Below are 144,179 nucleotides of genomic sequence, written 5' to 3' on the forward strand. Positions count from 1 at the left end.
TCTTCCCAATGATAGCAGATTAAGTCATCTTCTGCTAAAAATGCAGCTAGAGACACGAGCTCTGGGGGTACTGGTTAGTTCATATTGTTGTTTGGATCATTGTCTTAAAGAAACAAAAGACCAAAAGGGTAAATGCTGGTGATGTTCTTCCTGGAGAAGGAAGCCATGATTATTAGGTTAAAAGGGTTATTTCTGGGCAGAGAGCAGACCTGGGCTTGAGGGCCGCATATACCACTCATAGCTTGTTTGAGGGGTGTGCTTTTCCTTGCCAAACTCTGGTTTGCTCATTAGTGAAGTCGGGCTGCAATGTTGAGTTGTTGAATTACTAGTTCTGTGGTCAGGGCTGAATGGTATATATACACACACACATTCCAGGCCCAGTGCTCATTAAGTATTGGTTGAGTGGAGATACTTGAAATAAAAATAAGAATACATAGGGTGATTTAGAGAGAAAGTTAGATCCAGCTTCCCTGAGGCCCTGAAAGAAGGCTGTGTCAGGAGTTTGGTGGGAAAGCAGGGTTAGGGGGAATAGAGAGATGCATGTCCTCACACCTATGCCACAGTGCCGTCCTTTCCTCATTCGAAGTTCCCACCTTATGTAGTTGGCAAATGCTATAACACATTTTAGTCCTACCAATGTATCTCTGAAACATTATGGAGCTCAAGTTAGTCAGCTGGGAAAAACAGAATAAAAATAAACAGTCATTATGATGCCCAGTGATATATATATATATATATATATATATATATATATATATATATATTCATTTGAGGAAAGACATTCAGATTTAGAAAGAACTCAAAACCTCCTCCTGTCAGAGCCATATATTTTAGATTACAAGGTTAATGATGTAAGATCCAGGTAGACCTGTAAAGGTGCTCACATGGGACAGACAAATCCTCTTCATGATGTGACACCCTAACTCCAAATGTGGGATAGACACGAGGCAGCTTAGTCATCAGGATATGGTGTGTGTCCTGGCACCAGAGGTCAAACTGAATCATGAGATGTCACAATTAAATGAGAATATTCTGCTCAGCTCTGAGCTTGTGTGCCCAAGGTTCTGATGGGAAATAGTGCCAGATCCCTAGAAGCCTTTGGAATGGCACTAGCCTTCAAATGCTAGACTTAAATGATTTTCTTTTATTTTTTTAATTTTTTTTATTACGTATTTTCCTCAATTACATTTCCAGTGCTATCCCAAAAGTCCCCTATACCCTCCCCCCCACTTCCCTACCCACCCATTCCCATTTTTTGGCCCTGGCGTTCCCCTGTACTGGGGCATATAAACTTTGCGTGTCCAATGGGCCTCTCTTTCCAGTGATGGCCGACTAGGCCATCTTTTGATATTAAATGATTTTCTTAAGAGTCACTTTGTAACAAAGCCATCTTTCTACTGAATATATGTATAAAGCATATAAAATTGGGACACTGAATAGAGACCTGACTGCCAGGTTTACGTCAGATTTAACATAATAGCTAAAACATGGAACAAATATGTGCCTATTGACAATGAAAGAACAAAAAAAATGGAGCATGAGTGAACAATGAGAAACAACTCAGGGTGAGATATTCCAAATGGTATCTGATGGCTTCTGGGAGAGAAGCCTGTGTATCCAAGCTCTACTGAATGTTCCTATACCCGTGTGCACAGGGCAGTTTCTCTGTATAGCCTTGGCTGTCCTAGAAATTGCTCTGTAGACCAGGCTGGCCTGGAATTCACAGAAATCAATTGGCTTCTGCCTCCTGCATGCTAGGATTAAAGGTGTGTGCCACCACCTTCAAGCAGGGAATTTTTTAAGGACATAAAGTTGGGAGAGGGACATGGTACAGATGGTCTGAGAGGAGTCAGAGAGAGGATTTTGGAATGGAAATGAACAAATCTCATTGTGTACATGTATGAATTACTAAAAGAATAAATTACAAGATAGTTAAAACATTTTAAGGCTCACCTAAGTATGACTGTTATTTGTAATGATATGGAACGACCTGGAGGACAAGGTGGGCAGTGGAATAAGCAGGCTCTGAAAGACAAACGCGTGTTCTGATTTACACGTGGATAGAGAAGCCTAGCCCAGAAATTAAATGGTGATTCCTAGGACTAAGGGATGGAGAGCTAGGACATGAGTCAATAACATGGATTTCAGTTCCACAAGGGGAACATGTTGAGGGGAACAATTGCATGTAATGATGGCAGATAATAATGTACTTATACATGTGACATTATGAGAGGAGATTTCAAGTATTAACATATAACATATAACAGATAAAGTAACACATATGCAATGGAATTTGATTGGCCATCCCACAAAACATAGGTATATCAGAATATCGTGTCTTCTGCCCCAAGTACTTACAAAGTTTACATAGCCATTAGAAAACAAATTGGGAAATTGAATCAACATTCTTAGGCGGAAAGCAATGTGAAATTATTCACTCTATTCAAGAAAATGTTGAATCTGAAAATCAAACATACATAGTAGAGTGCATTCAAGGTGCCTGCTGTGATCAAGTGGGGCTTCAATGGAACCAACCAACTAATAAAATATCTAACAGTGACATTCATTTAAACCCTGTTCTCTATAGGGCCAAACTAAAACTGAAATATGATACATTTAAAACAGTGGAAAGAGAAAACTAAAAGCAGTTTCTAAGGAGGAAGGGTTTTTTTTGTTTTGTTTTGTTTGTTTGTTTGTTTGTTTGGTTGGTTGGTTGGTTGGTTTTTTGAGACAGGGTTTCTCTGTGTAGCCCTGGCTATCCTAGAACTCACTTTGTAGACCAGGCTGGCCTCAAACTCAGAAATCTGCCTGCCTCTGCCTCAGGAGGAAGATTTTCTTTCCTTCCTTTTGGTGAATTCTGTGGTGGATTTATCCCATGAGCCTTCAGTCCTTAAGTACCAACTCAGGTTTCTTGTCTTTCCTGGGTTGCCTATACAGTCTCCTTGCATTTGAATGCTCTATCATTGTCCTCTGTCTAGAGAATATTTCATAACTTTTTATTAACATGCACAAACTTTACAAAATAGCAGATTTCACTGTGTGTGTGTGTGCAAACATGTGTGTGCATGTGTGTGCAAACATGTGTGTGTGCGTGTATGTGTATTTGTTTAAGGTATTTTTATTTGATCCATCCATTACCCTCTATTGCCAAAGATCCCTTCTTCTCGTCTTCCCTTACCCCCTCCCATTTTGTCATTGTTGTGGTTGTTGTTGTTGTTGTTGTTTGGAGATAAAGTACTATAAGTTGCCCAGGATTGCCTTAAACTCGTCATGTAACCCAGGCTAGCCTTAAACTCTCCTGGTCCTCTTGTATCGTTTTCCCAAGTGTTGGCATTACAGTTGTAAACCATCATGCCCTGCTTAAGGCAAAAAGACTTTTTAAAGGTGCACCTATGCCTTGGGAACATGCACGCATGCGCGCGCGCACGCGCACACACACACACACACACACACACACACACACACACACAAAGAGAACAGTTATTAAAGGACCTACCACTAATATGTAGACAAAACCAAAGTGTATATGAGTGAAGGTGTTTGAAAATTGAAACTGAGGGGTAGATGATCTCTGTTCTCCACATGTCCAGAAGCTGAGGAAAGAATATCTCAGATTTTCATGACTTACATGGGTATAGATCAGGGACAGCACCCGCAGGAGCTCACATGGGGTTCAGTCCACACAATGCATCTGACTGCTTGCCTAAATCATTGTCTCTGAGGACTGTGGATCCTAACTCTAAGGGGAGATATTGTACACACAGAACCTGACAAGGGACAAGGAAGATTAAAGAGAGAGAAACCCTTGCTGTCTGGTGTCTTTGTTCCCCTATCAAGATATCTACCTGCCAGTAAGAATGTGGAATGGAGATATGCCCAAAACAGTCAGGCCAAGTGATGTTGGTTGCTTAGGGATAGAATTTAGAAAGCCATCATAATTTAACTATTGCTGAGTGATTGAAAAATTATACCACACCGGGCATGATGGTGCACACCTTTAATCCCAGCACTCAGGAGACAGAGACAGGCAGATTTCTGAGTTCGAGGTCAGCCTGGTCTACAAAGTGAGTTCCAGGGCAGCCAGGGAGACACAGAGAAACCCTGTCTCAAAAAACAAACAAACAAACAAACAAAACAAAAACAAGCCAAAAAACCCCACCTATACCACAAGGGGAAAGCATAGCTCAATTAGTAAAGTACCTGTCACACAAGCATGGGTACCCAAATCTGATCTGCTGCACCCACATAAAAACCAGGACATTGTAGCTCACACTTGCAGTTCCAGGAATGGGGAGGAAGAGAAAGACAGATCCCTGACACTCAGTAGCTGTCATCCTAACCAAATGCTCAGGTCCCACTGAGAGTCCTTCTCTCAAAAAATAAGGGGATTAGCTCCCAAGGAAGGGCAGTCAAGGGTGAGCTTTAGCTTCCAGATATACTCACACACATGCAAGCTTGCCCATAAACACACATGACATGCATTTTCACACACAGGAAAACACAGACACCTACAAGCGCATGCGCGTGCACACACACACACACACACACACACACACACACACACACACACTGAGAAGTATACAGCAATACAGCTAAGCTAGAGAAGATTCTCCTGACAACCCTCACAGCCAGAAAGAACTGATCAAACAGAAAATGGACAGCAAAAACCCAGCTTCTCAGAAGGATGAGACAGGCCTGAGAGGACAAGAGCTTGAGAAATGTCACAGTGAGTGGTTGCTATCGGCTATCAGCTTTCTTTGAAGATCCATGTAGGAAGAGGAGGGGGAAGGAGAAAGAGGAGGAGGGGAAAAATAGGAGGAGGAGGGGGAGAAAGAGGAGAAAGAGAAGAAGAAGAAGAAGAAGAAGAAGAAGAAGAAGAAGAAGAAGAAGAAGAAGAAGAAGAAGAAGAAGAAGAAGAAGAAGATGATGATGAAGATGAGGAGGAGGAGGAGGAGGAGGAGGAGGATGGGAGGAGGAGGAGAAAGAATCAACAGTCATGGGAGCTTGTTAATTACATCATCAACCATCCTGGCTTCTGTCTTCTCTATGGATAACAATTAACCAGCCCACAGAGTTGAGAGGATTAAGTGGGATTTGCAGAACCCAAACTCTGGGTGACCTTCCAGCCCCTTTGTTGTTCTTAACCCTACTGCCAGTCACATTGTACAAGGAGGAGATGTCTCACCTTTTCTTCAAGTTGTTAGAGGGTTTTCCAGTTGTTTTGTTTTGCCTTTCTTGATATTGATTTTTAACTTTTCTTTCTGGCTTTTAGAGTTCAAACACTTCCCAAGGTTAGAAGTGACACAGCCATCCCATTACAAGGTCCCAATCCTTGACACTATTAGTGATGCTATGTCGTGCTTGCCGACAGGAGTTTAGAATGGCTGGATTCTAAGAGGCTCTACCAGCAGATAATTGAGACAGATGCAGAAACCCACAGCCAAACATTGGATAGAGGTCAGGAATCCCTATGGAAGAGTTAGGGGAAGGATTGAAGGCTCTGAGGGGGATGGCAACCCCACAGGAAGACCAACAGAGTCAAGTAACCTAGACCATTGGGAGCTCTCAGAGACTGAGCCAAAGAGCATATACAGGCTGGTCCAAGGCCTAAACACATATATAACAGAAGGCTGCCTTCCCTGGTCTCATTAGGAGAGGATGAGCCTAATGCTGTAGAGACTTGATGTCCCAGGGAAGGGAGACACCAAGGGGGGAACCCTCTCATAGGTGAACGGGAGGGAGAGGAGCCCTGTGAGAGGGGAATGGGAGGGGGCAGCATATGCTATGTTAATGTATCAATCAATTAATTAAAAACAAACAAAACAAAAGAAGCGACATAGAGCAGGTGAAAGAGATGGACCACGAAGTCCCACTAGGGTGTTGACATCCGATCTTAGTTCTCCCGACTCTCAAAAACTTATGGAATTCATCATGTTAGTCTTCTGACTATTATCAACTGATCAATAAAAGGGAATCCAGATGGCCGTGTTTCCTGTTTTAGAGGAAGGCCAGGCCGTGTGGATTGATTCTGAAGCCAGGGGAAGAGCTGAATCTGCCAGTGGCAAGCTGCTCTCAGAATAGATCAGAGAAGACCTTGGGTCCCATTGCTGTATACACGGAGCACAGCCGAGAGAGATTCCGAAGGGAAGAGCCCGATGAGGGAGCTCCTTGCATGGCATGCTGCCCGGCTTCCCGTCAGAACTCCCTCTGCTTATGTATAACTCCAGGCTTGTATTGATATCTGTGCGCATATGTTGGCCCGGCTCTTCCTTTCCAGGCGAGAGATGGCTTCTGCCGAAGCTGCCAGTGCAATATTTTGAAAATAGACATCCATTTCGAGGAAAAAAGACATCCAAATAAGACTTCTTTTTAGCTTTTACATTAAAAATCATGATAATATCTATCTTTCCCGTCAGTGGCATTCTTGAAGCTGTGGGATAAGCCTACAGCTTATAATGACCACCTAAGGGCACAGTCCCTCAAGTGTGGGCTATATGCAGCCTAAGAAAGCTCCCATTGCTGCCCAACAAAACATTGTAAACTTACATAGATCGTTATAAGAATGGGTGGGGTGATTTTTGTATGATGCATCTGTATGTCACTCATATACATGAATTCCATGCACAAGGTATATGGGGAGGTCAGAGGACACCCTCAGGTGCCAGTCCTAAGACACCCTCCACCTTCTGGAGCAGAGTCTCCTACTGTCCTCTTCCCCATATAGACAGGCCGAGCTGACTCTCAAGCTTCTAAGCATACACCTGTCTCTGACTCCTGTGTCACCATCAATAGAGTTACAGGCATGCAGAGCCACACACAGCTTTTTATATCAGTTCTGGAAGCCTGAGCATTCTCACGCTTGCACAACACCTGCTTTTTACCAACTGAGCCGTCTCCCTACTGGCCAACCCTGATTTGTTTTAACTCAACTGTTTCCAAAGTGTGAACTTTACTGATGGCAACTCCATGTTATAACGTCAAGTGTTTGGACAGCCCTCAGAGGGAGGTGTTTATGGCAAGATGCTCGCACGGAGGTTACTTAGGACTGCACAAAGAAGAGCCATGAGTACTCAGGAACTGACTTCCCAAGCCTATTTTTGCACCCTCCCGACATTCTAGATGAAACACACACCCCCACTCCCCAGAACACCAGAATTCGAGATTTCTAGAAAACAGGGTCATTGTAGATGTAACTAGCTAAATGATGAGGAGGTCATAGTAGAGTCAGGAGGCCATGTACTCCAATAGTACTTAGGTCCTTATGTTAAATAGAAATTGATGACACATACACAGAGAGAATACATTTGAAGACATAGGAGAGTCTGTTAGATATAGAAAGCATGTGAAAGCTTAGCATAGTGAATGTAGAGAGAGCTTGTCTAGAACTCCAGGTAACCTGCACAGTTGTATCAACTACATTTCTTCACCAAACATTTTTGTCCAGGCATGAATGGAGGGTGGTGGGGACTGAAGTTATTTAATTTAAAGAACCATAATCCTAGGACAGGCCATGATTCTAATATCACTCCCTACTCAGCTCACTACCTTCTCAACACCTTAACATGCTCTGTGGAGGGAGAAGCCTGCCCCTCTGCCTCAGGGTCCCTCACCTCCAAGTTTCCCATCCATTGTTTCCCAGTACTCACAATAATTATGCCTGCCACATATCAAGATTTCAATATCATTTTTTCTTGAAAGAATGTCTAGTAGGTTTTTTTTAAAATATATTCATTTGAGTATTTCCAATGTCACTGTAGAATTTATTAATCTGCTGTTTTGAGAGACTGTATCATGCCAGAAGTGCAGTGACCTTAGTGTTAAATTTCAAATCTGGGACAAACTGCTAAGGAGCCTATTTAACACATCAAAGTGAACTTGGCTTCCAGGTTCTCCCAGCATCCCTCAGTCCCAGTTTGATACAGAGTGCAGCTTACATACCCTGCCCTCTACCTTGAAATTTCCAGCCTAAGGGCTGGGTTGTCTGGCTCTTCCCTATATAATCTAGACATTTTTGTTAGTGGTAACTTCACTTTTGTACTGTTGGGCTCCTGGCTACTATACTACTATTCGGGTTCCCTTCTCTCTTCTTTCCTTCCCTTGCTCTTCTCCCAACATGGTTCAAGATCAGGACCACTCGGGACTCTCCCTGACGTGTCTGCCTCTAGCCATGCTTTTACACATATCTATAGTAAACTTTCTCTGCCACCATACACAGGAGCAGCCATGTCCTTTCCTTTCCTCTTTATTTCTTTTTTCCCAACTCATTTAAATTTTGGACATTCAGCCCAAGTTAGGGTCTAAGACTCTATGAAAGCCCTCTCATAACAAAAGCCACCTGAAGGGGAAGCACAATTGGAGAAATTAAGCCCTGGTATTATCCTAGTGATAGCATCTCTCATGTTCTTTGTAAATGTGCTTAATGCTCATCTCTCTTAAGCATATTGTATCTTAGTTATTGTGACAAACCCATTTAAACAAGTGGTTCTGAGCATCCCCTAGAGCCACACTGGAAATAAGGTAGCCACCAGTCACATGTTCAAGCTAAAACTAATTGAAAGTGATGAAGGCTTCAGATTAACTTCTCTGCCACTACATTAGCCTCATGTTAATTGTTCACTGGTCACGTGTGGCTGGTGATTGTCAGAGTGCACAGTATGTGCTGAATAGCACCATTGCTGGAGGCAGAAATTCTCTGGCCTGCATTTCTGAGTGTTTAACATCATGAAATAGAGGCCCATGACTTCCGGGATGTTTTCGCTCTTCCTACAGACAGTTCAAACGCTGGTATTAGGACAAGGTTGAACCTGAAAGGACATTTACTACCTTTATTCCAGAACAAATGAGTAGCTTCTGAACAATAGGAAATATCACAGTGTGTTGACATGAGGCTGTCTATTAATCAGCATGCTCTGTGATCTCTCAATCCATACAGAAGAAAAAAGTAAACTCAAAGGGAACGCAGTTCCTAGTGAGTCCAGGGACATGCAGGTAGCTCAGGATAACTGGTATGTGGGTCTCATGGAATTGGATTTGTAAAGGAAACACTGTGTGGGGAGGTGGCCCAACTGTGAATGGCTAAAGGTTGGGAGCTTGGCCGATGCATGTGTCCTGCTGCCTGGCATACTACAACTTAGTCAAGATATGCTTGCTGCTGTTGAGTGAATCAGCTCTTCAGCCCAACACCAAGCTCATCAATCAACCAAATAACACACTCCAGATGAATGAAGGCCAGATACATTTTCCAGACAGACCATGCTACTCTTTATTGATAAGAAGCCCTAACTTTCAGAATTTCACTGTGCATGCTTTCTTTTTCAGTTAAATAAACAAATCTGAAATATAGCATGGTGAGGAATGATATTCTATGTGGCCATTGAGGGCCCATGAACTGCTGCCACCCAGTATCTAGCACATTCTAAAACAGTGTCCAACAGGTTACCAAGCCATTAACATAGAGATGAAGAAGTAATTTGGTTCCTAACTATGCTGAGCTGTCCCAGGAGTTGCAGGAGTGTGGGTTCTTATAGGCCATTGACAGTGATCTATGAAATAACCCCATCCCCAGCTAAAAAGAAAGAAACACCCAAAGTATGTTATAAACATCAACCATGTATGCCACAGCAAATAACACAAGACTAGGGCAGAGAGCAGTTCAGGCTTGCTGGCCATTTGGTCCTTAAAGCATTTCAAAAGAAACAACATGATGCAGAGCAAGAGCTGCCATGAACCATATAAAAATGAGTAAACCTGCTTATATCTCAATAAAACTTACTTACAAAAACTATACTTTTTATTTCATGCAAATCTGTTGTGAAATAAAATCATTATCCCTGTTTTTAATTGAAAATGTGAAAAATAGTCAAGTCATAGACTTTGGACCAGACTTTTTTTTAAATTTTTTATTAGATATTTTCTTCATTTACATTTCAGATGCTATCCCAAAAGTTCCCCTATGCCCTCCCCCTGCCTTCCTCCCCTACTCACCCACTCCCACTTCTTGGCCCTGGCATTCCCCTGTACTGGGGCATATAAAGTTTGCAAGACCAAGGAGCCTCTCTTCCCAATGATGTAGCGAAAGCACATTTTATTAGGAACATGTTCATAGTTCCTTCCCACCCACTGAAAGGGGTCACTTCTCACTGTAGGACAGCCTACCTGTGTGTGAGGACAGACAGGTCTGACATGTGGCTCTCCAGTTGATTGTCAACTTTCCTTGGAACCTAAGTTCACATCCACAGGAAGCAGAATTCTGTCTATAGTTATTCCAAGCCATGGAGATACCTAGATGGAGACTCTAGGTTGGGATTTAGTAAAATGATGGACCAGACTTTTACTCCTGAATTTTATGCTGATTCTATCAGTATAAAAAAAGATATTCATCTTTCCATCTTATGAGGTCTTCTTGAACTTCCATTCTTATCTTCCTGTACAAAGCTCAAGTCCAAGTGGATCAAGGACCTTCATATAAAACCAGATACACTGAATCTAATAAAAGAGAAAGTGTGAAAAAGTTTTGAACACATGGGCACAGGGAAAAGTTCCTGAACAGAACACCAATGGCTCATGCTCTAAGATCAAGAATCGACAAATGGCACTTCATAAGATTGCAAAGCTTCTGTAAGGCAAAGGACACTGACAATAGGACAAAATGACAACCAACAAATTTGGGAAAGATCTTTACCAATCCTATGTCTGATAGAGGGCTAATATCCAATATATATAAAGAACTCAAGAAGTTATACTCCAGAGAACCAAATGACCCGATTAAAAAATGGGGAACAGAGCTAAACAGAGAATTCTCAACTGAGGAAACTCAAATGGCCAAGAAGTACCTAAAAAAATGGTCAACATCCTTAGTCATCAGGGAAATGCAAATCAAAACAACCCTGAGATTCCACCTCACACCAGTCAGAGTGGCTAAGATGAAAAACTCAGGTGAAAGCAGATGCTGTAGAGTATGTGGAGAAAGAGGAACACTCCTCCATTGTTGGTGGGATTGCAAGCTGGTACAACCACTCTGGAAATCAGTCTGGTGGTTCCTCAGAAAATTGGGCATAGTAATACCTGAGGATCCAGCTATACCGCTCCTGGGCATATACCCAGTAGATGCTCCAATTTGTAATAAGGAAACATGCTCCACTATGTTCATAGCAGCCATATTTATACTAGCCAGAAGCTGGAAGCAACCCAGATGTTCCTCAACAGAGGAATGGATACAGAAAATGTGATACATTTACACAATGGAGTACTACTCAGCCATTAAAGACAATGGCTTCATGAAATTTGCAGGCAAATTGAAGGAACTTGAAAATATCATCCTGAGTGAGGTGACTCAGTCACAAGGAACAAACAGGGTATATAATCACTGATGTGTGGATATTAGCCCAAAAGTTTGGAATACCCAAGATTCAGTTCACAGATCATAGGAAGCCTAAGAAGAAGTAAGACCAAAATGTGGATGCTTCAGTGCTTTTTAAAAAGGTGAACAGAATACTCACCGGAGGAAATATGAAGACAACATGCGCAGCAGAGACTGAAGGAAAGGCCATCCAGAGACTGCCCCACCTGGGAATTCATCCCATATACAGCCATCAAACCCAGACATTATTGTGGATGCCAGGAAGTGCTTGCTGATATAAGCCTGATATGGCTGTCTCCTGAGAGACTCTGACAGAGCCTGACAAATACAGAGGAGGAAGCTCACAGCCAACCATTGGACTGAGCTCAAGGGTCCCTGATGGAGGAGATGGAGAAGGGACTGAAGGAGCTGAGGGGGTTTGCAGCTCCATAGAGGGAGCAACAGTGTCAACAGGCCAGATCCCCTGGAGCTCCTGGGGACTGGACCACCAACCAAAGATTACACATGGTACAACCCATGGCGCAGGCCATATATGTGGCAGAAGATGGCCTTGTTGGACATCAGTGGGAGGAGAGGCCCTTGGGCCTGAGGGTGTTCAATTCCCCAGTGTAGGGGAATGCCAGAGTGAGAAGATGGGAGTGGATGGGTGGAGCACCCTCAGAGAGGCAAAGAGAGAGGGGATGGAATAGGGGGTATTCGAAGGGGAGACCTGGAAAGAGGAAAACATTTGAAATGTAAAGAAAGAAAATATCCAAGAAAAAAAAAGATATTCATGAAGGTTATTTTTAAAAAGTAAAATACATCTCAATAAAACAAAAATAAAAACAAAAGTTTAAAAGCAACGTTTTCCACAGACTACAGAGGTCTGTAAAGCCTGATGCAGCTCATTCTTGGTTTCCTTACAGCTAGACTGTGTTCACTTGGTGGCCCTTCTAGGCACCGTTTAGAACTAACCCCCACAATTAGAGAAAAGAAATCCAGGCTAGGAGGGGTGGAGAGGTGTTCTGGGACTCCTCTGGTCTGTAATAGAAACCCAGGAATAAAGATGTTCTCCCTCAGGCATCAGGCTGCAGAGGCCACCAGCTCACTGAGAATTCCCAGAGTCCAACACAGAAGGCAAGTTTGTCCTTCTTCAGGCAAAGGAAAGAAAACAACAGTTACATTTCCTTTATTCAGAGCTATCCAGTTCCCAACTGAATAAACACACCAACAAAAACACCAGATGAAATGGCTTGTACTTAAAGTGATTGCTTCCCAGTGTTTACAATAGCATGGGGTTATTTCAGATAATTCGGAAAATGACCTAAAGGTGTAATCATGAGAACAAGAGTCACCCCAATCTCAGAAGCCAGAAATGACTGTTGTAAACTGTATGCCAATTCTTTGACAAATGGGATCATACTAAAATGGTGTGTTCATAGCCAGAATTTTGGATGGTTGTTGTTGTTTTGACATTATACTCTTTATTTCTCTCTGCCATTAAAAAAGCCCTTATAATTTTTGTTTTTCATTTACCATATAATTGGGGACATCCTTTTACCTAAATTAACTGATACAAGGAAAATAACTTTTAGTTAATGAGCACACTTTCAGTCAACAATCAGAAAGTTACTGTTTCTAGGGCATAGCCTAGACTCCAGGGCCACAGGGACTCTGGGCTCTGTCTTCTAGGCATTGACTTCTCACATATCTCTTTGTCCATGGGAAAACCCTGTGCTAGGTCCTTGTGATGCTGAGAGATGAAATCAGCCCAAATTCTGCACCACAGCAGCCCTCAGGCAGGGAGTGAGAGAGCTGGTTGCTGCAATGATGAGAGCAGCTGTGGGGAATGATGCTTTGCACAATCCTCAGAAGGGACAAATCTGCATGGTGCCAAGAAGATCGTGGGGACTGGAACATTTAGAACACATGCTTAGTTTGCAAGCAGTGTATAACATTGTGTTTCTGGTACCTACATAGGGAGAGTAATCTGACCAATGAAATGATTCCCTGCCTGTAGATTCTGTTGTGTTATTGTTTAAAGCAAAGTTTAGTACTGGAAACTGGTGACTGTTGAACCTTGCTACTAAGGTTATTTTCTACCATGTCCGGACAGCTTTTGTGAACTCAGCACAAAATGGAGGACTCCCCTTTCTTAGCTGGGCCTCCTCTTCTCTGCCTGACCTCTTGAATGGCTCCCCATGCAAATGAGATATACCCAGGACTGTAAACCTCAGCTAGTGAAACTTCATCCTAAGAAGAACCCCTTCCCACTCTCCAGGATTGATTCACCCGAATAAAGTGTGTGAGCACAAGCTCTTTTGGTGGAGATCGTCTAAGAGAGCCGTTTTCTAAAAGAGCTGTGATATTGAAGAGCCCTAACACTGAAATCTTTGGATACCTCCCCTCTTGCCTTTGGCAGTGCCTGACAAGGATCCTGCTAATTCACTCAATCCAGACTTCGCTCCATCCTTCTCTACTCTGTGTGCAGCAGTACCTGGACAACCCAAAGGAAGAAATTAAAAAGGGAACCACAGTGACCAGTTTAGTACAGACATGTTTTGTCCCATCTGAAGTCAGGGAAGCATCCTTGTCTAGGGAAAGCCCCATGAGCCACTTTTCTTGTATGCTCAGTGCATCCCACACCTATTCCTTCCTCTCAGCAGAGTCTCAAAAACACTCCCCAAATACTCTCCTCACACTGGAAGCAATGGATTTACCAGCATAAGGTACCACACATGCTTTCTGTGACCAATGTTCTTCATAAAGCAGGATTTTCTCCAAGGACATAGCTGACCTTGGTCATCACAGGAAAGACCCTTCTCTGTGTGCTAAATTAGGTAACAGTTTCCCTGCCCTGGATCCTCCCTTGGAATATGCTGTGTCTTCATTCCTGTTTTGTCTAGCTGCATCTTTTCCAGTGCAAGAGCTGATTATGTTGTACAGTTTTTACCATTTATAGTACAGGCTCCTTGGTACCCCATCTCCTCTGCCCCACCAAAGGACAGCACCAGAAAGTCCTGCTCTCAAAGGCCTTTGACTGCACACCAAGGGATGTTCTCCTAGGGTCTGAAGCCTTTAGCACTGCACAGGTCTCATTTCATCCCCTCATGGCAGTGGACTGATGATGCAACCTGTAGCTGCTTCCTCTGTGGTACCATGCGGATCTCTTCTTACTGATGAGATGATTGTTAACAAGGTTATACTCTTTAATGATGGATGGTGTGATGCCATCTTCTGGATGGTCTAAGCTGTGTACTCTACATCTGGTAAGAAGAAGCTAAACCCTCAAACATCCAGCTAAGAGTAGAATCCTATCACCTGTTGTAGTCTGAATGAAAATAACCTCCATAGATCCAAAGGGAGTAGCACTATTAGGAGGTGTGGCCTTGGAGTAGGAGTGGCCTTGTTGGAGGAAGCACATCACTGGAGGTAGACTCTGAGGTCTCAGATGCTCAAGCCAGGCCCAGGGTCTCACTCCCTTCCTGTTTCCTGCAGATCTGGATATAGAACTCTCAGCTACTTCTCCAGCACCATGTCTGCCTGTATGCTGCCATGCTTTCTGTCATGGTGATAATAGGCTAAACCTCTGAAACTGTAAGCCAGACCTCAGTCGAATGCTTTCCTTTATAAGAGTTGCCATGGTTTTGGTGTATCTTCACAGAAATAGAAGCCCTATCTGAGACAATGTCCATACACTGCCTCTCAGGAATATCACATAACCGTAGACCTGTAAACAGGCACTAACTTAATTGCAAACCAAGTTGTGAGGTAGATGGAAATCTTATGCTGCCACGAGTAAATTTCTGTCAATCCTTTGTGAATCCTGACTTCTGGAACCGGAAGGAACATCTAATTAGTTTTCTTTGGAACCACTGTCTCTGAGCAGAAGGGAAAGGGGCCAGGGAGGCTAATGGGCAGCAGATTCCAACACTTGATGCATGGACAAGTTTTACTTGGAATTCAATATTTTTTGTCAAACAAAAGACAAAGCATGCTCCCCAGGGACTGCCGGTCCAGTCTTCTAGAGTGGCTGAAGTGGAGAACCTCAAGAAGCATTTCTTCTAAAACTCTCCTTTATAAACAGCAACACTGAGCCCTAAAGTAGGGGCTGGCCCTAAAGCACCTATCAAGTGCAAGCTGGAGCCCTGAAGAGAGCCCAGACCTATCATGTTCTCTGCTTTGCAGGTGAAATAGGATTAGGAGTTGATTGGAAGGGACATATGCCAGAGCTCATAGTCAGGCCCCTGGATCCCGTCACTGGGAACAAGGCTGCCCCTAGCTCTCCTTACCGCTGGTCTCAGAAGCCTGGAGGGAAGGGAGGGTGATCAGTTAGATTTCTCCTTTCTTACTTGTCTGCTGTGCGAGCCCTCTTTTTCTTTCCTCAGATAACAGGGTGAGGCAGGCCAGGTGAGTCGGGGTCATATTCTCTTGTTTAATTCAGTATACTTCCCATTTGCTGTTTTAAAAGTAAATGTAGCATTAAGATGGTAGGCTGGCAGGCATCTTTTATGCCTCCTTGTATTTTTTTTTTTTTATTCAAGGTGAGTGTCTTGCTCTAGGGATTCTACTAACATTCCATCACTCCTTCAAGCCAGGCCCTTCCCATTCCATCACCCATCACCCTGGGGAAGATAGGTTTGTAGCTTCACAGCCATTTTCCGATGTGTGGTCCTCTCCTGACATGCCAAGAGCATTCCTACTGAGAGTGCTGATGTGGAATGATAAAAAGAATGATGGCCACCCAGCATCATTGGATACAGATCTAAGAAACGGGGAGCTCCTAACTTTGAGGGAAAGGATGTGTGGAGAGGATCAGGAAGCTTGGCTTTGTAGGCAGACAACCTGGGCGACAAGTGCTGGTAACAACTTGGCCGTTGTTGATGCACACTGATGGCTCATCTGGGATCTGAAGGCAGTGGAGCAGGGACTCAGGCACTGCTCCTGTTCTTACAGAAGCCATAGCCTAGAGGTATGGAAACCTTCATTTCTCTGGACCTCACTTTTTACAACCAAAAACAAAAGTGGCACAGTCTTGCTGTCTGTCTAACACTGGGTAGAAAGCCCAGTTAAAATTTGCCTGTGGAACCTTGATGTGAAATCTTCACTCTGCACAGTTAGACTTTCCTTATGGAGTGAATCTTCATACTCTCTTCACACTAACTTGGAGAGTTGGGCAACAAAAGAGATAAGGTCACTGGGCCCTTCCAACAGATGGCCTGAGCATGCAAAGGTCGTTTTATGGTCGCACACTCCTTGCAGGCACAGTCAAAGCTTTTGGAGTTTCCTCTCAAACTGCCCATTCTAAGAGCATTATTATTTTTAAATATATGTTTTTTTTAAAAAAAGAATAAATTCACTTCATCTAATTAACTCACTAATAAAATCATGAAAGGGCTACTTTAAGGTCAATCCCCCACCAAACATTAGCCCAGCTCCAAACTGTGCATCTCAGTGGTGGTCTCACAGTAATAATGGCTCTTCTGAAGCAATGATTCTTACACTTTATTATCAATGGCATTTTCACTCACTTACCCACCATACAAAAGAAAAGAAAAACTGTGATGGACTTGCAACTAGGCAAAAAAAAAAAAAAAAAAAAAAAAAGCTTTATATCCAGTTTCAGTTCTATGTGTCCTTTGCCTGCCTGCCTCCTGTCCTTCCTTGTCACCTAATTATCACCCTGTCTTAGTCTCCTTCCTAAAGTTTATAGGACACCCACCCTTACACCATTGCACATACACATGTGTACATTGCAGGCTAGGATCCACAAATGATGGACAATGTCCAGTTAGTTTTGGTCTAAGCCCGGTCATTTCGCTTAATATACATCCCTCCATCTCATGCAAATAGTATGATTTATTTTTTCTTAAAGTTAGATAATATTCCACTTTGCATCTATAGCCCATCTATTCATTGGCTCTATTCATTGGCTGAAGAATGTCTAGGCTGGTTCCATTTTCTTATTATCATAAATGAAGCAGCATTAAGCAGAGAGCTGCAAATATTCCCTATGGTAGAGTGTGGAGTTCTGGATATACACCTTGGGAAGAAATAGCTGGGTCCGTGATAGTTCCATTTGCAACTTTTGAGAAACCTCCAAACTGATTTCCACAATGGCTGTGTTAATTTGCACCCCCAACCAGCAGTGAATAAGGGATTATTTCTGTCCACGCCCCCTCCATCTACCTTGATCACAGTCATTCTGACTAGGGTGACATGCTATCCAAAAATAGATTTAATTTACATTTCCCTGCTGACCAAGGATGTTGACCACTTTGTAAAAGGTCATTTTTTTAAAGTTGCCTATTTAATTCATTAGCCCAGTTGATGTTGGCAGCTTCACTTCCTTGGCATGTATCTTCTACAATTCTTTGTAAATTCTGGATATTTGTCCCTGATCTGAAGTAGAGCTAGTGAAGATTCCCTCCCATTCCACAGACTGTTTTCTCTACTGGCAGTTTCCTTTGCTTCACAGAAACATTATAATGTCATGCCATCCCATCTGTTGATTTGGGAGTCTGTTTTAGTGCCCTTGGCTTTCTCTTGAGAAAGTCCAGACTTATCTCAGTGTCTTGAGGAATATTCTGGACATTTTCCTCAGCAGTTGAAGTATTTCTAGTCTGAGTTTATAGTCATCGATGCATTTTAATTTATTTTATGCAAGGTGAAAGCTATGAATCTAATTTCATTCTTCTGCAGGTGGGTGCCCAGTTTTGCCTGCACCATTTGTTGAGTGGGTTATCTTTTTCTTTTTCCACTGCATATTTTTTCTCTTTTTGTCCAAATTAGGTGGGTATAACTTTGTTAGCCTATTTCTGGGTCCTCTTTTCTATTCTATGGATCTCTCTGTTTTTATGGCTATGCCAGGTTGCCTTTTTCTCGTGTAAATTTTACAGTTCTATAGAACCACATTTATCCTTAACCTCACCCTTCTGCCTCTGAACTTGGCTCTTCATCTTTTATGGCTTTCTTTATGCCTTCCCAAAGGGGCACCAAGAATTACTTGAGCGCATATACACACTGACAGTAGAGCAATTTCAGTCTTTCTCTGGAGCTTTGTTGGGAGAAAGCTCTCCCTACCTATAGTGGGAGGCAGGATTCTGAGATTACCTCTGGTGAGGTATGGCCTCACACAAGGTCTTGCATGTAGGTAGGACTTCTTATCAGTAGAACTTGGCAAAGATGAAGCAATAGTCACCGTGATTGAATTATATCATGACTATGTTATGGACTTGTTTGCATTCTGTTGTTCTGTGTAAGACTCCATCAGAGAAACCTGACATGAGTCTTGAAGATATAATCTGCCATGTTCTGTCTGCTTCCATATTCCAGCTAAGGATGAAGTGTAAGACAGTTCAGTCTAAAACAAAACAAAACAAAACAAAACAAAACAAAACAAAGCAAAGCAAAGCAAAGCAAAGCAAAGCAAAGCAAAGCAAAGCAAAGCAAAGCAAAGCAAAGCAAAGCAAAGCAAAGCAAAGCAAATGCCCAAGCACTTATTATGGGCTACTGATCTACTATAGAGTTTACACTATTACAATGGATAACTATAAAGCCATCCCAACATACAAAAATGAATCCATATGCCCTCAGTCTACAAGCAAACAAAAGCAAAATTAGATAGGCTAAAAACTCACCACTGCTAATCAATAACTGACAGATCCAAGATCTGAACTCATATCAAAGTTTGGTTTCTTTCTGCTTTTGACTCATCCTCTCCCCTCTCCCTTTCTCCTTCCTCCCTTTTTCTCACAATACATGCACACTCTAGGGAGGCTTATTTTATTCTGGAATTTCAGCAGCACTGACAAAGTACTCAGACAAAGCACATAATGTGATGAGCTTCCTATGACTTAATCAGCAGCTACACATACTTTCTTCCAAACATTAAAGGTTTAGCATAGGCTGTCCTATTAAAGTCCAGCTGATTATTAATAAAGCATGCATGAAATCTTTTAGAAGCATCAGGGGGAAAAATCATGGGAAATAATGAGAGCATCCATTCTTTGCCTACTCACGTGGTTTTCCTCTCTAACCACTTCTAGAGTTCAACAGTATCCCAGTCACTTCCAGTAATATCTAAATAGTGATGGTTTTCTTCTCATGGAATCTGTAGATACAAAGAAACCCTAGTGTTCTCCCCCCAAACACTCAAAATTTTTGATCATTCTTTCCTATTTGTAATATGCAGCCTGTAGGAGCAGACCATTACCTACCCATAGTTACAAGTACCTGCAAGTGTCTATAACAAATACCCCCTGTTTAACAATGCTGAAATTATATAGCTCAGAAAAGCTTGGCAACCTGAGAATTACAGTCCCCCAAGATGTCCTGTCCACTTGCTTGTGCCTTTGCAGAATATGGCAACTGTGAAGCTAGGTGTACCTACAAAACTCTGCCAAACAGTCCCAATTACTTTTGAGACAGTCTTTCCTATCTCTCTGCTTGCCTCTAACTCTTCACCTACCCCTCCTACAGGGGTTCTTGCCAACATAGAATCTACCTCGTACTAAGTTAAGAGACACCTATTCAGACTGTCCCATTTCACTAGTATTTTGCCTTCTAGCCAAGTCCTGCCCACTATTGGATTTACATTCCTGCCTACCAGTCCTCACCCGCCTCCAGTTGTGCACTCATTTTAATGCTGATCCTAAACTTGTGGTAGAGATGAAGTGGTGCTGAAAGCTGTGAGACAAGTTTGAATATAGGACCGATTTCCTTAATTGTTTTGTAAAAGAAGCTGATTCAATGTAAGTTTAAGATTCCAGACTCTCTCTCTCTCTCTCTCTCTCTCTCACATGTGTGTGTGTGTATGTGTGTGTGTGTGTGTGTGTGTGTGTGTGTGTGTAAGCACAAGTAATGAGCAGAGGAAGCGGTGTCATGGACAGAGGAGAAGAAAAATAGGATAACAGGAAATCAAGAAACAGAAAGGGGAAAAAGGAGATCAGGCCATGGGGCACTGAAACTCAACCACCACTTGCTCAAGTCATTGAGGAAGGAAAAACTGCTGAATGAGGTCATTCATTATCCTCCCTCTGCACTTCAAACAAATGGTAATTGTTGGTTTAGCTAACAAGTTGTGCCTTAATTACAGGCCATTAAGCACCATTAATAAAGAAAACCAATTCCACAAGAATCAGAGTCTCCTCAGAGTCTCATTCCCTGAGAAGGATTAAAATCTACAGGGAAGTCTTCTAGTCCTCCACATCCTGTGACAACTGAATGGTGCTCATTCTTAGATGCTAGGCTTGGCCATTATGTTCTATCAAGAGCATCCTGTATCTATGCCCTGTCCTGATGCCTCAATTTACTGACTCAAGAAGTGTGTACTTACGGGTACCAGCACCAAGTGGCCTGTTTGCTTACCTATCTAACCATATAGAATCTAGGGTGCCTGAGGGGGAGATAACCTCTCCTCCTTCTCTTTCTCTTCCTCCTCTTCTTTCTCATTCTCCTTACTCTTTTCTCTTTTTTTCTTACTTGTTCCAGAGCACTGCATACACTTTCCCACCACTGTGTCACCCTTAGGAGCCTCCTGGTATTCTCAGACTCCTGAATAGTCTGGAACAGGGGCCAGTGACAGCGGCCATCTTTGTTTCTCCCTCTCCCTACTCTTCATGCTCAAGGACTTCAGAATGCCAGATCCCTGAACTGTGCCCCAACCTAAAGAACAATTTCTTAGTCCCATTGAAATTACCACAATAAGTATTAATTCTCTCATAAGTTGAATCCCTAATACATATTCTTCAACTCACTTCTAAATTGATCTGAGCAATATGCTATTGCAAACATAGTGGCCTGTTTTGATGATAGGAAAATGGCGGTCCAGGGAGGTTCACTAACTTAATCGAGGTCTCACGTGCAGCTGGGAGTGACTGTCAAGACTGAAAGCTGGCACTCATATTCTTTCCAGAAGAAAAGCCAGATTTAAAGGAAGTGGCAGGTTCTCGATTATGCATGGACACTACGAGTTACTGTGTGCTGGGAGTGCTTGTTTTAACGTTAGTTTTGTCTTTCTGGGGATGAACAGCAGGAACTCAGTGGCTACTGAGTGATGTGTTTATTACTATTGAGTGATGTGTTGATCACGTTGGCTCAGAGTGAAAGGACTGGCAGTCTTCACTGTTGATGAGGACAGGGTGCACCTGCAACTCTCATACTTTGCTGGTGCAAGTACAAACTGGCACACATACTGTGGAAAAGTGTTTGGCAGCTTTTACAAAATTAAAAATCTACATGTCCTATAAACCAGGAATTCTACTTGTAGGTTTGGTTTTAAGAAAAAAAAATGAAATTATATCTTCACACAAAGATTTCTACATGAATGCACTTTAACTAATAATAATCAAAACTTGGTGGCAGGGTTCACATGTGAAATGTCTCCCAGAGACTCACATGACTAAGTCCCTACTCCACAGATGGTGGCACTGTTGGTGGAGGTTGAGTGACATTCAAGGAGTAGAGTGGACTTTTGTTGAAGGAAGTGTGTCACTATGGCTTGGCCTTAAGGCTTTTGGAGTCCACTCTACTTCTTGTTCACCCTCAGATTCCTGAACACTGAAACAATTTGATCAACGGGCCTATTGTCTGCTCCTTTGCCTGCCCTGCTCTGATGGACTGTATCGATCTGGAACTGTAAGTCAAAATAAATCTGTTTGTCCTGGAAGTTGCTTTGGTCAGGTTATTTTATCACAGCACTAAGGAAGGAACTAAAACAATCGGAAGCAATCCAAATGCCTCTTAACAGTGAAAGGTGAAAGAGGAACTTATGGAATGTTCATATACGTATTTTTTAATATTTATTTATGTATTTATTTATTTAAAACTCCAGATTTTATTCCCCTCCAGGTCCATCCCCATACTACATTCCATACCTCCTCCCTGCTCCTCTATCTCCAAGAAGATGTCCCCACCCCATGACCCCCACCCCACCAGACCTCTAAACTCCCTGGGGCCTCCAGTCCCTTGAGAATTAGGTGCATCTTCTCTGACTAAACCCAGACCTGGCAGTCCTCTGCTGTATATGTGTTGGGGCCCTCATATCAGCTGGTGTATGCTGCCTGGTTGGTGTTCCAGTATCTGAGAGATCTCAGGGGTCCAGGTTAATTGAGGCTGCTGGTCCTCCTACAGGGTCACCTTCCTCCTCAGCTTCTTCCAGATTTTCCCTAGCTCAACTACAGGGTCGGCAGCTTCTGCCCATTGATTGGGTGCAAATATCTGCCTCTGACTGTTTCAGCTACTCGTTGGGTCTTTTGGAAAGCAGTCATGATAGGTCCCTTTTTGTGAGCTCTCCATAGCCTCAGTAATAGTGTCAGGCCTTGAGACCTCCCCTTAAGCTAGATCCCACTTTGGGCCTGTTGCTGGACCTTCTTTTCCTCAGGCTCCTCTCCATTTCCATACCTGCAGTTCTTTCAGACAGGAACAATTATGGGTCAGAGTTTTGAGTATGGGATGGCAACCTCATCCCTCACTTGATATTTATATGTGTTTGCTTATGTGTCATTATGGGCATGTATATATATAGACACTTGAAGAAGCCAAAAGAAGTTATCAAGTCCCTGGACCTACAGTTATAGTCAGCTGTGATCCATTTTATGTATATACTAGGATCTGAACTCAGGTCCTCTGGAAGAGCAGCACACATACTAGCACTTACCCCTGGGAATCTCTATAGCCACATACAATGGACTGTCAATATGACAGCAGGATTGAATTACACCTCACATTAGTCTCATTACTTGTCATTAGTGGAAAAAAGGTTGGAGACAATGTAAGGGAGGGGCTATATATATTTTGATTCATGGTTTCAGTTCATGATGTCAGGGAAGGTGTTGGAAGGCAAAGCAAGTCACATCAGTACAGATAGAAAAGGGAGAGAGAAAACAAAAGAGGGGTGGATATGAATATGGCCCATTTGCCTTCTCCTTTCCCCCATTTGCTTCATCTGGACCTTCATCCCATAGCGTGTCCTACTCTGCAAGCGCCACAGCAGACACAGAGGTTGTTTTCATTAATTTCCTCTGGATAATTTTATCTCTGGTATAATAATAATAATAATAATAATAATAATAATAATAATAATAAAAACTATGAGAATGTCTAACAGTAAAAAGTCCATGCCCAGCATCCGGACTCCATCATTATTTGAAGCTAGAGATTTTATATGCTGCAGCGACTACCATTTCCAGCAGAACTTGTCCGAAGGACCCTGAGACTTGGCTCGGGTTGATGTAGCTTTCACATCAAGGTCACATTATGAGGAGTGTTATGTTTCCTTAACCAAGAACAATGTACTACACACAGGTGGGACAGTTGATACAAATGGGAAGTGATGCAAATGCCCAGAGCATGGGTGTCCAGGGGAAGCACATATTAATAAAATTTCAGACCATGGTTATTGCAATGGCCACAGAAGTTCTCAGAGCTTCCTTTTGGTTTTTCTAGCACCAAGGACTCACATCCTGATGTATCCAGAGTAGTCTTCATTGAGTGCTTAGTGTCGACAAGACATGCATCAGTAATGGAAAGACATGTGAAACTGGACCTTTGCCAAATGTAAAAGATAGAAATCCCTATAGTGTATGGCATCCCTCCCTTCCCCTGCTCCATTCTGTAGAGGGAAGACATCTGGAAAGGGAGAATGATCAGAACATCCACCCTTTCTGTAAAGGAAGAAAACTGCATAGAAGATAGGAAAATGAAAAGCATGGCCAGGCTAACACATACCCACAGTATAACATCCTAGAGGCCTGAGATGGTATAAAATTAGAGATTCCGGTCTGACACAGCTAGATCATGTGGTTTTGTTACTCAGTACTTGTATGACCTTGGTGATTCACTGACCCTGTTGGGTGTCTGAAAAATAGAGACTGTAGTGACTTCCACAGGAGTTTGTCAAGTTAAAGAATGTTGGATGAGCTAATACCTAATCACACTTGGTACTCATCCCCTGGTTAGACATAATCAATATGCTATGTTAGTTACTTGTGTTGTTGCTGTAACCAAATGTCTAACAAGAGCAACCAACAAAAAGAAGGGTTTGTTTTGACTCCGGGCTTAAGGGTACAGTCCATCATGGTAGGAAGGCACAGCAGTGAGGGGAGGAGGCAGCTCAGGTAACATTGCATCTGCAGCCAGAAAGCAGAGAGAGATGAAATGGTCCTCGACTCACTCTCTCCTTTATTCCATTGTACTTAGTCTAGGACCTAAGCCTGTGGGCTTCTGTTATTCACATTCAGGGTAAGACTTTCCTCTTCAGCTAAACCCCTGTGGAAATCCCTCATCACAGAGATGCCCAGGGGTGCATCTTTTAGGTCTAAGTCTAGAGAAGTTGACTGTGAAGATTAAGCATCCCATTTTCTTTGTTTTTCCAAGGATCTTTTTCCCATCTGCATTTATATATTGGTCACCCCTATGTCATTTACTATTCATCTTTGCCAGTAATGACTCCAATCACTATCCCCCCAAGTTAAGGAAAGAAGAAACTGAGATAAGTGATCCATGCCACCAACCAGTTCTCTCTGATGCTGAGGCTGTGGTACTGAAAATTCCACTCCTTAAAGAAGGAGAGTCACCCTGGCGTTCCCCTGTACTGGGGCATATAAAGTTTATGTGTCCAATGGGCCTCTCTTTCCAGTGATGGCCAACTAGGCCATCTTTTGAGACATATGCAACAAGAGACAAGAGCTTCGTACTGGTTAGTTCATAATAATGTTCTACCTATAGGGTTCAGATCCCCTTAGCTCCTTGGGTACTTTCTCTAGCTCCTCCATTGGGAGCCCTGTGATCCATCCACTAGCTGACTGTGAGCATCCACTTCTGTGTTTGCTAGGCCCTGGCATAGTCTCACAAGAGACAGCTATATCTGGGTCCTTTCAGCAAAATCTTGCTAGTGTATGCACTGGTGTCAGCGTTTGGAAGCTGATTATGGGGTGGATCCCTGGATATGGCAGTCTCTAGATGGTCCATCCTTTCGTCACAGCTCCAAACTTTGTCTCTGTAACTCCATGGAACACAATATAGAAACACTGACTGAACTATAGTAACAAGATGCTCAGATCAAGGGACTTTCCACACAAGGTCAGGATCCAAAATTGGCCTCATTGGATGAAAGGCATTGTCATTATTGACAGTTGTTGCTGGTATGATCAATTTTTTTTCTGATTTTTTTAAATCTATGAAAAATGTGAATTAAACAGATAATACATTATTAGATGCCCTAATTAAGCACTATTAACACTCTTGGTTAAGGGGATCACCCGGGCATTTTGTACATTTCCTGGTGATTCTGGCATTTGGCATTCACACCACTGTCAGATTAGCTTGCCATTCTTGTCATTGCTCTGTGACCTGGAAACCAGGGATCAGGTGCTCACAACTTGATAGATACACACTTTATTGGCTCTTCACAGGCAAGAAAACTAAGGCTTAGTAGACATAGGTAGGTAAAGGTTACAGGGTAGCCAAGCCCTTTGTCATACCAGTCCAGTACTTTCTTTTTTTAATCTTTAAAAAAAATCTTTATCTATCTATCTATCTATCTATCTATCTATCTATCTATCTATCTATCTATCTATCTATCTATCTACCTATTTATTTAAAATTCCAGATTTTATTTCCCTCCTGGTCCACCCTCCGACAGTTCCACATCCCATACTTCCTCCCTGACCCCTGTCTCCATGAGGATGTCCCCATCCCCTACCCCACCAGATCTCTACACTCCCTGGGGCCTCTAGTCTCTTGAGGGCTAGGCGCATCTTCTCTGACTAAACCCATACCTAGCATTCCTCTGCTGTATATGTATGTTGGGGGCCTCATATCAGCTGGTGTATGCTGCCTGGTTGGTGGTCCAGTATCTAAGAGATCTCAGGAGTCCAGGTTAATTGAGACTGCTGGTCCTCCTACAGGATCTCCCTCTTCCTCAGCTTCTTCCAGCTTTTCCCTAATTCAACCACAGGGGTCAGCAGCTTCTATCCATTGATTGGTTGCAAATATCTGCCTCTGACTCTTTCAGCTGCTTGTTGGATCTTCCAGTGTGTGGTCATGCTAGGTTCCTTTTTTGTGAGTGCTCAATAGCCTCTGTAATAATGTCAGGTCTTAGGACCCCAATTTGGGCCTGTTACTGGACCTTCTTTTCCTCGGGCTCCTCTCCATTTCCATCCCTGCAGTTCTTTCAGACAGAAACAATTATGGGTCACAGTTTTGACTGTGGAGTGGCAACACATTCCTCACTTGATGTCCTGACTTTCTGCTGGAGGTGGTCTCTAAAAGTTCCCTCTCCCCAAGGTAGGGCATTTCATCTAAGGTCCCTCCTTTTGATTCCTGAGTGTCTCTCGCCTCCCAGGTCTCTGGTACATTCTGGAGGGTCCCCCCAACCTCCTACCTCCTGACGTTGCCTGTTTCCATTCTTTCTGCTAGCGCTCAGGTTCTTCAGTCCTTTTCTCCCCCGCCCAGCACCACATCATGTTCCCCTCTCCCTGTTGCAACCCTTGTTCTCTTTCCCTCCAGACCCCTCCCTCCCCACTTGTGATTGCTTTCTTCTTCCACCCAAGTGGAACTGAGGACTTGTCACTTGGGCCCTTCAGTTTGTTGAGCTTTTGAGTTCTGTGGACTGTATCTTGGGTATTATGTACTTTGGCGGGGAGTGGCTAATATCCACTTATTAGTGAGTACATATCATACATGTCCTTTGGGGTCTGAGTTACCTCACTCAGGATGATATTTTCTAGTTCTATCCATTTGCCTACAAAACTCAGGATGTTCTCATTCCTAATAGCTGAGTAGTATTCCATTGTGTAAATGAACCACATTTTCTGTATCCAACCTTCTGTCATGGGACATCTTGGTTGTTTCCAGCTTCTGTCTATCAAGGTCACTAAGAACATAATGGAACACATGCCCCTGTGGCATGGTGGAGCACCTTTTGGGTATATTCTCAAGAGTGCTGTTGCTGGGTCTTCAGGTAGATCTATTTCCAATTTTCTGAGGAACCTCCAGATTGATTTACAGAGTGGTTGTATCAGTTTGCACTCCCACCAGCAATGGATGAGTGTTCCTCTTTCTCCACATCCTTGCCAACATGTGCAGTCACTGAGGTTTTGATCTTAACCATTCTGATTGGTGTAAGGTAGAATCTCAGAGTCATTTTGATTTGCATTTCTCTGATCACTAAGGACTTAGAACATTTCTTTAGGTCTTTCTCAGCCATTTGAGATTCCTGTTGTGAATTCTCAGTTTAGTTCTATATCCCTTTTTATTTTTAATTGGGTTGCTTGGTTTTGTGGTGGTTAGCTTCTTGAGTTCTTTATATATTTTAGACATTAACGCTCTATGGGATGTGGTTAATGAAGTTTTTTTTCCCCAATCTGTGGTTGCTTCTCCAGAAAAGATGAGCTTCAGGATCATCCAGTGACTTGTCCATGGTCAAGAATTCAGTGATCGTGAGTATTTAAAGTGAAAAAAGGGATTCAGTAATGGAGTAGACATATTAACATGGGAGTTGGGAGTAATTCATGGAACCTCTTCCCATAGACAAAGAACTACAGGCTGCCAAGGTAAGCTGAGAACATGAGAAGTAGTCCTCCCCAGGGAAGAGCATACCAGTTGTTTAGCCATTATCAAAGGGTCAGCCCTGAAACATATACATACAAATAACACTAAATGGGCTGAGCAGTTTGTATTTATATATTTAGGAGCATAGATATGGAACAGTAACAACTACAGAAAAACAGGCCATAATTTCAAGAGGGAGCAGAGGAACTGTACATGGGGGAAGTCAGAGGGATGAAAGGGAGTGGGTAGGGAGTTTTAGATATAGAACTGGACCCAGAATATGGAAACCTGTAAGCCTGTAGCAAAAAGCTTTTCCATACTTGACTTTCCCTAACAACAGCTCTGGCTGCTGAAGTCTCAGGGAGCACTGATCCCAGCAGGCAAAGAAAAATACCAAATTGTCTTTCTAACAATAGGTGTGGGCTGAAGGCTGGTTAAATCCATTCCCTTTGATGCCTTGGTAATGGGCTCTGGTTCAATTTCTCTGATAGGACAAAAGTCTTTGAAGCTGCTTTGTGCTGAATTTAATGAGCCTGATTGTCATCTTCCAGAAGAGAGCGCAGAGGGTCTGTGCACTCGCTGGATGGAATCACTCATCGATCTTGGTGTCGCACCAGGCAAGCAGTCGGAGAACCAGAGCAGGATGTGAAATCAATCTAACTATCTATTTATAGAGCAGGCAGTGCCTTTGTCATGGTGATCTGACCAGAGGAGGAATGGCAACATCTGCAGCATATGACTCCCACAAATTAAAACCCATGGCCTGGAAGCATGGAAAAGGAAACTCATTTTTTTCCCAAAAATACCATATAACTGCAGACTTCCCTTCACCCTGTTCGTCTCAGCTCTATAATCTTCAATCTATTGCCTGCTTCTGTCCCTCCATTGTGCATGTCCTACCCTCATTCTTCATCACTTTTTATTCACTGAGCTTTTATTTGCTCCGTTATGAGTTAGACATTTTATAAAATGCCATGAGCAGTTTAGAGACATTGACATGAGGATTCTATCTTGATCCATTGGATTAATCAGCACAAAACTCAACACTAAAATACTCATTGTCCCACTATTTCCCGTTTCTTCATTTGTGACTTTGTAGCATTTGCTTGGTTCCTTGCCTTGCTGGCAAAAGAAACAACAGTATCTTTAGAACATGCTAGGCACAAGCTTAAAAACAGAGAGGAATGCCTAGGTGAATATTCCAGAGCCAGCTTCGTAAGTCTCAAGATTTGTAAAATACTTTGAGTAATATCACTGCACATGTGTTATGGTTTGGTTGGGACATACTCTTCCCAGAAGGCTCGTGTGGTGTGGAGCTTAGCCCTCAGCGTATGGCACTACATTTAGAGGTCTGAAGGACCTTATGAGATATGACACGACTGCAGGAAGGATGTCTTGCTCCTGACTGGCCCCTTCCTGCCTTTCTCTACCTTCCTATCTGCCAGAAGATCAAGTAACTCCTCTGCTAAACACTCACAAATGCTGGGACTATGGGTTCAACCATCTGAACCTGTGAGACAAATTCTCCCATCTTTGGGGGTCCCATGGATACTCTGGGCAAATGTACATGAGCAGCATGCCATGAGAGTGAGCCAATAGTTAAATGAACGTGACTATGCACATTGCTACAGGAAGGACCTCGGGTAATAAAGACCTTCACCTAAGACTTCTATAAAATTTGGTTAGCAATACAACACATGGTCATTCATTGTATATACACAAAGTGCTGTGTGAAGCCAGCTGCCTCCTTTCTGCCCTCCCCACCTCCTTCATTCTTAACTCATAAATCCTCACATTGTCATCAGGACACGAGATAAATATGAGGAAGTCATTCTGTCAAAATTGTATAATATACAGGAGGAAATGAAACCCACAATAAATTGTAGCAATAAAGCAAACTAAGGAACCATTCTTCCTTAACTTACATTATTGAAAAAATAACTTCCTGTCTAAAACAGAAATTGCAGTGATATATTATCACAAACAAAGATAGATTTACATAGCAATGCTGCAGAAAAATGGGGGAGGATGAATTAAATACAGTGTAATCATATTCCCATGCCAGGGGCTGGAGAGATGACGTAGCTGGAAAGAGCGTGGTCTGCTCTTGCAGAGGACCCGAGTTTGGTTCTCAGCACCTACATCAGGGGATACACACCTGCCTATAGCTACAATTCCAAAGGGCTCAATGTCAGTCATCCTCTTCTGGACTCCATGTGGAATGTGTTCATGTGTATACATACATGAACCCACCTATCACTACGCATACATCCATGTAATTTAAAATTGATTTAAACTCTTTAAAAATAAAAAGTATTATACCATGCATGGAGTGGTACTATACTATTTAAAATCATATGGTAATAAGTTTAAGAGAGATTCTACACACATACACACATTTATATGAAACATGTCACTCACTTTAAAACTAAAAATGAGACATGAGCCAAGGCAAGCATGAAAAGAAAATAGAATTTTCAAAAATTTCAAAGGTACCCAGAAAAAGAGATAAAGCAGCAACAGGAAGAAACTAGTAACAGGAAGCAAAGTGATAGATTTACATTCACATTAAATGGAAATTACAATCACATTGAATGGAAATGGTCTAAATACCCCATTCTAAAGCCATACTAGATTGCTATATTAATCTTGACCACACCCACCAGCACATACCCACTCATAGATACACAATAAACAATTCTTAGCTGTTGCAAAGTCTGTCAAGCTGCCTGTGTGAAGCTCCTTTGAGCAGTGACTGTGGCTGGGTAGCCTAGGGTACTCTGGTGAGGAAGGGTTCTAGAGAGCCATCAAGGTGCATGGCTGCCTAAGTAAGTCACCCCAAAGAATCCCAGCAGAGAACTGGAGTCTCCAAGACACCAGCATCTTTGGTCAATTGTCTTCTTCTAAATGTACCTTCACTTTAATAATTAATTCATTTTGATAAGTGTTTAATTGGCTTATTAAGCCTCTCTATAAGCACCATTTCCAAGAAAATCTGAATTGTTGTCTGGAATACTTAGAACTCACATGCTTGCTTAGTGCAGCAGTTTAGCCTCGCTCCCTGTATCCCCTGCTTCTTCTATTTGCCTGATGCATCATTAAAATCACCCTCAAACTAGTATCTCTTTTTGGTTCTGAGCACATTCGAGAGAGAGGATCATCAAGGATTAACATCTCTCACCATGTTAACAATAAGGCTTGGGTATGCATCGGACATGAGCATCCACCAGAGCTAGATCTAGGAGCTGTGGCTTCTTTCAAATGAGTGTCTGCCATGGGTGTGTCCACTAGACAGGCTGACAAACTCAGCTACCACCCAAGCCCAGATCTAGGGATTTGAGTTGGCCCACTCCAACATCTATCCCATCTATGAACTGCTGGAGTGTATGAAGAAGCTGGTCTTGCAGATCCAAAACTACAAGATCTCCATGACACAGGGCAACAACAGGATATCCAAGAGGAGTCCTGGTGAGGATCCTGTATTGATGGTGTAGCAGAAGCAGAGACCTCAAACCAGACCAATGACTCATTGCAAAGAACATTTGCAAGTACAGATGTCAGACAAAATGGTCTACTATGGGACACACTGTGACACACTGCAGCTTCCACAATGAGTTTTTTAATTGATTTTTTGTTTGTTTTCTTCTGTGGGGAGGTTGCAAAGAGAGAGGGCAAATATGGAAGGATATGAGTGGGATTGGGGTACATGTTATGAAATTCACAAAGAACCAATAATAAGTTTAAAAAATAATCCTTACTCAAACACTAGGTTACTGCTCACAACTGCCAAATTCTGTATATCAGAACAATCATAGAAACTAGCAATGTCCAAGATCTTTACGTCTTGGTAGGGAAAATATCAACAAATCTCTCCCTCTCCCTCTCCCTCTCCCTCTCCCTCTCCCTCTCCCTCTCCCTCTCCCTCTCCCTCTCCCTCTCCCTCTCCCTCTCCCTCTCCCTCTCTCTCCCTCTCTCTCTCTCTCTCTCTCGTGTGTGTGTGTGTGTGTGTGTGTGTGTGTGTGTGTGCAATTATTATTGTGTGTAGACATCAAATTCCCACCTCTGCCACTCTGCACATTTTCCTTGGAGACAGGGTATCTTAATGAGTCCAGAGCCTATTGGTTTGGCTGGGCTGGCTAGCTAATGAGATCCTCCTAGAATCTACCTATTTCTGCTCCCTCAACTTTGGGGTTACAGGTGCACACCACTGAATCCAGTTTTCACATGGGTGTTGGGGATCCAAACCCAGGTCCTCATGCCTGCAGGGTAAGCATTTGACCCACTGAGCCATCTCCTTAGCCTATTGTTGACCATCTTTTAATATACTAAAAAGTACAGTGTAATAAAAGACAAGACAAGCTACTGTGTCCAGGATGATTCTGCTGTGCACACAGGCAGCTCAGTAGAATTACACAAACAGAAGAATAGACTTCTGTATCACAACTGCTCAACTATCTGTCATTCATGCCTTGGGGATCACCAGTGTGTAAGCAGAATGTTAGTTTAAAAATATTCATACCACAACACCCATTTGTTAGGCACACCAGTGATTAAGGATCCAGACCATCATTAGTGGTGGTCAAGAGGCAGACACTGAGCTACTTCTTAAATGGAAAAACATCTTTGGAATTCACTGGCTGAAATTTCTCATTTGCTATGAGGCAAGGGAAGGTCCCAAACTGATGGAATTAGTGTAAGTAACATTCTAGTTAATATTATCAACCACAGAGCCTTATCTGATTGTAATCTCGGCCCACCCCTTATGACTATATAACCATAAAGGAACTGTCTATCATGCTTTTCTTGATCTCTCAAAATCATGTGCCTCTGAATGTTTACATGTGAAAAAAGGTTTGTGGTATAAACCCATGGTGGAGTGTGCATTTAGCATGCCTAAGCCCAGGCTTCTATCCCTAGCACCAGTACCAAACAAACAAAAAAGCTCTAACCACACAGTCACACCAACTAAGAAAGCATCTTTGATAAAAGATGGTGTGGTGGTTTGAATAAGAATGTTTGCTCACCAGGGGTGCTACTATTTGAAAGTATTAGTGGGTGTGGCCTAGTTCAAGTGGGTGTGGCCTTGTTAGAGAACGTCTGTCACTCACTTGGGGTGGTCTTTGAAACTTCAAAAGCCCATGCCCTGTCCACCCAGATTCTCTTTCTTCCTGCTGCTAGAGGATCTGGGTGTATGACTCTCGGCTATTTCTCCCTGCTGCCTTCAGATCAGATATAGAACTCTCAGCTACCAAGTTGGCTTGCATGCCACCATGTTCCTTGCTATGAGAGTAGTGTTTAAACCTCTGAAAATGTAAGCAAACCCCAATTCCAACTCAATACTTTCTTTTATAAGAGATTCTATGGTAGTGGTGTCTCTACATAAGGAAGCTCAGTGGCTTGGCCCTATGGTATGTGTTATGTAAATGTTTGATACTTACATGTGTTTGATAAACACACAGACATATCTCCATAAGGGGATCTTCAGAAACCTTATCCATCAAAAGTTAACTTGGTGGGTAACAAGCCAATACTCCTGGTCTTGGTCTGTGTGTGATTTTTTTCAAGGTTTAGGCTGGAACCCAGGGCCTCATGCACATGAGACAAACCCACTACCACTGTTTTGCAAACCCAATCCTTGCACCCCTGTTTTAAGATGTTAATGCTCTCAAACTTTCCTGAACTGCAAAAACAATTCATCTCATTGCACTGTGGCACTTCATTGGCCAAACCTAATCCAATATTTGGAGTTGTTTGTGAATAAAAGCAGTCTTATTTTTGATATGGAAACCTGTTTGTTTCCTTCTGAAAAGAACTGTCTCTCTCCTCTGGGAGAGCTTGGTGACTGGAAAGGAGAATGGGAGCTTCAGGGGAAGCAATGTTGCAATGACATGGATAACATTGAGCACACACGAAACAGGGCGCACTTCTGCCTATGAAGCCTTGACATGTTGGCTCTGCCTTGCTTTTTAAATAACTAATAGGTCCAACATCCTAATGACTATTTAAATACTGCAGGTGATGGAAGCTAGGCTGTGGTGAATCCAGAGGAGAGAAGCAGGAAAGTTGAGTGCCAGAGGGGAGAGCTGGCAACTGATAAGAAGAGTGAGTAACTTAAGATTCGCCAGGTCTGAGCAGATCACGGGAGCGTTATGATGTTTTCACGTCTTGGCTTGGAAAGTCTGTTCCCACCACTGCCTTAGTCATCACTCCACCTGACTTTGATCTCCATTAAAACACTAGAAAATGGACCTTTCGCTGACCACAATAGTGTAGCATCAGAATTGGCTTTGATGTCAGGTCGGGGAGCAGTGGGAAACCTTTCTTTGCTGTTTGCTTGTGTTTCAGTCATGATCACAATGATCTGAGCTAAGATGATATGCAAGTTCCCAGCACTTGTGAACTTGAAATTAGAAGGTTCTCACAGTCAAAGCCATACATACACTCTCTGCATTCAGACACCTATTATAGATCACACACACAATCAAGCCTGGACTGCAGAACTGAGTTCACCACACAGCCTCCCTTACCCCCAAGTTCAAGCATAATCACACAAGTTCCAGGCTAACCTCTACTGACCTCTCCACAGGGCCCCACCAGCCTGCCACAGCCCACAGGAATAAAGTTCCATTGACTGCCACGTATGTGCTGGAAGGCTTGGATCCGGACTTTTGCTAAAGGTCCAAACCCACACATCAAATTGCATGTAGTGAACATACCCATTTGGCTGTCCACAGTGTCTCAAACTCAGAATTTCCAAAACTGTCCTCCATATCCCCACTTCCTTTCTATGAATGAGTCTTCGCCAATTTCAACTGCTTCAGTCTATATAGTCATGAACTCAGAAAAAGAATGAACAAGAGAGAGGTGTGGAGGGGGAACCCATTCTTAAATTGTTTTTAGATGATTCTCCTTGTCCAAAGCTTAATGCATCAATCTAAGAGTGTATTAAAAATCAGCTCTGAGCTCGGGGCCTCTTCTGGCTCTATCTCTTTATCTGACTTCCAAGGCTTCCTGATCTCTATTCAGCAGTAGGATTGCCTGTTCTGTCCATGGATGGACTACTCTAGGAGGCTGACTCAGCAAGTTGCCCTCACAGTGACTTCACTGGATATGCACAACCTCAACCAAGGCAACTTTCAGCTAAGATGATGTCATTACAGGTCAGGTAAAGTATCAATGTATACCAGAAACCACACTAAGCAACTCCCAAAAGGCTCTGTTCATTATCAAAACCAGGGAGGTTTTGGAGAATAATTGATATTTTGAATGAGGATAGCATATCTTGAGTCCTATAAGACTTCCATTTATTTTATAAGTTCCCTTACACTCCAGTTTGGCAGAAGATGGCTAAAGACTCCATAGAAACACCTGTGTTTCTATGACCTGAGGATAACCATACCACCAGGAGTAGAAGGAAGAATCCCAGAAAGAAGAAACGCTAGCTGACCCCGAGGCAAATTCAAAGCCATTTCTTAGAGGAAAATGCATTGGGCTTGAGCTGTGCTGATCACACGTAAGATAAGACTACTGACCTTCCACGTTGATTCAAGAGAGATATTAGCCCAAACAAAAACATCTCCAGAAAACAATAAAAACCCCCATGTAACAAATCTTCAATATCATTATATTAATTTTAGTTTGGGTTAATATGATAAAATGCCCTCACAAAGCCAACTTGGGGGAGAAATGGTTTGTTTTAGTTTATAGTTGCAGGTAGTCCATCATAACAGGAAAGTCACAAGGGCAGGAACTTGCTGACTCTGGTCACATTACGTTCATAACCAGCAACAAAGAGCAATGAATACATACAAGCTTGTATCAGCTCACTTTCTCCATTCTTATCCAATTAAAAATCCCCTGCTTAAGGAATAGTGCTGCCCACAGTAGGCAAGTTCTTCTGATCTTAATTAATGTAATCAAGATAATCCACCATAGACATACTCACAGGCCAAACTTTTCTACACAGTCCCTAATCATGACTCTCTTCACAAATGATTCGTGATTGTGTCAAGCTGACAATTACAACAATCACACCCATCAAATAAAGCATTTGCAAAAACTCAGGGTATGACTTAATATTTCCTGACATAAGGACAAGAGGACACATGACGATTCTCAAGGCATGCCAAGATTTCAGTTCAAACAATGACTGAAATGAACAGACAAGCAATTTTGAAGTACGGCAAATACGCTCGATGGAATTAAAGAAAGTAAGTGAATTCAGGAGAAAATATGCAACTTCTCAGCAGAAAAGGGAACTAAATGAAATAAACCAGAAGAAAATCTTAGTTGTAGAAGACCTACTACTTAAGTCTTTTAAATGGGATGAGTTTAAGAGATTGGGGATATCGTACTTGCCTAGTATGCATGAGGCCATGGATTTAATTCCTAGCACTAAGGGGAAATTGAGGTAAACTTTATAGCATGGATAGTCAATGAACTTGAAGATAGATGAATAGAAAATGTCAAATCTGAACAAGAGAAGGGGGAGGGAAGGAGGGGAGGAGAATAAAAGGGGGGGGATGGGAGAGAAAATATAGAAAGAACCATGGTCATAAAGAGCATTGTTTCCAGTTCTCTGTTTTTGAGGATGCCAGTCTCAATCCAGTTCACAATAAGCTCCATGTGTGTCCATGTCTCCCTGAGTTTGTCTAGCACAGTGCTTCTATCTGTATATGGATACTGTCGTGCAGGCATTGTCTTTTACTACCACTAGTCTTGGTGTCCTGAGCAATCTGGCTGATCTGGAGTTCCCTCTTATGAAGAATGTTAGCCCAGATTCTACTTCTTTGTTCTATTGGAGGTTGTTTTGCAATCAAGGAATTTCCTACCTATCCTTTCCTATGTCTTGGTTGGATACATTAAAGGTCTGAACTGACCAAGTAAAATTGCTAAATTCTGTCAAGAGATCATAGAGCTGGCTGAATTTAGAACCACTGGGATTTTTGCCTAATTGAATATCCTGTACTCGTTCTACCTATAAGTTGTCAAACTCCAAAGCCTTGGCTACATTTCCTTAAGTAAATTATATTTAAGATAAATTATTTCTCATTAGACCTGAGAGGTTCTTAGTCAAAGGACTTTATATCTTATCCTCCTACCTTCTGGGAGTTTTAAGCAGCTGTATGGAGTACTATTTTTGTCATTAACCTTGAGATCTCAGTGTGTTCTTCAGCTTTTACTGAAATCCTACTGCATGCATATCCCTTTTGATCACTAAGGGAATTAATTTTATCATTTTTAACTTTCCCCATTCAGAAACCTGGCAGAAACCCCATGCACATTGTAGGCTCAGCCCCTGAAAGGAAATGGGAACCACTATTGTCCAGCTTTCCCAGTATCAAGGCTTATTCTTTAGCCATTTCCATCCTGGCAAGGTTTGTGACTTCTCAGTGGGTCCATTTATCTATGTGCTAAAGTACAAAGGCCATCCCCAGGAAAGAGAATCTCATCCAAGTGTCTCAGGAAGCCAGATGCATGGGCACGATCACTGGGCATTCTGTCAGATACAGAAGCAATGTGTCTTGGACAGACCTCAGGCTATGGCCAGACAGATGTGCCTGCATCTCATCTTCACACTCAAGGCTTTAGATAGCCTGAGTTAACAAAAGTTACTTCAGGGATTATGATGGCTTACCTTGCCTGTCAACCTGAACACATCTAGACTCAACAACACAGTCCTAGTAGGGATTTTTTAAATCAGACTATTTGAAGCATGAAGACATACTCTTTAGTGGTACATCCATGTAAAAGGAGACTTTGCTTTTTGCCTACTTGCCCTCATCCTCACCGTGGGACTACCCAGACTGCATCCTACAAACCAATCTTAAAAAAAAAATCCCCTTTTAATACCTAGTCATTCTAACAGTTCTATTACTTTAGTGAAACCTGACTAGTACAGGGATGATGTCGAGTTATGTCTAGTAATTATGAGAGAGTATCAAGGACATAGAATTTATTTGCTAAATGTTCCAAGTGAACTTCACATGACAGCCATGTGATTTCTCTCCCCAGAGCCCATGGATTTTATTATCAAGTTGATACTCACTTTGTCTTTGCCTTCCTGTCCCTCAATTATTCACCAAGAACCATAATATATAGATGTAATACAGAGAGCAGAAGCATTATTCGAGGTAAGTCTTATATTCACTGGTGCAGCTCTACCCTGTTCTTAGTGATGTGTGCCTTTGCAAGTTACTTAACACGACCCTTTGGATTTCTCATCTATAAGGTAGAGAGGATGTATTTCCCCCTTTCTTGAGGTTAGTGTATATGTCTCTTAGGATTATCCTTGTCATGAGATTGTCACTGTTTCACAGTACATCCTTAAGGGGAGAAGGAATAGATACTCTCAGGACTTAATATCTGTTGTCATTACTGCTTTATTGAATAGAGACTGGATGAAAGAGGCAAAAATGTTAAAAAAAATTTTAAATAAAACCAACGTACAGCTTCAGTTGGAGAGATGATTCCGTCTGTAAAGTGTTTACCTTATAAATGTGAGGCACTTGGTTTCAGCTTTAAAATTGCAGGCTTCATGGTAGGTATCTATGATCTCAGCACTAGGGGGGCAGCCACAGGCAGATCCTGGGATTCTCACTGACCAACAAACCCAGCTACTTGGTGAAGTCCATGAGGTTAGATCCTTTCTCAAAAAAGTACAAGGCATCTGAAGAGGACTCTTAATGTCATCCTCTGGTCTTCATGCACACATGTGAACACATGTACCACATCTCCCACATGTGAACACATGTACCACATCTCCCACATGTGAACACATGTACCACATCTCCCACATGTGAACACATGTACCACATCTCTCACATGTGAATACATGTACCACATCTCCCACATGTGAACACATGTACCACATCTCACACATGTTAACACATGTACCACATCTCACACATGTTAACACATGTACCAGATCTCCCACATGTTAACACATGTACCAGATCTCCCACATGTGAACACATGTACCACATCTCCCACATGTGAACACATGTATCACATCTCCCACATGTGAGCACATGTACCACATCTCACACATGTAAACACATGTACCACATCTCACACATGTTAACACATGTACCACATCTCACACATGTTAACACATGTACCAGATCTCCCACATGTGAACACATGTACCACATCTCCCACATGTGAACACATGTATCACATCTCCCACATGTGAACACATGTACCACATCTCACACATGTTAACACATGTACCAGATCTCCCACATGTGAACACATGTATCACATCTCACACATATGAACACACGTACCACATCTCACACATGTGAACACACGTACCACATCTCACACGTGTATTACTGAGAATCAGTGCTCCTGTGGTATCACTGATTAGAAGTCCTGCCAGGAGGAAGGGTACTTATATAGTTTACATTTCTCTAGTTAAATCATGTGTGCTGTCATATACTCAAGATGGCCTCATTTTGTCTGTTGACAGTCCCTGTTACATCACCTCAAGTGACATCCAGCTACTCTAATAAAGCATATGGTCACTTTGTCTAAGGAAGACGCAAATACAATGGATTGTGAGGACTTTTGAGAGTAATGGCATAACTGAATGACCTAACCCAGTGACATAACTCTGTGATGTCACTCTGAACTAGTAACTTAGCAGGAGGTGTGTAATAACTCCCAGGTCTTGCATTAGCATAGGACTCATTAACACTGTCTCCCAGCACACCCACAACCTGAGCTACACTTGTCATGACCTCAGGGAAGACCAGCATTGGGCAAACACAGGATGCATGGCAGTGGAGCAAGGCAGAGGGAAACCCGGAGAGATTCTGGTGTTGAATCTCTGTCTCCTTCCCCACCTTTTAATTTTTGCTTAGCCTGTTAGACTTTTAAAGAAATAATGCTTGAATATGTATACACACAGCAAATATTTGCCTCATTAATTCTGAAGGACATTCTAAAGCTCAAATTGCTAAGTTTTCACCATGATTAGTAAACTTGAAGAACTAACAAAAAAACTCTAAGTACAAAGGAGCTCCACTTGCCATCTTCAAGAGACTCCTGTAGGCTAAATGTGTGATTATTTAATTGTTTCACAAAAGTATTAAAAAATGGGTTATAAGATGCTGTGGAGCAGATCTTACTATAGTGTTATGTGGAAAAGATCAGGAAAGAAAGAGGAAAACAAAATACTAACTCATTAATTTGCTTAGCTCACAGATATGATAGTATGTAAACTGATTAGTTCTCACAAGCTGTGTACCCAAGAAAACCACTGGAAGTAGCCAAAAATAAAGCCAGGAGCTAGTGCTGGATGTGGTCAGCTCAGAGCCAAGAGCCCTGAAAACACAAACTAAAGCAAAGACCCTGTCTTGACTCTCGCAGTCAGCTTCAATTCTTTCTCCCATGCCTTTGAGTTCTGTCCAAGCCATCAAGGACCAGGGTGATCCCAACTCACACTGGGAAGTGCTGGCAATCTATTTTATTTGGTCTACTGATTTACACATCCACATGTTAATGCCTCCCAGAAACAGCCTCACAGGCACAACTAAAAGGTTTAACTACTAACTTGGGCATCCCTTGATCTAGTCATGTTGACATTTCCAGTTATGATTCACAGAAACACTGAGAAACAATAGTGAGAAAAAGATCCATTTGGCAGCCAGCAATTGAATCTTTGATAGAAGCAAATATCTCTATCAATGAATGTTAAAATCATTATAAAAAGCAGATGGGAAATAGAGTAGTTATGACCTCAAAGTTTTATCTTATAAACAAAACTATTTGGGGGGGGGGAGTTCAAGACAGGGTTTCTCTGTGTAGCCCTGGCTGTCCTGGAACTCACTCTGTAGACCAGGCTGGCCTCAAACTTAGAAATCTGCCTGCCTCTGCAGATTAAAGGTGTGCACTACCACTGCCTGGTTAAACAAAACCATTAATTAGAAAAGTGATGTTGTATTTTTAGAATGTAGTCATCAAACAATCTCTAGTCAAGCCAAACAGGTAAACTTAGTATTGACAAAAAGCAAAACAAAACAAATCAAAAACATAATGCATCACTTATATTATAATAACATGTGAACAACACTCTTTATGTGCAATATCCTTCCTGAAGTAGTTTGAATAAAAATGGCCCCCATCAATTCATATGGAATGATGCTATTAGGAGATGTGGTCTTGTTGGAGAAGGTGAAGCCTTGTTGGAAGGGGTGTGTCTCACTATCTTCTATTTCTTGCCAATCCAGATCTTAGCTCCTTCTTCAGCACCATGTCTGCCTGCATGCCACCAAGTTCCCTGCCGTGACAGTAATGGACTAAACCTCTGAAACTTTAAGACAGCCCCAGCTAAATAGTTTCACTTATAGAAGTTGCTGTGGCCATGTTATCTCTTCAGAGCAATAGAAAACCCAAGACATTTCCCAAATGTGATATAGAAAATACATTTGGATATCGACAAAAATCTAAGCAAAATTACATAGAGTTTAAACATTCTAATTCCACTTAGAATACACTAATATGACTTTATCCACAGTTTTTTAATTTATCTATGATTAACTGTGGTCTGAAAACAAGGCACACATATTAAATTGTGGGACGTATCAAATAGAGGATACAATTTGCACCTCCCTACTCCATCCTGCTGGGATATGAACCATCCTGCAGTCAGTGTATCTATATTGTATATGCTACCCTTCTGTGTCACTTACTAACTGTCTTGACTATCAGTTTTTATATTCAGATGACATTTACTTTACTTAAAACTGTGTTCTAAATTCAAGAGTAGTGATACAGGCAATTTTATTACACTGTATTTTATAACCTCAAAATTCTGTTATTAGTTATTATTGTTTATCTTTTGCTATGCCTAATTTATGAGTTTAACTCTATTTTAGATGTCTACGTGTAGCAGAAAAGCATATTGATAGTATTGGTTCTGTTTGTGGAATCTTAGATACATCCACTATGGTACGGGATGGGGAAAGTGATGATTTTGGGAGACAGCAGAAACCTATCAATCAAATGTAGTATATAACATGTGATCAAACTTTTAAGCAAGACATGCAATTTTGGAATGTTTTCATGATACACCATGCAACTTAAGATCATTTATCATTCATCATTTATTTGCTTGCATATTGCTTCACTCTCAAATGGTTTACTTCCTGTGGACATCAGTGGTGTTCTTGTACATAAATCAGCTGTGCTCACCATCTTAATAGCTCCTGCTTACATTATTTGAATTACCAACCTCCCTGATGTCTGGTACACACATGATCCTTTATTTGTAAATTGTGTCTTAAATTCTTCCCTACTTCTTTAGTGTCTTCTCATGTGCTTCCCCTTGTCACAGGATTAAACTAGGTAAATCTGGTTCACAGCCATTGTGATAGCCCCATTTTCCCAAGTTGAAGAACCAGAAACCAAACCAACAGAGTCCATACCAGCTATTTCTTCTAAATTATTGACATTCAGGATCAACTGTTTTCAAGAAATAGCTTTTGTCTTGAGGATTGAGGTGAATTGTTCTGCAGTTTGAAGAGAATTTGGTGCTTAGAGGCGGTTGTGAGTTCTGTCATAACAAAACTCAAACCATGTCAGGCTAGTTCTGGAACCCAGGAGTGAGTGGAACAGGAATGGCCTGGAGAGAAGGCCCAGAAAGTGGAATTGGAGGGGCCTGGAAAAAAAACCCTGTGTGTCAAGGAAGCATTCTCATAGCAGGGACAACTGACATGTCACAGAAATCATGTCACCCAAGACAATTCCAAGGTACATTGTTAACATTTCCAAAGTTTCTTCTATCTGTGCATACAAAGGTAAAAACAGAAAAAGATGAGCTTAAAAGAAGGCATCTTTCCCTTTTAAGCAAACCTTAACAGAAATAAAAAAAAAATAAAACTTAGACTTGCTGAGTTCAAAGATAAATATTGTCTATTCCCAGTGATTCCTGATGAGATATTTCCATACCAAACAAAGGTATGGGCTAAAAGGTCAGGTTGAGAGTTCAGAAAGAGCAGAGCTCAGCATAGAGGCAAAGCCAGGTTGGTGAATGATCTCAAAATCCCAGGGAGATTTGAGCAGGCGCTTCCTTCTCAGAGTCTCAAGGAGCCTTCAGATCCCTACATTTTTTTTTTCTCTCCTTTAATGCTTCAGAACTGATCTCACTAAAGCTTCTATGACCTGTAAGAACATGGTGCCCAGGACGCCTGTGTCAAAAGCTGTCACACTCAGAGAAGAGCTTTTCACAACCCCATCTGCATGTGACCTCCTCTGAGGTGGGGTACTGAAAAATCCAGACATCAGAATGCTGCAAGACTTCCAATAGAGCTACATCAGAGCTGAAAGGGATAGAGACAGGCTGCAACAGAAGTGTGGACCAATGCCTGGTGTTAATAGTGACTCCAGTGGGGCCAGAAAACTTTCTAGTATCCGGGCATAGAAGGTGCAGCTTCATTTGGTCTGCTGGGCCTTTCACAGTCAGAGCCCTGAGCCACCTTGGGATCAGTGCATGTCTGCTATACATGAATTAAACCACAAGGGCCTCCCAAGCTATGTGTTAGAATGCAAGTGAATGAGCCTGTAGATAATCCCAGGCCCCAGGCCTTTCAGTGACTCCCATTTTCTCCAAAGTAACTCTCAGAAACAGAAATGAGAGGAGTCAATTTGCTGTGGCATACTACAACAATTCATCTTTCAACTTGATGGGATTTAAAATCACCCAGGAGACACACTTCAGCCTGTGAGTGTGGGACACTTGCATATTGGTGTAAGTGAAGCCTGGAGACCTGCCCTGAATGTGAGCAGCAGCATTTCGTGCACCTCAGATGCAGACTGAATGAAAAGGAGGATTATACCAGCATTCACCTCTCTCCTGCCTGCCTGAAATTCGGCCAGCTGCCTTACTTTTAGAGTGTGTCTCCCACTGCAATTAACCCAACCAAGACATTCCTCCACAAGCCTGCCAAGGATTTAAACAATCCCCTAGTAGTTGTGTCTGGAAATTTGTATTCTAGGTGACTCTAAACCCTGTCAAGTGGACAGTCCACACTGCTACAGACCCATCTGCCTTCAGAAATGAAACATTTCTTGGCTCCTTTGAACAACCCTATTGTGCTTAGGCCATGCATGCACAGAGCTGTTTGATGATGTGTGTGGGCCAGTGTCACTCAAATCTGCTTTCCTCGTGTTCCAGGGGTGTGATCATTCTCGGGAATGCTGAAGGCCACTCTCATCATGGCAACGGGAATCACAACTAGTAATCAAGACGGAGTTTGACAGGCCCTTAAATAGAAGGTCTGCGGATTTAATTTGGGAACTGAGCTAATCAGAGGCGGGTGGAGTTCACTGGAAGGGTTAGGAGCCTTTTGCTAGAGGAATTCTGTCTTGGTAATGGAGTGACCATGCCCCATCTAGGCATTTTTGCAGCTCGTGTGGTTTATGTTTTACAGGGTCTCATATCACCCACTTTTTGGAATAAATTCAGAGCAGCTTTTAAATGCCCAGAAAACCTTCTAGAACAGTCTTTCTGGATCAGTTTTAAACAAGTCATGTGTTTCGGAATCCAAAGGTCGCTGGTAGTATTGTCCATTGTGTAAGTCCACCTTAGCTTCTTTGGTCCATGCAGCAAACACAGACATGCAATGTACTTGTGTTTAAAATCCAAGAGTTATGAGAACATTAAGGATGCCCAGAAGAGAGAATGTTCAGTCTGTCCATTCATCTACTTATCCATTGACTTTCTTTTATTAACATTCATTTGGCTTTCAAAATGTAGGGGTTGGAGAGATGGCTCAGCCATTAAGAGTGCATGATCTTCATTGAGGGAAAGCATTCAGTTCCCAGTGTCTACATCTACAGTTCTCACTACTGCATGTAACTCCAGTTCCAGGGGATCCAACTCCCACTTCTGGCCTCCATGGGCAACTTCATTCATGCACACACACACACACACACACACACAATTTAAAAAATATTTTTAAATGTATTACCAGTGTATGTACTTGTTCATTGCAAAGATCTATAAGGTTAACGTTTGATAAGCATTTAAATAGATGCTTGCATCAAAAGGCATGTGTGTATTCACATGTGTGCATGCACATGCACACATTCACAAGCTGAATAATAGTTCTATCCTGGTTTATGAACCATGCATGTTCATTGTAAGGAAGCAGATATTAGCATTAATGATGATGGAACAAGGTGAACAAGAGAGAGCCGCCCTGTTTCTCAGCTGTTTTCAGGTGTGAGGGAGGTTAGATGTTTGAAAACAAGGGGTGAGAAAGGAGCAAGAGTGGGAACTGTGTTCTGTGTAAACCATGTTTCCAGCTGCTCAGGGTGAGAGGTTTGGCGTGAAGGTTGAAAGCACTATAGATCCGATGTCCTGAGAGCTTTTCCTATGTATCCTGGTTGTTCACTGTGCAAATGTAGAATGTTACAGTCAGAGAAAGTCTCTCCAGATTAAGGGTGCATAAATCCTGCAACATCTGAAAAGCATCTAATTCATCTCAATTAGTAAACAATAATCTGAAATAAAGCTTTGCAGAATAAAACATCCGGGAGTAGTTAGAAAATGAGGTTAAATGTGGCTTTTCCCCATTGGTGCCCACTAATTTTGTGTTGATTGAAATACCAAAACTACTTGCATTATATTTGGAGTGTCCTATGGAAAAACAATCAGAGCAATTCACTATTTTCTTCTTTTTCTACACACTCAAGGAGAACAAATTTCGACATGAATCTCATTTCATTATTGCTCAGGGAAGCGAGGGCAGGGAAGGAGGTAAGGGGAGAGAGAGTGCACAGGAGAAAGGAGGACTCCTTACACCTCAGTTGTCAGAAACACAGGCTTTCGGGATAGGGAGCCTGGCCATCTGACCCGCTCTGGGCAGTATGCAAGGTAAACGTGAATGAGCAGCATGCAGCTTCTGAGCTCTAGTCCCCGGATCCACCAGAACGGGTCTGTATTACCACTGCATTATTCTAGAAGCTTACAGAATCAAAGAGACCAGAATTCTCCACCAGCATTGCCACTCACTGGATGACAGATCTCAATAAATCATTGTCATCTTTATAAAAGCTCAGATATGTCATTTTTTTTCTTGGCAGAATAATTGCAAAAGTCAGAAATGATGTATACTTTAGAAAGTACACAGACAGATAAAATGTGGGTAAGTATTGGTTTTAAACACACACATATACACACCACATTTCTATGTTCTTATGTATTGTGCATAACTAATATTTGATTTAAAATATTCACTACTTTTACCATAACCGAGGTGGGACCAAACAGCATTTTCTGCCAAGCTCCATCAAACCTTTCATTTACTTGTTACCTGGGACTTCTGTGACAGATTATCACAAATTTGGTGAATTAAAATATCAGACGGCAGGCTGGAGAGATGACCCAGTGGTTAAAAGAACTTGCTACTCTTGCAGAGGGTTCAGTTCCTAGCACTTACATGGCAGCTCACACCTTTCTATAACTCCAATACTAGAGAATTGAACAGTCTCTGCTGGCCTCTGTGGGTGGCAGACATGTACATGCGGCGCATACATACATATAGGTAAACTATTCATACCCATAAAATTATATATATATATATATATATATATATATATATATATATAAAGAAGCACAGGCAAGTGGAGTGTTCAGGCTTCTACACAAGTCTGGACTGGACCTGGGCCTCTATTGGACCATGTTAAGGATTTCTGTGCCAGCTTGCAGAGGTAAATGTTAGCTCTAAATGAATAGAGCTTCAATCTGAAAACTATTATTGGGTCTCCGTGGTTGAATGTGTCTTTATTTCAGGATTACTACAGAGACATCAGACTGTGGTTCTGTTCCTAGGCTGATCAGGGCTAAGCAGCCCCACCCCAAGACTCAATCAGTGACAGCAATACAACTATGACTGGATTCCCAGAGCAGGAGAGATTAGACCAAGAGCTGGGTTGGAAGCAGTTTCGAGCAGTATTCTCTTTGCTAAAGCCCTTAAAAATCTCTGAATTTGGTTTGTTAATGAAAGCTGTAAATCCCCACAAAACATATTCTCTACAAGTCATTCCTTATTTAACAGGGATGCAACTGGCCCTGCAAGCAACACATGCCACTGATGAAGCAACACCCTGGTTCAGTTTCTCAGAATGCAGAGCAAGTACTGTCTGTTACCATTTGCCAGAACACAGAGTCAGCGTGAATTTTATTAACACTACAGTTTTCAAAGAGACGGTAAGTCATGGGCTCCCAGATTCCTCCATACATGAGCTTAAGTCTTTCAAAGTCTCCAAAGTTGTGGTAAATGCCCTGTGACCTTATCTACAAACTGCTGTCTACATAACACTGGGACATGTGATCCTCCAGAAGTCAAGGTGGTGACTTTCAGGAAACACCAGAGTGAAGAGTTGAATCAGAACTACTGAAATTCCAACTTGAAGCCAGTCCCTCTTAGGACTTACTGCTGAGTTCATTGAAAAGTCCCATGCAATGGAGCTCTGCTGATCTCAGGACTGTTTTGTACAAGGTCACTCTTGATTAAAGCTCATTAAAGATGTGTTGCCATAATCACTTTGAGAAATTCTTTCAGTAGAAAAATACCACTCTCCTTGAATGCACATTTAAATGAAATTGGAAAAATCTAGGCTGTTACATGTAAACACTTTTAATTAAAGCATATTCATGAAATGGTGATAGTGCAGGGATTTATAGAGGCTTTTAGTGTTGCTTAGGAAAATAGTGCAGTGTGGTCAGAAGTATTTCTGACTCATGGTCAAAGGACACCAAATTTAGTTACATGTTGTTATATAAAGAGTATTGGACTGAACAATAAAATCCTAAGAAACCAGACTGGATGTCTGACATCACCACTCACTGTCTCATTAGATCTTTTGTCACAGGGAGCCAAGCTGCTTCATCTAGAAAACTGAAGGTTTGAGGCTGAAGCCTATATGGAGGTCACTTCAAATCTGAAATGATGATGTTATTCACTCTATTAATTATTTTTAGTTTAGTCATTACTATGTGGGTCATAAGATTCATTCTCACTTTTAGAATGTCTGATTGGAATTATTATTTTAACCTCTTCATGAAGCACAATTCCAGTGTATGAGTTCAGGGCTCACTTAAAAAGAGAGTGATAGAAAAAGAAACAGAAGAATTCTCCCTGTCTTTCAGTACTGCAATACCTTCACCACAGAAAGAGATGGCTTCCTATAATGTATGTTGTCTCCCTTAGAGCCATGTTCCAAAATGCAGGCTGCCTTTGAGTCTACACTGAGCGTGAGCTCACTCCACCATAAGCAGGAATGGATGAACCCTCTGCCAAGATACACTGCCCATTGCTAGTCAATCCCCCTTCTGAAGAACAGAGACTTTCAGATAATTTGAACAAATTTCTTAGCAGTCCTTCCACAGAACCCCTGAGGTTACAATGGGTAGTGTGGAAAAGCTAACACACAGCCTCAGAGGCAGCCATTTGTCTGTTACCCCTCTGACTCCTAGAACACAGAAAAATGAAAGACAAGCCCAGTATGCCCTCCTTGCTTTCTCTAAGAAGGTTGAAATCCCTTTGGTAACTTGTTTTTCAACATGTCCCATAAGTTTCCAAAGATATTCTTCATACTTGGTAACACTGAGCCAATATTTTTATACTCGAATAAGTGAAATAGTTCTGAGAGTATCCAAAACTCATAGACCATTTTCTATCTTAATAAAAAAACCTGAGTCCATACACTTAGGACTAAAAGAGTGAGCCACTAGCTTTGATAGATGGATGTGTCAGTTTGCCAGAATACAATGGACTAGAGAGCATAGTACTCCCTTTTGAGCTGATGATGTGAGACTCTTCCGTGGAAACATCTTTGCATGGATGCTGAGGGATAGACACAGCTCCTCCATCTAAAAAACAGTGACATTTTTATTATCTAAAATGCAGCCAGAATAATAAGATATAAATGGGGCATGGTAAGCAAATGCAGGGCTTTCCACTCCAGTCTACAAAATAATTCTACATTTGAAAGGCATTGCCCTCATCAAGGATGGCACTGCTCTAAAATTCATACTCATAGAATATTAAAATGCATTAAGTTCAATTTTTCAAAAAGCATTTGTTTATTGATCTGATGATTACATTATATACATTTGAACTGCCAAATGTATATAAATAAGCAGGAAGGAACTGATGTGTTATTCATCACTAAATCCAGAGGACTTCATTTTTAATGCATAATATAGCTGAAAAAATAATTTGTGAGAATTATAAATGTCAATATCTACCTGTTAAACATATCCATTCCCTGAGATGTATTCCATCATCAATGAAGCATAATGCATAAAGTCTTCAGTACTGACCTTGAAGGTAAGTTCCAGCCCATTAAATATTTCTCTATGCACAAAATGATAGCAGATTAAATAAAGTCTAGGAATGGGGGGGTGGCTCTTTGAAGTCAGCTGTTCTGCATGCAAACTATGCCACTGAGAAATGCAATATGTACATAAAGATGGTCTTCCTGTAGCTACTTCTTATGTTACTACTGACAAACTCTGCAGTCATGAGCCAAACAGTTCATCTTTGTAGGACCATTTTCACACTATTAAATGAGGCTAATAACAGCTACAACTTTCTACGGTTATTATAAGTATCATTGAAGTGAATATGCAGCAAACACCTGGTGCCTGTTGACATGCTTATCATTGGTACTGTTTACAATATTAGTCATATACAAAATTGATTGCTAAATCACCCCCCACCCATAGCTTCTTTGTCTTAAGGAAGGTATCAACTAGGCCTTTGTTTGCTTAAGTGTAAACTCATTTGTTTTAAAACATTGGAGTCCTGTATTTGGGGTTTAGAGCTGATACACAATAAAATGAAGGTCAGAACCCTGAGACCCAAATCCAACAGTCATGAGTGTTACTCCTGCTCAGTTCCAGCTGTACTTCTTGAAGTTTAAACTCAAAAGTAGGACAGGATGCCCATCACTTCTGACAGGATTAGTCTGTTGGCAAAGATACAGATGGATGATACCACTGTCACGTGATATCTATGTCTGCCTCATTCCTGTATCATCAATTCACTAAAATGACCCCCATGTTTGTTATTTCCAGATTTTCTTTCATGCCAGACTCAAATTTTCACTTGCATAAAAGACTTGGGACCCATACTGTCTTATGAGGAATCTGAAGATGATTGAAAGTCTCCAGGATGGTGTGCTAAGGATGCTTATACCCTATGCATGGCAGAGCATGCATTTGAGAACCCGTGGACGGTACAGACTGCATTTGAGTACTGTAAACTTCATATCGTGGAACAAATCCTCCATAGGATGGATGCAGGATGACAGCATACTTGACCATCTACATGATTTCCTGTGAATATAGCTGTTGCTATGCTGCCTTCCAGATACATGCCTTGCAGTCCCATTTTGAAATTCATTTTCCCTGAAAACCGGTTGACAATAGTGTCCATTAAAGTCATAGCAACATGTTTAAAAGTATGAAATGCGGCTTGCTGAGGGATTAATTTGGGAGGAAATGTGCAAGGCATCAGTACCAAGACAATAAATCTTACTGGGAAGAACTTAACAACACATAATAAGCACAGAGACGCAGCAGTCAAAGATCATAAGACTAAAAAATGATTTAAAAAATCTTTGGAGGTAGAGAGATGGTTCAATGGGTAAGAGCACATACTGCTTTCGAGTTGAGTCACCAGCCCCAACATGAGGCAACTCACAACTCTTGTAATTTCCATCCCACAATCTGATGCCCTCTGCTGGCCTCTACAGGCACCTGCACCTTGTTGTACATACACGCACTATTCATAATTTAAAATAAAATATCTTTAAAAGATAAATAATTTGCACAAATGCAACAATTATCACAATTTCAACAAGTAAAACCTTGATTAGCTGATTCTTTAATCCTTTAGGAAAAGCAAAGGCTTTAGAGTAGGCAAATAAGCAAAAGAGAAGAATGTGAATGGCTCACCAATATGCTTGATTTCCAAGCTTACAAACTGCAGTGTGGGATGGAGCTGAATAATGAGATTGACAGATAAGAACAGAGAGTCTAGACAGATCCACACAAATATGGACAACTGAGCTATGTAGACTACACAAAGGCAAATCAGTAAATAAAGGATAGCCTTTTCCACTGAAGACTGATTGACAGTTACACATTCACATTTAGAAAAGGAGCTCCAGTGTGCGCCCATATCACATATAAAAAGAATTTCAAAATGTCAGCCAGATCAAAATTTGTTTTAAAGCATATAAAACTTTTAGATCAAAACAGGAACTATATTTATTACCTAAGATTAGGCAAAATGTCTTAGATATGATACTCAAAGCAAGCACATTGTGTTAGTTAATTTTCTCACTAGTCTGCCAAAATACCTGACAACATCAGTTTAAGGAAGGGAGGAATTGGAGGAGGCTGTGGTTAACTGGAACAATCTTTCATGGCAGAGAAGAAGGTGTAAGATTGGAGGAGTGTGAGACAGCTGATCACCTCTCAGCTGCTGTCAGGAAGCAAAGAGATAAATGGTGCATAGCTAACTTTCTCCTTATTCTTCTTCCTGGGACCCCAGGCTATGGATGGTGTCACTCACAGGCAGGATGGGTCTTCTCTCCTCAGTTAAACCTTTCTTGAAAACACTTTCTTGGTGTATCTCCTAGGTGACTTCAAATCCAGTCAAGTTGACAGAGATGATTTATGGCCATAATCACTAAAAGCAATGAACTACTTCAGAAGACCTACAGATATCTGCTACATGAAAGACGGTGTCAGGAAACAAGTCACGGACTGAAACAAACTGTTTCTACAGTGTGTATCAGTTGCACTCTTGAATCCAAAATACATGTTCTACAACACCTGTGAGTCAAAAATAAGAAATCTAATGATTCCATTTTAAAATAATATCAAACATTTGAATAGACACTACCAAGGAAATTATACAAGTATCAAATAAGCACATGAAATGTTGCTTAGTGTAACTTACCATTAGGTGGATAATTTAAGACTGCAGTGGGAAACCATTTTGTATCTCATAAGACTGCTAAGATTTATAAACCAGCTCAGCTTAAATGTTGAAGCTGTAGAGAACATAGAATCTCCAAGATTGGTGGAAAGTAAGATGGAAATCAGGGTGGGCTTTATGTTTTTTGTTTTGTTTTTAAAGAGTACCATATATCATTATCATTTGATCCAACTGTTTTTTCTTATCTATAAAAGTTTTGTTCTTGGGGGAAATCAGCCTTCTTAGGTCACTTGGCTGCCCTGGATGCAGCCACAGAAGCAGCGCCTCCATGGATCCTGGTGGAGGTGTGAGCATTTCATTTGCTCTCAGCAGGATCAGTGACCACTTCCCCTGGGAAGGATGAGATATTATTTCAGAGGAGAAAGAGAGGGTAGCAGATGGAGTTAAACTCACAGTAAAGACCTATCATTGTTCGGGCTGTTGTGATACAAAAGTCCAGTAGTGAAGAATCAGGGTTCAATGACTATATGATATAAGACAGCTGAAGCACTGTGCACATGACCTCTTGGTCATGGCCTTTAGTAGGACAAGATCCAAATTTTATTCAAAAGCTTGGACATCAGAGGTAGACATACCTGAGCATGTAGCTAGTCTCCAATGCTTATTATCAATGCATCCTCTGGCATGAGATGGATCTCTCAATTTCTTCTATGTCTTTCTATTAAAGGTTCCTGGCATCTTCTATAAAGACGTTAATAAGAATGAAAGGTTAAGGTGTGCGCTGGTTTAAGTAAGCATGTCCCCCATAGACTCGGATGTTTGAATACGTGGTCCCCAGTTGCTGGCACTTTTTGGATAAGTTTGCAAGTTGTGTCTTGCTGGAAGAACTGGGGTTGGTTTCAAAATTTCAAAAGCCTCTTGCCACTCCCAGTTTTCTACCTTATGCTTGTAGTTCAAGAGGTGAGTCCTCAGCTTCCTGCTCCTGCCTCTGTGCCTTTGCTCTGCCAACATAAACCCAAAGAAGCTTTCTTCTATAAATTGCCTAGCTCATGGCATTTCACTATTGCAATAGAACAGTGACTATGACAGTGTAGTAAGTATAGTAAGTATAGTGCTTACAGTGTAGTACTTAACACAGTTGCTAGCACACAGGAGAGGGATTTCACAGACTAACCATCCCTATTTCCACTATTACAATTTCCCCGATATGGTTAGCATCCTCCCAGCTTATTCCAGCACCACCCTTACCCAAATTATTGCAGCTACTTTTTAATGGGCTTTTCTGATGGTAGGATTTTTCCCCCAATGTATCCTTATACTCTGTGAGGATAATCCTTTTAAAAGGAAAATCTGGTGGCAGCTTACCTCACTATTCGGCATGTTTCCCAGAGATGGGGGAAACTTTACTCAACCCTGTTTTATTTGCTGTCTCTCTGCAGAGCCCATGGTATAATAAGTGTGCACGTTTGGAAGAAGAGCTCTGGAATGAACTAAGAGAGTGGAGCAGTCTGACCACACCATGCACCTGCAGCCTTCCTGATTCCTGCCTTCATATCTTACTTTTGAAATGCTTCATTATCGACCATTCATCAGAAGATCCTCTTACCTGGAGTAAGTAAAGAAATAGTTACAGGTCTGGCAAAATGGCTCAGCAGGTAAAGACACTCGCAATGCAGATCTGGTGACCTGAGTTTAACCCCAGAACCCACTTAAAAGTAAAAGAGGAGAACTGAATCCACCAAGTTGTCCTCTGATCTTCACACATGTACCATAATGTGCCCCCCACCATTAACAAGAACTGATTTTTCTTTTCTTTTTTTTTTTTTAATTTATTTTTTTATTAGGTATTTTCCTCGTTTACATTTTCAATGCTATCCCAAAAGTCCCCCATACCCACCCACCCCCAATTCCCTACCCACCCACTCCCCCTTTTTGGCCCTGGGGTTCCCCTGTACTGGGGCATATAAAGTTTGCAAGTCCAATGGGCCTCTCTTTGCAGTGATGGCCAAATCCACCAAGTTGTCAGAATCCACCAAGTTGTCCTCTGATCTTCACACATGTACCATAATGTGCTCCCCACCATTAACAAGAACTGATTTTTCTTAAAAAAAAAAAAAAAAAAAAAAAAAAAGATTGGCAGAAAATTGAATGGGCCTAGTTGTACAAGCATGAAGATGAGAGTTCCACCCTCCATCCCCAGGAACTATGTAAATGGACAGGGGTTGTGGCATGTGTTTGTAATCACAACACTGGAAAGGCAGAGACAGGTGGATTCCTGGTGCTCAGAGGACAGTAGTCAAATAAGTCAGCTCCAGACTCACTGGGAGACTCTGTCTCAAAAAATGAGGTGGAAAGAACCAGAAGAATGAGGCCCAAAGCTGGCCTCTGGTCTACACCCACCTGTGCCCACAGATGGTCATGCAGACACATGTGTGTACTAGCTCATGCATGAATAGGAATGCATAGCCACACAGACAAAGATAGACGTGGAGGGAGGGAAGGAAGGAGGGAGGGAAGGAAGGAAGAATAAAGAAAAGAAGAAAAAGAGCACCCTACCAATGAGAATGGTCTCTGTTGAGTCACAGAACTGGGCTAGCCTGGATAATTGCGAGCAGAAAGGAGAACTGGAGGACACAAGAACTGAAGAACCCATCATGTCTGCAGCACTGCAAGGAACCTACAGTGCAGGGAGGTGTAGAGTCTGGAAGGGTAAAGAAATGGAGAAGAGGACTGGCTGGTCTATGGCCAAATGCCCTGACTTCCATCTCATGCCACAGTCTCTCCTCTGCTTTGAGTTTCTCTTGGCGCATGATTCAGGAACTCAGTGTGCTCCATTGTTTTTTATCTGAGGTGAATGATGCACACACACAGAGCATAAGTTGTCATCTTTAGAACTTTTGCAACTTAGAATGAAGCCCGAATGCTCAGAGACATCACTGTCGCTGTTCCCGCATCATACAGAGATTATAGCAAGCAAGAGGAGGTCCCCACAAGCCCTTTCAAGTTTCATGGTGAGCGAGTAGAAAGAGCCCAAGTTCCAGCTCAGGTGATTTGATAGTCTGCTTGCTTTTTCCCTGCTCAGAATTTGTGCTTTTCTGTTATTTTGGAAAAATTCCAAGCTTAACAGTAAAGAGTTGCAGTAAAATGCAATAATTGTGATAGAAAGGCTTCACTATTCGACTTTGGGAAAATAAAGTGATATCTGAAAATGGTAAAAACATATTGATCGAAGGATATTGGGTTGTTTGTTCTTTGTTTTGAGATAGGGTTTTCTTATAAAGCCCAGCCTGGCTGTGTGTTTACATCCCATTGTCCCAGTCCCCTCTGTTCTAAGATTACATGAGCACACCACCTGCCTGGCCTGACTGAGGGATTTCTTTGTAATACCCAACAATGATTCACATTAAAAAAAAATGGAGCAGAATCTATATATCCATTCAACTTCCAAGAAACATGACTTTAGTCAAATGGACAGAGTACGATGAAATAGGAAGCATATTTCATTTTCTTTGACACTGAAAGAGTTGCTCAACCTCTGGCATAATTCCTTGTCAACTGACAGGATGCTCAGCTAGTTCTCAGAGGTCTCTACTTGTAGATACCATCACCATTTCATACATAATGAATTTACACTTCATGGAATTTTAGTCTCTCTATGGGCATAAGAACTATAAGATAAGGCAAGGATTAAAATCTAAATATGGAGAATCTCTGAATTTCCTTCTTCTCATACCTGTCATGCCATTCAGGGTTTTTTTCTACCTCTTCAATATTTTTATAGACATTGATCATCCACCAAAATCCCTTGTGAAGTCCCTTTGTCATGTCCACCCCCACCCAAAATGTTATACTGTAAAAGCAAGCAAAGCTACACTGAATTTCAAGGTGACCTCAGCCTATAGTGCCTCAGAGATTCTGAGCACATCCAGACTCCACTCAGCAGCCCATTGACCACATACAGAAAATGCTGCTAAAATTCTAAAACTTCTGATCTTTCTATTTAACATCTCAAAGATTCCAGCTGCTCTCCTCACAACTGTGTCTCCTGGGTACCCAGTCATAACCCAAGAAAAGTGTAGCCAGATGCCCTGCCAAGTGCTTACAGTTTAAGAGTGAATAAATGAATCCCTGGTAGTTTCCTTATAGCTAGCTAGAGACCCTGTTCCCAGCTGTTGGGTTCCCTAACAGCTGAATAAATACATAGCTGGTAGCTACAGCCAGAGAATTTCCACTCAGTGCCCATAGCTCTGGATATGCCAAGCCTGCTGTTGTTTACCCACTAGCAGGTAGAAAATCAACCAAACCTGTGTGACCCAATCCCTTACCAACTTGCCTAGAAAATGGATTGTTCAATTTCTACAGCTGGAGATCTAGAGGCAAGACCTTGTCCAGTTCAATAAAAGTAAATTAAAATCTTTATACTGTCCCCAAAGTATAAATATTTAACCTTATCTTCAAGCCTCCGATGTTGAGAAACGTGTCCATTCCAGCACACCACAAGTATTAACTAGAAAGGGATAATAGTTAAAGCAGCAAGCAATTGTAAATATTTGTCTTTATTTGTTTTATTATGTATTTTCGTCCTAAAAAGCTACAATGTTTATTGTATATTATTGTTGTGGTTATTTACTTATTATTTGCCTACTGGGCCTATCATTTCCAGCAGGAACATTCAGTATGGGTAATGCTATCCCATTCCTTCTAGGATACTAAAATATATAGGATATATGATCATTCAGATTCTGTATCCCTGCTTATAATAGTAAGCATATACTGGGTCAAAGAGTTAAAGGGTTGAACATGTCTGACTATGTTTGTTAAGGCTGAATTTGAATGGATGAGTACACATTGGTGGATTATGTTAAGAAATGTCATTCTTTTTTTAGATAAAGCAGCTTGTATAAGAGACAGAGAAATAAGATAGCAGCACCAGTTCCAGAAGGTTCACTGGGTTAGAAGCGAGACAGAGGTAGAGCTGGTCATTAGACCTGAAGATAGAATTTTCTTCTCACATCAAGTCCCATGTTTCATTTCTACTTTCTGTGTATGACATGCAATGTCCTGCTGAGCTTGAAAACTCTGTCTGCTGTGGTTGGGGTTTCCTGCTCTCAGAGGAGTAGTGCTGGCTCACCCTCATCAGAGCTCATTCTAACTGCATCTGAAAGAATAACTGGATGACAGATGCTATTCTTGTTTTGTCCTGAGCAGAAATAATAATACTTCTTGCTAATAAGAGTGACATTTCTCCCAGACCCTGACACATACTTCAACCATCACAGGACAGAGGACCTCAGGATATCTGTTCCCAGGCAGGACCTAAGTAACTTCTGTGCCTTTTGAGACAGAATAATATTCTACAGTGTTTGGTTTATAACAAACCTTTTTTAATAGTTATTGAAAAAAACAAGATATTGCCCACTAAATGTCTCTCTCTCTCTCTCTCTCTCTCTCTCTCTCTCTCTCTCTCTCTCTCATGTGTGTGTGTGTGTACATATTCATATATATAGGATATGTTTTGTGGAGGCCAGATGGAACTTTAAGTGTTGTTTCCCAGGTACCAGGTACCATTCACCCTTTTTTGAGATAGTCTCTCAGTGACCTGAAACTCACCAAGCAGGCTAGACTGGCTGACCAGTGAGTTCCACTGACCTGCATGTCTAGACCTCCCCAATTTTAGAATTATAGTAGTGTATCACTATGCCTGGCTTTCTCCCATGGGTCCTGGAGATCAAACTCAAGACCCTGTGCTTGCAAAGCAAGTGACTGTCTGGTCATCTTACATCACAGGATTGCTGAAAGTTGAATATAAGGTCATCAATTTAAATTTGGTTTCCTTCTTTCTCCTCCGTTTCAGCTTTCCTACTTATCTCTGCTTTTTCTGGGTTTTTAGTGGCCTGACTCTTGTTCTGGAAAATACTCAGGGCTACGGGAAACCAGTAATCAAAATAACTGACCACACTGATGACAGGAAACAGGGTTTGAGGGCCATCCTTCCCAGGTCTGGTGGGCGAGCCCAACTGCTTTCCGTTCCAAGGGTTATCACAAATTTGTGTTCACTTCCTCGTTCCCTGACTCCACTGCTCTCTATAAGGCCTGCATTCCTCAGCCAAAGTGAAAGACAATCAAATGATGATGTTGAAGATGTGTGCTAATTGCTGAAGCACAGATACATCTGAAGGAGCAGGCAGTTTGGAATTATTATTCCATTTTAAAATACCAAGATTTGCTGCCTGCATAGCTTAATGGTAGAGCTCTTAGCCTAGCATGCAAGAGGCTCCCAGTTCAATCCCAGGTTCGACACAAATGCATCAATGACTAAATGTCAAGAATGAAATTAATGGACTAGATGACTTCCAAAGGATCTTGAGAGCTTTCTTACATTTAGTATCAATGTTTTTATGTTCTATACTGAATTTGTACACAGGCTCCTGTAACCTTGCTGGGGAAGTCATTACACCAAGTGTGATCTACTTGGGTCAGTCCCAGCCTTGATAAATATCAAGATGTTTTGTGATGTAGCCCTGGACTTGCTTTTGTCATTTGCTCCATTAGGTTTGTCTGCTGTTGTGAGCACCAGGTTAAGAGGGCTGATGAACAGATAAGGAGCAGCTGTGGCTCAGCTTCATGCAGACAGAGAGAGAACATCATAACACCACCTATCTCAGTGTGGTGGGCAAACCTTTGGAGTTGACAGCTTATATTTTGTGCAACTGAAGAGATTCGAATCAACTTTCTGTTCAAGTTTATAAACATTTATAAACAGCATTGCCCCCCCCCCCGTGTGTGTGTGTACACTTTAAAAATAAATATGAGATGGGGACCTCTATTACAGAACCCGAGAGCTTTCCCTTCCTTGACTGCAGATAGTTCCAGGCTGTGAATGGAAGCCTTTGAGTTAGACACATGACACCCAAGAGCCTGTGATTGACAACGGAGGAAGCAATTGGGGTGACACTTAGAAATGTCCAGTGTGGTGCAAGAAGTGTCTTTCATGAGAAACCTAAATGAGCACACAATACCTGAGGAATTCATCAATATGGTTATCTCTTCGTTTCTTAAAACTGGTGCCAGCCCTTGACCTCACTTTACATATGGTGAGTTGAGAGCCTGGATTCCTAGGGCTGTGTATTCAGGTTTACATCTAAGATTAGAATTTGGGCTTCAAGCATTTTATCTATTGTTCATCTTTGTATAGCATTTACCATAAGCATCTGAATACATAAAGGTTTCCTTGATTTTAACACATTTTATTGTAAGACTGACCTCTTTTGATATAACAGGCAAATATTCTATATTTTTATAATAGATAAATTAGGGAGCAGGTGAATCCAATCGCCACAGGGCACATAGTTTCCTGGGTTCCGCCGAGTGCCACATATATAATAGTCCCATGTGATGTTTTGCAGTTTGATTTTTAAGTGGATGCCTTCGTTGTTTCTTTCTTGCTTCTGTTTATACAGCCTGCAAAGGTTTATGTGCAATTTGAAACATGCATTTGCCCAAGCCTTTTGCTATGTATGCATTTGGGGGAATGCCTCAGGAAAGCCTTCCCTGTGCAGATGTGGCTTCTCTTTTAGAATGGTATGCTTCAGAATGCACAAATCCTCCTGCAGCAGTTTAAGATTGGGGTAAATAAGGCCAGGGTGGGATTCATGAATCATCTCTTCCACCACCCATTACAGGCAAATCAAGCTGAAAGCCCAACCCATGCGGCACACTGACTCAGAGGGGGACTTCCTGAAGTGGGGAAAGGAAGACTTTGAAAGCCACATCTGCTAAGACCCAGTTAACCTCAGTGTCGCTCCAGCAGGGAGGGGCACAAGACCTGGCAGCCAGGACCATGATGCTTTGAGTCCAGTATGCATGCATGCCTGCTCCTGCTCACCAAATCCTTAGCTGGTTTGGGTTTATTTTGTCCATATTCATATTAGGTGGCCAGTGAAATTTCATTCACTGGAGTTTTTGTCTAAGCTAATTTTTCTAACAGGCCTCATTTAGGAGAAAGAACACCATTCCATTTACATACAGTAGATCCATAATCTACCAGCCAAGGTCTCTGGGAAGACTGTTATTTATTCTATACTTGACCTTAACTGGTTAATTCTTTATGTCTGGGTGCTTGAGAGTCATTCTTCAGGATGCCATTTATTTTAGTTTTGGGGGACAAGTATGTTAATCTAGGCAGAATGGCTAGCAAATTCCAAGAACCTGTGAGTCTCCCTCTCCCAGGTCTGGGATTGCAAGCATGCATCCCAGCACCTGGTTATCTACATGGAATCTGAGAATTGCAGGTCCTAATGCATGCATGTCAAACACATTGCTGAGTATGTGTCCCAGTCCTAACCATGCAATACTACATGTTTGATTTGAGTTCATTCTTGCAAGAAAGGAGAAAACTCATCTAAAAATATGAGGAGAGTTCTATGGCAAAAATAAACATATAGAGACCACTAAGAAGCAGATATTTATGGCAACTGAGGCTTCTTGTGCATTTTATCCTTTTGTAGTATTTAAAAGACAAAAGAACAAACAGTTAAAACTCTGTTAATGACTATACAACACAAAGATAATCATTTTGGCCATTGGCAACCTAGAGTTGGGGGCTAGAGTTTTGAAGGTGCAGAGCCATGTTTGCAACTGAAATTGGCATCAGTTTCAAACAGCTACCATTTTAGGGTGCTATATGTAGTCCCCATAGTAACCACAAAGAAAATGCACATAAAATATGTGAAAAACAAGATAAGAAAAGAATAAAAATACATCACTACAAAAAATTCTAAGCCCACGGGAAAGCAGTAAGAAGAAAAAATGGGGACAAAGAGTTTTAAGACACTGAGAAAGCCAGAAACAAAATGGAAAAGGTACTTTGAAAGCATAGTACTTGCAGGGTTAAGAGATGCAATGGAATAGTATTCATCCATCAAAAGGAAGCAGATGACGACCCTGCATCATATGCTTTCACACAAAGGAATCATGAAGAGGACATGACGTTAAACAAAATAAGCAAGTCACAAAAAGGCACATGCTGCATGATGGCACTTACATTAGAGCCCTAGATCCATTCCATTAACAGACAGGAAACAATAGTAGCCACTTGCCAAAGACTAAAGAGGGGAGGAACGCTGAGTCACTCTTTAATGGGAATGGAGTGTTAATATGGCCAGAGGAAGAGAGTGCTGAAAGGGCTTGTGGAGGCTTCCACCTTGTAAGCCTACCTCTCAAACGGCTGACACAAGAGGACTGCTATAGCTTCAAGGACAATCTGGAGGGTTGCATACACAGGCTACAAACTACGACCTTGTTTCAGAAGGAAGATGGTAATGTTGAATTCCTGTATGACTTCCAGTTTGCAGTTGTATAGACCCAGAGCACTTATGTCAGCAATGGTCCCATAAAACCTGGAAACTCCATCAAAATCTTCAGGGAGTAGAGCCATGATCAGTGTCTCACATAGAGAGAGCAGTGGTTCTCAGCCTTCCTAATGCTGCGACCCTTTAATTCAGTTCCTCATGCTGTTGTCACCCCAGCCATAAAAGTATTTTTCTTGTTAATTCATAACTTGAATTTTGCTACTGTTATGAATCATAATGTAAATATCTGTGTTTTCTGATGATCTTAGGTAACCCCTTGGAAAGGGCCATTTGACCCCCAGCAAAGGGGCCTCAACCCACAGGTTGAGGAACACTGTCTTGTTGGTTTTCGAGTAAGAGACTTTTAATGAAAATATTCTTTAGAACTCAAGGTCAGTAAGAATTTCACTTGAAAGAACAAAAGAAAAATTTGAATTATTTTATCATCTGAGTCTCACTTCCTTTCAAAAAAGCTTCGTGATGGGATGAGGGGATGTTAAAGCCTTTGGATTTTTTAAGGTGGAGTGAATGTGCTTTGCAAAATTACAAAATGACCACGAGTCCATAAAGACAAAAAAGGAGTGCTATGACTTAAAAGAGGCATGTGTAGGTACCAAGTTAACAATGGGTTTTCTGGACATGTGTTGCTTTAGATTGACTATCAATTTGGAGACAAATATTTGGGCACATCCATAGGAGAGATGCCAAACATCTAGTTTCTAGAATAATGGCAGAAAATCCACCCCAAATGTGGACAGCTCCACCTCAGAGGCTGCCATCTCAAAGTGAATACAGATGAGAAAGCAAGCTGAAGCTAGTGATTAGTGTTCTCTTCTGACAGTAGACATGAGGAAACCAACTGCCTCACATTACAGTGCCTCCACTTCCCTACGATGAGACTGTAACCCTCAAAGCATAAGCCTGCCTCCCTTCAGTGCCTTCTTGCTGGGAATTTGGTCACAGCAATAGGAAAAGTTAACTATTGGACTGAAGAAATGGCTCAGCACTGAATATCCAATTAAAAAAACAAAAGAGTACTGGATGCTGTTTCAGAAGTTCTGTATTACAAGAACTTCAAGTCTCTGAAGAAAGAAATTGAAGAAAATCTCAGAAGATGGAAAGATCTCCCATGCTCATGGATTGGCAGGATTAATATAGTAAAAATGGCTATCCTGCCGAAAGCAATCTACAGATTCAATGCAATCCCCATCAAAATTCCAACTCAATTCTTCACTGAGTTAGAAAGGGCAATTTTCAAATTCATCTAGAATAACAAAAAAATTAGGATAGCAAAAAATATTCTCAACAATAAAAGAACCTCTGGGGGAATCACCATGCCTGACCTCAAGCTACAGCAATTGTGATAAAAACTGCATGGTACTGGTACAGTGACAGACAGGTAGATCGATGGAATAGAATTGAAGACCCAGAAATGAACCCACACACCTATGGTCACCTGATCTTTGACAAGGGAGCTAAAACCATCCAGTGGAAAAAAGACAGTATTTTCAACAAATGGTGCTGGCACAACTGGAGGTTATCATGTAGACAGATGAGAATTGATCCATTCTTATCTCCTTGTACAAAGCTCAAGTCTAAGTGGATCAAAGAACTCTACATAAAACCAGAGATACTGAAATTTTTGAGGAGAAAGTGGGGAAAACCCTCAAAGATATGGGCACAGGGGAAAAATTCCTAAACAGAACAGTAATGGCCTGTGCTGTAAGATCGACAAATGGGACCTCATAAAATTGCAAAGCTTCTGTAGGGCAAAAGATACTGTCAATAAGACAAAAAGGCCACCAACAGATTGGGAAAGAATTTTTACCAATCCTAAATCTTATAGGGGACTAATATCCAATATATACAAAGAGCTCAAGAAGCTGGACTCCAGAAATTCAAATAACCCCATTAAAAATGGGGTGCAGGGCTAAACAAAGAATTCTCAACCGAGGAATACTGAAGAGCTGAGAAGCACTTGAAAAAATGTTCAACATCCTTAATCATCAGGAAAATGCAAATCAAAACAACCCTGAGATTCCACCTCACACCAGTCAGAATGGCTAAGATAAAAAATTCAGGCGACAGCAGATGCTGGCAAGGATGTAGAGAAAGAGGTACACTCCTTCATTGCTGGTGGGATTGCAAGCTTGGACAACCACTCTGGAAGTCAGTCTGGCGGTTTCTCAAAAAACTGGACATAGTACTACCGGTAGATCCAGCAATACCTCTCCTGGATATATACCCAGAAGATGTTCCAACTGGTAATAAGGACACATGCTCACTATGTTCATAGCAGCCCTATTTATAATAGCCAGAAGCTGGAAAGAACCCAAATGTCCCTCAACAGAGGAATGGATACAGAAAATGTGGTACATTTACACAATGGAGTACTACTCAGTCATTAAAAACAATGAATTTATGAAATTCTTGGGTAAATGGATGTATCTGGAGGATATTATCCTGAGCGAGGTAACCCAATCACAAAAGAAGTCATTTGATATGCACTCACTGATAAGTGGATATTATCCCAGAAACCTGGAATACCCAAGATACAACTTCCAAAACACAAGAAAATCAAGAAGGAAGACCAACTCAAATAAAATATCTATGGAAGGAGTTGCAGAGACAAAGTTTGGAGCTAAGACAGAAGGATTGACCATCCAGAGACTACCATAATCAGCCACCAAATGTAGACACTATTGTATATGCCAGCAAGATTTTGCTGAAAGGACCCTGATATAGCTGTCTCCTGTGAGACTTTGCCAGTTCCTGGCAAATACAGAAGTGGATGCTCACAGTCATCTATAAGATGGGACACAGGGCCCCCAGTGTAGGAGCTAGAGAAAGTACCCAAGAGCTGAAGGGGTCTGCAACCCTATAGGTAGAACAACAATATGAACTAATCAATATCCTCAGAGCTCTTGTCTCTAGCTGCATATGAAGCAGAAGGTGGCCTAGTTGGCCATCATTGGGAAGAGAGGCCCCTTGGTCTAGCAAACTTTATATGCTCCAGTACAGGGGAAAGCCAGGGCCAAGAAGTGGGAGTGAGTGGGTAGGAGAGCATGGTGGGGGGAGGGTATAGGGGACTTTTGGGATAGCATTTGAAATGTAAATGAAGAAAATATTTTAAAAACAAGAAGTTCTGGGTTCGATTCCCAGTGCTCACATGGTAGCTCATACTTGTCTATAACTCTGGTTTCAGGAGATCCAATGCCCTCACACAGATATGCATACACATAAAATAAAAATAATATTTTTTAAAAAAATCTTTAAAGAAAAAAGAAAAATAATGTGGCCACACACCACACACATACATTCAGCGTTAATTGGAACTAAAGAGCTTATTAATAGCAAATCAAAAAGAAGATATGAAATTGGGAGGGAGACAGTGAGCAGGAGCTAGCAGGAGGTGGTAATGTATGAATATGATTGCTAAACATTATATGAACTTTCAAATCTTAAAGATAAAAGTGTTTATTCTAAATTGACAAATGCAGGCCTCTTTTATCTACTGAGAACATAATATAAATATTAATTTCTATCCATAGATCATTAAGTAATTACCAAGTACCTTCACAAATACTAGTTCAGACAAAACCAACCAAGGCAAAGAAAGCCATCTGAACTTGCCCATAAGAAGCTGGGGAAGCAGAACTCAACAGTAGGCGATGGAACTGGCCCAATGTCTAGAAAATGGTTCTGGAAAGTGCTATGTCCTAGGAGAAGGGCTAGCAGAAGATGTGTTAGTTCTGAGAGTAGCCTCAACTCACATATACACTTCATACGTGTTGGTTGACCAATGAGAGCTGTCCATAACACCAGCAAGCATGATAGACTGTGAACATTTCCCTGAAGGTACTACAGTTCTGAAAACAAACAAACAAACATTTGACCTGACAAGTTCACCCCTCATTCTTTAACCCATAAAAGCCTTGTTGCACTCTATATCAGCAGTTTTCAACCTGCGGGTCATGACCCCTTTGGCAAACCTTTATCTCCAAAAATACTTGCATTATGATTCATAACCATAGCAAAATTACAGTTATGAAGTAGCAACGAAAATAATTTTATGGTTGGGGGTTAGCACACCACGAGGAACCGTAAAAGGATGACAGCATCAGGAAGATTGACAACCACCAAGCTTGATGATAAGCAACAAGGGCAGACGTTTCTTGGAAGCTGCTCTTACTCTAAGAAGCTCAGGTTACATTCTGTTTCTAAATTCCTCACTTACACACACACACACACACACACACACACACACACACACACACAACAAAATTATTTCTGGGACATTACCTGTCATCAGAGAAACTCACTCTTGGATTTGTGAAGCAAATGACCTAGAAGTTGCTGTCCAAGATTGGCTTCCTTAGCTATTGATTTTCTGGTATACTAGATACTCAAGTTACTGTGCACCTGAAGTGTGAAGGCCTCCATTGCTCTCAAGGAGCCCCATTTTCCTGTGCCACTGATTCACAAGCTTGTTCTGGTCCTCCTTGCTCATTTGTTGAGTCATAAGTGCATCTAGTCTTTGCTTTTCGCTGATTTTTTTAAATTCATAAATCATCATTGTGTGCACACACAAAGTGACGTCTTGGTTGATGGATACATTGTACATAGGTTCAGAGAAGCTACTACAAGCTTTTGGTTCTGTCCTGTCCAGAAGTCAGAAATGCCAAAATTGTCACAGTTCCATCATCTCTCCAGCTGAGTTTTTGAGGTGATGATGTTAAAAGTCCTATTTAGTAATTCTGAAAAGTGTGTTCCCTTATTACTACATGTTATCTCTTGCCTGACACTCAATTGCAAGAACTCATCCTGTCCCATCTAACTGAAACCTTCTGCTTTTGATTTTCTTCTTTCCTTTGCCCTCTTCTTTTCTACCATGCCTCTAGTAACCACAATCCTTGCCGGGTTCTAGGACATAGACATTTCTTAAATTCTCCACAAGTGACATTACACAGCATTTGCTTTTCTGCCCTAGCTCATTTCAGTTATCATAGTGCTCTTTATTCCCATTTATACTGTTGGAAACTCTATAAGCTGCCACATTTGCACTTGCAAAGAAGGAGCCATTTTTGTTCATCAGGACACTTCCCACTAAAGGACAACGCATGTCCTTAATGCAGTGAATTCAGCAGGCTCCATACTCTAGCAATGAGCATTAGAAGTTATGATAGTGCCAAAGATCCAGAAGTCTTGATCTTTGAAATCTAGATCCTAATAAATCCATGATTTCTTCTTTTGAAAGGTTGTATGCTAGGCCATTCTATATATGTATCATTTGCTCTTTATTTACTGTTCTCTATCTATCTGATAATACTTGTGATAATAATTCACATCTTACTATTGTGAATGAAGTGGTATTATTTATTCCTTCATTAATTGCACACTTAGTCAATATTGTATACAGGCCCAAGAATTCAAGTGCATGAAAATTGTTCCTGAAGTTAGTCTTGGCAAAGACTACAAACACACCCTGCTCTTCCTCTTCTGATTTCCTATTCATCCCATTATGCCACCCTTGCCTCTCCATTTCTTCCCCTCATTACAGACATGATGTCAGCCTCCCCCAAAGCATTTGTGACTCTAGGCTTGGTTGGAAGACACTTGTGGACTTGGACATATCCTCATGGCTCACACAACAAGAAGAACCTCATTTTTCATGAAGCCACACTCCCCACAGATAAGGATTTGTGCCTTCTCCCTTGAGTGCCTGTGTTCCAGCCCAGTAGGAAGCCTCTGGTAGATGACAGTGAGTGAGCTCCTGAGGAATGGAGTGTGGTAATGGTTGGAGGAGATTCATGCCCGAGATGCTAATGAGAGAGCAGAAGGAAAGGATGGGGCATAAAGCTAAACAGAGGGTCAGGGGAAATGTCAAAGAAAGGTGAAAATCGAGGAAAAAATTAGTGGCTTAGATAACAAGTGAATAAAAGCGTCAATAAAGCAGAATAATAATTCCAAAAGTGATAAAATGGTAAGAAAGCACAAGAGGGGACATGAAGTACCTCAATATGTTGGTGATATACAGAGTCTACTGGCAATAGGACCAGTAGGCCAGGAAAGAGTCTTGGAGGACTTTGTCAAGCTAAAGAAGTTTGCATACAGTGAGAAGTGAAATAACTGTTGTAGCCTGCTGGGAGTCATTTGTGAAAAGGGACCCAACTGAGAAAACGCCTTCATAAGATTTGGCAATGGACAAGTCTGTGGCTTATTTCCTTAATTAATGATTAGTGTGGGTGGGTCCAGCCCCTTGTGAGTGGTAGCATCCCTGGGCAGGAATTCCTGAGATGTATGTATAATAAAGCAAGCTGAGCAAGCCACGGGAAGCAAGGCAGGAAGCAGTGATCCTTCAGGGTTTGCTTCAGCTTTTGCCTCCAAGTTCCTACAGTTGTTCCAAGCTCTGCTCTAACTTTCTTTGATGATGGATCATGATGTCAAAATGTAAGTGAAATAAACCCTTTCCCAGGTTGCCTTTGGTATTTTATCACAGCAACAGAAACTCTACGACATGGGCTAATGTCAAATGATCACAGATCAGGTAGTTTAAACAGCAGACATGCATTTTTCTCACTGTAGAAGCCAGGGGTCTAAGATTGAGGAGTGGAAGTATTAGTTTCTTCTGAGGCATTCCTCCTTGGGCCACAAATGGTTGTTTTCTGTCTGTCTCCTTTTGTCTTTTTTCTTCTGCACAGGAACATGGATCCACCCACATTTGTTCTTCTGATAAAGGCACATTTATAACGGATTAAGACACAGCCTAAAGATCTCACTTTAACTTACTTCTGAAAAGGGTGTTCTCTCTATGCTGAGAGGCTGAAATCAGGCTTTCAACCTTAGAAACTGAGAAGTAGGAGGGATGCTATTCAGTCAGAACAGTGAACTCCTGGCTGACAATGGGCTCTGGACATAGGACACAGACTTCCTCTGCTCAGATCCATACTCCCTCATCTTATAGCTCTACTACTTTGGAAAGTGGCTTCAGTTACTGAATATTCTTATATTCAGTTTCCCTGTACTGTAGCCCAATTTCTGTTGTCATAAAAAAAGCACTCAAGGCAGCATAATTTATAAGTAAAAAAAGTAATTTTTACAGTTGTAGAGACTGGAAGCAGGTCCAAGGATGAGAGCTAAATCTGATGTGGACTTTCTCATTATGTTACAACATGGCAAAAAAAAAAAGTCACCAAGAGAGACAAAATAACCTACCAACTCAAGTCTCTTCTCTTTAACTTCTAAAGACACTAACACCATCACAGGCCCCCATCCTCGTGAGTTTTCATGATCCTAGTTATCTGCTAAGGCCTCTCTTCCAAATATGTTTATATATGTCCTTGTGGATTCAGTTTCCCCAAACTTGAACTCTGGGTAGGCAAACATGAAAATTTTACAGCAGTCCATCTGCACAATGGTATTTGTAACTAGTTTGGGGGCTGATTATAAGGAGAACATTGCTGAGCAAATTAACTGACAATTTTTTTCAAGGAGTATAAAGAGGCAACTCTGCAGTGCCTGTGTTCCCAAACTGAGGCTTGAGTGTCAGTGTCACAGAGAAGTGTGGTGTCAGGTGCGCCATTTCCTCGGCAGCTTCTGAGTGCAGCTGTCACCTTCGCACTTGCAAAGAAGGAGCCATTTTTCTTCATCAGAACACTTCCCACTAAAGGACAACGCATGACCTTGATGTGGCAGATTCAGCATTCTCCATACTCTTGCAATGATCACTAGAAATTATGATAGTGCCAAGGATCCGGAAGTCCTGATCTTTGAAATATACCCTATTGTTTGTAACTGAAAAAAAATTTAAGTGTCAAAGTTGTCATTGATTTTCTTCCTGTTTTTTCTTGGATCCAGGAGATAAAGGAGCTATTGACACAATGCCTTTGCTTAGAAGCCAACACCATCACCATATATGGTGAGATTTGAGCCAGGTAGACAGATTATTATGGGATAATGTACTTTTCTAAAAGAAAATCATAAAATCAAGCTAGAGTAGTCTATTATATCAGTTTCTTATAATTCCCCAAACATGCTTTTTGTAGTATCATTGTTAATATTAAGCTTTGATGTAGCGCATGGTCAATGGTATTCTTGTGTGATAATTTCAGTGGACCATATCTTTGTTGGCAGTGTAGCCTTTGAATTATCTGCTACCAGGTTTACTGGTAATGCTTGATGCTGTTGCTTGGTGGCTGCAAAGCAACCATGCACAGAGAGCTATTTCATCACGAGCAATATGAGAAGTCACCAGCGGAAGACATCCCCACCCCAAGCATCCTGTGATGAAGGATAACATTCATCTCAAAACAACGCAGTCACAGGACACAGCACCAGGGCAGGAAGTGGAGCTACTCTTGCAGATGGTTGGTTCAGCCTCACACCATCTGTGGAGGAGCACTAGTCATTAGTCAAGCTAGAAATGCCTTAGACAGCTGGAAGAACGAGCAGTGGGCTGGTTGATGAAAGTTCACCAGTCTTGAAATGGAGGGGTCCCAGTGCCTACACACAGCACAATCACCTAGATAAATATGAACAAGACATGTTTCTTGTTGAGTCAGCTCTTCTGCAGGGGAGAAGCTGGAACTAGTCTCCCTTCAAGGAAGGAACTGTGTTATGTATATAGCTGAAAACATTAGCAATTTTCACAGCTATTTCGTATAGAGAGAGTCAAATACTCACTCAGGTTAACACTCTCAGTCCCAGTCTCTCTGCCATACTACCTCCACTACACTCTCCTGGGTCAACTAAGAACAGGTCCATGAGTGTAACTGCATTCGGGCTGTGGGATTATAAGACAACTTTGACACTTTGATACAATAGAAAAGGCTGCATGTGTGTTTGTTTTACTGTCCTACTCCCGAGTCTTGAAGTTCATGGTAATATTTGAATATCAGATCTCAAATTTACAGTATTTCATTGGGCCACACACGTTATGTAACTGATTCTGCCTTTATTGTATGGTTCTTGACAATCAAGCCTCATAATGGGAGGCATTTCAAAGATCAGACATCGTTCCCGGGTGCACTGTTTCATTCCACAAGATGGTATGGACACAGTGAAGGGACAGGATGTAGGATAATTCATGTTGAACATGCATAGGTCAAAGACCATGGATGGTAGTCATGGGAAAAGGAAAGATACTCTCATGGTCCAGAGAGAACTAGGAACCAGCCTGTGGCCTGTGTTTACTTTGACATGCTTAAGAAAAATTCTTTATTATTGATTCAAGAAGACAGTTTCCTGTATACTCAGAGTAGGGTGTGCATATTGAAAAGCAAACTTCTTCAAAATCTTGGGTTCCTCTGGGACCCCAGAATAGTAATCACAGTATTCAAAAAGGGGTTGAGAAGGAATATGAAAACATCATCCAACTGATCACAGTATATAGAATCCCAAATCCCTACTAGAGTTCTCCCAGGGTGGATACGTGGGGGAGCCTAGGGCTTCCTCGTGTCTCACACATGCTCTCTGTCTGAATTGTTAAGGAGAAGGGCAGCTCAGCACCCCTACTGCTGAGAACAGTCAGAAGCAGCTGTCCATCCCTCTCAGAAATCTCTAGCAAGCTTCTTGACTCTCAGTCCTGGAGAGGTGACCCTGCCACAGTAGCAACACAGGCAAGGTACCAAAGAGGAAGTGGGTGCTGTTACATACCTGCTTCTCTCTCTCTCTCTCTCTCTCTCTCTCTGTGTGTGTGTGTGTGTGTGTATGTGTATGTATGTATGTTTGTATGTATGTGTGTGTGTTTGTCTGTGTTATCTTGGGTCCATCTCATCCCTAGCTGTTACCATGGAAAGCTACTTTAGCTCTCAAAGTAGACTTTCATATATTCGAATACTGAAAGAAACTGTTCATTTCTCATTCATTTACATTCATTTAGATAACTGGTCTTTGAAAAGTTACCATTCAACCAAAAAAAAAGAAAAAAAGCTGGGCGTGGTGGCACACACCTTTAATCCCAGCACTTGGGAGGCAGAGCTGACCGGGCCAGCCTGGTCTACAAAGTGAGTTCCAGGACAGCCAGGGCTATACAGAGAAACCCTGTCTCAAAAAACAAAACAAAACAAAAGAAACAAAAAGTTACCATTCATGGAGATTTTTTAATTTCCCAAGGTCTTATACCTGAGCAGGTCCTGTGAGTGAGGGCATGCATGAAGCAGAGAGAGAACAGACAGAGGTGGGGGGTGGGGGGGGGGAGGGAGGGGAAGGGAGAGAGAGAGGGAGAGGGAGAGAGAGAGAGAGAGGGAGAGAGAGAGAGAAGTGATCATTTCTGGTATGAAATCAAGGTTCTTCTAAGCTCCATGGTCCCGTGTACATCTGTAGATGAGGCACTGCCGTGAATAGAGATGAGCATAGTTCATTGCAAATACCTAAAGATTTCGTGAGAAGAAAAAGAAGGCCTCTGCCCCAATTCTCCATCCATATTCTGTTCATGTTTTGTGGCAAATGCTGAAAGACTCCTGGTGGGGGAGAGTTTTCCCTAAGCGTCTCTCTAGCCAGGATTCTGTTCTTGAACGTTCACCCTGCAGTCAGGCAGGAGTGAGTGGGCCTGGATCACAGTGTTCAGTACCTCACAGGTCCAATCTGTGCTTCGTCTAGACAGACAGCTGGAGACTGGCAGCAGGGGATACCAGACACTCCAGGGTGGAGGGTGGGGGGCGTGCTGTGACAAAAATGTTCTCTTCTTGTCTTGCTGACTGCTGCCTCCGGAAGATTGTCTGGAGTAGCTGAGGGCTGAGACTCCTTTAAGATTCTGGGATCAAAGTTTATAATCTAAGAGATCTTTGTGGCTACTGGTGGTTTCTTTGTCCTGCCCCCAGTGTTCTGAATAGCAAGAAGTCAGACCTCCGGGGTGACACCTGTCATGCAAGCTTCCAGGGTGGGGCTCTGACCTTTTCAACTTCTCCTTTCTAATTCACAAATTCACTTCTGTGCCTGGTACTGGGAACCGCTGGAATTCAGTTCTATTTAGGATTTTGGCCTGCACGTTGTCTCAGCAGGTGCCAGTCAAATCCTTTAGAACCTGGCCCCTTCTTGCCTGCATTCTTACCTTTTCATCTGACCTACACTTCATGTTTTGCCTTGTGGCAGCACCCCATGCTGTGTACCTTCCATAATGGCATCCCTCCCCTCCACCCCACACCCCACCCCCACCCCCAGCCTCCCACCCCGGTCATCAAGCGAACAGAATCCTCCAGCCCTACCCCACCCCCACCCCTTAAGGCCATGCATATCTCTACATTGCTGTGACCCCCGGAGAGCTCACCACCCACACCACCGCAGTGCAGTGATGCTTAAGTTTCACCCCTTTCAGTTCCCTGTCGGCTTGCAGCAGCTGTCTTTATCTTTTCAGACAGATCTGAAACACAGTGTATACATTTAAAGGAAAACAAAACCTGACCATGTAGGCTCCTGTGGTTGGTTCTGAACCTCTGCCCTCACCACTGACTCTCCAGGGAAAAGCCAAGTTGGTCTGCCTACAACACCAGCCTAATTGTGTCACTGCATGCTTAGATCATTGTAGTAGCATCTCCTGCTCCTTAGGTTAGAGTTTCAAATCCACATCATGCCTGAAAAATCCTACTAGGCTTGACCTTCCCCCAACACTCAGAACACCCTTACCCATATTCTTCTCTCCAGACACAAAACAAGCCACTTCAAGATTAATAGCTTAATTAATATTGCTGATTGCATGATTAATACTTTGTGCCATTTATGTCTAGACTTATGAATATTCCATGGTCAGGTATGGGTCAAGAAACAGCTTTGATGACCTTGGTGGTCTCAAATGCCAGAGACTGGTTTGCTAGCATTCTGGCAAGGATGTCCTTGGAGAGATAATGGGGTCCTCCCTGATATTGTCAAGTATTCTGTAGTGGGATGTTCTGTTTTGTTTTTTTTTTTTTTTTTTAGATTATCAGCAATTTTGAAGAAAGGACACAGAAGAATGCTATGTATTTTGGTTTTAAATAACTATTGGCAACATCTCCCTTCATTCTACTGCCCAGAGATTCTGTTACTGTGATAAAGCATCTACAAAAATATCAAAGAATGGAAAGGGTTTTTTAGACTACAAGTCCAGGTTACATTCCATCATCAAGGAAAGATGAAGCAGGAACTCAAAGTAGCTAGTCACCAATCAAGGGCAGAGAAAAATTAATCCATCCTTTTGTATGCTTTCTTACTGGCTCTAGTTCTCTCTTCTTTGATACAATCCAGGAACTCCTTCCTAAGGAATAGTGCCATCCACAGTGGGTTGGGCCATCCTAAGTCATTAATAATCAAGATACTCTCCCACATGTATTCCTTCTGACCAACATGATGAAAGCAATTCCTCAAATGAGATTCTCTTTCCAGATAACTCTAGGTTGTATTAAATTGACAGTTAAAGCCAAGTAGAACAGAAAATAACATGACCAGCCCAGATCAAAGAATGGGAAGAGCCTACTACATCTACTGATGGGAAGAGCTACAACATTTTATTACAAATGTCATAAGCTATATAAAAAGTGGGGGAAAAGACATCCGCATTTCCAATCAGTCTATGAGAGGTCCCATCCCTAGTGACTCTGATGTAATAATCAGAGCTAAGAATCAGCTACTTGGCCTGCATTCCAGATGATTCTCCTAAGGTCAGTCAAGAACCAGCCTTTAAAAGAACTGCTTATCCTCTAGTCAGACCATCTCCTTTCTGACCCCTGAGCAAAGCCCTGCTGTTTCTAGTGACATGGCTCTTGACACCCATAGTTTCTGCCACCTGATGCATTTACTTCTGTCCCTAACCTAGTGACTTCCTGCCCATTCCCCAGGTCTTAATTTTCCCAAATTCTTAAGACTTGGTTTGCCACATCCACTTCCCCTTTTGAATTTCTCTAATAACCTTTACATTTCTTCTAAATGTTTCGAATGGGTTGATTGCTTGACAGCTTCCCTCACAGACAGTAAGTATTACAAAGGTCACACACATGTCTAATTTGCTCATCACTGCATACGTTACAAAATCAATTGAGGTTCAATAGATAGACTCAATAAATGTTCACAAAGAGCAGAAAGAAATGGCTTTGAACTTTTCATTAGACTTCCTATCCATTAATGCACTCCAAGGGTCAATTTTTTGTATTGTTTTGAACCAGCAATAAGTCATTCTTATTTTTCTAGGCCCAGAGAGGACATAACTAGAGACACTTTGGTGGTGTTAAGATGTTTTTCAGAGTGAACATGTAAGTTTCCTAAAGGAGTCTGGGAACCTTCAGACTATTCCTGATGAGAGGATGACAAGATAGATGGTTTGTTAGATGTCTATTCCTCTTTTAATATATATGTGGGTACATGCATATCTCTGTGCAGGTGCTAATGGAGGCCAGACGAAGACATTAGATCCTCTGAAACTCAAGTTACAGCAGTGCCAGCTGACCAGTGTGGGTGCTGAGAACTGAATTCAGGCCCTCTGCAAGAGCTATTAACCACCAAGCATCTCTTTACTAGGAAAGTTTACTCTTAATTAAGTAACTAAGAAAGTGCAACCAGTGGACAAGTATTTGCACAAGCAAAGCCTCAACAAAAATGAAGGGGTGTGGACATAGACCAGACAGCAGTGACCTAAGCCCCCAGGAAGGAGGAGTTGACCTGATAAACAGTTAATATCAGAAGTCAGAAGAAGGGGCATATAGAGGTAAAGGCAGAAACCACAACAGGAGGAATCAGGAGTAGGGGCATCTTTTCTACTTGGTGGGTAGGGGTGGATAGATGCTTTGCAGATAGACCAGCTGGGGGTTCCAATGAGGAACTACAAGTGAATAGAGCATCCAGGAACATCCATACCTGACACATCTCATCAAAGGCAGTAGACCCTCTCCTGTGCCCCATCTCCTTCTCAGCTGGTTACTACTCTATTCAGAGTCCTCTGCAAGTGACAGGGAATGGACATGTGCACTCACTGTTGGAGAACAGCAGTATCTAACAGCCATGCCTGTCTTCACAGAGCACGTACTGGTATGTTCAGGGGGAGCCTCAGGGGAATCACCACTCTCAGCTCCAGAGGCTGCACATGGAATCTGCTTCTTCTTAGTAACAGTGAAATAAAGCTGCAAATTGCTGCAGACCCAGATCACAATCTTTATATCCAGGGAGCAAAGGGCTGGCAACATCTACACCCAGCACCTGACCCTGCTGGGTTTGAGACTTAAAAGATAGGGATGCTTTTGATTCTCACTGTTGAGTCATGAAGGGAAATGTTCGTTTCCTATCAGGCCCACTCAGCTGGAATACTTTTAACATGTCCCTCTTCTTTTCAAGCTCTCTTTCATCTCCCAAAATAGCCACATCAATGATGAATTTGTCCCGCGTGTTTTCTGCAATGAGTTTACGTCTCATTGGATTCTCATTACCTGAGCAGGAGCTGACTCATATGGGGGTCACATGTCACTGTTCCAGGCTTCATCTCCAGGCACGGTGCTCCTACCTCCTTGCATGCAAGCCACCCCTCTCCTGCTCCTCTGACCCCACAGCTGTCTGCTCCTTCATGACTACAGAGCCACAGCCAGAATTCTGCTCAATGATGCTAATCTTCCTGGTCAGACATATGGAGAGAAGGAAGGCCCTGCCTTAGCCCAGAGTCAACTTACCTTTGTGTCTTGAATTTGGGAGGAAGAAACAATTTGCTTGACAGTCCACATAATCTTTATTGGAAAAGAAACATTTTAACTGCTGGTGCCTGAGTTATGCATAGGATGCAGGAGCTGTCCTAAGATGTCACTAAAGGCATAATGCTAGCAGACAGCGTGTCACCACACAATATTGCCTGGAGTGGGAGGGGATGGGGCAAGATGATCGTTTCACCAAATTTTATGGTCAAGTAGAACTCCCATCCAATCTAAGTGACAAGGTGGCCTGAGGTCCTGGAATCAGGACACAACCTCTGCTCACATCTGGACTCCATCATTTCTTTGCTCCATGGTTGACCAGGGGTTTCACCTTTGTTCAGCCTCAGTTTTTTTTTTTTTCACTCAGAAAATGGGTACGATATTATTGAGTGTAGTAAATTACTGTCAGAAGTAAATGACATCATAACACATAAAGCATGTAGCCTGAATTCTGCTCAGTAAGGCTTAATTAAATGATGCTGTGGATGGAGCTGGGAAAGGATCGAGGAGGGATTGAATGGCCCCCAAGCATGCCTGCAGCAGATGCTGCCAGAAGTTGGATATGGACTCGCCTTAAGAACTTCTGAAATCAAACTTTTAGTATCCAGGATGATGAAGCAATTCAATGCTTGAGTTCCTTTGTGCCTGAGGAGGAAGAGAACAATAAAACTGGAGATGATGAGAGAATTAATGATAAGTCCTAAAGGAATAAGACAGACGGGTTTACCGTGAAGTCTGCAGTGCATTCTGGGAACTGAGATTCCTTTTGCTGGGATTTTAAAGATGTTATGGCTATAAATGAGCTGGTGATGGAACAGCCCAGCTAAGATACTTAGCAAAATGGCTTAACAACATGCCTTGATATTAATCTTGGAAGAATGCCTATGGAATATGAAGAAGACATTAGCTGGGAAACAGGAGGCCTGGATTCTAAATCACTGCACTATCTTAAAATAGCCCTTTCCTCCAGGGTTTCATTTGCCTTCCTTTCAAATGGCAGGGTTGAAACCTGTGTCCTTAAAGTTCCTTCCAGTGTGACACTCTGCAGGCCTTCCTGCGTCATCTCACTGAGCTGACCATGCAGGAACTCTTCTGATTATTACCCTCCCTACAGGGGTCCCTTAAGGGAGGAAACCCATTGAAGGACACAGGGAACTATCCAGCAAGGGTTCTGGGCTGGCTTAGAGAGGAAAGCTGGGGATCTGAGGAGGGAAGCCCCCAGCTCAGAGGCCTAGGCAAAAGCATCAGGACATGTGCTGAGCAATGGGTAGGTGCAAGGAAACCTTTGGAAGAAAGTCTCCAGGGCTGCCATAGAGGACTCTGCATCTCTGGATTATACTCTGTCTCTCACGTCTGAGGGCCCTAAGGGCTTTTAATTTCTAAATAAATTTGACAAAAAGCCTTTGCAGAACAAAAGTCTGGGCAATTTTACAACAGGAGTTGAATTTCTTGCAAACATATTTTCTCATTCAGTAACCACCTAGCATCTGCTGGGTGCTAGGCTTCAGTTCTGAAACAAAATAAGAGGAAGCCACCCTGAAACAGACTGTTCACAGTCCAGATGGGCTTCCAGCACAGTCATCGGCACAGAGGCATCCTATTGTCTCCTAATGTCGCCCAGCATTTCAACATATCCTGTAAAGAGACCATATTAAATACAGCACTGAACTTAAACTCAATTTCTTTCTCCATGATCCCCATAGCCATCTATTTGCTGGAACATTCTTTCACTGTGTTTTTATGTTTATTTTTATTTTTCATTATCTGTGTTGGTGTATGTACATACACATGCACATACAAGCACATGTGCTTATATGTCTATGTTTGAGTATATGCATATGTGTGTATACTCAGAGTCCAGAGGCACCAGCTGCCCCAAGAGCTGGAGTTACAGGGTGTTGTAAGCTGAACATGTGATTGTTCAAATTAAACTATCATACTACACGCAATTGGTGCAAACTCTTCACCACTGAGCCATCTTTCCAGTCCTGTTTTGTTTTGTTAAGACAATGTGACCCAGGTTGGCTTCAAACTCACAATGCTTCTTCCTCAGCCTCCCTAGCACTGAGATTACAGGCACCTGATGCTATTTCCATTGATCCCAGAGCACAATGGATGTCTTCCTCTGTGTAATAAAGTTGAGTGACAAGCTCTTAAGTGAAAACTTAATAATCTCAGGATACAAGCTGTGTCCTGCCTATCAACAGCATTGATTAATTTGGATAAAATATAAATTATGATCAAGGAACATTTGCTGAAGTAATGAATTACCTTTCACCATATATCAGACACTGTAGTAGAAATAATTTGAAGAGGTGTTTTAAAATAATGTATTCCCAAAAGTTAACATTTAGATTGAGAGAACAAACTGGATCAAGCAGACAAACACAAGCTACCGTATACTTTGCATAGAGTGAGTTAGATCATCACAAGATGCCTGTGTGTGGAACAGGGCTGGGGTAGAAAGGAAAGGCAACTTACCTCTGATGGGTCCACAGTGGGAAACCTTGGGATACTGGAATAGAATGTCTGCCTTCAGATGGTTTGTCATGACTTGAGGCAGAGAAGACACCTTAGAAGGACAGACCCTATTGGTGAACAGACAAGGAAAAAGAGAGAGAGAGAGACAGACAGACAGACAGACAGACAGAGACAGACAGAGAGACAGAGAGAGACACAGAGAGAGACACAGAGAGAGTGAGAGATTTTTTTCTGTTCTCTAGAAAATCTTAACTTCAGTGGTAAAGGTCCTTACCAGTTTTGAACTAGGACATAGACATTGACATTTTAAAAATTCCCCATTGTACATGTAGAAGTGGAAAAACTTCTGATCTAGGGTAAATGAAGGAAAAAGAATTGCTACTGAGCCTAGTGACCAGAGCTCAACAAGAGGAACTTGTACTGATGGAAGGAGAGAACTGACTTCCACAAGTTGTCTTCTGACTTCCATATATATATGTAGTAACATATGCATACTACCCCATTGCACATAAATAAATACAAAAAATAAAAGTAATTGTTATTCTAAGTATTTCCAAATCCCTCTGCAAAGTGATTTCATATTTTTCCATAAACACCCTTATAATAAAAATTACACTGCAATAGCCTTTGCCTTTCTGAAATTCATGAATAATTGCCTCCCCAAATTAGTATTTTAGAGCCTGCATACCCAGTGTATGTTTGGAGATTAAACCTTGAAGAAGTAACTTGGATTAAATGAAGTTTTAGATGATCCCCAGGCCAGTATTTCTGGTATCCTGTCAAAGAAGAGAGGCACAAAGTACGGGAGCTTTAAAGGACCAAAAGCTGACAATATCATGAATTAGAACTTCTAGCCTTTCAGTATGAAACTAATTTTCTCCTATATGTGGGAACTAGGCTTTTGTGTTAGTCTCCCTGTCTGTGGTATTTTTTTCTAGTCATCCTTTGTACTTCTTATATGAGTGAAATGTATAGGTTTGCTTAAACAAGCCAGTAAACTAGCTTTCCCAGAAACCTGCCCAGACTGCATCTATTCCTGCCATGTGGCTTTCTCTTACATGTTCTCCCTCCAATTAGAAGTAAACCAGAGTAGGTTTCAGGACCGTGGTGCAGAGCTCTGGTATTCACTACACTGAAGCACAGCCAGGCTCACTGACATTGACACAGAAGCTACAGAGCTGTGAAGGTGCCTACTACAAATGAGTTCCAGTTTACCTGGTTACCACCGTCAATGTGCCAGAATGGCAGACTTCAGGAGACCCTGGGCAGAACAGCCTTGGTATGATGTCACACCTCTGTACAAGGACTTGGAAACTGTCTCTGGATTTCTCTGTGCAATTAGCAGCATCCTTGTGACTTTGGAGGGCAGATCTCTCTATTCATCTACCCAGGTCATTTAATGAGCCTGCTTTCAGGGCAATAATGCAAGAAAGAAGACCAAGGACTTTGTACCTATGCTGACCGTCCATCAAATGTTGTTCTCGTTTCAAGGGAGAGTCTTAAGGACTTACAGAAACTTTCCTGAGCTTTAGTCCATGCATATGCAAAATGAGAATGAAATGAACTGATGAAGGATTATTGAAGACCCACTATCACCATGTGACATTGAACTAAGTATCCTCTCTTCTTAATGACGTCTTTAACCTAGAAACATTACTGTAATCTATTTTAATTTTGGCTTGATATTGAACACTTGCTTGTGTTGAGAGACTGTTGGTGTGTCTGAGCAGAAATGTTCTTTGAATCACCTAAGCAAACTCATTTCTCTTTCTGGGAAAGCCATTTGCCATGATTACACAATGAGCTGTTCTCACATTTGAAGAGAATGCCAGCGCTCCTGAACCCAGCTCATCATGACTTCAAAACGCCATTAGGCAGGCAATACTAAATTTTCTGGAAGGCAGAATCTCGCCTCTCATTATATTTTTCCCTGTTTGCTCATGGGACTCTTAATTCTACATTGTCTCAGTTCTCACCATTCTCAGGAAGACCTATTGAATTGTCCTTTGGGTTTTTTGCTTGTTGGTTTGTGCTTGTTTGGGTTTTTTTTTTGTTTGTTTGTTTGTTTTCACTGATAAGACATTGTTATGTCTACATTTTAGGTTATTGTGATAAAAATATTCTCAACAAAAAGAACTTCAAGAAGGAATGGAAGGGTTTATTTGGGCCCATAGCTCCATGGTACAGTCTTCACATTGGGCAAGTCAATAGTATGGCAGCAATAGTATGTAAAGGTGATCACATCATGACCATAGTCAGGAAGCAGATGGAGATGAATCCCTGTTCAGCTTGCTTTCTAACATTAATGCAGCTGAGGAGCCCAGATCAGGGAATAGTGCTTCCTACTTTGTGTTTTGGGTTTAGTTTTTAGTCTTTTGACTTAGTCTCTCTATATAATCCTGTTGGCCTCAAACACAGAGATCCTCTTGCCTCTGCCTCTGGAGTGCTGGAACTAAAAACAAGCTCTACCATGTCTGACTGATGCCACCCACTTTTAAGGTGAGTCTTTCCACCTCAATTAACCTAATCAAAGCAATTCTTCAATGATGTGGATCCTATCAAGTTGCTAGTAATACCCATCACATATATGACTGGTGTGTCTTTCGCCCAGTCCCAAGCACAAAAATGTACCTTTCTGTGGTAAATGTTCCAAAATACTGGGAGCCATGTTTCCATGTCATCATAGATTGTCAGTATATGGAAAAGTGAATTCTTTGTTTTAAATGAATGTAGTTTAGAAAAGAGTTCACCATAGAGAATATGAAAAGGTTGCCCTGAGCTAAACATCATGGCTGTGTACTCGGAAGGGTTTTCCATATTTTAATACTTACCTACTGCACAGATCACTGGAGAACCCCAGAGACATCCAAACCTTGTGTTCAGCATCCTCTGCAACTCTTGTGGTTCACTTCCGCATTTGCCATTTAAGAAGAGCTTTCTTCCTGAAGCCTGAGCACTCCTGGACAACCTTTGCTTTGCTTGAGATGTTCTTCTCAAAGTTTCCAGGGCCTTTTCATAATCTATCAGAGCCTATTGATAATCCATCTCTCCAAAGTTGTCTGTCTCCATCATCATCCCTGTCAGCTCCCTGTCACATGCTTATCTCTTTGCAGCCTATCTGTCTCACAAAAGGGCAAGTTGGGCTCTTTGCAATGCACTGTTATTTCTGAGGTTGCTATGGAAAACAGTTCTGGGGTGAAATAAGCAAGAGATGGAGCCAAGGCCCGCCGCTAAGTCAAAACACAGTGACACATCCACACCGAGCAGAACAAACTGAATTCCATTAGATGACTAGGTCTTCCGACTAAGGCCAAAAGGAAGATCTGGAAGTGGGGAGCAGGGCGGTCTGAACACTTCCCTCTTTCCAAGAATTGACTAATTCTCTGCAGCACCAGGCAGAATGCTCAGGAACAGTTCCCTCTGCTGCCACCCCTCACTGCTGACTCACCAAGTCACAGCCTGCTCCAGTGCCTCCCCCAGGAGAAAAAATCGCCAAATGTTTTGGCTGGAGCTCAACAGCAAGGAATCTTGCCACCTGTCACTTTTTTTTTTTTTTTTAAAGACTGGTATTGATTTGAGAATAGTTCTTGGGTTTTTTTTTTTCTGTTTTGTTTTTTTTTTCTTTTTCTTTTTTTCTTTTCTCATACATAACAGTGTCTCCAAGTACCCAAAAACAGATAGGCCAAGAGTCCAGTGTTTACAAATTTCACTCTTGGCTCAGAGCTACAGCTGGAAGCCCTCGATCACATGTCATGCTTAAAGCTGGCAGGCATTCTCCCTAAGAGATCCTGCATTCTCTCTTTCCTTTGGCCCAGATGCTAGGGTACTGGGTAGAGGAGAACCTGTGGGGATGGGAGGTACACTGTGACTAGGCAAAGTCCCTGGTAGGACCACTTAAAGAGTCTAGTTTCATAGAAACCAAATTATCTTTCCCAAGGACATCCCTACCCCCATCCTGTGTTGTGAAAAATTCAATAGATATATTTATAGCCCATTTATCCATAAAGACCACAACTGGATCCTGTAAGATAAATCTAATTTCAGGAAAATATGGTGAGCCTTTGCCTTGACTCAAGGTTTCAACACTCTCCTAGTTTCCTCTACAAAGGAGTCAGGAGGGTCTGATTCCAAACCCTTAGCCCATAAACTTCCAGAAACGAAATTCTAAACTTCTCATCCACATTTGCAAATGTAAATGAAAGGCACACTACCACCTTGGCAAAAGACCCAAAAGCGTGTTTAAGTGGAGATGTTGCTGGTAGTGATGCACTCAGTGTCAATGTCTGCTTTTGTGTCTCCCTGATCAGGAACAGTTTGTTCCATTGTTGTTTATAGCCTCCTTCAAGGAAATGCCATTTCTACTGAACTATGGATTGTTGAGTGTTTGTTGTTGTTATTATTGGTTCTTTGTTTGGAAGATGGGGGTCCCATAGAGCTCAAGGTGGTCACAGACTTGCTGTGTAGCTGAGGATGACATTCAACTTCTGATGTTCCTCTTTCTACCAGATGAATGGTAGGATCACAGGCAGGCACCACCACTTCTGTTAAGAAAGTGCTTAATGTCAAACCCAGATAAGCATACATGCTAGGCAAGACTGTGATAGTTTGAATGAAAGTGACACCCACAGGTTTATGTATGGATACTTGGTTTCTAGCTCATAGAACTGTTTGGGAAGGATTAAGAGGCGTGGCCTTGTTAGGTGAGGTGTGTCACTGGGTGTGAGTTTTGAGGTTTCAAAAGCCCATGATATTCCCAGTTCTCTCTCTCTCTCTCTCTCTCTCTCTCTCTCTCTCTCTCTCTCTCTCTCTCTTTCTCTCTCTGAGTATGTGTGTGTGTGTGTGTGTGTGTGTGTGTGTGTGTGTTTTGTGCCTGTGGATCAGATATGGGTTATTAGCTACTCCTCCAGCACTATGCCTGCCAGCCTGCTGCCATGTTCCTTGTTATTATGGTCACAAACTCTAGCCCCCTTGGAACTGTAAGCTCAATAAACTATTGCGGGTCTGTTTACTGGACCTATCTTCAGGATCTGCGGAGCTCTGGCCAGGACAGAGGGGCCAAAAATAATTGTCCTTTCAGAAATGGAGGGAGAATTGACCTTCTGAGTCGAGATCCTACATAGCTGGTGGCTTGCGGTGTGAGCAGGGAAGGAGAGCTGGATCTGGGCAAGCTGCTGGGCTTCTGGTAGGGCACCGTAGCTAAGAAGAAAGGTCAAACCAAGTGAATATGGTAGGTTCCAACAGTTCCCAGCAGGGAAAGCTTCGGTAAAGAACTCTCTTTCCCAAAAGTGTTACAGTTCTTTTATGACAGACACTCTCAGAGGATTCTTGATGAAGTAACTCTCATGCTTTATTCTTTGTGGACAGGGTCTTATATACATTTTGTGGTGGGTTGGCATCTAAAAACAGATGCTTTCTATTGGCTTGGTATGGGATGTTAGGGATGCCTCATCTGCATGTAGAGGGGCTTCAAGCCCTTCCCCTAAGTGACTGATTATCAGGGTCCCCTCCATGGGGTACCATGATCATGTGTTCTAGGGCAGGGATCTGGTTGGGAGTAGGTGAAACACCAATTCCCCTCAGGTCTGAGGTACCAGGGTTTCTGAACCCACTTAACCTCACCAAGTTCCCTGGCACAGCCCACTGCCCCACAGACCATTTCTCTTATAAGTTGTCTTGGGCATGATGTCTTCACAGCAGCCCAAAAGTTACAAAAGACAAAGCAGAGGCATAGTGCCAGCCCTGATTAAGTTTATACTTAAACGTGTGAGCACATTTAAGGGCTACAGCGATGTGTGATTCCATGCCTTCCCATAGCAGCACTAAGTATGAAGTCAGCATGTGAGATCCTGAGAATCCACACACATGACATGTAGCCATTGATGTAAAGATGCATGTGCACTCAGAGGCTGAACATTATCAGGCCGGTGGGAATCTATGGTTATAATAGCTGAAGAGAGCACAAGTACAGACCAATTGCAAAGAACATCTGTACTTATGGGTTGCAAAGCAACTGAGTGGTGTGTGTGTGTGTGTGTGTGTGTGTGTGTGTGTGTGTGTGTGTAGGCCAGAGGTCAGCATAGGGTATCTTCCTCAGTCACTCCCCATGTTATTTTTTGAAATAATCATTCTAACTGAACCTGTAAATCACCAATTTAACTAGACTGGCTGGCCAATGAGTTTCAGGGCTCTGCCTTTTTGGCCTCAGCAGCTTGAAGTTATAGACCAGCACACCTGTGCCCAGCCTTTACATGGGTGTTACGAATCTGCATGCTTGTACAGCAAGTATTTTACTGATTGGTCTGTCTCCTCATCCTCTTACATGGCTTCTCAAAAATGAAAACCAACCAGATGAATAGGCCTGTAAAGGATTCTGATTACTTTTTCAAATCACACACACACACACACACACACACACACACAGATTTAGCCCAGGTTAGCTCTAGCATTCATGAGGCCTGACTTGGAATCTAAATTAGACATTTGTTAATTGTGTTATTATAATTATTTTATACAATTTATCTAGGTTTACATTTTGATCCACAATATCATGTCGTAGAACTGGAATGTGGTATAAGTGTCAAGTATATGTAGACAGCGTTGCAAATTTATAAAATCACCAGAATTCTCACATTATTCCTGAATAAAAAAAAAAACTCCTGTTCTGGAAAAGAAATGAAGTCTATTTTCATTTTGCTATATACTAATTTATTTTATATAATAAATCACTTTATATAATTAATTTATTTTGCTGTTAAATTTTGAGACAGGTGCTTGTGATGGTTTGTATATTCTTGGACCAGGGAGTGGCACCATCTGGAGGTGTGGCCTTGTTGGAATAGGTGTGACCTGGTTGGAATAGGTGTGTCACTGTGGGTGTGGGCTTAAGATTCTCACCCTAGTTGCCTGGAAGTCAGTCTTCCACTAGCAGCCTTTGGATGAAGACGTAGGACTCTCAGCTCTGCCTAAGCCATGCTTGCCTGGATGCTGCCATGCTCCCACCTTGATGATAATGGACTGAACCTCTGAACCTGTAAGCCAGCCCCAGTGAAATGTTGTTTTTATAAGACTTGCCTTGGTCACGGTGTCTGTTCACAGCAGTAAAACCCTGACTAAGACAGTTCTGTATCAGCAGATTCTTTATCTCCCCTGCATCAGGCTGAAAGTCTAATTTTAGAGACAAACAACTCTCATAAAATCAATGTCTATTTTATGTTCTCAAAAGAAGAGGAGAATAAACGTTCTTAATCACTGGGGTACTAGTGTGTGTGAGGAGTTGAAATATGAAGGCCTGTGAAACAATGGGGTCCTTTAGCTCGCTGCTTTTCCTTTCATGGCATAGGTAGAGAAGTGTTGTATGCCCCAACAGCTTAGAGTTTTGCTCCTGGCCCCGAGACCAGACTTCCTAGACAGCAACAAGCTTTTGACCACCAATCCCTGCCACGTTCTTCATTGCCAGGGCCAGATACTTGCCATTGTTCTTTATAGTGATGGCTTGAAGTTGGGTCTGCGGTGATGATCTTTAGACGCAGCAAGGCTATGAAGAAGTTCATGAAGACAGCTGCCTGCTGTTATCTAAGGGGTACATTACATGACCCACTCACAGGACATGCCTGGAACCATGGTAGTAAACCCTACATATATGTGGTTTTTCCTACATATATGTACCGTGGTGACATTTGGTTTACAAATTAGGTAAAGTAAGAAATTAATCACAATAATTAATGGTAAAATAAAAAATTATAACTATATACTGCAATACAGGCTATTTATGGTTGGTTAAATTACTTATTTCTGGAATCATTTACTTCTCACCAAGCTGTGGTTGGCTACTTGTAGCTGAAGATGCAGAAAGGGAAACATGAGATGGAGCTGGGGGGGTGTGATTACTCTGAATATTTTCCAATTGACTTGGGGGGTGACTACTGTGAATATTCTCTAGATCAGAAGCAATAAGGAAGGAACTAGGCAATCCCTCCCTGCCACAGTGATCCAACTGCAGGGACTGGGTTTCACTCCATTGCCCAGACAAGGAATAGCACATGTTCTTTGGGAGGATCTCCTGGCAAACGTAGTTGTTCCCTCCTCAGCATGGCAAAGCTTTCCATCAGGGTACCAGAGCTTAGGCAAAGCCAAACAAAAGCATAACCCCTTACCTGGAAGGGTCAGTTTTATTAGAAATTTTGAAAAAAAAAAAACCTATTCTTTTGTGTTAAAGACATATAAAGTAAAATGCACCACTGCCTGAATTAAAATAAACATGAAACTTACAATTTGACTTTTAAAATTATCTCATGCCTATAGACCCATTGGTTCAGAAACAGCACTGAGCTAGCATGTATTAATTCTGAATCTTCAGCCATCCCATAAAAAAGACAAAAACCATCAAGGGAGATAACAAGAATTCAAACCGACAGAGGCAATGGAAGCTCCCCAGGCTATAGACTCCCCAAAGCAACAGAACACTCCAATGTCACAGCATCTCCCACCAGAGCCCGTGAACTTGGCCACTGTGTCCCTCCCTCTCACACCCTGGCATTTGGTGGAGTAGAGCAGGAGAGCCAGGCATATTCATTCACTCTCTCCAGCTGGCTGTGAGTATCCAGTGGAAAAATTTAAGCAGCCCAGGCTTTTAGCTTTCCCCCTGGGCTGCTGCTGGTTGCATAACACGCTCATCAGTAAAAGAGCTGAATTGCAAATAATCTACTAACCTGGAAGGAATGTCTGAAGAGCTCCCACACACCACACTGGTACTCATTCAATCCAGAAAGGTTTTGTGGGTTTGCTGTGATATTATTGAAGTAAAGGGTTTGGCTATCATAGCCAGTAACTTGAGTGTGTCTTTTGATCCACGTAGAAATTGTCCGTCTAAATGACATTTGTATGTTATTCTTAACTGCCTGTGGAATCAGATAATCTATTCCCCAGAAGGCTGTCAGCAGCCTCCAGTCTTTGTGAAGGTTGAGTTTCCGGCAAGGAAGGGTGTCAGGCGTGCCTGGAGGCGAGACTTCTGGAAGGATGATTCACACACTTTTATAGCTTCACTGCTCACAGGCTATGGGTTTGTTGTTTAAAAGCAATTTGAATGTATGGGATCTTTATGAAGGTGTATATTCAGGGGTAATTTGAAAGTACTTTTTTCTCATGTATGTAGGCTGTCAAGGTGGGATCTGGGAGAATTGAGATTTACACTGATGTTCTAGTGTTTGTATGATCAAGCAGGGTGGAACCTCCTGTTCTAATATAGCTCCCATCAGGTGCCAAAGAAGAACAGACTAAGGAAAAAAGAAATTTGTCAAAAGCCCAGACCTTGAATTTTCACCGAATTCCAAGTGGTGTAGGACAGTGTCAGAGTGTTCTGTGTGAAAGTTCACTGTGGAAGAACTCCAAAGCTTATAACTCGTCTGAAGTCAGAGAAGTATTGATTCATGCCACTCTAGAAGATCAGTTTGCAAAGCCAGTGGAGACAGCCAGAGAGAAGATAAATGAATCGGACCCAGGAGCCCACAGCTAGCAGCCACAACTGTGGCAGGGAGCTTGCCACGGAGGCTGCGGCTACATTTCAGAAGCAACCGGCCCACTTGTGTCCCCCTGATGGCCCTCATGGTCCTGCAGTCTTCCCTTACTCAGCACCCTGAATCCACTCCAGCAGCCTGCCCCACCTTCTTGGCATATTTCAGGCCCAGCCCTGCCCCGCCTGGCCATAGAAGTTATACTACTGCTTTTTCTCACTGAAGTGACAAAATGCCATGCAAAAAGCAATTTAAAGAACTTAATTTGACACACGTGACATAGCCACGAGAGTACATGCTATCGTGACAGAAAAACCAAGGCAACCCAAGTGTGAGGCAACTGCTCGCATTACAACCACAGCTGGAGAGATGGATACTGGCAAGAAATCCCAGCTCTGTCCTTTCTGTTTTGATTTCCTTTTTAGTCAGTCCAGGACACCATCCCAGAGTGTCCTGTCAGAGAAGGAGGTATTTCCAAAGGGAAAAGTCCGTGCTCCACTTTGTTTGGTTAGTGGAATATTAAAACAACCCACTCCCAAGAATTAGAATTTCTCTGAAAATTCTATTCTGAGGGAGTAGAGAGGCTGGAGCCCTGGTGTCAGACAGAAGAGGAACATGCCTCCCAGGGAGAGATATTACACAGTTCTAAGAACTTATTAGACCTTTCAGGAAAGACTGGAGCAGAGACTGTGATGGGTCAGTAGCAGGAAGGACCACACCTGGACCAGTATTGTTTCCTTATGCATTCACCCGGTCCTCTAAACATCTTAAACCTGAAACTTCTGACAGTATCTCAAAGAGGTTCTGGAGATCTCTGGGCCTCTTCATTTGTCCCTCTTCCTAATGTGGCCACACTGATTAAATATGTTTATTCATTTTGCTATTATTTGTCTCTTTACTTGGGGTACAGGCAAAGAGCAGCTGAGCCTCACTTGTTAGAGCTGCCAATTCCCCGATGTTTATCCTAAACAATCCAGTTACAATGGAATGGTGCCTCCAGTGTCTGAGTGGGTTTTCCCCTTGGTTAAATCCTATGGAAACATCTTCACAGACAAGCGCAGAGGTATTTGTCCTGGGAGATTCTGCATCTGGCCAGGTTGAGGGTGAGGACCTACCTTCACAGAGGTGCAGAAGTAAATCTCCGTTTCTTTTCTAGACAACCTACACAGTATAGCACATGAATCCCTAACTCAAGTTCCTGGGACAAGCCTCACCCAGCATACCATGTTACAGGCCTACACAGCATTTTCACTGTCATCTTCTTATTTATTGACTTACTCTATGTTCGGGGAGAAGGAGAGAGAGGGGAACAGAGAGAGACAGAAACAGAAAGACAGAGAGCACATGTGCATATGTGACAGAGAACAACTCGTGGAGTTAGTCTTCTCTTTCTACCATGTGGGTTCCAAGAACTGAGCTCGGATCATGCACACTGGTGACAGATACCCTTACTGGCTGAACCACATAACCTACCCACCCCACCCCCATCCCAATCACTGCCTTTCTTTGATGAAGTCTCACTATGTAACACTTGGTTGGTCTGGAAATCACTATGGAGAATACACGGTCCTCAAACACACAGATATTTGTCTATTTCCGCCTGCTGTGCATTAACAGCTATGGCTTGTCTATATTCAATTTGAAATTTCACACATAAGATTTTGGATTTTAAGCCGTGTGTATTGTTGGTGTGCCATGATGAACTCTTATATTACCCATCTCCATCTCTCTGGAAGTGAAACATCCCTAAGTCTCTGAGTGTACTCATGGGGCAGTAGATGCTACTTGCCCACCAGTCACCCAGTATCTATCTTGGCTATCATGCCAACCATTGGAATCTCACCCTCCTTGTATTCAGGTATTGTCTGTGGTGAGAATAAAGCACCTAATAGCACCACATAAAACGAGCAGTGGAATGGAATCAGGTAGAGTAGAGTGGAGTGGAGTGAAGTAAAGTGAAGTGAAGTAGAGTGGAATAGAATGGATTTTCTGGAATGGCATGGCAGATGAGCTATGGGAATATATGCTACCACTGCAAGAACCATAGGACAAACAGCCCACATAGAGTGTGAACAACCTATGTTCCCAGGTGCCCACTAAGGCTCTTGAGATGTTTCCCCCATGTATAAGGAGGTGCTATTGAAGTCTAACATCCTACCTGGGATGTATCAGTGTCCTCATGACTCAGCTGTTACTATTGCTCTATGAAGCCTCACTGGGTTCCCCCCCCATAGATATCTTAGTCAGCCCATGTCTGTGGTTTTCTGACCGCTTCCATAAAACTCTCATTAACTTTTACCCACCTCACTCTCCTTATAGACTCTGAGATCCTCCAGTGCTAGGACAGCATCTTAGTTATCCTTGCATGTTCTTAGTTCCCCACATTAAGCCCAGGCCCATGTAAGCCCTATGTAGTAAACCTTGGTAAAGTGAATGGAATTCAGTCTGCTTTATGTAAAACTGACAGGCAGGAAGGACTTAAACACATGAATTCTTTTAAACTATGCATGTGGATTGTGCATGGGAGAAAGGAATCTATCTTTGTGACTGGTGACAGCTCATTTCCCAAAGGTCATTCCAAAGCAGCATGGCCCAGCTCTTCCAGCCTTGTCCTTCCTAGAAGAAATTTCGATAGACAGATTCATGGCTCAGTCAGTCACCAACTCATATACTTCTAAGCAGGTATCTAGACTGTTTCTCAGAAGAGTACTATTTGGGACAATGTTCTCAAACAAATGTCACTTCTGTTCAGAAAGCCAGAAATGTGCTGGTCTCAATGCTACCCTTGGGTTCCCAAATGCCTGAGCATAGCTCTATTAGTTGTAACAGAGACCTCGGAGTTGGTTATAAACCGTGTCTGAGTGGTGATCTCTGGTGGATTCCCCATAACAGGTGAAAGGGCTTTCATTGAAAGTAAGTGCAGCTCTCTTCCTATTTTCCATAGTGGCACAAGATCAGGGTAAGAAGGAGAACTCCATGAGGGAACTTCACATCTACAAGCCCTGCCTCATATTTGTGTCAGGGAGAGCAGAGACAGTCTGATCCTGACAGTCAATGTGTTAGAGCAGTTCAATGGTCAGACACCTATATTTTCCAAAGAAAGATACACTATCAGGCCCTTTGGCATCAGAAGAAATGAAAAGATTGCTATTCACTATACAGCCCATGGATCCAAGGCAGAAGAAATCCTGGAGATAGCTCTACAGATATAGAATATGAGTTACAGAAAAATAACTCTTTGGATACCGGAATCTTTGGATCAGGGATTCAAGAACACATTGATCTGGACACCTGAGCATTAGGCTACAGCCTGGACTCTTATATGGTGCTGGGTAGGCCAGGTTTCAGCATCTCAAATAAAAAGCATAGGACAGGCTGCATTGGGGGCAAGCACAGAATCAGCAAAGATGAGACTATGCACTAGTTCCAGCAGACATATAATAGGATTCGTCTTCCCAGGCAAATAAATGTTATCCAAAAAGCTAATAAAATTTTCTCAGAAATGCAAACCAAAGCAAACAAACACAAAGAAAAATAAGTGAGACAAGGAACAACAGAAAGGGAGAAGTGAGCACAGAGGTAGCTTGGGCAGGGTATCTGTGAGGAGAGATGGGAGGTGGCAACAAGTGCAAGAGACCCCCAAGCTAGTCAGCCAATAAGAACAAAACACTTGAGACTAAGGAGCTAGGAGAGGGGACCTGGGAATAATTGAATCCCTGTTTCCACTCTGCCTGGAGCTTGTATCCAAAGACAATGTCATGGGTGCTTCTTGTCTCCTTACCCAGGCTGGAATGAGAGTAGGGGGTGAGGTTCCCTTGTGGGAATGCATTTTAAGCTTTGCCTCAACTGACAGCCCAGGAATGGCAGCGTGATCCCTCTGCTGGACTCAATAGCTTCTTGTTTTGCCTCTATAGAACTAGTGTAAGATTTAAGCTAGATGCCTTATGTAAGAAAAAGGGTCCCCCAAGACTATATAATGCAAATGGGCATTCCATACATAGCTACTTCCTCCCTCCAGGAAGCCAAGAGAAGCTGTGTTCCTGAAGTACAGAAAGAGCTAAACAAAGAAGCCAGCATCCTTCTCTGTGAGATTCCAATTTGAATCAGGCTGCCACAAATGTAAAACGACTTCATTTTCCTTTGCCAGATCCCCTGGGGATGGCAGGCTTGTTTATGCCTCTGTAAAATGAAGCTCAGCCCAGCTCAAGTGCAGGAAAACACTTCTATAGGCAGGAGGCTGCTGAAGCCAGAACATGGCAGGGTCCATTCATCCTCCTCTTGGGCAGCTCATCCTCTCAGAACAAGGGGACCTCAGTCCCCAGTGGCCAGGCTTGGCAGCAGGGAAGAACTGGCTCAGATGCAATATTCAGATATAAAACTTGATGCTATTAACCCACAGAGACCATCTTTCTCTTCTGGAGACTTCTGCTCCTAACATAACTCTGATCTAGTAGGATGGGGTGGAAGATTCTCTGTCTGTCTGTCTGTCTGTCTGTCTGTCTGTCTGTCTGTCTCTCTCTCTCTCTCTCTCTCTCTCTCACACACACACACACACACACACACACACACACACACACACACCAAGCAGGTGAATACCAGTGGTCTTGCATCTTGGCTAGCATCTTGGCTCACTGGCTGTGTTAGTCATTTTCCTAATTGCTATGATCAAATTCCTGCCAAAAGCAACTTAATGAAGGGGAAGTTTATTTGGGTTTATGTTTGAGAGTACAGTGTAATGTGGGGAGTGGGGACAGAGTTACAGAAGCAGGATCTTAAACATTAGTGGGTCACACTGAGCCACAGTCAGGAAGCAAGGAGAGGTGAATATTGGTATTCATTTTACTTTTGTCCTTTTTTATGCAGCCTGGGAACCCAGCCCACGGCACGCTGATGCACAGATACACTCTGGTGGTTCGAGTGAGATGTCCTCCATTAAGTCTCTGGCAACTGAGTACCCAGGCCCCAGTTGGTAGCTGTTTAGAAAGGATTCAAGTCTGTAGCCTTTGGGGAGAAAAGTGTCACTGAAGGAAGACTTTGAGAATTTAAAGACTCATCTCCTCAAACCAACTGTCTCTGTTTGGTGTTTGTAAAGATGTGAGCCTCCATGCCTGCATTCTTCTACCATAGTACCCAACCCCTCTGGAATGGTAAGCCCAGACAAACTATTCTGTAAGTTGCCCTGGCTATAGAGTTTCATCATAGCAATAGAAAAACGTCTAATATTCATACCCAAAGATACATTTCTGTAATGATTCAAAATCCAGTCATGTTTATAATAAAGACTGAGTATCATAGCTCTTTTATTCTTAAAAACACTAAATATATATTTATTAACAACCCACTGTGTTTTAATAAAGAAATGCAAGATGGCTCCTGAGTTTGCATCAAGTATTTGGGAAACTTCATGATATAGGTTTAGAACCAAATCCTGCTTGCTTTGTCTGTTATTTCTTTATCTACACCAGCCATCAGCATTGCTGCCTCTAAGCAGCCTCGCAGGGTTGCCTGAGACAATGACCATCACAAGCAATAAAGTCTTCACCCTTATTTTATTTTATTTTATTTTATTTTATTTTATTTTATTTTATTTTTTGGTCCCAACCACGTTTAGTTAGCTTTGCAAGGTGGGTGCTACAAAACAAATACCTTCCATATAAGCATCCTTAAGGGATGAACTGAAGACAGCAAATCTGAGCTATGGAGATGTGAGCCTGGCAGAGGAAATTAAGTGGTTTACATTCCCTGAAGCTAATTAAGCCAAGTTGACAGGTAGAGCTGTTTGACACAGGGAATGTTCCAAACAGGAAATAAAGATATTGTACATGGGAAAGATGCCTTATTCAGAGAAATAATTGTCTTGACACTCTCAGCTAAGCAATCAAAATAACCCCCTCTAAAACTCTTGTAAATAAACCTGTGTTCATTTTCTACCCAGAAGACGTAATGAAGAAGCTCGGGGAGAGCACGGGGTGATTTTTGGCCCTGTCTTATGGGCTGTGCAGGAGACAGTGCCAGCTGTCCCTGAGCAGAGATTCAATTAGAGGAGAGTTCAGAAGTGACCAAGAGGATTAATTTCATCAGACATGTAACAAAAAGTCAAGGTCCTTCTGTCCGTAGATTTTTGTGCTTCAGCTCGTACTCAGTATAATGAGACTAGGTTAAGGACCTACATTTGATTTGGTAACATGCAGCTGGCGGAGATGGATTGCAAGACATTAAGTGAGAAAGAACACATTCACATAGATAAAATACCTGGTCTATGTGTTCCCAGGCCATGAGTGACTGAATGGGGATGCAGCCGGAAAGACATTTGTGATTGGTGACCCAAACCTGTGCAGAGTGTATTCCAACATGTGTGAGGGGTTAGAGCAATGGAAATCTGGAGAGGCCCAGGAGCTTGGGATCTGGGTATCCCGGACTGCAACTTCACACATAGCATTAATTCACTGGTAGATTTGCCCTGGAACACAGAGGAGTCGGTGCCTGTTGTATCCATATTCTTTGAAAGTTTGTGATTCAGGATGAATGACTTCATTTTGTAAATAAGGACGAGACCACTTCCCAAAGTTCACACACGATGTGTGATTCTAGGTTCCCAGCCAATATCTCTGTGGGTCATATCTCTGAAACATCCTTCTCTGCCAAATGATGAGTGGAGTGAACCCCTTTCTTTTTCAGAATCTTCCTTGTAGGAAGCCAAGTGTGAAAGGGTAATTCTTCAGTAAGACAGAAAGAATGAAATGCTGACCAAGCATTATTGAAGTAAATGAACTTGGATATCAACAATACAAGGTATAAGGTGGTTAATAGAATGTTCACTAATTACTAACTTCCTTAGAGGAAGCCATGTGAAAAGGTTTTCAGCAGCTGGGTAATTCCACAGAAATACATAGAAAGAAAAAAATATTGACCAAGCATTATGCAAATACAAAGAATGTGGATATCAAGAACATGTGGTAAAAGGTGATTAAGAGATCATTTACTAATGACAAGGTTGAATAATAAACTCTGTATCATTCATTTATCCACACATAAACTAAGTATGGGGTGGGAGAAGAAATCTGAAACTAAGACAAATAAAACCTACACTTGGCTCTTAGGCCTATCTTTAAGAATATTTTATTGCCTCAAAGGGAGTGGGGAAACTGATGTAAATATAAGATATTTTATCAGTAACCGAATCTATGTAATGCACATTGACTATAGGACTAGCTATAGAAGGACCTTACTATTGCTTTTGTCTAATCTGGCCCTTAACGTTTACTAGGAAAGTTCACAATCAAACTCCCTAGAGGTGCCTTGGATAGTCCTGCAACCCACCCTTTCAACAGATAAGAGAAGGAAGCTTGCTGAATCTAAGTGACCTCTGCAGGTTTAAATGGCTGCCTGCACCCTAACTTCTATCTCTCTGCTATCTAGTCTTCTCTATGACAATTGGCCCTTATCAAACATTTTAAGGAATGCATAATAAAACCCAGCCTTATAAAGAAGAAATAATTGTTCTTGTCGTTATGCATGGATGAAGGAAGCATCATCCACCGGAAAGCACCGCTGGAAAGCAAGGTCAAGGCTGACCAGGAAAGAGGTGGCTCTTTCCACCACAATTGTGCCATCAATGAGGCCTAATAAACCCTGTCTTCTCAAAGTCTGTGGGAAACAAGATGAGGCTGTCAGTAGATGTGCCCCAGGATGCTGTTAATATTTTGAAAACATCTCCTAATTCATAAAGGCTTGTGCAGCTGCTATACACTAGCCATTGACTGGTGACGAGGATCATTGTGGTAATTGAAAGCCAATTGATTCCTCAGGGGATATTCACAGTTAGGAGGCAAATAACAAAGGTGCATATGCTATGGTAAGGTCAAATCAGGGGAAAGGTCTTAGCTTACACATCTAAGCATGAAACCAGAGCACAAAGAGCCTAAGACAGAGAGGTGTCCAGAACTAGTTCCAAGGCCAATGTTAGAGGGAGCTATAGAGCCTAGATCTTTCTGAATTTGGGTGTGACTTTTAGATCGATATTTATTGAGTCTTATGTAATTAAAAATTTAATAAGATCTTAGGAGGGACGCTAACAGGCACAAGATCACATGAAGACTACCATCAGTGGCAGAGCAAAGAGTATTCAACATTGACACTAACATGAGCTTTCATACCCAGGAGTGGGGAGAAGGAAGGAGAAAGGACAAAGGACAGCAAGGTTGTTTGATGAAGCCACAAGGAGTCATGATATAGTAAATTTACCTAATACACACTCCTTACAAGCGTATGTGTACACACACACACACACACACACACACATCTGTATATATGTACACATGGAAGTTAAGCTACGTGGGCTGACCAGTGCTCCCTACAAGAATCACAAAAATTACAAAAACCCTGGTACCAAGCATGAGAAACCTTCTGTAAAGTGGTCTGAGTGACACCCAATACAACATAGATTATATGATGTAACCTTTAGTTACCTCTCAGGAGTTGATGATGGGTCCCTATTGCTGAAGACACCACACACTTAGGGCACAGAACTCAGATGATTCTGGCTGAACCCAACCTAAGAGCCTCCTTCTGTGGTCCAGTTTCCATGGTGTCTGAACATAGTCTGCAAACTACCACAGAGAGAAGCAATCAAACAGTACTACCCAGAAATAGCCGTGACCCATGACAGTGACCAGCCTAGCAAACTATGCATAAAGGTGCAATAGTGTCCTCACATTTCAGTAGCCGCCAACAGTTGTGGAATTGGACCTAAGGCCACTCAACAGGAGGGAAATCGTGTCGGGTACTAGAGACCTACCCAGCTTCTGGGACTAATGAGGTCACAGACCTCAGAAAAGAATCTATTACCACCACTTTGCCAGACCAGCATAATACGTTATTACAGGGTAGATTTTATCCTTATACCCACCGATAAGTGAAGATGCTATCCCTCATCAAAAACAAAAACAAACATACAAAACTGGCTTCACTTTACTGAAAACAGAGACCATCACAGAAAATCAGAGCTGGACACAGTGCAGAGATCAACAGATTGTGAGGAGATCAGTCCCAGTGGAAATATCTACATCACAGCTCCTGCATCCATAGTTAAGGGAACAACACAGAACACAGGGAAGAAAGATTCATAAGAGGCCACAATACCAGGAAGTCTGTTGTGAAACAGTTTCTAACAATGACTGCATAAACAGGACAGGAACAATGGAAATATCAATGGACATGTTAACATGGAAGGGGCAATACTTCAAGGGATCCAAATCCTAGACAAAGAACTATAGGCAACTAAGATGGCTGGGAGAAGGACAATTTGCCTCTCCCAGGCATGAGCCCCTTTATTCGTTGTTCAATGAAGAATGGTGAGTCTTAAGACCTTATGTACACCATCATCATCAACAACAACAATAACAACAACAACAACAAAAACACTCAGTAGTTTGTATTTATATATATTTGTGTATATATATATAAGTATATATGTATATACATATATATATATACATGTAATGTTACAATTCGACTTCAATTAAAACTATATTCTTTTTTTCTTTTTTAAAAAAGAAGTCTGAGTGAATGATGCCTCCATTTTGCCTGAGATAGACAGACCTGCTCCCACTCCACCCAAGTCCTCCCATCAGCCCTGCAAAGCATGTATTAGCCCTCATGTGTAGGAAAAAGGAAACACACTCCAGATCTTTCTGTCTTCAAGTCTCAGAGGCAGTTGAGCAAGTCCGTTGGTGTACTGATAGAAGCTGGGGCCTGGGTGAAGAACTCCAGCGCTTTACTATATAGCCTTGCTATATTCTTTGCTGTTTTTATGGGTACAAGTCCCACTGTGGACTCAATACAGTGAGCTCAGAGTGTTGGTCTTTTCAGAGAAATGAGGTCATCTGCCATGCACTCACAGCAGACCACACACTTGGATATAATTTGGTCCACTTTATAAGCCACGGGACTTGAAGGACATGGCAATTTGTGAGTCATCCTATGGAGGGCAACAGAAATGATTCCTGTGTGCTGGTCACTTGGAGCTATTAACTGCCCCAGTAAGCGATGATTTCATTATTACTCCTGTCTCAAGGAAGGCGATGGATGAGCTGACCTCTGCTGGCTCCTCCACTTGGGGGCTCTGGGGGTTGTCTCTGTCGAGTTGAGGAGGTAGGAATGGAACCACACAGCTCATCTGGGGTGATTTGTTTTGTGTGTCTTTCAAGAATCGTGAAACAGATTGTTAGAACAGATTTTTTTATTTTCCTTTTTGTTATGTTTTAATACTATAGTGTACGCAATGGCATAGAAAGAACTGTTTGAAATCTGCTATATTCTTTCTTATTTTAACTGCCTCCCATCAACACGACTCTACATATGGTGCTTAAAGACACTGACATAAGAAAGCAGGCAGCGGCAACCTGCAGGAAGGCAGCTTCCCAAATAGTGTGGTCGAGAATCTTTCCCTGGGAACTCCTCTCTTTGGCAAAAGTGGATGGGAGTGCTCTAAGCCTTGTGTACATCACTTAAGGCAGAAACCAAAGTTCCCTTTCAGAAAAGATAGGAAGTCTGAGTAAACCTGTTAGCCCACTGTAGCCAATATTTAGACACTTTAGCCTTGGGTGGTTAAGTAAGCTATAATATGACTACTGATATGTGTGGACTCTTGACCTTGAGTCTCCTAGTCAACTACCATCTTCTATGTCTACCCACTTGGGAAAGGATTCTCTGAAAGAACCATGAACACATCTCTGCCCTAAAGAACAACACAGGCTAAGGAACATCCAGAAGGATGAAGGATGGAACCTACACAGACACCCATTCTCCTTTTGGTTCCTTGTATGCTGCTGTGACAGAACATCTGAGGCTAGATAATTATAACAAGTAGAAATGTATTTACTCACAGTGCTGAAGTCTGGGGAGTCTGAGATCAAAGAACTGGGCCTTGCCCGTGGTCTTCTTGCTGCATCATTCCAGCACAGGACTTGGAACTCACTGTGCTCAGTATAATGAACACCTCCTGGGACACCTCCTAGATGAAAGCAATGACCCACACTGGAGGGAGCCTCTCAGGCACAATCCCCACTTCTCTTGCATTTGAGGTTATGTTTTCAACATATGCTATTCAGCATATGCAGTCATGCCCACAGTGATGCCATGAACCCAGACCCCACAAAGCACTCATTTGGGGACTACCCATCTCAGATGAAAAAGACACAATGAGAGGAAAGATGTGTCTTAAACTTCATGGTAACGATCAGTTCAATCCCAAAGTCCAATGTCCAAGTTTTCCACAAAGATTGAAGCGATCAATCCAGCCTTCCATTCTACTTGGTCCACCCACATCACTCCTGGCTACTAGCCCTCCAGGACACCGCCAGCTCTAGTTAAGGGGAAACTGAGTGAGGAAGCAAAAACAGCATGAAGCTAGTGTAACATATACATCAAAAGATAAACTGAAATTAAAGAGCACAAACTATGAACATACTTTGGGAGTAAAATGATAATTTCTAGAGAGCAGGAATAGTATTTTGATGATGGTTGCTCTCTAATGACAAGAAAATCAAAGCAAATATGCACATCTGGATGATCAGCTCACACTCACAGGATGAAAATAAGTGAAACATGTTGTCATCGGTGAGAAATAAAGCAGCAAGCTGAAAATCAGTGTCACTGTGGAGGTTTGACAAGGACATTAGAAGTCTCAGAAACCAGAGCTGATCTAACACAACAAAAATCTAACCTCAAGTCCAGAGAGGGAAGAACAAGAAAAATTTCATAGCAGTGGTTCTCAAATCTGTGGGATGCAACCTCTTTTTTTTTTGGGGGGGGGGTCACATATCAGATATCCTGCATATCAGATATTTACATTACAATTCACAACAAAAGCAAAATTGCAGTTATGAAGTAGCAACAAATTAATGGTATAGTTGAGGGTCACCATAACATGAGCAGCTGTATTAAAGGGCTTCAGCATTAGGGAGGTTGAGAACCATTGGGCTGTAAAGAATTATAAAAATATCATACTTTTCAAAATGACGCCTATGACAAAAAACACAGCAACTGCTTTTAGATAACTGTTATTTTTTAATTCATATTAAGTGCACGCACACACACACACACACACATACACATCTAATTGTGCAAGATAAAAATACATAGAAAGAGAGGATTATATCCAAAATATTAATTATCTCTGTGTGGACCAGAGATAATTTGTGAAGCGGCACAAGGATGACACAAAGATGCTGTGCTTGGGTAAATGCTACTTAACTAAGTGATAAAGCCTTCCGCAAGCAACCAGAAAGAAACAGCTGATCACAGGAACACAAAATATGGGTGAACTTAGAAATTACCCCAGCAACATTAAATAATAGGAAACACTACGGTGACTGTAGAGTTTTGAATAGAATGATTTATGGGTCTAGAATTTAGCATACAGACATGCTCAGAGATATAAAGAATTAAGGGATGTGTTTAACCTTAACCTTCCTTCATGAAAAGAAAATCTCTTTAAGCTGTATCTCTCTTGATAGAAGCATCCTGTTGTTGATGACGGCCCTAATTTCTAGCATTGCTTTAGTGATTGCAGGACTTGAAGAGTCCAACTTATAAATAATAAGAGATCTCTAGTTATAGTGCAGTGATCAAGGCCCTCAGAGGAAGGCACACATGCACATAGCCAGTGCCGGGGTGGTGGAAAAGTGTCACTTAGGATCCCTGGCAAAGCAAGCATTCCTCTGGCTAAGCTTTTGATGTTCAGTAAGTACAATTTATTCTGCATATTTTATTGTAATGAAAGCAACATCTCAAGGCCAAGTGCAAGGGATGGTGTCTATTTGCATTTGTGTCCTCAGCCCCTAGCACAGGGCTGGGTGGCATAAGCAACTGTCTCTGCTTTGCTCATTGATGTCTTGTGAGCATGTCCTGAGTGGGCCTCTGTGCAGTGTGTGGGTATTTTCCTTCCCCAGCTCCACAAACCACAAAGGCAGCAAGGTGGGAGGGCCTGACTCTGTGGCACAGCAGACACATCCAAAGACCATCGGTCTGTTTGCTTTTGTCCAGCAAAACTTGACAGCAGCTTCAATCTATTTATCTTGAAAACCCTCAAAGAGAATACCAACAGTTCACATAGGGGAGAATTAGTCATAGGCAAACATGTTTTTTCCATATTGCCCCAAGAAAAATACCCCCTTCAAAGTTCTCTGATTCCAGCATTGCCTGATTATGAAACATTAGGTCAGGACCTTGAGGTTCTGATTTCATCAGAAATTCTCTGTGCTAGTGGGGCTTCGGCAGCCTTCCCAGGACCCTAGACAATTTTCCTGCATTTTCACTTCATATACTATGAGGTTGGAAAGGATACAGTTCCCCCCTACATCTCATCCAAATGTTGAAAGAAGTCTTCGAATGAGTGAATTTATGTCAAGTTTTTTTTTTTTTTTCTTTACAGCTCTGTTCGGAATGCCATTTGAATGTAAGTCTTTGGATGCATATGGTCAAATAGTGATTAAATCCTGTGTCCGTTATTGTTGACTTTGCTATGGCAAAACACCTGAAAAAATCAGTTTGCCACACATGTATGGTGCAGTCTGCTGTGGCAGAGAAGGTTTGGTGGTTTGGTGACAAGCGCTTGAAGCAGCTGGTTAGAATGGTAACTAAAGTAGTTAAGAGGCAGAGAGAGAGGACTACTAGTACTTAAAGGTTATCTTTCTTCCTTTTATGCATTGCAGTAGCCCATGCAATGGTGCTGACCACAGGCACGGTGGGTCTTCTTAATTAGCACAACCTAGAAACTCTCTTATAGGCAGCCTTACAGTTGCTTCTCCTAAGTGATTCTAGATCCTGTGCCATGAACATGCAGAATTAGCCATCACAGACCCTGAGTGGCAGTCCTTTCTATCTTGTAACTGCTTGCTAAGCACGTATCATCTGAAGACCCTAGTGTCATGGTAACAAATGAGATACAACCCTGTTTTGCTGGAAGCAGTGTAATTCATGACATATTGGAGATTAACCAGCAAATCACAGCAACTCAAAGTGACTTTCAGGAGACAGGGAGTCTGAAATAGGCCCAAAAGCATAGAACGAGTTAGCTGGGGAAACAGAGGAAGGAAGATTCTTCAGTCTTACGTTTCTAACAGGGATTGCTTAGAGGTGCATAACCAGAGCCCTTTAGAGATGAACTCAAGCAAGTGACCTTTTTGAATCCCGAGTCTCAAAATCATAAATGACCTGCCCAGTGCAGGTGGCAGATCTGTGGCAGGGCGTGGCTTCAGCACAGGCATCTGGTCCTGAGGCTCATGTGCATAGAGCACAGACTATCATCCATGCCCTCCTCCCTTCAGCTGCCTGCTCACAAGCCCATTCTGCTATGGGTGGGCAAAGTGCATGTACAGGAACAATGAGGTCCATTGTGGCTTAGCACTAATCAGCGTCTGCCCAGGTCCCCTCCCCAGTAAGTCCAGCATCTTTGCTGTGTGTGTGCACCATTTTGTAGTAAGTGGACAAACTCATCCTCATACTACTGTGTGTCTGGGGGTGGGGCATGAGCAACAGCTTCTCTAACTTTTAATTTTAAATCATTCCATCCAATTCGTCCATGAACAAAGAGTTGAAAAGTTGCCAAGAAGACTTGAAAAATTCCTTGCGCCCAGCTCACAATGCTACTGGCATTCCACAGTGGGAAAACCCTTTTGAGTGTGAATATAATCAACTAACCATGTTAGTTCTGATAAGTGTTACCTGACAGTGGAGACCCTAGAATAGTAAACATCCAGTGATCTGACCTTTTATTTCTTAGTTCATTTTGTTTAGCCTGCCCCCTAATACACACACACATAGACACACACACACATGCCCATGCTGGTGACAGTATAGTAACATAGCCTCTCCAAAAACAACACCATATTAGGCTAAGGAGATGGCTCTATTGGCAGGGTGTTTGCCTTTCAAATAAAGATCTGAGTTTAATCCCAAAAACTCACATTAAAAAGGTGTGTGTGTGTGTGTGTGTGTGATGTGCTTATAATCCCTGCAATGACGGGATAGGAGACAGATAATCCCTGCAATGATGGGATGGGAGACAGAGACAGGAGAAGCTCTCTGGCCAGTTAGCCTAGCCTCCTTGGCAAACACCCACATACAAAGGAGCAATAGCATGTTATATGATCTCAAAGCAAATTACACAAACTTTTGTGAGACAGGCGTTTGTTTAATAGGCACTAGGAAACTCCTGAAGATTTTAGACACAATCCTCTCTGTTCTTGATAAATGGCTGTGTGGTAGATGCATGTCCATGTTGGTACCAGAGATGAGGAGAAGGAAGGGTATTTAAAATAAAGAGAGAAAGGAGGGGGGAAACATATAAGGATTCCTTCTCTAAAGGATATAAACTTGGAGAGAACAGAATCACATTATTTATTCTCTATTTTTAGCCTGCAGAGCAATGTTTGGCAAACAGTTCTCAACAAATATAAATTTTCTAGACATTGCTATGAAGGACTTGAAAGATCTTTTGAGCGTTTTTAGTAAGTGGTGGGGGTGGTAATCAACAAAGCTACCAATCATTTTGGAAGAACTGCCCTCATTGATTGAATGGAGAGGGGAGACCAAGAACAAAGAGGAGTTCATAATGCAGAGCCCACACCCAGCAGGACCAGCCAGTGAGTCATGCCTGGGGGATGAGGAAAAGACTGGGAAAGAAAACAAAACAAAACGAAGGCGTGCATGCACAGTGAACTCCAGTGGGCATCAGATACTCTGCCACTGCTCCAAGAGCCCATTGTGGCCACTTGGCAACCAGAGCCCAGGAGAGGCAGGTGTGAGCCTGCTGTGAATTGTGCAAGAACCTTCAAGTCATGTGGGTAGGAAACTTCACAATAGCTCTGATCTCCCGCTTCCCCTGTTGACTGACACTTCACCAGCTGCAAGTATCTTCTGATTAAGCATCCTCTCCTCCCCAATTCAGCATCTCCTCGTAGACCTATCTTGCACCCAGGCCATTAATATAACTATCGTATAAGTCACCAACACATTGTTTTCTTGTGTGTATATTTATGTTTATGTGTATTTGTGTGTATGGGATGTACTCTCACAGGAAGGCCAGAGGTCGGCTTCAGGAACTGGTAACTTTGTTTTTTTGAGACAGAGTTTTTCATTGAGACTTTGATGCCACCGGTTAGGCTAGGCTGGCTGGACAGTGAGTTAATCCCAGGGATCCTCCTGTTCCTGTCATCCCAGCAATGGGCTCTCAAGCACAAGCTGCCATGACCAGCTTTACACATGGGTATCAGGGATCCAATTTACGTCTTCACATTTGAGCAGCAGGCTGTCTCCCTGGTCTGATGTTTCTTCCCTGTGATTATAGATACCTCTTGTGAAGAACTGCCCCAGCCCTCTCTTGGCCTAGAGAAGCCCTAGTTATTGACTTTCAGGGCAAAGAATACTTTCTTATGCATTCCCTCTGGCCAGCCAGACTCATTTCCTGCCACCAACTTTACAAACTAGGCTTCTTTCAAACTATCCCTCAATCGATATGATCCTCTCCTACGTCCTTGACCAGGAATGTGATTTGTATTTTGCCCAGAAGCTACTTTTATTCTGAAAATCGGTTGCGCAAGGGAGCCTACTCCAAACCTATTTACAATAATGATCATCTTCTGCCTTGTATAATACTCATCTATACATATATATTACTTTTTCTAGTCGACTCTAAGTCCCGCTCCCCAGATTAGTATTTATATTCATTTTAACCCTCTGAAGGCCTCGTCTTTCATTTGGCCTCATTTGTAATTCAATAAGAGGAAATGAATGAATGAATGACTCTCTGACTTTAATTATTATAGGAAAATAGGTCCAACGCAAACACACATCAGCTCCGAGTCATGGGAGGCAGATTAGACAGTAGGTAAAGGATTAAGAACAGATTTAATCTTCTTGTAGCCTAAGGGTAGCTTTGCACTCTGGGATCACAGTAAACAGGCATCACCCAAGCCTGTAACCTTCCTGATAGTGCTTGCTCCGGCTCTGAGCCTGCTCCTCCATACGCTGTGGGTGGCTGGAGCTAAGTGGGAACTTGCCAGTTTTGTATAAGAGGATGTGGCTGTATGCAGGTATCTCAAAAGTGCTGGCCCATTCTGCTTCATTTTCAACTCACAGCTCCTCGTTGGTCCCTCCAGTTTCACATGCACAGTTGTTCATCTTTAGATGCCATCTTATCTGTAAAGGAACATGCTCCAGCAATCCTAATGACACATTAAGTCCTGAGTGCTTGTCAAGTTGAAGGTGTTTACTATTGCTGCTGCTACTGGTGGTGTTTACTCGCTTTCTTGTTTTGAGAAAGGGTGTCATATACACCAGACTGGTCTTGAACTTGCCGTGTCTGAGAATCCGGTCCTCCTGCCTTTATCTCTGAAGTCGTGGGATTATGAGAATGAACTCTTTTGCTCTGTTTATGTGTTTTTGAAAATTGAACCCAGAACTTTGCCCATACCAAGCAAACATTCTACCAACTGAGGAATGTCCTCTCCTCTCGTTGTGGTATTTTAATGTTTATTTCTTGGAAAAAAAAAAAGATTCTCTTCACTGTGGTTATTTAAAACTTCTCCTGCTTACGTTACTCAGGTCTCCTCCAACATCAACAAATAAAGGCACAGGACTGACAGAGATACTGTGTCTTTTAGGACAGATTCCAGGACCATCCTGCCATCCAAGGTTTCCCCGTGTCACAAAGATAGAGTTCAACTTCTCTTGTGTAAGCAAAGTAGAATTCTAGTCTGTGATAGGCTACATCTATACTGAAACCAGTGGTTCATAGAGTCTGTAAGTCTGTAAGTACTGTGTACCATCCCATTCCTCAGATCCACAGAGGCAACACTAAGAAAAATTTGTTTCCTTAATACCACTAAACATCTTTCGTCCACATGATGTCACATCCTGTTCTATATTACATCACATCCTGTATGTATATGCATGTTTCCCACACTAACTTCACTCCTGCTCTTGAATGAATAATAGCTTGATTTGACTTGTGTGTCTAATTGCTTCCTTTAAATCACTAAGGAAACCGAAGCACAGAGATGTCATAAGACCAACACGAAACCACAAAGGTCAGACTGCTTGTCACTAACCAACCCCAACCAGCTCTATTGCAAAGGCTTAAGAGTTACTCTACACTGATCTCGGGAAGGTAGAAGGGCAGGGCTCATGCCTAGTAACCAGCTCCTGCAGCCTGGGAGGGATTTTGGTTCCATCTTTATCAATAAATCAGGCAGGATCTGAGGTGATGTTTATATATCCTTACAAGTCAGACCGATTTGGCGGAGACAGGAGGAGTATGGGAAAACTATCATTGCATGGGAAATTCAGTAAAGGGGTAGATATGTCTCTCTATTGTTTTCTGAGGCTCATGTCCAACTCCAGTGTTCCAGCTAAGTGCCTATCTATGTTTATTCGGCTCAATTCTTTTTTTTTTTTCCATCTGCAAAAGGTGAATAAAGATTCTTACTCAATTTTCAAACTTGTTGGAGAAATTCTGAATAAGGTGAGGAAAATGAACAGTGTTCTCCAGACCCAAACAAAAAACAGTACAGACCACAGGGTTTTGCTCCACCCACTCACTGATGACTTTGTAACAAATCTGCAAACTGTGTATGCATCACCACCCCCAATTTATGAACACATAAACTGACTTTCTCAGAGCTTGTATGATCTAAGCATGGTGTCATGGTCAGTGCCTAATGCAAGAATTAAAATTCAGGGTATGGGTGCATAGCTTAGAATCCCCATGTTAGAACCATGCTTATATCAATAGGTCTTCTCCTAATGGCATCTAGGAATCATTGTGGTTTCAAACGAAGAAAGGACACTACAGAAAGGCTCTAGAATTAAAGAAAAGTGTTCAGGGGTCCCTACTCTTGTTCTCTACTGATGGGTCACCAGCAAGGCTTGCCACCTCCCTACACTCACTCCTGATCCCTCTGCCACCAGAGCCACCTAGAACAACACACAAATGAAAGGTGTGAATTCCTGTTGCTAAGCCAATGGGCACTGCTGGAGTCATCCTAACAAATGTGTTCTCCTCTGTCTGGGAATCCTTCCTGGCTTGTGTCTTCCCACCTTCCTCATACTTCTTGACTATAGCTCAGGCATCTCTGCTTCTTCACAGTTTTCCCAAGGGCCACTTCTCTTTTGTAATTTCTCCCACACTCTTTATGTGTTCCCACTCTGCTAGATTTCAAAACTGGAAGCTTCATCTATTTCCATAGCTAGAACTCTTTATTATCATCATTACCATCATCATCACCATCACCATCACCATCACCATCTAAAATTACTCTTACATCTTGGGTTAATTCGGCTCACTTTTTGAGTTCCAGTTACTTACAGGACACCTCTACTTTGATGACTCAATGTTACTTCAAACTCAACTTAATAAAAGTCTGCTCAATATCTCAACGAATTCCTCTTACATCCCATAATGAAGTTGCCACATCAGTAGAGGACCTGGGTGTTGTTCTAAAAGTCACCAGTTCTTTCAGATTCTACTTCTGATCGAACTCTGTTCCCACCTAACTCCATTGTCACTGTCATCAGCCCTTGTGAGTTCCATGACAGCTTTCTCCACCCTGTTCCTACCTTACTTCAATATGACTTATGTCAGTGGCTTGCACCCTTCCTAATGCTGAGACCCTTTAATACATACAGTTCCTTATATAGTGGTGACCCCCCAGCCATAAGATTATTTTTGTTGGTACTTTGTAACTATAATTTTGCCACTGTTATAAATCATAATTTAAATATCTGTATTTTCTCATAGTCTTAGGTGACCCCTATTAAAGGATCATTCAACCCCTGAAGGGGTTGTAAACCATGGGTTGAGAACCACTGATCTATATGCTGTGATATACGTCCCTCTCTTCTGATTTGCCAGGGCCTCCTGAAGGAAGAAATGAGACACTTCCTATAGTCATGACTCTTTGTGATCTAGCTCTGGTCTTCCAGTTTTATCTTTGCTGATCCCTCATCTATAATCATTTTTAGAAGTTCCTGACCCTGCCATTCCTGAGTCTGTCAGGTTGCAGGCACAGTCCTGTTTCTACACTTGAGCCTCCATCTCTGTCTCTGGGATGATACCCACAGATCCTTGTCTCAGTTTAGATATCACTTTACCTGAGATGTCCTCTTGGGACGCCTCAATCCTACCCCAGTGGTTTATAGACTCTACATATGATTCTTGTACCACCTATGTTTCCACTTAGCACAGCACTCTCCTGTTACAAGCCATTTACCTTTGATTTTTTTCCCCCCTCTATAGAGACTGCTTCACACTCCTAATTACATGCACAGTGCCCATGTAAAAACAAGGCCCAACCCAATCTTTTTCTGGAATAGGTTACAGGTGTGTAAACTTATATACCCTGCACAACCTCATGATTTCACAGCCATTCCATCCCTGGGTCTTTTTATCACATCAGAGTTCAACGGGTCAAGATGTTTTGTAACTTCTAGATCCCAAAAGCTGTGGGAACTGCCTGAGTTCATATCGCCCAGTGACTCATGTTTACCCTAAGTTTCACTTTGAATTTCAGGTTCAAAGAAAAAAAACAGTGTTTCCTGGATACCTTAGACCTCAATGAAGATTCAATTACGCACATTGGGTCATTCCCTCTTTTTTCTAAAGCTTTTCTCAATCCACCTGCCTTTCTCAAGCCCAACATCTACAGTGGCGTCTCATGGGCTGTAGTCAGTTCTGCAGATAGCAAAACAACCTCCCAGCTCCCTGAAAACTTCTCACTCTCCGTTCCCACTGATGATGCTTTGCAAAGCTCATTTTAAACTATTTCAGAAAGACATAGGCAAACAAGGAGAAATCCATTAAGGTTTCCCTCTTCTTTTTTTTTTTTAAAGCTATTTCATCAATTGTACATTTTCTACCAAAAGATCTTGGTATAATGGCAGCTTCTCATTTATTCAACAGATATCCACAGATTGTCAAAATACTATGGGCATTGTTATGAGGACTGAAGTCAAAAATAAAGGAAATTCAGACCTTGCCTTTGGTGAATAAACTGCAACAAAGAGGTTTAACAGACACATCACATTAACTTGAGATGAACACAGCTTCTCCAGATGGCCTCACACATGCCTCTGTTATTTCACTCCAGGGCTGTGTTTGCTTTGTATGGAACATACTCTCCAGTGCTGAGCGTATACATAATAACTAAAGAGGAAGTTTGCATGTGAAGAACTCAAGTCCCTGTCTTCCAAGTATTAGTAGTCATCAGGACTTTATTATTCTTATTTATTATAGAAAAGACAAAAATATCACCTCACCCCAAACTTACATTGCATTCTTTATTCTTTTGTTTCTCTTCATTCCCCGTGTCTGGGTCACGGGAGGAACTGATTTTTCTGCTTGGATAGCATTAGATTTCTATGATGCAGGAAGTCAAAGAAAGACAGGGGGAAATTCTAGAAAGGGCCCCAATGTCTAAGACTGGCTCCAGGTCAATTTGAGAACTGGGAGAATTGGGGAAAAAATGATATCTAAGCCATCATCTCTCCTGGGCTCTACTTTTACAAAGGAGGAAGATGTCTAGTGACCCAGCAGTGCAGGAAGTCAAGTCTCAGACTGGAAAGTGATGCTGCAGGGAAAATTATGAAGGGAAACTCATTGTCTGAAGAAGATGATGAAATCAATATTCTGAAAACTTCATGTAAAAGTCAAAATGGGAGCCGGGCGTGGTGGCGCACGCCTTTAATCCCAGCACTTGGGAGGCAGAGGCAGGCGGATTTCTGAGTTCAAGGCCAGCCTGGTCTACAAAGTGAGTTCCAGGACAGCCAGAGCTATACAGAGAAACCCTGTCTCGAAAAACCAAAAAAAAAAAAAAAAAAAAAAAAAAAAAAAAAAAAAGTCAAAATGGTGAAAAGAAGCATGAAGAAAACAAATTAGGCAGACTCACACATATCCAGCCTATTCTTTCTTTATATGTCCTGACCAGGGCATCAACTACACAGTAAGCATTTCAACCTATAGGTCTAACAAATGAATCTCCCAGTCCCAGCCATTATCACCACATGGCATCAGTCAACTTGACTTCACTTCAGCGGACAAGTCCCTAAGGTGACCAATGCCAAATAGGGAATCTACCCATTACATTAAGTTCTTTATCCAGAATCTCTTAGTCAAAGCCTGTCACCACACGTTGGTTAGTCTGACTTCAGAGTGAGAAGGACAGTTGGACAGTGAGATGGAAAGGGGGAGAAATGAAAACTTCAGTTCCCCCATTTCAGAACAGAACACATTTTCTACCATTTTATGCTCCCCTTTTAACTTACTTTCTCTCTAATAAGCATTTTTATCAAGAAGTTCAGCTCTATACCTAGCTCAGGTCTGTCTTGGATTTCAGAAAACACTAAGTAGATCATAAAACCAAACCCAAAAGGTCAATGTGTGGGCATCATGGCAAGTCAATTAAAAAAGCAAAGAATAAACAAACCGTACCAAGAACTAAGTTTTAGGACTCATGGGAATCTGTCTTTATTCAAATGCTTATATGCAGGCTACAGTATAATAAAGAATCTAAACTATGATTAAGAGATTATAAAAAAATGATGGGGCATATTTGAAAAATAATCAAATATATTTTATAGAAATTAGCACTCTAATCACTCAAAGTAAACTGATCATTGAATTTAAACAAGTTGGAGACTGATCTAAAGTAATTACCTATAATGTGATAATCAGAAAAATATGCGTAAATTACAAAATAGATGCTGAGAGACAAAAGGGCAGAACTACAATATAAGCAAAGAAAGTTCGGGTGGGGGCATAATTGACAAGGATGGAAAGGCAAAATTTAAAGCAACAGTGACTGAAATTTCCCAGAACTGATGAAAAGGCAAAGTTTCAGATTCAGAAAACCCAATCTGATATGTAGGCTTAGAGGAAAACTAATTGACCTGGATCCATTTTAGGTGTATGTCTCAGTCAGGGTTTCTATTCCTGCACCAACATCATGACTGAGAAGCAAGTTGGGGAGGAAAGGGTTTATTCAGCTTACAATTCCATACTGCTGTTTATCACCAAGGAAGTCAGGACTGGAACTCAAACAGGTCAGGAAGCAGGAGCTGATGCAGAGGCCATGGAGGGATGTTCTTTACTGGCTTGCTCAGCCTGCTCTTTTATAGAACCAAGACTACCAGCCCAGAGATGGTCCCACCCACAAGGGGCCCTTCCCCCTTGATCACTAATTGAGAAAATGCCTTACAGTTGTATCTCATGGAGGCATTTCCTCAACTGAAGCTCCTTTCTCTGTGATAACTCCAGCTGTGTCAAGTTGACACAAAACTAACCAGTACAGTGTATTAAAACCACTGTGAGCAGAAAAAAAAAAAAATCAGAGTATCAGGAAGAAGAAAAAAGGATAAATTTTGTATTAAAAACAATAAAAAGAATGAGTGTACTAATGCAAATGTGACAAAGGGCAAGAAGTGCCTTTACTTCTTGTCCTCACAACATGAAGAATATTTTAAAAGTGTATTCATGTAGCCAGCTGTGGCGTGTGGTGGCTCACACCTGTAATCGCACCACCCCTGCCTGCTCGGGAGGTAAAGGAAGGAGTTCAACTTCACCCTCAGCTGCACAGCCACTTCCAGGCTAACCTGTGCTGTGGGAAATGCTGTCTGAAACTAAGACTTTCCCAAAGTATATTCTGTAGATAAAAGAGAAATGATGTCAGATATCTGCTTAGAAGGCATTGTGACCCAAACCAATAAACTGTAGGAGTAAATCTGAACTGACATTTATGATAAAAATAATACTCATAATAAAATATATAATTTATGAAATATAAAATAAATAAGAGGAATGGAGCTGGAGAGGTGGCTAAACAGCTCAGAGGACTTACTGCTCCTATAGGGAGTATGTTCCTGTGATGGTTTGAATGAGGTGTTCCCCTTAAGTTTTAATTATTCAAGTACTTTGTCTCCCCATTGGTGGCTATTTGAGGAAGGTTAGGAGTTGTGGCCTTGCTGGAGGAAATCTGTCGCTGGTGACAGGCTTGAGGTTTCAGAAGACTGACACCATACTTGGCCAGCTCTCTCTGCTTCCTGTTTGTCATCTGAGATGCTACCTCTCAGCTTCTTCCCTAAATACCTCCAGCCTGCTTCCTCTGCTCCTCCATTACGGACTCTAACTCTCTGGAACTGTAAGCCCTAAACAAACTCTTTCTTCTATGAGTTGTCTTTATCATAGTGTTTTTACTACAGCAATAGAAAAGGAGCTCCAGAGGTTCAGATTTCCGCTTCAAAGTGACCCAATGCCCTCTGGCTTCCATGGGTGCCTACGTGCATGTGATATATTTCAACCCAAATAGAAACACACACACACACACACACACAGAGAGAGAGAGAGAGAGAGAGAGAGAGTTTGACTGCTAAACTGTCTTCCCATTGGAAAGCTTCATTACTGAATGCTAAAAAAAAATGAAAAAAAAATATCAAAAAAGAATGCAAAATGAAAAGACATGGCACAGGGCCATGTGGAGTCAGAGTATAGTTTAATCTTGTTTCACATACAACACCTTTAATTGGGCCTGCAAACAAGCCAACCTCCAGGTGCAGCTGAACGTTGGACTGAGACCATCCTGAAAGGTCTTTCCCATACACTGTGCAAGGACTGAGACCCCACTTAACCCCTTCTTACCCACAGCACTGCTTCTGTCTGCATAAAAGTATGCAATGCAATTTCCCGTTCCCCTGCGCTTTCAACACTGCACATTGTAAACCTCAGAGTGCTTAGTTCAAGCAACTTGAAGGCCCCTATCCTAGGTGAAAATTCCCAATTGGGCTCCAAGAAAAATCTTAGGGCCTCACTTTTCTCAGCACCTCAACTTGAACTTGACATGATGATCAAGTCAGTTGATATGAAAGAAAATAGTAAATTGATCTGCATGTCAGCAAAGCACTCCACTCCACACACAGGAACAGTAACATTTACCAGGGAGGAGCCTAAGCCCCAGGAAATGAGCATTTAGTCATCCTTTTCTTTAGTCTTTGCAGTGACCTGTGCTAGGAACATAGTATCATTTCATACATCTGGTAGACAAGGAAATAAAAACCCAGTATCGTTATGAACCTCTTGATCAAAATTCAAATGCAAGTTGTTAATCTAGAACTCTTTATGATTTTGATCTTCATGTATGAGATCAAGTGTCAGTCAGTGGTTCCCCTGAAGCAGTGGGATAATGGCTTGCCAGGGTCCCAGGGCTCCTCTACCATCATTGAAGACAGAGAGAGCATGGTTGCTAGATAGCACACAGGACTTGTTAGATGTTATACTTCTCAAAAGGGTTCACTGAGATTTATTTCCATAGTTAAGTTGCTTTTTGTTTTGTTTTGTCTTGTTTGTTTTATACAAGGAGGATACAGGCAATTCATCACAACGAAAACTCATAAAAGTTGGCTGGAGAGATGGCTCAGCATTTAAGAGTGCTTACTACTCTTGCAAAGGAACAAGGTTCAGTTCCCAGGACCAGTTCCATACCAAGCATCTGTGCCCAGCAGTTCACAATTATTACCACTCCAGCTCCAGGGGATCCAAAGGATTTTCTGGCCTCCTTGGGTACTCCACTCAGAAGCAAGTGTATACACACACACACACACACACACACACACACACAGAGAGAGAGAGAGAGAGAGAGAGAGACTCAACATCTGACCGTTTGGTTTGATTCTTTCATATGGAAAATGTTTTCAACTTTTCAGTCAAGTTGAAGCAGACATTAATACTTTACTCCTTTTAGGGTAGATTAATTGTATTTATGTATATAAATGGGCCAGCAAGATGCCTCAGGACTTACCTGCACATGCCTGGTGACCCAAGTTTGAGTCCAGGAACTCATGATGGAAGGAAAGGAAAGACTCTAGAGAAGCTGTCCTCTGAACTCAACACATGTCCTTTGATGTGTGAACATGCACAACACACCAATAGTAAAGAAATATTTTAAGAATTATATACAGGACCATATGGGTTTAATGCAGAATTCTGTCAGATCTTCAAGGAAGACCTAAGACCAATATTCTTCAAACTATTCCACCAAATAGAAACAGAAGGAAAACTACCCAATTCATTCTATGAAGCCACAGTTACCCTAATACCAAAACCACACAAAGACCCAACAAAGAAAGAGAACTTCAGACCAATTTCCCTTATGAATATCAATGCAAAAATACTCAATAAAATTCTTACAAACTGAATCAAAGACCACATCAAAACAATCATCCACCACGATCAAGTAGGTTTCATCCCAGTAGGCTGCATGGTATTGGTACATAACAGGCAGGTAGATCAATGGAATAGAATTGAAGACCCAGAAATGAGTCAACACACCTATGGTCACTTGATCTTTGACAAAGGAGCTAAAACCATCCAGTGGGGGGAAAAGAGCATTTTCAACAAATGGTGCTGGTTCAACTGGCAGTTAGCATGTTGAAGAATGCAAATCAATCCATTCTTATCTCCTTGTACAAAGCTCAAGTCCAAGTGGATCAAGAACCTCAACATAAAACCATATACACTGAATCTAATAGAAGAGAAAGTGGGGGAAATCCTCACATAGGCACAGGGAAAATTTTTCTGAACAGAACACCAATGGCTTATGCTATAAGATCAAGAATCGACAAATGGGACCTCATAAAATTTCAAAGCTTTTGTAAGGCAATGGACACTGTCAAAACAGCAACCAACAGATTGGGAAAAGATCTTTACCAATCCTACATACTATAGAGGGCTAAAATCCAATATATACAAAGAACTCAAGAAGTTAGACTCCAGAGAACCAAATAACGCTATTAAAAATGGGGTACAGAGCTAAACAAAGAATTCTCAACTTAAGTATATGGAATGGCTCAGAAGCACCTAAAGAAATGTTCAACATTTTTATTCATCGGGGAAATGCAAATCAAAACAACCCTGAGATTCCACTTCACACCAATCAGAATGGCTAAGATCAAAAATTCAGGTGACAGCAGATGCTGGCGAGGATGTGGAGAAAAAGGAACACTCCTTCCATTGCTGGTGGGATTGCAAGCTGGTACAACCACTCTGGAAATCAGTTTTGCAGTTCCTCAGAAAATTGGACATAGTGCTACCTGGGGACGAAACTATACCACCCCAGGCATATACCCAGAAGATGCTCCAACAGGTAGTAAGGACTCATACTCCACTATGTTCATAGCAGCCTTATTTATAATAGCCAGAAGCTGGAAACAACCTAGATGTCCCTCAACCAAGGAATGGATAGAGAAAATGTGTTACATTTACACAATGGAATACTACTCAGCTATTAAAAACAATGACTTCATGAAATTTGCAGGCAAATGGGTGGATATAGAAAATATCATCTTGAGTGAGGTAACTCAATCACAAAAGAATACACATGGTATGTACTCTAGGCAAAGAGCATGGAATACCCACGATAAAACTCACGGACCACACGAAGTTCAAGAGGAAGGAAGACCAAAGAATAGATCTTCAGTCTACTTAGAAGGGAGAACAAAATAATCAAGGGTAGTAGAGGGTGGGTGGGGGGACTTAGGATGAAGAGAAGAGGGGGAAGAGAAAATGAATGGAAGAATAAGGTATAGGAGGAGATGGAGGAGATGTACAGAGGGTCAGAAAATTGAACATAGGTATATAGCAATGGGGGTTGAGGAGCAGAGGGTAGCAGCCAGAAAGTTCCAGATGCCAGGAAAGAAAGAGACTCCCAGGAGCCCATGGGAATGATAATAGCTGAAATACCCCACAAAGGGGAGGAAGAATCGGTTGAGACCATATCCAAAGGTTAGGCATGCCCCTGCCCCCCCTCCCCAGATTAAGAGATGGGACCACCTACCCATCTCCAAAATTTTAATCCAGAATTGTTCCTGTTTAAAGGAAATACAGGGATAAAGAGTGGAGCAGAGGCTGAAGGAAAGGCCATCCAGAGACTGCCCCACCTGGGGACCCAGCCCACATGCAGACACCAAACCCAGACACTATTGTGGATGCCAAGAAGTGCTTTCTGACAGGAGCTTGATACAGCTGTCTCCTGAGAGACTTTGCCAGATCCTGACCAATACAGATGAGATGCTCGCAGCCAACCATCGGACTGAACATTGGGATCCCAATGCATGAGTTAGGGGAAGGACTGAAGAACCTGAAGGGGCCTTATTTGGCATCAGTGAGAGGAGAGGCCCTTGTTCCTGTGAAGGCTTTATGCCCCAGTGTAGAGGAATGCTAGGATGGTGAGGCAGGAGTGGGTAGGTGGGTGGGGGAGTACCCTCATAGAAGCAGGATAAGGGGGGATGGGATGGGGGTTTGCAGAGGGGAAACCAGGAAAGGGTTAACATTTGAAATATAAATAAATAAAATATTGAATTAAAAAAACAAAAAAAGAATTATATAAGTATGTATACTGTACCTTGTTTATTTTTTATCCACTGATGGATATCAGTGTTGCTAGTACCCTATTATAAATCATAAATGTGCTTTGAATATTTATGAGAAAGTATCTGGGCGCCTGTTTTCAATAGTTTTGGTCCACATCTGAGGTAGAATTTTCTGAGCCATACAATGATTCTATTTCAACTCTATACTTTTTTTTTTTGAGACAGGAAGTCACAGGGAGGAGGGACAGAAGGAGGGAGTAAACATGGGCAGGTAAAATGATATATGAATATGAAGATGTCATAAGGAAACCTATGTGTTATTTTCCATGTTAACTAAAAATCACGTTTTAAAAATGAAGATAGTCAAAATTGGGACAGAAGAAATAAAAACAGATTTACTTGTAGATGACATAATTCTCTAATAGAAACAACAAATAAAACAAGACAAAAACAAACAAAAATATCTATGAGAATAATTAAGCATAATTTTAGAGTACCACTTCCTGATACAGTTCATGTTTTTAAAAAATCACAATATTTTAAATAAGTTTGTGATTTTGTGTTGGGTTGTCCTCACAGCTCTCCTGGGCCACATGCCGCCTTCAGGTCACAGGCAACATGTCTGTGGATTTGGGAGTGGCACATCACTCAGTGGATGCAGTTTCTCTATGCATCCCCATCCACACTGTGCCTACATTCTGACACTGAGCAATCGTCCTAATGTCTTTTGTTGGCCTTCAGACTCATCTTTTAGGGTATATAACACATGCCACATCTTCCTGTGAATTTGCAGTAATAATTGATGTCACACGAGCTGACACTTATGAAGAAAATCTCAAAATCAAAAAACTAGAAAAAGAAAACTTAATGCAGGTGATAACTGGGACTAAAATATAACTGGTAGTATTCAAATTAAATCTCAGGATGCATTTCCTATGCCCTTTTAACTTACATGTCCTTTTCCATGTTTTAATATTTGAGTTTGAGCCTCCTCACTGAATCTAAAGTTTGAGGTTGGGTTAGACTGGCTGGCCAGCAAGTCTTCAGGGTCCACCCACTTCTCACCACTCAGCACTGCGGTTACAGGTGCTCAACACCACGTCCAGCTAGTGTGTGGGTATTGAGGATCTAAATACAGGTCCTCGTGCTTACATGGCAAGCTATCCCTCCTGTGCTTCTTCTCTAACTCCTCAGGAAATGACATGCTAATTTGCATATAGCAAATGATCTGTACTTACTAAATGAAAAGCTTTTCACATGAATGTGCCCTCACCAGTAAGCGACAGTCGACTTGCCAACTCTCTCTAAAGCATCCATCCTTTCGCTTGCCCAACAGTTTCACTGTGTATCAACTGGAGTCAGAGACTTGCATATGTCACTTCCTGCTCCTTTTTCCCCAAGCCTAACTAATATGTCTGCAGTATCCCCTCTCCTCTCACTAGCAGGTGCTTATTCAATATGCTAATTTGATCCAGAGATCTATCCATAATCATGAGATATAATTTAAATATGTCACAGGAGACACAAACAAAAATTGAATGCGTATGCCAAGAAAATAAGAGAAACGGGTTTTTAGAACAGTGTAACGGAGATATTATTTTCTCCCCTTTGGTTATAAAAACCTTTTCAATGTAGGCCTTTTGAGGCTGTGACTATTGGAGACTCCTCTGACCCAGCAGCCCCTGATCTGCACCTGCTGGCATGCACATGGGCATGCACACAGGACGTGCTAAGCAGAAGGGGGTTAACTGCAGTGGACTTTGTCAGGCTCCAGTTGGATGCAAGAAGAGATTTCACTTTTATTTCCAAAACAGATTATATGGAAGCCAGGCCACTTCTCCCATGTTTCTATTCACTGTCCACCGTTGTTTGTGACATGTCTGTGAGTTGACTATGAATTCACTCTGCAGACCGCAAAAGCTGGCATTACAAGCATGATCTGCCACACCCAGCCTTAAATGAAATGAAACAGCAAAGGCTCTTGACATAACCCTGGAGAAACAGCAGGGGGATGGGCTTCTGTACTCAGTCACCATAGAGGATGGGGACCAACTCTTCCACCCAAGACAACCTAACTCTTAAAACAAAAAGGCTTTCCAATGTGATAGCAGCCACCATACACTCAGCAGAAATACCAAGACACTGATGACCGTGTAGTCCCAGAACTTTAAGATTCATTCCATTTAAAAAAAAAAAAATAGAAAAAAAGAAAAACATGAACTTCTTGTTTGAAATTCAGAATCTGGCTCCTACATTATTTTTCAAATAACATCTTCTAATACATAAATCCATGCAAGTCCTTCCTCTGTAGGATGATTTCCAAGATGTTCTGTCCTCCTCAATTTAACAAACAAACTCCTTAAAATCATCATCCTAGCCTGGCTTCTGTTCCTTCAGAACTGTCACCAGGAAGGTGTACCTCCAGGCTCTCTCACCAAAATCCCTCTCTCCCTCCCTCCCTCCCTCCCTCCCTCCCTCCCTCCCTCCCTCCTTCCCTCCCTCCCATATACTTTCCTTCCTTCTCTGGCCACCTCTCCAAAGAGGCAGCGAGCAGCCTTTCTTCCTTCCATGCCCCACCCTGTCCCTGCTCTCCAGCTGACCACAATGGCCATGCTTCTGTCCCATTATGGCTAATTTCAGCCAAATTGACTTGATTTAGAACCTCTGAGGAAACCTATTGGCCTATGTGGGTGTTTAGAGAAAGGTTTAACTGAGGTGGGAAGAGCCACAGCTCATATAGGCATCATGTTCTCCTGGGCTGGATAGAAAGGAAAAAGAGGGTCTCTGCCAGCGTCCACCACACCCTGCTTCCTGCCTGAGCATGTAACATGACCAGATGTTTCTCACATCTGCTGTTGTGCCTTCCCCACCAGTCTGAACTAAACCCTTCCTTCTTTGAACTACTTCAGTCACAGCAAGGAAAGCAGCTACCTCACCCCACCCCACCCCTAACTCTCTCCCACACACAACATGCTATAGGGGAATTGTCTTTGTCCACATGTTACAGGGGTATCACAAAATTTGTAGTAAATGATTACTAAAATGTCAGTGATTGTACAAGTGAAGGAATTCTAGCAGCAAGTAGGCTGGTTTCTATATCACATACAGGTGCCAGTTTGGCACAGAAGTGGGGAGAAACGTGGGTTATTTTATCCACCAGACTGATCGCTTTACCCTCTTAAAATGTTAATCAGTTAAATGTGTACTGTCTATCCAACAACTGTGTGTCTACCTGCCAAATCCCAAGCATGTTCTGAAATTGAAACTTATGAAACTGCTAGCATTAGACCATTTTAATGATATTCAGGTGCCTCAGCTTCCTACACCCACTATGGTGGAGCAAAATTTCTCCGCTACTATCCTTGTGGGAAACTGAAGTATGTGTGGAGACAATGCTGTTATGTGGTGACTACTCCTGAGATGATCTCTTTGTAAGACTACAGCAAATAAATACTAAGAGCTTCATTGGCTAGGAGTGCATAGGACACTTATGAAGGAGCTGGTTTTATTCAGGGCACACGGTAGAAAACCAGGAGTTGCAGAAAGCCATGCAAAAAGGGCCCCATTTGAACTTGTCTGGCAGAAGAGAGAATAAGGGTGTACTTTACACTGAGACTACTGCACTGTGGTGTTTCAGGGATGCCATAGTGAGCGGAGTGTTGACAGATAGTTTACATGGTCAAGGGCAGACCCTGTCCTCATTGATAAATCTGCATTCCCAATTCTACAGACATTAGAGAGAAAAGGAAAAAACACACAGAGGAAAAGTGGTCCTGACAACGAGAAGAATAATAAATATATAGTTGTGGTAAAGAATAAGAATTGGAAATCAGGCTCCCACTCTCTTGCTGCACTGAGCCGATCTCATGGCGCTTCAGTTTCTGTAGTGTTGGGAGAAGGTTAAGGGTCAGAAGTGGCTGTGATATCTCTGAGGCGTGGAACTCCATGCCTGCGGTGTGGTATTCAGCAAATATCCACCTGTGTGCTGAATTCAAACTTGTGATATACGTATGTTCCCCTCAGAGCTGTCATTGGTCTTTTCAGAAGAGTCCCTGTGCTCACTCCCTGAGGCTCAGGGAGGTGCGTTGGGAGTGTCAACCATAGTTTGAAAACTTCACTCATATTGAATGTGTATCCTTTCATAACTGAGAAACATCGTGAGCTGCAACCTCCTATGGTCTATTGACAAAATGATTGATTGGCTCAAGCTCAGAGTGTTCTTAGAATTGTTCCTTGCCTTCTTCACCATCATGATTTCAGTCTTATTATGCAACTGTGAAGATCAAACATGTTACTGGGGATGCGATCTCACAGCACTCAGATGATGGGTAACAGTAAGGACATTTAACTCTTATTAGATTTGTATGTTTTCTTCATCACAAAATCCTATACTTGGACTGGGGATTTGACTCACTTGGTAGAATGCTTGCCCCACCTGCCCCAAGCCCTTGGTTCTATTGCCAGCAGCACACAAACCAGGCATGCAATCCTAGCACTTAGAAGGTTCAAACAGGAGGATCAGAAATTCAAGGTCATCCTTAGCCACTTAGTGGATTCAGGCCAGAGAGATAAACAAAAATCCCAGGACTGCTATTCATGAACAAGTAACAAAACTTCTCCAGCCCCAGGTTTTGAACTTTAGGATAGGTTCAACAATGGAAGCATCAACCATGAGGTGGATTAAGCATATAAAATCCTTACTGTGTGTCTGAGGCTTGGTGTCTAGCCATTCTGGCCACTGCCATGAAAATGAACCTAAGTACAAATTCTGTTTTTGTGATTACTGTCCCCAAGATCCAGATACATAAAAGGTTTTGGACTCCTCTTTCTCATCTGTAGAAGAGAAAATGATACTCCTTCTATAGATTATAAAGAGTAGAAAAGACTGAAAAACACAGGAATAGCTCCTTTGTTTCAAGAGGATTCTTACAAAACATATTCTGTAGACCCCGAGTTACTCACCCTCAGGACTCTGCCCCATGTAACTGTCTTAGCCAACCAATGAGACCTGTAAGCCCCGCACTCAGAAGGAAGAGGCAACTTGAATCTGAGTTCCACGACAACCCGAGCAGCGCAGTGAGACCCTATCTCTGGAACCCAACCAACCAAGTGGCCCCTCCAGCAGGAAGTGAGTTCAGATGAGGCTAAGCCGTTTTCCCCAACACCAGCAGAGCCCTGGGTTCCCTTATCTTGACAGCCATGTGTGTGTGAAGGAGGTCAGTTCGCACTTGCGCCTGCCTCTCAGCTATTCTTCAAGCTTCCAAAGTTTGGCTGCAGGTTGTAAAATCATATTAAGTTCTGGCAGTTTGAGAAGCGTGCCCGGAAAAATAACCAGAGCAGGAAGGAGAAGAGAAGTATTTGAAGGGCGCAGATGGATTTTGCAGCTGGGGAAGGGAACATTAGCATTAGCGAAATGTCTGCGGTGGAGCCCAGGTTTCCTTCACACAAAGGTCACATCCCTTCACTGTGAAGAGAATCAAGTTGAAGGTATGATGTTGCCGTTGCACTTTATCGTTCCCCATCCTGAAAGGTTTTCATCTTGGCAGCCTTTTCCCCTCTACTAATCCAATTCTCCTTGGAAAATGTCACTCCGCTTGAATTTTCATAGCTCTTCCCCTCACTTGGGCACCTGGGAGTTCCGGATCAGAGCTGCGGAGCCCACGAGAGGAGGAGACGCATTTCATTATTGTGGGCGCCGGATGAGTTGAGCTATAAAGAAATGCCAGGCAGTTTCTTTTCTGACTTTTTCCCCTTGGTCTGTTTTTCTACATCAGGCTGTCTCTATTGTATAGGCTAGATGGTCAGCTGGAAGTGCAGCTGCCCTCTCATGGGGAGTGACAAGATGAGACACAGGTAGGGACTGTCAGGTGATCCTGAACACCATTCTAAGGAAAGAACAGGATTGGCCATGGAAGAAGAAACCGCTTCCGGAGCTTCACACCACACCAAGCATCTGCACAAAAGGGGGAGTTAGACAAACTGCTTAAAGTCAGTGGGCAGTGAAAAGAAGCTGGAAGGGAGCAGACCCAGACCTCATTGTCTCTCACATGTAGCCAGTACCACAACCCCACAGAACATTTCTGTGGGCATGGCACCCTGGAAGAAGAAACTTGACTTAAAATGTAGTCGATTTGGTTATTTTGTGGCATTAGGGATCTGGAGTTCCATCCCACAAAATCTCCACATAAGCAGACACCACACACAGCCCAGTGGATGTGGTTCAGAAGGAAAGTATTTTAAAAAATACTCATTCTGAGATTCACACAGAGCAGTTCATTCCCCGTGACTGGGTGTAGCTCATGTAAGACACTGATGAAGCTGGATGGACACTGAGACAGAAAGCAAACCCAAGCCAACTCCAAAGATCCAAAAGCATGCATGGTAAATTCGCTGACCACTGTATCAGCCCAGACGTAGCAAACCCCGAAGGATCCAAGCCTCTGTGTATTTACAGAGTCAGCAACTTGGTAAATAATCTGGAAGTCAAAATGGGAGATCACAGCAGAGCTCAGGAGCTGCTTTCAAATGAGTGACAGGTAATTCACAGCATGCTGATAACTGTGAGATCAGATAGATGAAAGTGTGTGGTCTTAGGGAAATGCATTCTGAAACTGGACAGAAAGGTCAAAAAAACAAGATACCAAATATAGTAGAAAACCAGAGAAGGGGAGGAAATAATGAAAACACTTGAAAAGTTGGGTCCAGAAAATTGCAATAAAATCATAAATCCTAGCTCAGGGAAAGGTTTCTTGTCAGTGGCTAATCTCCCAGTTTTCTCTGGATACAGAAAGGGGCCTACAGATAGACAAACACAGAGACATACAGTTTGGAGAAGGAATTAGGTATATCAGAGATCACAATTATCAACAATTTTAAATCAACCAATAATAAGGAATATCAGTAACTATGGCAGATTCCAACAATAGGCCATAACACATCAATTAAGATTATCTAATATTCTGCCACATGCTTCCACAGAGACAAATATCACAAACTTAATGTTGAACTGAAGGAGGCTGTTTAAAGTAGGACTTACTTTAACACTAATGCTGAATTGAAAACTAGGGAAACAGGTCTCCTATATAAAAGAGAATCAAAATTATGATTCCCTGGGGGAAGAAAGTGGTAGCTAAAAATGAAGACTGCTCACAGAGTTTGGAAATACTGTCTTTCTGAGTTCTACAGGGGCTTTTGTGGAAGTGTTTCTACACTTCAGGTTTTTTTCCAAGCTATATACATTCCAATGTAGGGATTTTCTATATGTGTCTCAGAACTTAAGTTTTTATTTTTCAAAATCAATAGGGGGATTACTACTTTGTATTGTCAGCTTGTGTGCATTAGACTCCCTAGAGCGGAAACCTCTGAGTGTGTCTCTGAAGGCTTTGCCAGGGAGATGTAACTGAGGAGGGAAGGTCCGCCTTAATAAGAACAGCATCATCCTGTGGGTTGCTATGTTTGTAGTGGGCCTGCAAGGGGGGATCCCAGGGGCTTGCAACAAAGCTCCCAAGAGCTTCTGAGTTCAGTCCATGTGAGGCAGAAGCAAATTCCCTGCAAAGAGGCTGTGAGAGGTCATTGCATGAATCTCTCTGTCTCTGTATCTCTCTCTGTCTCTGTCTGTCTGTCTGTCTCTGTCTCCATCTCTCTCTGTCTCTATCTCTGTGTTTCTCCCTGTCGTCTGCCTTGCTGTCTGTCTGTGTATGTGTGTGTCCCCTTTAGTTTTGTCTGCACTATGCATGGAAAAAGAAATACACTCATCACACTACCCTTGGCTCCTTGGTAACAGAAGCCATACATGAATCCCAGAGCTAGGGCTCTTCAGTAAGGTAAGTAGAACTCTATGTTAACACCCTAAAGTTGCATGACCAAGGTTTTACCCACTGGTGGATTTTACTTTACTGATTTAATTGAGGAATCAGTAACTCCCAACTTAGAAGGGCCTGAGAATCCATGGTGTTTAAGGGAAATCATGCGACACAAGATCTAACACATAATGAGCAATTAGTTATCATTCTGTGAGCCTAATAAGCTGCCATTTTTACACATCCCCAAAGTGATGACTAAAATGCAAAACTGAGAGGTAAGCTAAGCATGACAGTGCACACCTGATATCCCAGGCCCTGGGAGATATTCACAGGAGGAGCACATGAGCCCAGGACTCAGAGACTGGTCTGGTCAATGCATCAAGCCCCCACCGAAAACAACCCCAAAACCGCAGAAGTGAGAGGCCACGGTCACCAAAGGAAAGGAGAAAATGTCCCCTTACTCTGTAGTTTTCTGGGATCAAGGAGATTATTAATTCATACTTTCTGCTAAGATCTTTGTTTGCCAGTGCATTTGTACTTCAGAAACACTGGACCACTAGTTAAAAGAGGATTTCCTCCCACCAAAGTAAAAGTTCTAGAGTTTCCTCAAGATCATGGGAGAAAAAAAAGTGTAGCTCAAAAAGTGTGGCTCTCAAAGCATATAGCAGCCCCTTGGCCTTTTGAGAGGATCCATAAATCAGACAAGATCAGGTGTGTTCATGGTGGCATGGTGTAGAACAGGCCTATAAATTAAGATTCAGGTCATGATTAGATGAGAGGTCCTATATTCATCTCTCCCTTACGATCTGTAATGAGCATTCCCAAACAGTCAGTGACCTGCAACCAGTTCGCTGTCACCCCACAGGCTATGTGTTTCATGCATTCTTGCATTTAAAAATAGACGGACAGACAGATGGCAGCTTTACCTTGGAGCATGGTAGATATCCATACCTTCAGACCACATGAGCAAATAAATTTTGAATCACAGTATTTTTGAACATTTATTTATTTGTTTGTTTGTGTATATAATGAGGCTATGTGTGCCAGAGGCCACACTTGGAGTTCAGAGGACAACTTGCAAGAGTGAGCTCTCTCCTACTACTTAAGAGCCAGTGCACTAACTTCATGGCCTTCGCTACACACTTATGTAATGAAGACACGTGATCAGGAATGTTTACTGTCCTCAGATGATTCTGTGTTGCAATAAAATGTGAGAACCAAGGGTCTAAGATAGGTGACCTTCTGATCATACTCTGGATGGAAGATGTGATTCACAGCCCAGTGGAATACCAGGCAGAGTGGAAGTGCAGATTGGCTACTCAGAGTGACATGAGGTGGCGATCCAGCTCTGCCCTCTTTGGGCAACATCTCAGAACCTGTGCCCTTGAACAAGAATGACTGCTACTGGAAACCTAGCCAGCTCCCTAGGGCTAGTGAGGTCATGGGCCTAAGAAAAGAATCTACCACCAACACTTCATTAGATGAGCATGTCTTACTACATCCTAAAGCACAGACAAGGGTCGTTATCACCTCTCGTCAAAGAAGCCTCTCTCTACAGCAGAGAGAGCTTCCCAGAAAAGTCACCCTGGACATGGTGTGGAGATCAACAGAGCATGGGAAGCCCAGCCCCAGTGAATACAGCTACACACAGCTCTATATGTGTGGCTCAGGGAACTACAGAAGGGGGAGAGCAAAGACTGTAAGAGTCAGAATATCAGGGTGTCTACTACAACACTGTCTCTCCTAGATACGGCTGCACAAACAAGACTGGGACAATAGCAGTATCAATGGATATGTTAACATGGAAGAGGTAATATCCCAAGGGATCCCACCCCTTGACAAGAACATATAGGCAACTAATGATCTTTGGAAGAAGAATTAGTCTCCCCAGGAGTGAGCTCCATTAATGGTTATCAAATGCAGAGTGGTCAGCCTTGAAATCAGACATACACCAGCACCCAAAACCAACTCAGCAGACTGTATTGATATAGATTTGTGCATGAACATTTTAATATAATGTGTATCACATGTATATGTTTGAAGACTAACTGTGTGAGTGTATGTGTGTGTGTGTGTGTGTGTGTGTGTGTAGTATGTATGTATTTGTGTATGTATATGAATATATGGAGAGAGAGAGAGAGAGAAGGAGGCTATCAACTTGAGAGTTGTGGAGGACATGCAAGACCTTCCAGAGATGGTAGGGGTACCACTGAAGGAAAGAAAGGTAAGGAAGTGAGTAATATGATTCTATTTCAATTTAAAACATTAAAAAAAAAAAAAAGAACAAGAGCCCAGCCCAGCACACTGAAAATCAGTCAAGTCTGCCTCACAGGATCTGACACGTCTTGGATGACACCCCTCCCTCACTCTTCTGCAGCATCTCTTCCCTGGGCCATCACAGGGAAGTCTGGCCTATTAGCAACCCCAGCCATGCTCTCCACGCCTTTCCCCATCCAAATCACAGGGAACTGGAACTTTCCACAGCCAGTCAGGTCAGACACCCTGCAGAGGAGATTAGGCTGAATCATACAGGGTACTGCCTAAGTGCCACTCCTCAGACACAGCCCAGCCTACAAACTTGCTGTCTGTATGTCAGGAGATAGAAGACACCTGGGCCAAATCCCACGGTTGTCATGACAGCCAAGTCTGAAATAGACTGTAGACACAAGAGCTGTTTGTCTGACTCTGACCTGCATGTAAGCAGAAATATTATTCATGTTGGAGAGAGAGCAATCTTCTATTGTGTTCAGAGACATTTGGAGACACGGGACTTGCTCCTTAGAGATATTAGAAGCTTTGAAAAGAGCTCCTAAATTCTGAAGGTGTTAAGCATTTGCATGCCTTATACTAATGTCATCACTCAAGAAGACACCGTGTATGTTTAACCACATCCTAAGGACAAATGATGTGCTTCAGCATACAGAGACCTGAAGTTGGATGGCTTGAGGTACTCAGGGAGACAGTGTTTAAGAATAGTACTAGCCACCTACCATTTATCACGTTTATCCTTTCTCTAGGAAAAGAAGAAGAGGAAAAGAGAGAGATGGAGTATCTGCGGTGAGAAGGGTAAGAGCCTAGAAATAGCTATCAATTGAGTTCAACCTCTTTTCTCTCTTCAACCTGTCTCCATTCTTTGGAGTTTCTGCTACAGTCTAGTGAGCTTTTGTAATATTTTTTATAAGCAACAGTCCTAGCCTCCAGACATTCCCATTCACTACTGGATAGGTGAGAAGGGCAGATGTTGCCCCCATGCTGGACAGAGTGACAGCCACAAAGCCCTCATCATCCTGAATGTGAAAAATATGGCTGGTGAGCTCAGATGTACTCTGAGTGCTGGCTTCACTCTAGACATTGAAGATCTCATATGAGAATAACCTAAAATGTTGATCTTGCTGTAACTTAAAACGTTTTTCTTATCAATTACATGTTGAAAACATTTTCAATGTATTCAGATAGAGCCTTAGATTAATTCCTGCCCCAGGGCACCTCACTGTGTAGATAAGGCTTGTTGTAGTAAAAATTAAAAGGGAGCTTTCTACCTTACCTTTGATCATTCAGTTCTCAAAGAAGAGACACAAAATCTTTATTTTTATAATAAGCCTTAAAGCACTAGAGCTGGGCAGATATCAACCCTCTAAGCTAGTTGTCTACTTCCTGTCAACAACTCTGTGTTATAACTTGCCGTGTTCTGCCTGGGCTGCTCTTACTAAAGCTGGCCCTCGTGACCATATTCTCAGCTTCGCTTACCCCTTGGCATCTTCTCCTCTCTTCACCTTTCTGCTCTCTCTTGTTCGTCTCTCCTTCAGAACTCAAGCCTGAGAACTGAAGCTCTACCCATCTCTCTTTTGCCTAGTTACAGGCTACAGGCATCTTTATTCAAAGCATCATTTAGTGTCTATGAGGATGTCCTCGTCCTGAGGCAACCAGGGCCAATATTTAGCTTTACAGTACATAGCCACAGACCAAACCTTAACAAAGGCTGGCCTCAGGATCTAGCTCAGCCTCTATAGTCCTTTGTCATTACACTTTGTGTCACCAGTCCCCACTACTTTTCACTCCTTAAATGTGGTTGTTTAATTACATATGTGGCTTATGTTACAGACATACGGATGCAAGATAGATCAATTATAATGGCAGATGGTGAAATGGACAAGGAAGGGAGGAAGAAAGAACTAGAAAGAGAAAGCATGAGTAATGTGTACCATATGGCTTAGGTCATGAGGCCCTGGACCATATTAAGAAATTCACTGTGCCTCATTCCTTTATCTATAAGAACAAAAACATAAATGTCATTTCAGAATCGCAATGAAGATTAAGCACCCAAAGCAAATGTTTATTATGTTTTATTACAAAGCAAAGGTCAAATTTCTTTCTTTTTCTGTTTCGTTTGTTTGTTTTATTATTGCCACAATTATATACTCTTTCCCCATTCTTTTATTTATTCTTTTATTTATTCTCCATTCAGATAAATTTTAATCCCATGGAGTTAATCAAAGATTAACATAATGATCCAGCCTCTTGCCTTTGTCCCAAACCACTTTCTAAACTCTTTCCCACCGCAGAAGATACTCGATACCCAGTTGCTAAACAAGAACCTAAGTGAGAGCTATCTAGGTTCCCCATGGTCCAGCCAAGGCCTGCAGATTCTAATCCTGAAGTTTGTTCTTTTCTCCATCCTTGTTATACCTGGGTAACCTATCACCACCAATTACTTGGTCACTGAAGAGTTTCTTTAGTGCACCCCTGTTCCAAGCCCTGTTCTACCAGCCACTTGCATGGCAGATAGTCCAAAATAACAAATCAGATCCCATCTTCCCTCTCTTTTCAATGGTTTTTCATGACCCTGAAAACCAAGCTCAAGCCCCTTACCATTGTACTATTGTCTATTTATAATTTGTCTATTATATCTGCTCCTTTTCTCGTGGTTGAGGCAGAACACATACGAGAATGACTTGAGGGGAAGGATGTATTTTGGGTAATGTTCCACTGTGGGGTGGAAGTTATGGTGACTCCAATAGCTCAGTTTGTACTCATGAGAGCACGAGGCAGCTGGTTACATGACAGCAGTTTGCCACAATGCAGACAGTTGGTGACTGGAAGGCAAGATCAGGCTATGAACCTTATGGTCCACCTCTAACAATCTACTTCTTCCATCTATATACCACTTCCTGAAGGTTTCACAGCCTCCAAGACCTTCATCTTGTGAACAACATAGGGGACAATTCACAGTCATACCATGATACTACTTTAAAAAGTCTCACCTGAGAAAAATGTTCCTAATCCCTTGAAAATAAGCTAGTGTCTCCTACCTACCCTTGAATTAATCAGATTTAAGCCCACTTTTGCTCTTTCTGATTTATTGCTACCCTCTCTGGTAGTTCAAATGGTATGCTCCTAAATACTCTAGCATTTGAATACTTGATCTCCCAGTGGTGGAACCATTTCAGAAGGATTAGAATGTGTGGCCTTGCTGGAGGATGTATGTTAATGGAGAGGGGAGGGGTGTGCTTTTAGGTTTCAAATGCCATGTGTTACTTCCAATTTGCTCTATGTGTTTATGCTTGTAGTGTACAATGTGAACCCCATGCTTGCAATTCAGCCAAATGCTTGCCACCTGCTGCCTTTCCCATCATAGATTCTAATGCTCTGGAACAATAACCCAAATAAACTCTTCCTTCTCTATATTGTTTTGATCATGATGTTTTATCACAGCAACAGAAAAGTAACGAACTCTCCTTGTCTGAGCTTTGAAGATATCAGTGATGAAAGCTATGTGGACTGTGGAGGCCCAGCTGAAGAAGCTTTAGAAGAGAACAATAATAACATCTGGAGTAGGAGCCATTCTTGTGATATTTTTGCAAAGAATGTGACTGTTTTCTTCCTGTGTCTTGTGTCTTAAGAACTCGCCTGGGGCTAAATTAGAAAGTAATGAACTAATTTCTTTGATAAAGGAGATTTTAAGACAGCGTAATGTCAGATTTACCACATGGTTATTAGAAATCATTTTATAATAAAAATTAACAAATGAGATAAAAATAAGTATAAAGTCTACAGTTCAAAGAAAAAAAAACACTAGGAAACTTAATGTTTCAACCAATGCTTCTGAAGGAGATAGAGGGTAATGTAGAGGTCTAATCCAGATAATAAAGGGAAGGGTATTCTCAGAGCTCTAGCTAAGTTTCTAACTTATAAAAGAAAAAAGTCCCCCAAACCGTCTGTTCACAGGAAGGAAGAGCAAACAAAAGATGCTGCTGATGTGACTCAAGATGGGAAGGCTCCATCTCTAGCTGGCACGAGAGCTCAGCAATGTTACCTGTGTGCTGCTAGGTGTAGAGTTCTGAAGGATACATGAGTAATGCAGGAATGGAATCTTCCTCTGGGCTTGCAGAGAGCCACTGAGGCCAGGAATACGGCAGCGGAGTCCTCGTGTGGAGACCCTGAGAGGCCTTTACATGAAGTTTTGGAAATGAAGCCAGAGCTGTAGTGGAGACCTGAGGTGCTTAAGATGCCAGAGCCCTGGGGTATCTACCAATGAGATACACACAGACAGTGCAGAGAGAAGCATGTATACTGGAGGGAGCAAAGCTGGGGGTGGGGGTGGGGTAGACTCATTTAAGTCCTTGTCATGAGATAGGGATCTTCAGGGTTTAGCCTATGCCTTGCTGAATCTCAGGTCTTACTTTAGTTCAGTATCTCTTCCCTGTGCTCAATTCCTCCCATTTGGAACAGTAATGCATTTTAGGTTCCATCATGTGTTGAGTTTTGAATTTGCTCTTTGGATTAAAGTGGAGGCTCCAGTAAAGAAATTGTCTCACATCTCAAAAGAGACATTGGATGTCAAACTTTAAACTACTGTGACTGAAAGACTTCTGAGTTAGACTAAATGTGGTTTGCATTATGATATGGCCAAGAGAAGATGGGAACCAGGAAATGCAATGTGGTAACTTAAGTGAGATACCCTCTATATTACTGGACATTTGAATACTTGGTTGGTGGCTCTGTTTGAGGAAGTTTTAAAAAAAAATGTGGTCCTGCCAGTGGAAGTATGTCACTGGAGGAACAGCTTCGAGCTTTCAAAAGCCATGCTTACTCCTTGTTTACAAACCCTGTGCTTGAGGCTCAAAGTGTGAGCCCTCAACTTCTAATTGCACCACATACCACTCTGCCATTGCAGGCTCCAACCTGTTGGAGCCCTAAGCCCCCAAATCATCAACTGCAAGTTGCCTTGGGATTGATGTTTTATCACAGCAGAAGGAGAGTAGCTCATACGCCCTCCCACTCAGTCTTTATGGACAGAGTCTTTCAGATCCGAGCCCTAACCAAATGCCCTCTCCTCAGAGAATCATGCACTGGCTGATACGGTTGAACTGTGACCATTTGCTCTCCGTTCAGTGACACAGCCCTCTTTCTTACTTTTTCCTATAACAGCTTGGCACTTGCTAACATGAATTGGTCTGATCCTCTCTCCCAGGACAAAGTGGCAGACCTTGTCTGTCACGCACATCACTATGGCCTCAAAGGACAGTGCTACCTGTGTATGTGGTCATTCGCTTGTTCATTCTGAGCCATTTGCCACCCCGATTCTTCTCTCAAGAGCATATCTTCATCTTCTCTTCATAATGACAGATTCCTGCCTTCTTCTACCATACAACTAAAGCACCAGTCTCTGTACCCTTTCCAGAATTCTGACTCATGGGTAATCCTCCAGATCCCTGACTTTAGACCTGTCATTCTGCTTCCCTGTACCTGTAAGTTTCTGTCCTTCTTCGTCAGCTGTGAGTTCATCCAGGGTGAGGAGCACACCTAACTTGTGAATTCCCATCACTCATTTAAAAGCCTGGCTTCCTTGGTTTGAGGAGAAGTTACTGTCAGTTAACTTGGATGTGAAATTCTCTCTCCATTAATGGTTAAATTTGACGAGACTTCAGAACATTTTTGATCTTCCACTTCCTTTCCCCTTAAGTGGAGGGTCTCAGTAGGACTTTCTTTTGAATCATTTTTTTTTTCTTTCTGTATGTGTGATGATTAGTCTTAATTGTCAACATTTAATTATACTGGATTTATAATCACCATGGAAACATGCCTTTGGGCGTGTCTAGGTAGATGTTTTCTGAAAGGTTTACTTGAGTAAAAAAGAGCCACCTTAAAAGTGAGTGGTACCCTCCCAGGAGTGAGGACCCTTGATGGATAAGACAAAGTGCTCTGAACACAAGCATTTATCTCATGCTGTTTTCTGACTGTGGATGCAACAGGACCAGGCCTGGCATGCTCCTGCCTCTGCAGCTGCAGCCACTTTGTTGCCATGATTTCCCCATCATGATATACTGTATCCTCACCCGTGAAGCAAGAGGAACTTTTCTTCCTTATGTGGCATTTGTCAGGGATTGTCCCATACTCATGAGAAATGATCTAGTCCAGCATGAATTTATATGTTCTCTTGGGTTTGCTCAAACGAGACAAGGAAACCTGTTAGCCTCCTCCAGGCTTCTCTCTCTCAAAAATTACTCATAATTTAACTTAACGATGTTTCCAAAACTGTCATGTGAAGGGCTTATTATTTATTGCATTTGCATATTAACGATGTTTGGCTGGTGGTTAGTACTAACTCATTCTCTGTTGATGGGCATTTAACTTATTTTTAATCTTTTATAGTTCCAAAATAACAATGCTGCAATTAAGAGCCATGCATGAGACTGTGTTCTGCGGAAATCTCTTAGTAAGATAAAATCCCTAAGAAAAACGGATATCAAGTTGAAAGATAAAACCACTTTCTGCTTTGATATTATGATTTTCCTTTGATTTTGCTTCCACGCTCATTAGCATGGCCCATCATCCAATGTTTTGATCTTCGCCATATTAGATCTTAACCTGGATGATGCCATAGCCTGGTCTCGACTTCTGGTCCCATATCAAAATGTGCGTTTGCATTTCTCCTCGAGAGATATAAGCATGTTTCTATTTTGAGAGCCATTCACACATATATTTATTCTATAAATCAATCTCTCATTTAAGCTTCTCAATAATCTATAGGCTTTGTAACTTTTACCAAGGTGTAGAATTAGTTCTATTAAGGACACCTTGTATATGATGCCCATGAAATACGTTTTCACTGTTTTTGCCTTTTATGGAGAAAAATTAGTGATGTATATAATCTTTTTACTTGTGAAGCCCTTTTCAATTCAATATTCAGTTCTAATTCTGTTTTTCCTAGTGTATGCTTTTCTCTTTCTGTGTACTATATCAGATCCACCTGCAGCCTATTTTGTTGTAAACTGTAAAGTGCCATTACTTTTGTAGGTGGTTATCCACTTGTTTCTCCACTATGCAGATCTGTGGTCACCAGTCTCATGGTCACTACAGTTAACTTGGAATTCAATTCTCTATGTCTTTGGTTGCTTTTCTTCCCACTGTTGGCAGAATTGTTTTGAGGGTCGAGGTTAGCCTTGCCTGGTGTCTTACTTAGTGTTGCTGTGAAGACACACCATGACCATGGGAACCTTATTTTTATTGGTTATTTTATTTATTTACATTTCAAATGTTGTCCACCTCCCCAGTGTTCCTTCCACAACCCCCCATACCAATCACCCCTCCTCTTTGCCTCTATGAGGGTGCTCTCCCACCCACCCATCCATTCCTGCCTCACCACTCTAGCAACCCCTTACACTGGAGTATTGAGCATGGCAACTTTTAGACTGGAAAACATTTCATTGGGACCTGCTTACAGTTTCAGAGGTTTAGTTCATTACCATAATGGCAGGAAGCATCATAGCATATAGGAAGACATATGCTGGAGAAGTTGATGAGAGTTCTACATCTGGATCTGCCAGTAGCAGGAAGGGAAAAGGACACTGGGCATAGACTTTTAAAACCTTAAAGCCCACTTCCACTGACATACTTCCTCCAAGGCTGCACCTACTCCAACAAGGCCACATCTCTTAATCTCTCTCAAGTAGTGTCACTCCCTGGTGGCCAAACATTCAAATATTTGACCCTACGGGGGTCATTTCTATTCAAACTACCACATATGGGCAAAGTTTTGGTTGAATTTTATCTCTATTGCTATGGGAATTCTCATTGAATTATTTTAGTTATTCCAATGTATACTTATGTTCTTCTGTTTATTTAATAATGAACTATTACAACAGTGGAAGGGAATAATTGTTTTAGCATTTACTGGGCAGGTCTTTAATTGCACATGCTTTGGAGGATTTACTTCGGTCATTATCCATGCTAGGCATGTGGGAGATCTTAAAACAGATAGGGCAGAAACTCCCCTGTATAAAGATCATACCAGGCTCTTTCAGCATCATTCATTCCAGATGGAACTTCTGTGTACTGAGAATCGAAAGGGATGGAGAAACAGAAAGCTGTGAGCAGGAGAAGAGGACTTGTTTGCATTGCATGAGTGGCTTCAGGACCGATGTGGGCGATGGTCTGCTCTTTTAGTGTGATCTTTAAGCATAATGGGTGCTGCAGTCTATGGACTCCTAGAGAATGAGCATGTCAGAAAAAGCCAGGGACTGAGCTCTCCAGAGCTGTGAGGAGGCAGAATAGAAAGGAATACAGATTCATTAAAATCTTAGGCCTACACACATGATCTTGCAAGGGATCTCATGCCAGGGTGACCTTGGCATGGAATATGTGTTCAGAGTAAAGCCAACAGCCCCTTTGAACTGATTCCTTGGAATCTGCTGACATAGAATGCAGGGCCCACTGGAATTCTTCATCTGTGTGAAGTTAAAGGCTTTAGTACCTTTGTCTGCATCCATTTCCCATAGTCTGGAACAACATACCCTAAGCAAACACCTTATAAATGGTGAAAGATTTGTTTTGGCTCCTAGTGTGAGTTTCAGCCATGGTCAGTTGACTTCACTGCTGGAGAACCTGTCGGGGGTCAGCACATGAAGGTGGGCACATGGAGCATGGGAAAGCCTCAGTCATGGGAGCCAGGAGCAAAAAGGGCAGTGGCTGGGCTAGGGTCAATATCCCCTTCAAGGGCTTACGTCCAGTTGTCTAACTGCCTTCCAGGAGTCCCCACATTGTAAAGGTCCCACCACCTCCCATCAGTACCACTGCTGGACAGTAAGCCTTCATTCAATACATGGGCCCTTAGGGATACAGACTGTGGCAACATTTCCAGTCTTCTCATTTGTTTCAAGGCAATGATAAGAAAATATGCAAATAGGCATTATAATGTGGTAAAGATGAAAAATATTTTATAATACGTTATGCTAATGAGTTTGTGAGCAACACACACTGTTAAAGATTGTTGGTGGCAGTTTAAGCATATTACTCATTAAGGGAAATTTCAAAACCAGATCTCAAAAGAACCAAAATGAAATCATTATATCAAAGAGAAAAATCAGATATAACTTTTCATTCAATAATCCAGGGTTTTTTTTTTTTTAAATGTAATGTTACTGCGAGGTTTCCACTAAACGGTTCCACTGTGATGAGGATCATAAGGGAGGACAGACTCAGAGGGAAGAGAAATTGTCTTAAAAGTGTCCAGTTCTAAATTCAAATGTGATGGTAATGAAAATGGAGGTTGCAGACAGGTGATCTATTGGGAACTATTCATGGAATAGTTCCAGGTCGTTTATCCTGGGCCAGTCAGCAGAGCTACACATGATGTATTTGGCCCATAACTGCCTAGTGAGCAATTACATGCTCTTCATCAAATTCTCCTTCTAATAAGCCAATATTTCTCTTATGGTTTCTTGTATCTTGGTTCATTCCTGTTCCTGGATCATTTCCTAAATAGAGGTTTACCTACAGCTGAGTGTTTCATCTGCCACCCATATCTGACTCTTCATAGAACTTTCCTGTTTAAGCTAAAGGGATCTGCAACCCTATAGGTGGAACAACAATATGAACTAACCAGTACCCCCCTGGAGCTCGTGTCTCTAGCTGCATATGTATCAGAAGATGGCCTAGTCGGCCACCAGTGGAAAGAGAGGCCCATTGGTCGGCCAAACTTTATATGCCTCAATACAGGGGAATGCCAGGGCCAAGAAGTGGGAGTGGGTGGGTAGGGGAGTGTGTGTGGGGGGGTATGGGGGACTTTTGGGATAGCACTGGAAATGTAAATGAAGAAAATACCTAACTAAAAAAAAATTTCCTTTTTATTAAAATAGAGGGTGTTTACATTTTAAGTAGTTTTATTTAGAGGTATGTGTGAAAGGTAGGGTTTTCATGTAAACATAGTACCCATGGGGGCAAATAGAGTGCTTTGGAGCCTCTGAACCAGGAATGGTGGGTAGGCATGAGCTGCCCCATGTAGGTGCTAAGGACAAAACCTAGGTTCTAGCAAGTACTCTTAACCACTGAGTCATTTCTCCAGCCCTTTGAAATCATCCTTATACATGTGGAAATATGTAGTTGGAATCAATTCTGAGCTCCATCCCAACTCCAGAACTCACTAGATAAGCAGATACCTTTGGACTACTCATTTAGAACCCATGAGTTCAAAATAATCATCATATGTAAAACAAGAGCAAGAGTTAATTTCTATTTTATAGGCTTTTCCAAGATCTAAACAAGACTGTGAATTTGGAAAATGAGTTTGTGTGAACTGTATAATAGAGTTCCTATAGTTTTGTGACCTCATTGCTCACCCTAGCTGGCAAGGAAAATTTATATTCCATTGTGTTGGTGGAGTTACTCAAATTAGTTTGAGCTTTACTAACTGAAAGTTGCTGCAACTGAATTGCTGAATTCCTAGTGGTTCAGAGTCATATCATGCTCACAATTTTCCTATTTCCAAAGATATAAATTCTTCTGCTTCTATTTTGGTGTGGAGTTCTTGACAATTAGTTACTTATGAAAAATGTCTAAGATTAGCCCTCCAGTTACAACAAAGGTCAAATGTTCAGAGAATATTTCCTTTATCAGCATACCAGTTTTCCACTATATAGATGTCTAATAATCTTTTGAGTCTCTGTTGGACACTCCACACAAAGCAGGGCCCATACAGCACAAATTCTCCTCTTCTTAAATGATCTCCATTGTGGGAATGGTAATTAGCACAGAAAACTCTCTGTCTGGGAGAAATGCGTTCTTAGGGATGTGTTTTTGCACTTGGGGTAGATGATCAGATGTGAACCCCTCCATGACTTAGTCATCACCTGCTAAACTTTTTCACCTCCTATTTTTATGTCAAACTAACAAACCAGATACCTCAGGTTCATGCTCAGGGTGTGATTTCTCAGGGCCACACAACAGGTAGATGGCTATGTATGTGGATATGATTTCCAGTGACGGCAAGACTAGACTGACCAAGATCAGCAATGCACGGAAAAGTATCCGAACCTTTACAGGTTTCATTTAAATAGTTGCGGACACAGTTTTTTTTAAAATAAAAGATGTGTTAAAGCACAGTATATATCATTGACTGATACTTGAAAGCTAGAAAATTTATTCAGCCACCACAGACCTGCATCCTTTTGCTACATAAGAGCAATGCAAGGCCTGACAGCTTTTTGATCTGAAACCCCCACAATTCTGTGTTTCTTTGGGCCATGTTGAATTTTCAGCACCAGGAAAAATATCAGTAGTGGATGCAAACAGTTATTAGAACCCGGAGCATCACTGTAATTTATTCATATTTGAGGATAAATAAAATGCAAAGCAGCTAGGTCGCTTCTGGTACAACAAACAACTGGCCTGCAGTTTTTTGTTTTCAAGTGTGTTGCAGCCCAATGGACTCTGTGCAGGATCTTAAGTCTTAAACAAGCCTTAACCCTACATGAAATTAGTCACTAGGAAACTGACAGCTACTGTAGCAAATCCCACATTTCAGCCACCAACCACAATATCCCTTTATTTTTCTTCCAAATTACAATTCAAAGTGCTAGGGATTTAGCTTAGTGGGAGAGGGCTTACCTAGAATGTTCTAGGCTCTGGCTCAGTTTTCAATTTTGGAAAGAGGATGTGGGGTGAGTATGAATGAGAATTAGTAAAATCATAACTCAAAACTTGAGGCCAGAGAAAGATGGCTGTGTGGTAAAGAGCATCTGCTGTTCTTCAAAGAACCTGTGTTTGTGTCTAGGACTTGATCCTGCCCCCACCTCATGCCCCTGCAAGTCTCACATGCTGGGGTGGGGGTGGGGGAACCCAAACCATGAGAAGTAAAGAATGAAACTTGAGACAGTACATCTTTACAAGCCCTGGATCATAAGGTTCCAGAGACTGGGCTCCTGGCTTACTTTTCTTACACATTTCAACATGGTAGAACTTGTGACCTCTGACCTTTACAATAAGAATGAATTCTATTGGCTGATAAACAGAGCTCAGGGCTAAGGCCATGTGTACTTTGTGGTTTCTATCCTTACACTTAGCTTAGATCCTTCTCTAGGCCTGTCCCATTATCAATGACAGTCACAGGAGTGTTGAGGGTTAGAGGGCTTTCCTTATTTTCCTTGAATATTAATATCCAAGAGTTGTTTTATAATATTAAATGGACTTTTTTCCTACTTCTTAAATATCTATGGGGTGATTGTTTCTTTGACAATATAATTTCCCCTAAAAGTTCTCTTTATGGATTGAATTCTGCCACTCAAAATTAATATATTGACATCCTACCTACCAGAACATGACCTTATTTGGAGACAAGATCTTTATAAAGTTAAAATAGAGGTTATTAGGTAAGTTCTATCACAATGTGGTTAGGTGTCCTTATAAAAAGGAAGAATTTGAAGACAAACCTATATAAGGGGAGCTGCCACCAGGCATCTAGCCTGATGAAGATCTCCTAGCTAAGAGGAAAGACTGAAAACAAATCTTGTTGCACTCAGCAGGAGTCAAGCCTGCCACTCCCTTGATGCTACACTGGCAGCCTCCAGCAGTGTGAGAAGACTCCTGTCTTTGCTATGTCTCCTGCTTTGTTATGAAAGCCTAAGAAGATGCAGAGGATTCCTTCCAAGTTTCTCATCTGTCTCTACTGGCCAGTGGAATATACATGCTGGTCTTAAAGTTCTTTCCCTGACAATCTGATCACTTGTTCTCCTTCCCTGATTCCTAAGCCCCAGTTCCCCTAAACCTAGTAGCTGATATCAGGGAGATGTATGAAGCAGCAGGCCCAATGGAAGGTTTACCTTTACTCTCGTATCAGCCTTTGGTTAATTGGCTTTAGCCTTTCTTTCTGTGTTATAATAGAGTAGAAGTTAAGTGGTTATCTTCACGTATAGAAAACATAAGGTGCCCTGGGGTTTGTGTGCCTTGTTTTCATTTGTTTTATGTGGTAATACAAAGGTCAGGACCTCTTCTATGCTCGGGCTCCACAAGTCTGAGACCTCGTGACTCTTAGCAGCCAGCTGGCCTAAAGAAATAGATGTGGAAAATACACCATTGCCTCCTTAGGATTTTTATGCAAATGCCAGTGTGGTGGTTTAAATGTGAACGCCACCCATAGACTCAGGTACTTGAACACTTGGTCACCAGTTTGTAGTGCTCTTTGGAGAGGTGATACAGACTTGGGGAAGGAAGTGTGCCAGTGGGGTTGGGCTTTGAGAGTACATAGTTTCTCTCTCCTTCTAGCTCACTCTCTCTGCTTGTGTTCACAATTGAAGAGATGGATGCTCAGATTTCCACTGGAGCAAATGCCTACTGTCTGCTGCCATGTCTCCCCACCATAGTGTACTCGTATCCCTCTAGAAGCATGACTCACAATACATTCTTTCTTTCCCAGGCTGCTTTTGGTAATGGTGCTTTATCACAGCAGCAGAAAAATAATGAATTCAGCCACATGTCACTTCTCATCACATTTATTCTCTGAGAGTGAGCCCTATGGCCAGTGCTAGTCACCAGAAATGCCAAGGGTCGGAGCCAAGCTAAGGGCTAAGCAGGAAGGATGCAGGCACTGTGGTGAAAAGATGTTGTCTTGAGGTATTTTGTTTGTTTGATGATGAGAAAGCAGACACTGGGAGATGACATGCTTCATTCAAGACCAGGTAATTTATAGCTGATAAAGAAAAACATTCTTTTTAACACATGTTCATCTGTCTCAAATGAAAAGGATAAATAAAGAGGCCGGCTGGATGTTAATGTCCTAGAGACTACTAATATGCCAAGTTCAGCAAATAATATAATCATTCATTTCTATTTGAACTTCAGGGGAGCAACATTGAAGAGAATATAACAGACATATGACCAGGGAAGCTTGGAAATCTTGCCATGGTGGGTTGTTTTAAGGTTTAAAAGTAGTTAACCACACAACGAGGCCATGGAGATAGATGTTCAAACCCTGTTACAGTACGTTCCATGGAAGACTTGGGAAACTGCAGTGCCTGAAGACGGCGAACCTGCTGTCATTGGCTCAAGTCAATACAATAAGAGGACACCAGAGATTTAACCCAGAACTGCAAATCAGGCTCCTGGCCATCACAAATGCAAGGACAATATTTTCTGCAGAGCTAGCAAGGGCATCTCATGCTCCTGAGGGATTTGTCTACAGAATGACCTGTGTATATCGACATTCTGAGATAGTTTTGAGTATCGGAGATGGCATTGATGAAATGCAAGCAACTATTTCAAGATATGTTTAAATGAATAAGAAGTCACCCGTGGTAGTTGTAATATAAATAGAAGATTTGTATCCTCTGAAATATGAGTTTATCACAAAAGAACCAAGTAAAATTCATGGGTATTTGCCTTGCAGTCCTTTCTTAGATTACCCCAAACTGCCTTGGTCTGTGCCAGCTGAGAGGATAAACTCCCTCTGAATGTATTGATTACAGTTCTAGATCAAGGCATTGCAAAGTCTAAGGTCCTTTGTCAGTAGGTTTGGTATCTGGAAAGGACTTTCTTATTGTCAGGGCAGCACAACCAAAGGAATTTCATAAAGCATTCCAACAAAGGCACTAACCCAGTCAGAGAACCCTGTCTCCATATGTCTTTATCTCTCAGCCCTACTGCATGAAAGACTAATTTCCAGAAGTTGGTTCTTGCCTCCTCCCTTTCTTCCTCTTCCTATACCTTCTCCCTCTCCTCCTTCCTTCCTCTCTCCCTCTACTCTTCCCTCCTCCCCTTCTGTCTTTCTATTGATGAAAAATACCATGAACAAAATCAACAGGAAGAGAAAAAGGGTTTATTTCAGCACTTATGGTTCTATTCTATCTTCCATGAAAGTCAGGCCAGGAGTTTAAGGCAGAAACTAGAAGGATTCTAGAGGCAGAAAGTGAAGCAGAGGCCACAGAGAAATGCTGCTTCATGGCTTGCTTCTCATGGCTTGCTTAGCCTTTCTTATACCACCCAGGACTAACCAACCCAGGGTGCCACTACACACAGTGAAGCAGAATCCAGCCACATGAATCAATAAAATGTCCCACAAACTTGCCAATCTGGTAGCAGCATTTTTTTTCAATTGAGGTTCTTTCTTCCAAATGATTCTAGATCATGTCAAGTTGACATAAAACTAGGTTCCTTAGTCTTTCTCTTTTTCTTTCTGTCTCAGTTTTGTGAGACAGGATGTTGTTGTGCAACAGGCTGACCCTAAACTCACTGAGTCATAGGATTGCTTCTACATGATGGTCTTGCCAGCATGTACCATCTGCCGTACTCTACAGGAATCATTTCAGCTTTCAGTGTCCTACATACATGATTTAATACCCAGGAAAAAACAGCAGGGTTTGTCTGCCACACCACGGATCAGATAAATGAAATTCAGAGCTGTACAGAGGATATAGTCTCATTAGATAGGATGTTCATATGGCTCTAAGTTGTGGTTTCTTGAGCCGTAATTAACCCACTTCTCCATTAAAGTAATTAAAATCCTTTCCCACTCTCCTGCTCACCATTTTCATATTCCCCTAGCCCAAGAAACTCATAAAAATAATAGCAAGAAATCATGCAATTTGCAAGTAGGGTCATTAGATAAGAGAGATGCTAGGCCTGGCTACCATCTGCAGAAGGCTTTGTGTCCATGGAGACTGAGGGCAGCTCACTCTTCCTCACCCTGACCCACATATAACAGCTCCTCGGATGTAATATGCAAGCGTGAGTTAGAGGTGGTTGGTAAGCATTTTGTTTTGGGGTTTCTGTTTTTGAATAAAGATAAGTTGAGAATGGGAAGCAAGCGGTGTGTCATCAAATCCCCAGCAGATGCAATCATTGGCAGTGGCGTAGAGCAGAGCCTTCATCTTTCCATTAGAGATGATTAAGCAAGGCCTCCAACTCATCAAAAAGCATTCCATTAAGCCCCACCGTGTGCTGACCATTTACTTAGCTTTTTTTTTTTTTAATACTTGGAAAATCCACATGAGTTTTCCATTCTGGCACCATGAGGATGATTCATCCTTTTATTTTAGCAACAGTGTGGACACAAGAGGAGAGAAGGTGAGTGTCACGGGGATGGAAGAGGTAGGGAGGGACACGGAGCAGCACTGCCAAATGCAGGAAAATGAACGTTTGAGCAGAAAACCGTTATTTCATAGCATCAATCTGTATGATTAATTTCATATATTGATACTGTATAAAAAATTAAGCTGTTCTTTGAATCAGAAAGTAATGTCTACTGTTTTTATCCATCTGATCAGATCGGTCCAACTGAGACATTACATATCTGGTCTCCTCAACTGATCTTTCCAAGTAGCTGTTAATAAAAGCAGCATTTCTCCCTTTGACCTCTTCCTTATTTTTGGTTCTACACTGGCTTATCAAATTAGCTTGCACAAGAGGATAATGCAGGATAAATTAATTTGAGTTTCATTTTTCCCAGCTTTATTATAGCATAATTGAAAATCATATATTTATGGTACAATGTTTTGATATATGTATGTATTATGAGGTGATTACTATAATCAAACTAATTAGCATATTCATTCCTTTGCATACTTATTTTAGGTGTTTGTATGAAAAACACCTAGGATTTCTTCTCCTGGTAGTTTTCAAGTATTAACCACCTCAGTGTTAGCTTTAGTCACCAGGATATGTATAATACTTGTGGTAATTAACCTTTATTTTTAAAAAGTAATTAATGTGTCTATTTATGTATCTATATGTTTAAGTGTGTCTGTGGGTGCATATGTATGCCACAGTGCACATGTGGAGGTCAAAAGACAACTTGTAGAACCCAGTTCTCTCCTTCTACCATGTTGGACCTGGGAATTGCCCTCAGACCATCAAGCTTGGCAGCAAGCAAGCTTCACCCACCAAGAAGTCTCGCCAGTCCACTGCTTCTCTCATTATTATTATTATTATTATTGTTATTATTTTACAAACAGAAAGTTGTTTCTTTTTGGAAACATTGCAGAAGCGCCTCAGGCTTCTCTAGGTATGACCAGCAAAACCTGTCTGTCATCATAAAAGTCACCGAAGTAGGTGTCATTGTTAATCTTTGACACACATATTTTTTTTTATTTATTTTTTTTTAATATTTTTATTACATATTTTCCTCAATTACATTTCCAATACTATCCCAAAAGTCCCCCATAGCGCCCCCCACTTCCCTACCCACCCATTCCCATTCTTTTGGCCCTGGCATTCCCCTATATTGGGGCATATAAAGTTTGCAAGTCCAATGGGCCTCTCTTTCCATTGATGGCCGACTAGGCCATCTTTCGATACATATGCAGCTAGAGACAAGAGCTCCAGGGTTCTGGTTAGTACATCATGTTGTTCCAACAATAGGGTTGCAGATCCCTTTAGCTCCTTGGGTACTTTCTCTAGCTTCTCCATTGGGAGCCCTGTGATACATCCAATAGCTGACTGTGAACATCCACTCCTGTGTTTGCTAGGCCCCGGCATCGTCTCACAAGAGACAGCTATATTTGGGTCCTTTCAGCAAGATCTTGCTAGTGTATGCAATGGTGTCAGCGTTTAGAAGCTGATTATGAGAAGGATCCCTGGATACAGCAGTCTCTAAATGGTCCATCCTTTCATCACAGCTACGAACTTTGTCTCTGTAACTCCTTCCCTGGGTGTTTTGTTCCCAATTCTAAGAAGGTGCACAGTGTCCACACTTTGGTCTTCATTCTTCTTGAGTTTCATGCGTTTATCAAATTGTATCTTATATCTTGGGTATCCTAAGTTTTGGGCTAATATCCACTTATCAATGAATACATATTGTGTGAGTTCTTTTGTGATTGACACACATATTTTAAATTTTCTCTCCGTTTTCAAATT

The 144,179-nt window shown here is 42.0% G+C and overlaps 1 pseudogene; it reads left to right on the plus strand.

Moving 5' to 3' along the window:
* Nucleotides 1–90,816: 90,816 nt before the first annotated feature.
* LOC110307308 (large ribosomal subunit protein uL5 pseudogene) lies at nucleotides 90,817–91,378 on the plus strand (annotated as a pseudogene).
* The last annotated feature ends 52,801 nt before the right edge of the window (nucleotides 91,379–144,179 follow it).

Source organism: Mus caroli, unplaced genomic scaffold (assembly GCF_978045245.1).
Source record: "Mus caroli unplaced genomic scaffold, Mus_caroli_1 scaffold_14, whole genome shotgun sequence".
Taxonomy (NCBI): domain Eukaryota; kingdom Metazoa; phylum Chordata; class Mammalia; order Rodentia; family Muridae; genus Mus; species Mus caroli.